The 141,279-nt window shown below is 44.1% G+C and overlaps 5 protein-coding genes across 13 annotated transcripts; all 5 read left to right on the top strand.

Annotated features, from left to right (window-relative positions):
• Window positions 1-22,824: 22,824 nt before the first annotated feature.
• galr1b (galanin receptor 1b) lies at window positions 22,825-35,071 on the top strand. Its single transcript, XM_030377858.1, has 3 exons — window positions 22,825-24,750; window positions 27,219-27,284; window positions 34,422-35,071. The coding sequence occupies exons 1-3, from the start codon at window positions 23,983-23,985 to the stop codon at window positions 34,737-34,739; spliced, it is 1,152 nt and encodes a 383-aa protein (XP_030233718.1). The 5' UTR covers window positions 22,825-23,982; the 3' UTR covers window positions 34,740-35,071.
• Window positions 35,072-39,277: 4,206 nt separating this feature from the next.
• On the top strand, window positions 39,278-41,200 carry LOC115558869 (C2 calcium-dependent domain-containing protein 4C-like). The gene is made up of 2 exons (XM_030377400.1): window positions 39,278-39,410; window positions 39,587-41,200. Exon 2 carries the CDS (start codon window positions 39,616-39,618, stop codon window positions 40,960-40,962), a length of 1,347 nt encoding a protein of 448 aa, XP_030233260.1. The 5' UTR covers window positions 39,278-39,410; window positions 39,587-39,615; the 3' UTR covers window positions 40,963-41,200.
• A 154-nt stretch (window positions 41,201-41,354) lies between these two features.
• Window positions 41,355-102,586, top strand: vps13c (vacuolar protein sorting 13 homolog C). 3 transcript variants are annotated; one of them, XM_030377388.1, is made up of 86 exons: window positions 41,355-41,625; window positions 43,035-43,078; window positions 43,781-43,823; window positions 45,775-45,870; window positions 47,327-47,428; window positions 49,151-49,213; window positions 49,601-49,675; window positions 50,031-50,140; window positions 50,307-50,366; window positions 50,715-50,774; window positions 51,805-51,885; window positions 52,747-52,804; window positions 53,327-53,454; window positions 53,996-54,102; window positions 54,649-54,823; window positions 55,122-55,184; window positions 55,703-55,838; window positions 56,100-56,200; window positions 56,319-56,461; window positions 56,799-56,991; window positions 57,729-57,843; window positions 58,154-58,290; window positions 58,449-58,581; window positions 58,806-58,923; window positions 59,316-59,448; window positions 59,717-59,789; window positions 60,083-60,183; window positions 60,293-60,446; window positions 60,661-60,740; window positions 61,040-61,099; window positions 62,315-62,465; window positions 62,829-62,945; window positions 63,069-63,172; window positions 63,456-63,623; window positions 65,902-66,209; window positions 68,772-68,919; window positions 69,035-69,143; window positions 69,407-69,540; window positions 69,823-69,979; window positions 70,428-70,507; window positions 71,304-71,363; window positions 71,613-71,772; window positions 72,716-72,835; window positions 73,314-73,417; window positions 73,801-73,968; window positions 74,311-74,615; window positions 74,951-75,098; window positions 75,510-75,648; window positions 76,025-76,146; window positions 76,732-76,901; window positions 77,349-77,608; window positions 78,243-78,469; window positions 78,870-78,962; window positions 79,373-79,606; window positions 79,917-80,048; window positions 80,479-80,568; window positions 81,438-81,593; window positions 82,891-83,158; window positions 83,494-83,648; window positions 84,023-84,144; window positions 84,555-84,852; window positions 85,689-86,078; window positions 86,519-86,623; window positions 87,193-87,357; window positions 87,949-88,074; window positions 88,671-88,804; window positions 89,246-89,372; window positions 90,001-90,236; window positions 90,643-90,787; window positions 91,242-91,382; window positions 91,562-91,643; window positions 92,232-92,301; window positions 92,565-92,676; window positions 93,247-93,360; window positions 93,487-93,620; window positions 93,787-93,868; window positions 93,981-94,094; window positions 94,311-94,386; window positions 94,974-95,137; window positions 95,264-95,309; window positions 95,738-95,861; window positions 98,154-98,268; window positions 100,448-100,539; window positions 100,839-100,962; window positions 101,249-101,332; window positions 101,474-102,586. In XM_030377388.1, exons 1-86 carry the CDS (start codon window positions 41,526-41,528, stop codon window positions 101,573-101,575), a joined length of 11,253 nt encoding a protein of 3,750 aa, XP_030233248.1. In that variant the 5' UTR covers window positions 41,355-41,525; the 3' UTR covers window positions 101,576-102,586. The 3 variants fall into 3 exon arrangements, with proteins under 3 accessions (XP_030233248.1, XP_030233249.1, XP_030233250.1); XM_030377389.1 differs by lacking the exons at window positions 49,151-49,213; window positions 49,601-49,675 and having other exon boundaries at window positions 41,356-41,625; XM_030377390.1 differs by lacking the exons at window positions 100,448-100,539; window positions 100,839-100,962; window positions 101,249-101,332; window positions 101,474-102,586 and adding an exon at window positions 98,646-100,095 and having other exon boundaries at window positions 41,526-41,625.
• A 600-nt stretch (window positions 102,587-103,186) lies between these two features.
• Window positions 103,187-133,436, top strand: eprs1 (glutamyl-prolyl-tRNA synthetase 1). 7 transcript variants are annotated; one of them, XM_030377391.1, is made up of 40 exons: window positions 103,187-103,318; window positions 104,054-104,138; window positions 104,399-104,498; window positions 105,227-105,383; window positions 105,473-105,609; window positions 106,008-106,102; window positions 106,469-106,595; window positions 106,870-107,062; window positions 107,238-107,409; window positions 108,250-108,483; window positions 109,186-109,270; window positions 109,359-109,418; window positions 113,956-114,066; window positions 114,412-114,548; window positions 115,034-115,241; window positions 115,584-115,696; window positions 115,890-116,001; window positions 117,683-117,865; window positions 118,290-118,487; window positions 119,165-119,419; window positions 120,516-120,755; window positions 121,413-121,652; window positions 122,271-122,513; window positions 123,249-123,479; window positions 124,637-124,867; window positions 125,490-125,735; window positions 126,158-126,403; window positions 126,828-127,093; window positions 127,413-127,464; window positions 127,744-127,953; window positions 128,462-128,534; window positions 129,081-129,160; window positions 129,660-129,761; window positions 129,875-130,030; window positions 130,380-130,577; window positions 131,151-131,324; window positions 131,604-131,764; window positions 131,860-131,938; window positions 132,067-132,131; window positions 132,519-133,436. In XM_030377391.1, exons 1-40 carry the CDS (start codon window positions 103,276-103,278, stop codon window positions 132,667-132,669), a joined length of 6,249 nt encoding a protein of 2,082 aa, XP_030233251.1. In that variant the 5' UTR covers window positions 103,187-103,275; the 3' UTR covers window positions 132,670-133,436. The 7 variants fall into 7 exon arrangements, with proteins under 7 accessions (XP_030233251.1, XP_030233253.1, XP_030233252.1 ...); XM_030377393.1 differs by lacking the exon at window positions 122,271-122,513 and having other exon boundaries at window positions 132,519-132,806; XM_030377392.1 differs by lacking the exon at window positions 124,637-124,867 and having other exon boundaries at window positions 132,519-132,806.
• Window positions 133,437-133,979: 543 nt separating this feature from the next.
• glo1 (glyoxalase 1) lies at window positions 133,980-139,267 on the top strand. The gene is made up of 6 exons (XM_030377401.1): window positions 133,980-134,392; window positions 136,527-136,609; window positions 137,711-137,851; window positions 138,337-138,404; window positions 138,511-138,600; window positions 138,876-139,267. Exons 1-6 carry the CDS (start codon window positions 134,324-134,326, stop codon window positions 138,965-138,967), a joined length of 543 nt encoding a protein of 180 aa, XP_030233261.1. The 5' UTR covers window positions 133,980-134,323; the 3' UTR covers window positions 138,968-139,267.
• The last annotated feature ends 2,012 nt before the right edge of the window (window positions 139,268-141,279 follow it).

Genomic DNA, 141,279 nt, shown 5'->3' with positions numbered 1-141,279 from the left:
TGCGTTGTGCCGGCGAAATGCACATCGCTTGGAACCCTGCATAACTGCTTGCAGTTCTAGTTTTATTTTTAACCCAAAAATTATATTCAGGGCTAATTAAACACAGGGTCTGTGATTAGGATGTCTGGGTTCAGGGTCTGCGTTCAGGGCCTAATCGAGGCAGGGGGATATACATTGTTAAATACATGAATAGGCTTGAATTTAGTAGTAATATGGAGGTGAATAACAATCGTGTATATTAAATGTATTGCAGGAGTTTAGCTTGACATTAACCAAGTTAAAGGACAATTAAATGAACCGCACCAAACATGTAAGGTCAATTTGGGATTTTAATATATAAACAATAACACTTGACAAAAGTTTAATACAATTTTGTAAAGGAAAGCAGAGGAAAACATTTTCCCAAATGAAACTTTTCAAAATGTCACCACCATTCCGAAAGCAAGTGAAGAGGTTTGTGTAAAAGCAGTCCTCCCTGACCAGCTCTGTCCCTGACTCTAAACCCTGACTCTCAACCCTAACGCTGAACTATCTGAGGGCAGGAAGACGCGCCTTCAGTGTAAAGGTTTGAACCACAGATACGGAAGAAAAGAGGAAGCAGAAGAGAGTAGTGAAGTAGTAGTGAGGTTAGTGACAAACATGAGGGAAAGGCGTGTGGAAGCACACGGTTACATGTGGGGTCAAGAAGATCACTCCCACTGGAGGTCATTGATCCATCAGCCTCAGACTGCTGAGCTCAGCAGGTCTTTCTGGAGGACGAGGCTCAGATGAACTGAGGAGACGGGACCAGCAGGATGTCAGGATCAGGGCGGGTTCAGCTCAGGTGTGTCTACCCCCGACCAAACAGGATCAGGTGAGGTTCAGCTCAGGTGGGTCTGCCTGGACAAAACAAGGACATTGATCGGGTTCAATATTCAAAAGATGCAACATTATCTGAACCAAAGATAAGTCATTAAGGAGCAGGCAGGCCTTAGGGCGCCTTGCTCAAGGACGCATCACAGTATTCTGAGGACTTCAACCCGGCACCATTGGTTTGAGAATTGAACCCCAAACCCCCTACCTAGTCCACTATGTCCAGATAATGCAAACTTATAAGGAATCCTTGATGGTAGAGTCCTGGTTGTCCTCAGGATTTGCCTTCCAGATGTACGACGCGAAACAGCGCGACTCTGGCCCTAAAGTCTGGTAACAAACATGTAGTTTGTCTTATTTTTAAGCCCTTTATTTCCAGTTTGTTTGGTTAATACAAACTTACAATCCTCGTTGGTAGAGTGATGGTCATCCTCCAGATTCACGGCTCCCCTACCAGCTCGCCTCCGCTCCAGAAACACGTTCTAGTAAGAAAACACAGCGGTAGTTGGTTAACGCATGTCAAAGTAACGGCTGTATTTTGCCCTTTAAGTCAACCATGTAAGTGAATACACACTTACGAGGAATCCTTGTTGGTCGATTCCTAGTCATCCTCCAGCGTCTCAGCTCCTCCAGCAGCTCTCCTCAGACAGAGTCCTGGTCTGGATCAAACAGCGGAAGTCTTGCTTCAACATGTGGTAAAACAGATGTAGTCGTCTGGTATATATGGTACAAACGCCGGTAGTTTGTGGTAGCAGTATTCTACGAGAAGTGACAGTGAGTGTGATGATCACTTCAGAGTCAAGCTCCATCTACCCCACGACAGACGTCCTTCACCAGGCAGGGCCTCCACCAGCTCCTCCACCAGGCAGGGCCTTCAGCCCGACTCCTCCATCAGCTCCTTCAGCACGGCTCCTCCATCAGCTCCTTCAGCACGTTTCCTCCATCAGCTCCTTCAGCACGGCATCCTCCATCAGCTCCTTCAGCACATAGACATGGATTCCTGGTCTGGTTACAAACCCAGTTGGTCTCAACAGTAAATCACCTGAGGACGCAACACACCCTACCTCCTGCATCTGAGGTTCACTTGTAAAATGGAAGACAAATTTAAACACTTAAATTAGACAACGTCTGCAGATTGTCGCGTTCAGCAATTCATCCACAACGGTTGTAGCAGCACTAGTAACATTAATGGCTCATATGACTCTTGCATAACCCCCGTATGAATTAACTCAAATCACAGCTTGGCACAGATTTAAAGTCATAAGATGATCAAAACCAGACCTAAACTACCGTGGATTTTAGTGTTTCAGATGAGCTTGGTGATGGTTACCCTCTGGTCAGGTGCTGCAGGCCCCTGGTCTCCAGCCCCAGTCTCCGGTCCACCCTGGCACCACAAGCCTCCGGTCCCCAGCCCCTCAGCCTCACCTTCAGCTACAGCAGCAGGTTTACATCAGCATTTGCCCAACAATAAACTTAATTGACTCATCCGAAACCGAGTTACACAATGAATTGAACTATTATTTTATAACTCAAGGCTAGAAAAGACTTGAGACCAGACATGAGCATCCCGTTTTTGGGAATGAAGACAGAGCAGTCCACAAGTTTAAAGAAGTGGTTAAGGCCATGCATTGAAACTGACCTGAGGAGACTCTACTCAGACACCAGAGCACTGACCTGTTCTGGAGGAATTCTGACAGGAGGTGGAGGTCTGGCTCTGGGTGAGGAGGTGGAGGTCTTGCTCTGGGTGAGGAGGCAGACACCTTAGCACAAATTACACGTTACCTTTTTAACCTTGTACAGTTCTAGAGTATCTTCTACTGTAACATGTGGGAATGACAGCCATTATTTTAGCTTTGATATTATCCAGTTGGTAACTCTGCACCAAAGTCGTTGTTTAACGTCATTCCATTGGGTAGGGTTTAACTTCTGTGTCAATTAATGACAGCAGATATTTAGAACGTACAAAAGCTGAAGTAAAAAATAACACTAAGCAGTATCGATATTAAATCAAATATACTCAGCCATATTCGGGTGCTGGGTTCCGTTGAAGAAATGTCAAATTGTCTTCCACCTTGAAATGATTTTCAGCCTTCCCTGATGTAAAAAATGGGGCCGCAAGTAGAACGCCGTTTTGTACGCAGTGAGAGACCCGTCACCGTGGTTAAAAGTACGGCGCAACCATCGAAAATGATCAACATATTGTACGACGTACGTGTAGTATGTATTTAATATCAAACTCAAGTTGTTTAAGATAAGGGGCAACAAATCCCAATGGAAACCGACTGAAAACTAGCTTCCGTTGGCAAAGGCTCGAGGTTACACAAATACAATCCAGAACGTTCAGCCAGATTCCCTCAGGGGACTCCCGTCCAACTAACTGCCAGGTGGTTTCTAATGGTTGTCAATGCTACAACGTTCTATGCTAACCATTGGGACTAAATCAAGTGACCGCACTCATAACCTACCACGGCGGGAAGCACAAACCGTCCGACTGGAATCCGAACATTCCGGCCGGAACCAACCAAAGAAAAACCAGAACCAGCGCCTCACCTTGAGCTGAACGGAGGAAGATCCTGAAGTCCAGCGATGGTCTTCATTAAAACACAGCCAACAGACTTACCTTTAGGAGATCTGTTTGTTGCTGTTGGTCATTACTACTATTCAGTGTACCTTTACATTATTATGCACCCAGTGTGTACATGTTATATCACTCAAAACCGTACGAAGAACCAAACTACCATGTAAGTCCCACAACAACTTTAAACCTCAAAGCCTTGCCTAAGAACAATGGAATCATTCAATACAAAACCGTGTCTACATTTTACAATTATCTAGATTATTCAGGGTACAAACCATACAGAGCAAATCTAAACGTTGAACTCACAGAGAGCCAACCATAGCCCTGCAACGTCACCTTGACCGCCTCATCACAAACAGCAAATCATGCCAGCCAACACATTTACAGGTCCAGTGAGAAGTGGGCATCTGTGCGAAAGGACTGCTCACAAACAGAATTCCTATTCCTGGACTATCCAACCATCTTCATGGTTTAAAAATCTACAGGCTTGACATGCCATTGTGTTCCAATTACCTTTGTCTGCTCCCTCGTTATTTATAAAACTCTACATCTCCAGCACTAGAATGTTGCATCCTACTCATGGGGGTGTGGTCTGAGTGAGCAGAGATGCATGCTGGGATACAGTGCTGTCTGAAGTCTTCAGTTATATAGACACAGCCTTCAAGAGAAACCAAGTGTTTGAGAATCTGTCGTGTCATCAGTTACATGAGCTGGAATATCCTTCAAGTTAGCACCAGGATTCTTAGAGGAGAAAGGCCAAGAGGAAGATGTGTGGGTTCTTCCTCTCAGCCAGTGGAACACAACAACGGACGGTCCTCATCAGAGTACCATGGAACACTTCGAAACATTCTCCTCTTTACACCTTGAAGCCCCAGTGAAGGTTTCCTTACCTCCTCAGCTGAAGAGCACAACTTCAGCTCGAAGAGCGCACTAGTTGGAGTTCCCAGATTGGTTCTTCTCACCCAGATTGGTGAGAAGACGTGCAACTGAGAGCAAGACAAGATCCACAGGGCTCTCCATCAATCCAGCCAGGTAGGAAGAGCCGTCTCATTACAGGTCTGAAGGTCATCTTGAATATCCATTTAGGTCCTTTTCCAACGTCACTCTACTTGTGGAATTCCTTTAGGTGTCCGTCCTCCATTGATCCTCATTGGTGTAGTCCTAGTTTGAAGTCACTGATCTGAACACGCAGCTTGCATCCTTTTACACTTGATTTGGATACCCTCCTTCCTGCCCAGTGTGTTGGATATCGCTCCGGAGCGTCGCTCAGGGCTCTTCATGTCTACTGGAGGCCCTTAAGTAAACATGTGGCCGTCCATCAGGTATGATTTATTTGACCATTCCAATATCCCAAGCCAATCACACAGACGCCCGTATGAACATTATCACTGTCAAAGCAAGCCGGAAACACATAGAAACCAGGACAGGCACGTAGAACCCCATGCCAGGTGGAACCAAACACACGTAGAACCCCATGCCAGGTGGAACAAAACACACGTAGAACCCCATGCCAGTGTGAGTGTGAGACACACAGTAGAACCCTAGCGATGCTCAAAAATCATCTATTTCATGTCAAACACACACACACACACACACACACACACACACACACACACACACACACACACACACACACACACACACACACACACACACACACACACACACACACACACACACACACACACACACACACACACACAACTGAGCCATAAAAGGCCATAGAATCATGCTGGGTAAAAACCTCATGCCAAGTAACGTTCCATCATCCACCCCCAGCCCTCCTGCCAGGGCACCCAGAACAGAACAACCAATGTCTCCAGAGATGCATATTATGCACAACATTCTTCAGTGGCGTCCCACATTGGTGATGGATTATGCTTGGCGTCTCCAAAATGTGTCCCAGGTTGATTCAACGTCTCTGAATTCATGTCCTTGTATTCCAGTGGTTTCCTGAATGAGGGGCCTTCACAGATGCAAACGGTGCAGCTTTAGTCAGCCTGAGGACAGGAAGGAGGTCATCTGTTCAGAAGACCACCCAGTGGAGTGGGGTGGCTCTTGAAGAGCAGGATCCATCTGGGGATGGCCCCAAGACCTTCATGGAAATGAAACTGTTCCTGAGGAGTCACGATGGCTGGAGGGGACTGTTGAATGTGTTCCATGGTTCTCTGTGTCAGACTGAAGTTGTGTTTTAGTCGTTGAGGTGAGGAGCCCCCTCATCTCCCCCTGGTGTTTCTCCTTCTGAATCCCTGAGTCAATTTTAAAGAACATTCCAGTCCATGTAGCTGATGTCACAACGTTTTCTCAAACACTCGGTTTCCCCTGAGGGGGCGTGTCTACAGACCTGTAGACTTCAGACAGCTCTGCATCCCAGTATGCACCTCCGCTCACTCAGACCACACCCTCATCAGTAAAGCAACACTCATGTTATGAAGATGCAGAGCTCAGGAGAGTAGCTGAAAAGAAGACTGATGATATCAGAACCCAACCCATTACTCCAGCTTACAACAATAACTTGGAGCCTGTAACCATTTTAAAAAAAAAAATCAATAAAACCAACATAAACACCTAAGTAACCCATGAACCAATAAAACATCCTCACTACTCAGAACAACGGTCAGGTTACGGGCTAACTCACCAGGAAGCCAAAATACATCAATGTGCCCAAAAGTAATGAGAAACTTATGACTTACAGTTTGCAGTTCATCTTCATGGTTAAGTTGGGATACTCACAGAACTGCAGTTGAATATCCATGATAGACCTTTGAAGGAAAGAACAGTTTTCTCATGGTCCCCAAACTTGGCCACCGTCCCACACTTCAACATCTACCATCTCCATTAAATCAGATGAACGACAATACAAATTCAGGGCTTTCGGGATCATCCAACTTTTAAATAATGATTATGATAATTAACTAATCCAGCTTTTTGATACAAGTTATACTAATTAATTGACTGTCATAAGTCAAGAGTTATTTACCTCTTACTTTGAATGTATAGTCTCTAAAATGTTACTTTAAGGTAGAATCATTGTTTAAATTTCAATTGAGTTAAACCACCACAATCCCAGATTTCCTTCACACATCAGTAATTTATATTCAACATTCAAGTCACGTCAGTGACAACATGTAGTTTGTCTTATTTTATAGCCCTTTATTTCCCCTTTGTTAGGTTAATACAGACTTACAATCCTTGTTGGTAGAGGGATGGTCATCCTCCAGATTCACGGCTCCCATACCAGCTCGCCTCCGCTCCAGAAACACTTTCTAATAAGAAAACACAGTGGTAGTTGGTTATCGCATGTCAAAGTAACAGCTGTATGTTGCCCTTTAAGTCAACCATGTTAAGTAAATACAAACTTACGAGGAATCCTTGTTGGTCGATTCCTAGTCATCCTCCAGCATCTCAGCTCCTCCAGCAGCTCTCCTCAGACAGAGTCCTGGTCTGGAACAAACAGCGGAAGTCTTACTTCAACATGTGGTAAAACAGATGTAGTCGTCTGGTATATATGGTACAAACGCCGGTAGTTTGTGGTAGCAGTATTCTACGAGAAGTGGCAGTGAGTGTGATTATCACTTCAGAGTCAAGCGCCATCTACCCCACGACAGACGTCCTTCACCAGGGAGGGCCTCCACCAGCTCCTCCACCAGCCCAGGGCCTTCAGCACGGCTCCTCCAACATCTCCTTCAGCACGGCACCTCCATCAGCTCCTTCAGCACGGCACCTCCATCAGCTCCTTCAGCACGGCACCTCCATCATCTCCTTCAGCACGGCACCTCCATCATCTCCTTCAGCACGGCACCTCCATCAGCTCCTTCAGCACGGCACCTCCATCATCTCCTTCAGCACGGCACCTCCATCAGCTCCTTCAGCCATGGATTACTGGTCTGGTTACAAACACAGTTGGTCTTAGCAGTAAATCACCTGGGGACGCAACACACCCCACCTCCTGCATCTGAGGTTCACTTGTAAAATGTAAGACAGATTTAAACACTTAAATTAGACAATGTCTGCAGATTGTCGCGTTCAGCAATTCATCCACAACGGTCGTAGCAGCACTAGTAACATTAATGGCTCATATGACTCTTGCATAACCCCCGTATGAATTAACTCAAATCACAGCTTGGCACAGAATTAAAGTCATAAGATGATCAAAACCAGACCTAAACTACCGTGGATTTTAATGTTTCAGATGAGCTTGGTGATGGTTACCCTCTGGTCCGGTGCTGCAGGCTCCTGGTCTCCAGCCCCAGTCTCCGGTCCACCCTGGCACCACAAGCCTCCGGTCCCCAGCCTCTCAGCCTCGCCTTTCAGCTACAGCAGCAGGTTTATATCAGCATTTGCCCAACAATAAACTTAATTGACTCATCCGAAACCGAGTTACACAATTAATTGAACTATTATTTTATAACTCAAGGCTAGAGAAGACTTAAACCAGACATGAGCATCCCGTTTTTGGGAATGAAGACAGAGCAGTCCACAAGTTTAAAGAAGTGGTTCAGGCCATACATTGAAACTGACGTGAGAAGACTCTACTCACACAGACCTGTTCTGGAGGACTTCTGACAGGAAGTGGAGGTCTGGCTCTGGGGGAGGAGGTGGAGGTCTTGCTCTGGGTGAGGAGGCAGACACCTTGGGAAAAACTACATGTTACCTTTTTAACCTTGTACAGTTCTAGAATATCTTCTACTGTAACATGTGGGAATGACGGCCATTATTTTAGCTTTGATATTATCCAGTTGGTAACTCTGTACCAAAGTCGTTGTTTAACGTCATTCCATTGGGTAGGGTTTAACTTCTGTGGCAATTAATGACAGCAGATATTTAGAACGTACAAAAGCTGAAGTAAAAAATAACACTAAGCAGTATCGATATTAAATCAAATATACTCAGCCATATTCAGGTGCTGGGTTCCGTTGAAGAAATGTCAAATTATCTTCCACCTTGAAATGATTTTCAGCCTTCCCTGATGTCAAAAATGGGCCCGCAAGTAGAACGCTGTTTTGTACGCAGTGAGAGTCCCGTCACGCCATCGTGGTTAAAAGTACGGCGCAACCATCGGAAATTAACATATTGTACGACGTACGTGTCAGTATGTATTTAATATCTAACTTAAGTTGTTTAAGATAGGGGCAACAATTCCCAATGGAAACTACCGGAAAATTGTTTCCGTTGGCAACGGCTCAAGGTTACGCAAATACAATCCAGAACGTTCCGCCAGATTCCCTCAGGGGACTCCCGTCCAACTAACTGCCAGGTGGTTTGTTATGGTTGTCAAGACTACAACGTTCTATGCTAACCATTGGGACTAAATCAAGTGACCGCACTCATAACCTTCCACGGCGGGAAGCACAAATGTTCGGCCGGAACGTTCCGGCGGAACATTCCGGCCGGAACCAACCAAAGAAAAAAACAGAACCAGCGCCTCACCTTGAGCTGAACGGAGGAAGATCCTGAAGTCCAGCGATGGTCTTCATTAAAACACAGCCAACAGACTTACCTTGAGGAGATCTGTTTGTTGCTGTTGGTCATAACTACAATTCAGTGTACCTTCTACATTATTATGCACCCAGTGTGTACAAGTTATATCACTCAAAACCGTACGAAGAACCAAACTACCATGTACGTCCGTTTAAACAACTTTAAACCTAAAATCCTGGAATCATTCAATACAAAACCGTGTCTACATTTTACAATTATCTAGATTATTCAGGGTACAAACCATACAGAGCAAATCTAAACGTTGAACTCACAGAGAGCCGACCATAGCCCTGCAACGTCATCCTGACCGCCTCATCACCAAAAGCAAATCATGCCAGCCAGCCAACACATGTACAGCTCCAGTGCGAAGTGGGCATCTGAGTGAAAGGACTGCCCATAATAAAAAGAAGCCCAATTCCTGAACTATCCAACCATTTTTATGGTTTAAAGATTTACAGACTTGACATGCCATTGTGTTCTAATCACCTTAGTCTGCTCCCTCGTTACTTATAAAACTCTACATCTCCATCACTAGAGTGTTGCATCCTACTCATGGGGGTGGGGTCTGAGTGAGCAGAGATGCATGCTGGTACACAGTGCTGTTTGAAGTCTTCAGTTCTATAGACATGCCCCTCAGGAGAAACCAAGTGTTTGAGAATCTGCCATGACATCAGTTACATGAGCTGGAATATCCTTCAAGATTGCGCCAGGATTCTCAGAGGAGAAAGGCCAAGAGGAAGACGTGTGGGTTCTTCCTCTCAGCAAGTGGAACACAACACCGGGCTTCATCAGAGTACCATGGAACACTTTGAAACATTCTCCTCTTTACACCTTGAAGCCCCAGTGAAGGTTTCCTTACCTCCTCAGCTGAAGAGCACAACTTCAGCCTGAAGAGCGCACTAGCTGGAGTTTCCGGATTGGTTCTGATTTAAGGGAACCAATCGTTCAGCTAGTCCTGTCCGAAACAAATACAGTTCAGCCTGAGAAGACGTGCAACTGAGAGCAAGACAAGATCCACAGGGCTCTCCGTCAATCCAGCCAGGTAGGAAGAGCAGTCTCATTACAGGTCTGAAGGTCATCTTGAATATCCATTGAGGACCCTTTCCAACGTCAGACTCCTTGTGGAATGCCTTTAGGTGTCCAGCCTCCATTGATCCTGATTGGTGTAGTCCTAGTTTGAAGTCACTGATCTGAACACGCCGCTTTCATCCTTTTCCACTTGATTTGGATACTCTCCTTCCTGCCCTGTTTGTTGGATATCACTCCGGAGGGTAACTCAGGGTTCTTCATGTCTACTGGAGGCCCTTCAGTAAACGTGTGGCCATCCATGAGGTATGATTTATTTGACCATTCCAATATCCCAAGCCAATCACACAGACCCCCATATGAACATTATCACTGTCAAAGCATGCCGGACACGCACACATAGAACCCAGGACACGCACGTAGAACCCCATGCCAGGTGTGAGACGGACGCACGGACGGACGCACGGACGGACGGACGCACGGACGCACGGACGGACGCACGGACGGACGCACGCACGGACGGACGCACGGACGGACGCACGGACGCATCCATTTAATTTCAAACACACACACCACTGAGCCATAAAAGGCCAAACAATCATGCAGGGTAAAAACCTCATGCCAAATAACATTCCATCATCCACCCCCAGCCCTCCTGCCAGGGCACCCAGAACAGAACAACCAATGTCTCCAGAGACGTAAATTATTTACAACATTCTTCAGTGGCGTCCCACATTGGTGATGGATTATGCTTGGCGTCTCCAAATGTGTCCCAGGTTGATTCAACGTCTCTGAGTTCATGTCTTTGTAGTCTAGTGGTTTCCTGAATGAGGGGCCTTCAGAGATGGAAACGGTGCAGCTTTTGTCCGCCTGAGGACAGGAAGGAGGTCATCTGTTCAGAAGACCACCCAGTGGAGTGGGGTGGCTCTTGAGGAGCAGGATCCATCTGGGGATGGCCCCAAATAAGACCGTCATGGAAATGAAACTGTTCCTGAGGAGATGCCTGGAGGGGACTGTTGAATGTGTTCCATGGTTCTCTGTGTCGCACTGAAGTTGTGTTTTAGTCTTTGAGATGAGGAGCCCCCTCATCTCCCCCTGGTGTTTCTCCTTCTGAATCCCTGTGTCCATCTTTAAGAACACTCCAGTCCATGTAACTGATGTCACGACAGTTTCTCAAACACTTGGTTTCCCCTGAGGAGGCGTGTCTACAGACCTGTAGACTTCAGAAAGCTCTGCTTCCCAGTATGCACCTCTGCTCACTCAGACCACACCCTCATCAGTAAAGCAACACTCATGTGATGAAGATGCAGAGCTCAGGAGAGTAGAATGAAAGAAGACTGACGAAATCAGAACCCAACCCATTATTCCAGCTTACAATAACTTGAGCCTGTAACCATTTTAACAAATCATTAAAACCAACATCAACCAAACACCTAAGTAACCCATGAACCAATAAAACATCCTTACTACTCAGAACAACAATCAGGTAACAGGTTAACTCACCAGGAAGACAAAATACAATGAAAAAAATAAAATACAAATACAAATCAATGTGCCCAAGAGTAATGAGAAATTAATGACTTACAGTTTGCAGTTCATCTTCATGGTTAAGTTGTGATACTCACAGAACTGCAGTTAAATATCCATGATAGACCTTTGAAGGAAGGAACAGTTTACTCATGGTCCAAATTTCAAATGAGTTAAACCACCAAAATCCCCAATTTCCAGTGATTTATATTCAACATACAAGTCACGTCACTTGTGCTTTGCCAATTCTACTCACATCAGGTTCAGATGAGATGCTCCTCTTTACTTCAAAAAGTCTTTAACCTGAGAACAGGAAGAGATGTTAAATAAGTCACAACAGACCTCAACAAAACAGTACACACACGTTCTGGTTTCTGTGAACACAACATACGTTTGGGAGACGCTACACTGCCAAACACACAAATGTACTATCCGGTTCCCTCTTAAGTGAAACGCACCAGATGCAACCATTTAACTAATTAAGAAAACCACTTGGCAGCCGAGCTGCGGCAGGTGAGCTAATTAGTAAAACTCAATGCAGGTTCGGCGCACTCTGGTCTTCTTGGCAACAGTGTGAGGCTATTTCAGCTCTGTGTTTGATCTTAAATGACCTCCCTCATTTTAATTAAAGGGATGAGTCTGATTTGACTGATTTAGATTCATACTTCAAAACGAAAAGTCTTCATTCAATACACCTTACTGTGTGCGCAAGTGAGTGAGTGAGTGAGTGTGAGAAGGAAGCTTTCATCAAAGAGACCAGAGACACTCATTCACTGGTTAAACTCGAGTCAAAACACACACACACACACACACACACACACACACACACTCACACTCACACTCACACTCACTCCCCCAATGAGCCGGGTTCCAGGTACGAATCACACGTTTAAGTGAGGGTTAAGCCGCACTCAGCATTTATTGCATACATCTTAGACAGATTATACTCACGGTCTCTAGGGTCTCCATGAGCCTCTAGCCGCTCGCAGACCCGAGCGCTTCCTTCTCTCTGGCTCCCATTCCTCCCAAATGTCAGTCCTCATGCTCCTTTTAAAGTCTCTTCCTGGCTGTCCAGCCAGGTGTCTCCCATCTCGCTGATTGGGGTTCGGTAGGTGCTCTCCGTCGCCAGCTGGTGGGTGACGGTAGTATCTTCCGTCCAGGATGAAACCTCTGGCCCATCCGGGCAGAGGTTTAAGGGGCGGGACGCCACAACGCACACACCATAGGTATACACCAGATACACATACACCATAGTTACACACCATATAGATACACACCATAAAGATAAACACACCAAATAGACACCAAACACCAAAGATTAACTTAATATAGATACAAACTATATAGATACCCCCCCCCCCCCACACACACACACACACACACACACACACACACACACACACACACACACACACACACACACACACACACACACACACACACACACACACAAAAGATACACTCCATACAGTTCTGGTCACTAAATACTACTCCTCCTTCACTCTTCTCCTCCTCCCCTCTAATCCTTTTCTCCTCTCCTTCCATCTCTCTTCCACACATATCGCATTTTTATTGCCTCTACTCAAGAGAATAGATTTTGGGGGGATAGGTTTCATAAACATCCGGGGCTTAGCCCAGAGTGAAAATGAAAATGCTGCGCGCCAAATTTATGTGTATGCTTTATTGTGCATGCAAACTTTTTCATAATGCTTTATTTAAATAAACGAAATACGCGATTTATTATAGCTTTAAATAGCTACCTGACTGCTATGCTGCTTATCCCCAAATGTCTAAAGTTCCATTCAAGTTATTGCAAATGAATACAAGTGAGGCAGACCTCACACAAACACACACACACACACACGCACACGCGCACACGCGCACACGCACAGATCTGACTGGGGATAGGAAAGGTTAATACACTCGAGGTGGTAAACAGGTTGTTGTTTATTCTCTTGCCAGAAGGACTATGTCTATCTAGACTAGGCTACTTATAAATGTTGAATATTTTTATTTTATTCTTTTAATTTTTTTCCCAAAGATCATATTCAGGGCTAATAAATACCGTCCGAGGCTTTAGCCCCGAATAAAACAGCATAGGGATGCCACTGCCTTAAACTAACGTATTTATCCACGATAGCAGACACTTTAAATAAGTTATAATTACATGCAATTTATTAATCTCAACGAAATTTCAAATAGTATACTAGATCCATACAAAAATATATAAAGGAAAATATACGAAAATGAAATGGCTAAAGTTACAGTTTTTTTCCATCGCTAACGAGCGCTTACCTATATTTAAAATACTTTTTCTAAACTCTTAACACAGACTTACACCTACAAAAGACAATTGGCCAAATAGATCATTTTCTTCTCAAAAGCACATTTTGTTAACTATATACTAACTCTTCATTTCAAAATAGAAGACATCTTTCTCTGCACACACTAACTTTACCAAAACACTGGACATCTGACTCAAAATGAAATTATTCTTTCAAAGAATAACTCTTGTTTTCACTTCACAAGGAACATGCAGCCAATCAAAGTACACCAGGTTTCAAAATACTGGCTATTGTGGACATTACAAAAACTGCATAGACTTTTATGTTTCAGTTTTACAGGTATTTGCATGCAAAACATGCAATCCACTGTTTTTTACGCCAAATTTTTTGGTTGGGAACTGTACTGTATATCCACATGTAATGTTCACATTCAAAAGCATTCCAGTAAAAAGCAAATCAGTTTTTTTTTCTTTACTGTTTACTACAGGAGGTATAGTAGAAATACTTTTTACAGTATGATTTTCTGTAAAGTTAACAAAATATCCATGAACAAAAAAGCAACAGCAAAAAGCCCAGTAAAAAGGGAGGACTAAAAAAAAGCACAAAATTCCTTTATCTAATCCCTGCGATCTTCAGGGTTAGGCCACAAGTTTTCATCCACATCGCATCTGATGTTATCCAAGGCGATACACCTTGGATAAAACCGCTTGGAATGCCTGATCCACCCTTGACAATCATCAACTGTGATGTCCCTGCAGCCAGCATCCATGGCTTCAAGGAGGGACAACTGGTCATGTGGCTGATGGTCATAGACGTTCCACCTCCATTTAGAAAAGAACTCCTCTATGGGGTTGAGGAAAGGTGAATAGGGTGGAAGAAATAGACGAATCAGTCTTGGGTGGACCTCAAACCATGCTGTAACTGCTTGGGAGTGATGGAAGGCCACGTTGTCCCAGGTGATAACGAAGGTCCTCCTGTTTTCACCCTCCTGATCCTGCTCTGGAACCAGGCGCTGGTGGAGATCATCGAGAAAAGCAAGGAGGCGCTCGGTGTTGTAAGGTCCAACCTGACATTTGTGGAGGAGTGATCCTGCATTTGAAATTGCCGCACACATAGTGATATTTGCCCCTCTCTGTCCAGGAACATCAACTGTGGCCCTTTTTCCAATTACATTTCTTCCACGTCTACGCCTTTTGGCCAGATTAAATCCTGCCTCATCCACGTATACGAATTCATGAGGGGCCTGGTTGGCCTCCAATTCCATAACTCTCTGAGACAAAATTTATGTAAATCATGCCATTATAGTACTATATACCATACAGTACTGTAACCTATTACTGAGTAGGTTACCTACTTGAAAAGTGCAAAGCTTATAGAACTGTACATTGAATTGAATATACACACTATACCTGGACATATTGTTGTCGTAGCACCTTGACTCGCTCACTGTTCCTCTCAAAGGGAACAGTGTAGAGCTGTTTCATCCGCACTCTGTGTTTGGACAATGTCCGCGTAATGGTTGCGAGGCTGATGCTATTGATATTGTGAAATATCTCTTGGTCCTCCAAAATTCTGCTTTGAATCTCATGCAGTTTAATTGCGTTATTTGCAACAACCATATCTACTACGGCAAGCTCTTGTTGATGATTAAGGAGCTTACCTCTTCCCCCAGAGGGAGGAAGACGTTGCATTCTTTTGAGGGACAAAAAAAATCAACATATGCATTACTGTATGGCCTCATTGACATGTCAAGTGAGAATAGAAACAATCCATGTAAAATGCAAACTTACCTGTTGGTTTGTTGAAAGATGCGTATAATTGACGCAACCGTTGACCGCCCCAAATTGGGCTGTACTCTTTCACCAGCCTCCCTTAGTGAAAGACTGTGGTTTATCACATGGTCAATGATAGTGGCACGAATTCCATCACTCACCACTGCCCTTGTAGCCCTTAGAATGCCACCACCATGCATTCTTATACCTCTACCTTGCCCTCTCCTTAGGCCTGCTCTTCTCCCTGGACCTGCTCCTCTCACTACTCCTGCTCCTCTCACTACTACACCTCTCACTGCTCCTCTCACTGGGCCTGCTCTTCTCCCTGGGCCCCTTGCTCTAACTCTTCCTCGTCCAGACATCTTTTTCGGTTTCTGTTTCCAAAAACATCACTCCTCAAAGTCCTCCTTTTAGTAATGCCATTGATTCTAAGCCAGAGTGGAATCAGCTGTGGTTGACCCAATATACCCAACATACATCAGCTGTGTGTCAATTATTCAATTGTTTGTTTATTATCAGCTGAGATATATTGTTTTAGAACTGATATTACTGTATTACAGAAGCAGAGGTTTGTATACTGTATCTAAGGTTTGGAATATTGTGTTTGCAATTGTGGGATGTTGTGTGTTAACATTTGTAAATAATACAAAAACAATCCATAATTTTGTTTGGAGGTATAGCTTGTCTGTTAAGAAAATGTAAGCATTATATAAATGTGTTCACTGACTGCATATTGTGTGAAAACAACATGAAATGTGTGAATGGTATGGCCACAAAGGACCGATGTTGTGCTAATCGTGTTTAGAGTTTTGAAAATGTGACTACTGTTTAGAAAAACACTTGTTAGCGACTGAAAAAAACTGTAATGCAAAATTATGATGCAGTCGAGTACAAACAGTCTACTCTCATTGCAGTCTTTGGAAGTTAATTCTGACTGATATACTGTTATCTTCCACAGCATGACATAACACATCTCAGGAAGTGGTGGTGCTCCACTTTGTTGGAGAATCTCCATACTGAAGGGTATAGTTCTTCTGAAGCAGATGTGCTGTGAATTTCAATATTTGAGTTTTTACCACGTTTCCTTTTTTAAATATTTAGGTATTACTGTACCATGGCAAAAGGATGATTTAGAAGATAGAAGATAGATAGTTTTCAATGAATAACCACAAACAAAGATTTACATGTTAATCCTATGACCCACCTTGTTCAGTGCAAAGATTTACAGATGTTAAAGAATGAGTGAAGATCTAAGAATTTACGCATTGCATTGAGTCAATTGAGTGTGTGTGTGTGTGTGTGTGTGTGTGTGTGTTTGTTTGTTTGTGTGTGTGTGTGTGTGTGTGTGTGTGTGTGTGTGTGTGTGTGTGTGTGTGTGTGTGTGTGTGTGTGTGTGTGTGTGTGTGTGTGTGTGTGTGTGTGTGTGTGTGTGTGTGTGTGTGTGAGGTCTGCCTCAGTTGTATTCATTTGCAATAACTTGAATGGAACTTTAGACATTTGGGGATAAGAGCAGTCAGGTTGCAATTTTAAGCTATAATAAACCGCGTATTTCGTTTATTTAGATAAATATTATGAAATTGTTTGCATGCACACTAAAGCATACACATAAATATGGCACGCAGCATTTTCATTTTCCCTCTGGGCTAAGCCCTGGATGTTTATGAAACCTAGAAATCCCCACCCAAATCTATTCTCTTGATGGAGGCAATAAAAATGCGATATGCTTGGAAGAGAGACGGAAGGAGAGGAGAAAAGGATTAGAGGGGAGGAGGAGAAGAGAGAAGGAGGAGTAGTATTTAGTGACCAGGGGTCTCATTTATAAAACTGTGCGTAGGATCGTTACTAAAAATGTGCGTACGCCCAGAAGCCAAGTTTTGCGTGCGCCAAAAAATATTCAGATTTATAAAACACTGCGTACGCACACTTGTACGCAATCTTTGCTTTATAAATCACATACTGACTATAATTGTGCGCAGCTGAATCAGCTTCACGTTCCGCCCTCTACACGCCCCTTTTTAACCATAAATGGTCAATGCAAATGACCTCATGAATGCGATCTGCATATAAAACAGACTCAGATGCCGGTATTATGTCTTGTTGGAAACAATGGCAGAAGTACTGAGAAAATCAAAAAAGCGAAATTTCACGGAGGTTGAAGTGGAGACACTTGTGGGTGAGATGGAGGCCCGAAAGGTAGTTTTGTTCGGCGGTCACGGGATTGGAATCGCCAACAACAAAAAGCAGAGTGAGTGGCAACATGTTGCTGCAGCAGTGAACTCTGTCAGTAGCACGGAGCGCACAGTCCCAGAATTAAAAAAGAAGTGGTCTGACATAGAGTTACATATTTTTATGTAGCCTACCAATAAATCGTTATGGTCCCTAAATACCCTCTCCCTCCGAATCCTGCATGGTCCGCCAGAAGTGCCATATGTTGCAGCATTACCACGGCGCTCACCTCTGTATTTATAGGGTTACGGTAATAAGACTGACGAGAACGCCTTGGATAATCAGTTTGTAATTACCCACGTAAAATGTTCTTGAACATAACCCCTTTTTAATGCCTGATTTGTCATGAAAAGCATCAAGAGTAACGGACAACGATTGTGATGAGTGTGGCTTGGTTTTTCACACTTGGGATTTAATTGACATTTGATCATGTGTTTACAGTGTCACATAAAAATATTATGTTATTGACACATGTTGGACAGATGCTTTATTCCATGCAGTCGCGCCGTCAGTGGACAGTATGGAGTGACGGGATTAAATATAGAGAATTTCTTTTTATTTCTATTCTAAGGAGATATTTCTGGAGTTATAACTGAGAAATAACGCAGTGGACTTAAATTATTCTGATTAGGATTTAACGCATGATACGGGTTGAAATTAAATTGATGAAGGGCGATGATAAAACATAATCGTTCTTCTCACTCTGCAATTCTTCGGTCTGACTTCAGTTCACCACCACACCGTCTGTGTCGCCAATTCTCCTTTTCCTCCAAACCATGCGTACGCATGGGTCAGAGTTTGCTTAGGGCTGCGCACATTTTCCCGTCAAGTTGGTTTTTTATAGATCACAACCTTGGCGTGAAAAGTCACGTACGCAACTTTCAGCCCCGTTTTGTGCGTACGCAACGGTTATAAATGAGACCCCAGAACTGTATGGAGTGTATCTATTGTGTGTGTGTGTGTGTGTGTGTGTGTGTGTGTGTGTGTGTGTGTGTGTGTGTGTGTGTGTGTGTGTGTGTGTGTGTGTGTGTGTGTGTGTGTGTGTGTGTGTGTGTGTGTGGGGGGGGGGTGGGGTATCTGTATAGTGTGGCGTCCCGCCCCTTAAACCTCGGGTCCGGACGGACCCGAGGTTTGATCCTGGACGGCCGATACTACCGTCACCCACCAGCTGGCGACGGAGAGCACCTACCGAACCCCAATCAGCGAGATGGAAGACACCTGGCTGGACAGCCAGGAAGAGACTTTAAAAGGAGCATGAGGACTGACTTTGGGGTGAACCGGGAGCGATGAAGAAGGAAGTGCTCGGGTCTGCGAGCGGCTAGAGGTGCACGGAGGTCCTAGAGACCCTGAGTATAATCTGTCTAAGATGTATGCAATAATTGCTGAGTGCGGCTTAAACCTTGCTTAAAGTGTGATTCGTACCTGGAACCCGGCACATTAGGAGAGCGAGTTACCACAATAGTTTGTATCTATATTAAGTTAATCTTTGGTGTGTGTGTGTGTGTGTGTGTGTGTGTGTGTGTGTGTGTGTGTGTGTGTGTGTGTGTGTGTGTGTGTGTGTGTGTGTGTGTGTGTGTATTCGGTAAGTGCTCTCCGTCAACGGCACAATGGAATGGAAATGCATTGTGGGTCCGTCGGCTCCGTCTCTTTTGAGAAAATGCTAACATTTCGGGCTGCGACGGATCCGTCAGCCAATCAGATCGTGGCTCCGTCGTTAAACAACACTCCCCCGCCGTCAGACACGCCTTCCGTCGCCCGTTGACGGACGGATGCAGTGGACAACAGGTATCGACCAAATACATAAAGTTTTACGTTTACTGCAATACTTGTTGTGAAATTATAGGGAGGAGGCGGGGCGTGATGGTGTCAGATACCATTGTTGGGAACAGCATTTACCGTTCCTGAACGGCATATGCCATGGTATGTCAGTGGTCGTGGTGGCACATGCCACAGGCCAATAAACGATCTTGTGTCTCTCGTGGGCATGCTGCGTGACCTGTTGGCCACTGCATCCGTCCGTCAACGGACGACGGAAGGCGTTTATGACGGAGGGGGGAGCGGTGTTTGCCGACGGAGCCATGATCTGATTGGCTGACGGATCCGTCGCAGCCCAAAATGTAAAAACGTTCTCAACGCATAGACCGAGCTGAGGGAACGGACGGACCCACAATGCATTTCGGGAGCAAAGTCAATGAGATCCGTCAACGGACGTATGCAGTGTGCAAGGCGTGTCATGCCTCATGCCCACTGCACCGTCAGTCAAAGGACGTGGGAAGGCGTGGCTGACGGATGGGGGAGTAGTCTTTGCAGAGGCATCCGTCAGCCAATCAAATCGCTTCGCCGGGTTCTTCCCGCTTCTTCCTGCTTGTTGCGTTGTCATTGCAAGATTTCCCGCTTTCCAGTATCGTCAGAGCCCGAGTCGCGTCACAGTGCTTAAATTTGCATACGCGATCTGATTGGATGACGGATCCGTCGCTGCCGAAAAAGTAGAAAATTTTTCAACTTTTTGACGGAGCCGAAGGCTCCAACGGAACGGACGGATCCATAATGCATTGCGCGTCCGTCCCCATTCAAAGTCAATGGGGATCAGTCAACGGACGGAGGTAGTGGGCACGAGGCGTCACACTACCTCCGTCCGTTGACGGATCTCATTGACTTTGCATACGGGCGCTCTCGAAATGCATTGTGGGTCTGTCCGTTCCGTTGGCTCCGTGGGCTTAGTCAAAAAGTTTGGAACTGTTCAACTTTTCAGGCAGTCGGCCAATCAGACTGCGTTAGGCAAATATATGCAAGGACACTGTCCAATGAAATCGCTTTTGTAATACAACCCAGAAAAACACATGGATGCGTCATAAAGCCCACATCCGTCGACGGACGCTTGTCGAACTGAAACACCGGTTTGCGCGCAGCGCGCCCTTCTCCGGTGCGATCCGGTGCAGGCATGTTGGTCGCTGTTTCGGACCCTGCATCCCGCTGCTCCTCTAGACTAGAGCTGCAGCGGCCTCCCGCAGCAGCTCCGTGACCGTCTTCTCTGCCATTTTCATGTTATTGTTATATACGTCAACCCAGTCAAATCTGGCACAATGCTATGCATAGAAAAAATTACTTTTTCAAATTACATTATTAAATTGCATAATGAATTGTCAATTGCATAATTAAAGACTCATTGAATTGCAAATTGTAAATTGTATTGCCATTAGAATTTGCTACATATATGCTCCCATAGTAATGGGTTGTATTTCAAGGCTTTGTGATGCCTCGCATGTACGTTTTACCAGCTTGTTGTCTGATTTTGATGTTTGGTTGATCTACAACCCAAACAACCTGGTTTTGAACCAGAAACCTTCCTTTACCCGTTTCATCAACTTAGTCCAAAGATTGCAATGAAAAGTCCGCCATGCAGGCCCTGAGAGCCATGCTTGGCAGATTATTTGTACGTTTACATGTTGAATAGTATTTGCAGTCTTGAAATGAAAGGAAAGGGACAACTTTCGTATCTGGAGGCTGAAGCTTGTAGAAATAGTTCCCTGGTTAAAGTAGATCCCTTCGCTTTGTGTAATTAAAAGACCCTCTGTGGAGATTTTGGCAAGCCAAGCCTCTCAAGACATCTACATCTGGAGGAAGGCACACCACTCACTAACCCTAACCCTAACCTCAGCCAAACCTGTCCAAGACGGTGCTCCTTCTCATTCCATTCCTCCCCCAGTATAACTATTCAGCTTTTCTCCTCCCTATTAGTCAGTATTATTACCCACTGAGACTGCTACAAATCTTGGGATAAGGTCAAAGATCAGCTAGTGTTTGCTGACCGTGTGGAATCTGTATCCTGAAATAGATGATCAGGCTCTTCCTGGCGGAACACTTAAGTTAAAGTGATTACATGACTAAACCATACTTAAGTTTAGTTGGGTTAGGGTTAGGGTTTAGTTAATGGTAACTGGTGGGATTCTCGATGTTGTGCACCATTAAGGACTATATCCTGTACTTACGAGCGCTTGGTGAATCAGACTTGCCCACTCATTCGAGTTGAAAGCATGCACAAAAGTAAAGCAAATGTTCTTGGATGAGCCCCCTTCTGTCAAATAGGTATACATCAACCTACAGGGTTTTGCAGGTTTTGGCGGGGTTTGGAGAGTGTACGGAGATGGAGTGTTATCTTACATATTGAACTTTTAATAATCACAGGTTACATATTAACAATGAAATACCCAAACAAACTGTCCTTTATAATAATATAATAGTATTTGTATTTATTAAAGAACACTCTTTCCCCAGATCATATTTCTGAAAAAAAGAATTCTGTCAACCATGAAGTCCCAGCCCCAGCTGTCCGTCACTGATCGTCGGCCACCCACAAAGCAATGATAAATTAATTTGGTCACAAACCCTCTGTTCCCCAGCATAATCAGTGGCAGATGGGGCTGTAGCTTTACCCAGATGAGTCCCTGCTGGCAGGTTCATATATTTATGTTATCTTGTTGTGTTGTCACTAGCACCCGTGAATAAGCGATTACGTTAACACTAGGTTAACATTACATTTTTGCATATATTTTTGCTTGAGATTTCAATATAATATTAGGCGTGTAAGTCAAGCAAATAATTTCTTACATTTAGGCTTCACACACATGGATAATGAATTATTTTATTTCTATGGCATTTAAAACAGTAGTTATGTAGTTAGCAGCTGCACTTAGTTAAATGATTATTGTGAAGGCCTTCTGTTTGTTTTCATAATACAGAGGTCGACACATTCCATAGATATTGGAATACGCTTCCAGCTGAGCTTCAGACTTTTTTTCCCATGGTTTAAAAAAAGCCAGATATTGAGCAACTACTCCTGTTGACATCAAATTGACTGTTGTTTAAATTTTGAGTTGTAATACGTTGTTATTTTATAGTTTAATGAATGTGCTGGTATCTATATGTGTCCTTTTAGATATGACTGTATGAGTGTAAAAATATAAATCTTTTTTTTCAGAGAGACGCGTCAACGAGCCCATTGTTGAACATGCAATTGACATATGTAAGAAATTCGTCCAACGCATGGAAAAGAAAGAGAGAACGGTCCAATCCCAGGCTGGACTTAACCTACCTCCACATTACCTCATCAATGAAAAGCCAACCAGATGGCGGACTCGACAGAGGAGGATCAAGTGCGTGATGAACAAGAGAAAGCCATTCTTCAGGTCCTTAAAGCTGATAGGAAAAGCCAGCGTCTGGCACCAACAAGGCAGGAGATGGATGCTTTGGAACCATTGAGAAAGACCCGCCACGGCCCTCCGATCAAGTACATAGACACACTGTCTGGGGAAGATTACGTCAGCCATAACTCACACCTGGGCTCCATCTTCTCCATTGCACTGTTGCGGCTCCAGCCAGAAGGCGACACAGGCCTGACACAGGACATGGAGGGGGCCACCCTCCAGTGTTGTATCCCAGCCGCTATTGCCCCTTCAGAGAGGGCATTCACCTGGTGACAATAGTGTGACCTGCCACAGATCTGCTTTGGAGCCAGTATCAGTTTGCAGACTTGTTTTATGGCTAACAACCTAGATGGTAGTTGTTAGCAAGGAGGCTGGCTAAGTAAACCGGTAACAGTATTTGTCTTTTTGTACAGATAGAGTTGAACCGTTGTACTTTGAACATGCACTGTTGTATTTTGAGTTAAAGCAAGGCCAACCAAGTAAAGAGGTAAGGAGCCTTTTTTTAAATTTGCAATATGCTGGCCTATCCCAGCAACGCTGTAAATGAAAAGCAGTATTTTATTTTGCATTTTGAGTATTTTGAGTGTTGCATTGCATCTGGTATCTCATGTTGTCTAATTGGATTTTACACTTATTAATAGTTATGAATATTATATTAAATATCTGTAAAGGCCGATCCGCTAGGTGCAACTTAATTGTAGACACTGCAAGTTGTATATGAAGTCGCGGACTCGGTCCAGTTTGGCTCAGAGAGAGGACAGAGTGCCTGCTATAGACGACATGAAGTTTTATGCAATAATAGCCTAGCCTAGCCTATTAGTAAAACGGCGAATAGTGATGGTAGGCTACAACCGTTTTTTTCTTTCGTTTAATTGTTCACAGTAGCCTAAGCCTAGCAATGATCAATGGGCGAGATCATAAATAACATTGGAGTATTCTGCAGCTGCAATAAAATAGGTCATCATTTCAGATAAGACTCTGGAAACGAAACCTAAACTCAACCAAGTCTGCGGAGAGACGACCTTCGTCGAATGAGTCCCTATAGCGAGATCTCTCTACTCTCCAGGAGTGAGGCGCGCCTCCAGGGCACCACCAGCCCGAGACGGCAAGTTGGTGGTCGTGGGGTCGCCATGCTGCTGCCGGACAATCGGACGGAGGTTTGGACCGACATATTGGGCTTCAACAGGACGGGTCTCGGTGCCGAGGAGGACCCGGGAGGTCCAGAGGCTGTAGCAGTTCCTGTGATCTTCGGAGTTATATTTGTGCTTGGCGTTGTTGGGAACAGCTTGGTTATGTTTGTCATCGGCAAGAATAAGTCCGGAAAGCGCTCTGGGAGCACCACCAACATCTTCATCCTGAACCTCAGCATAGCAGACCTGTCCTTTCTGCTTCTTTGCGTCCCGTTTCACGCAACTATTTACTCTCTGCCTGAGTGGATATTCGGAGCGTTCCTATGCACATTTGGACACTATTTTGTCATGGTTAGTATGCTGGTGAGCATTTTTACACTTGTGGCCATGTCGGTGGACAGATACATCGCCGTGGTGCACTCCAAAAAGGCTCCGTGCATTCGCAACCGGAGAAATGCCCTGATCGGAGTTGGTCTCATTTGGGGATTGTCCTTCATCTTCGCCATCCCAGTGGCACAGCACCAGATCTTAACAAACCACCCCAACGCCCCTAACAGCACGTTTTGTTGGGAGGTGTGGATCGGTGCATCAAAACAAACATATAAAGTCACTATTTTTGCGTTTGGTTATCTGCTGCCTTTGGGGCTGATCATATGCTGCTATACAAAGGTAAGGACGGAAATTTGGCTTGGCCTTTAGGGGCTGTCTTGCCCGCAAACAAAGCTAATATTTGACATCAATAAGCAGTAGAGAATATTCACAAATGCCATAAACGACCGAAGGGAAAATGGGCTTGTCATAAATCCGTGCGTAATGCTCTTCGGACCCCTTACTTACGCACGGAATATAAGCAACGTTGCTAAACCATTGATTAACTAGTGTTAACTAAGCTACTTGGGAACCATCCTATCTTGATCTTTTAAATTGTGAATGAATAACAGGAGCTAACTCTTTCCCCTTGAATCGAAGTTTAGCCCCTAATGCGACATGTTTGGAGCGAAAGACCCATTTGAACATTATCCTTGTAATCCATGCTACATTTCTTCCAAAAGCGCCCTTTGAGACTCTTGACTGGCACTCCCTTGTTTGTAGATTAAAAAGAATGCTGTTTCTGACTTTATCTTTTTCTCTGGTTGTGCTTTTCACACGTTTTTATGGCCGACCTCCAGCAAGCTAAATTGTCTAATAGACGTCTATTCGTCGCCCAAATGGACATTCAGTAAAAGTTTAGCAAACGCCTTGAGTTGGACTATCCAGCTTCAAAGTGACTGCCAATGAACTCATATCTGAACGATTCGTCTAAATCACGGCAAATGTGAAATCAGGGAACTATGAAACGTATGCAGTGGTTACTAATATGCGGCAGCGGTCCGGGGACGTTTGACGGAGCCGTTGTAGTTTAACTGGATTAGGGGCTGGGGCTTCTTTTCTAGCTATTACGGTACTGGTTCAACAGCCCAGGAATCTCACACCAATTGCATGCGTTGTAAATCATCTCTTAAAAATCGGCACTAACAAAAATCCCAATTGTTGGTTGTTGGACAACAATTGGGATTAAACGTATTGTTGCATTGTTGGCATTATTATCATACCCTACTTTATCTCCTAAGGGAGCCTAATTATACAAAGTTGAGCTTTCCTTTCGTGACCACTCAAACTAAAAGCACTTTTGAGGTAATTGAAGGGGAAAGAATGGAACACATCGCACTCAAACATACAAACCTCGTCGCTGCTCAGCTAAACTACAGAGGCATGTTTTGATATGTAGTGAATATGATAAGAACCCGTTATGGTCTGAGCCGGCATAATATTTTCTACACTTGTCAGGCCTGATAATCCTATGTGACTCGACATGGATACATATTCCAAGTGCAAGGCACAGTTTGAGATTAAACGAATGTCAGTCAGATTTACGTAAAAGTTCGCCAAGTATTCTCAACTAAGTTAACCAAATAAGGAGCAACTAAAGCATGGATACCTTTTAATAGTAGGCCTAAATCAAAGAAATGCGTCAGCACCCCACGTGCAAATACAATTCTAAAAATGAATACATAAGCTGTTTTGGTGTGACACCGCAATAGGCGGGGCTTGGTTGGGGGTAGGGTCAAAATCATACTTTGGATTAGTTTCTAAAGTCTGTGCACTGTCATTCTTGAGTGGGCACCATCAAAGCACTCGTAGTTGAACTCTTGCACGTTTTAGCGCTGGCACAGATGGGGGACAATGCAAATGTCCAGGATAAGCAGCCGCTCAACAAATCTTGATTCAATCAATTGTTTTAGCAGTTTTAGACAAAAGGATGTGTTGCTCTGGTAAATAGTAAAGCACCAGTTAAGCAATTAAAAAAATGCAATTTAGAAAATCATGTCGTTTTTTGTGAAATAACCTTCGCCCAATCAAAACTCTCATGTTACATAATTCACCTGAGATAATGTCCTTGTTAAATTCAACTATTTTTTTATGCCAAATAAGATAATAATTATTTAATTTAACTTGCACAATTCAAGTACAAACAACACAGATATTATCTAATAGAGGGACATACATAACCTCTCTATACCATGCCTGTTGACTTAACCACGAAGCATAAAGCTGTCCCAAGGCTCTGGGATAATTTATTATTGACTCTCCCAAACTTGATGTGTTATGTACTGGTATGTTTGTTATATGACGGAACCCTGCGTGTGTGTGTGTGTGTGTGTGTGTGTGTGTGTGTGTGTGTGTGTGTGTGTGTGTGTGTGTGTGTGTGTGTGTGTGTGTGTGTGTGTGTGTGTGTGTGTGTGTGTGTGTGTGTGTGCGCGTGTGCGTGCCCAACAAAGCAGTGCCAATGTTACAACTTTGGTAATTTATTGACTACAATGATATCTTTTTTGGGTCATTCATTCATCATTATTATTGTGTTGATTTTATTTAATGATTCATCATCTTGAAAAAGTTGCTATTTGAAACCCACTATTTATTTTGGCTTACTCTCCATCCCTTGAATAATATAAACAGAATAAAAAAGGTTTACTGCTCTAAACTGTGTATACGTACCAATAATGCCGGTTTTTCCATCTGGTGTAATTCGATTTATATCTTATCTTGTGAGTTTCCGTCTTTTGTTAATGTTTTTTTTTTTATTATTTTCCCTTAAGGTATTGTTTCATCTACATAAGAAGCTTAAGAATATGTCAAAAAAGTCTCAACGTTCAAAAAGAAAGGTAAGTGACTAATTTCTCTCATTCTTTCTTCTTTAGGTAGTGTGAGACAGCAGATTATCCAGAGTGCATTATGGGCATTGTCTGGATTGAAGTAGCAATTTGAAGATTTAATACTGATTGGAATCTATACCATTGTACATTCTGCAGCGCAGAACGAATAACCTTTGTTAATATCTCAGTTGTCACAACAACACAGGAACTTCATTGAACTGAAACTAATGTATTAAATGGCACTGGTCCAATCAGTGGAATTTAAGTATGTAATGGAAATAATGTAGTCAACTGTAAAGCACATTAACGTCAAAACTCAATTGAAGTGAATCAAGCGTTTGTCCAAAACAGGCCTTGTTGCCCCTCAAAATCATTAAGTGTGTTTAATTAGGCACTGTGTTCTAGTATTTACCAAATGAAGACAAATGTGTGGTCAAAAAGACTGCACTTAGGTTTCTGATTGTGGACTAATCTGGTTTGCATGGTCCCTACTACACACAGATAAGGCTGCAGACAATTCTCCTCTGCCTCTGTTCCCTAAGCCCTGATAGCTATAATAGACTGGCAGAACGGTAACCACTGGCAACAGAGTTACCTTTTTGCGGATAATAGGTAGGGCTTGGGTTGAAGAGAGTGGAATGGAAGGGTAACCAGGCAGGGAAATAATGAGACCTTAATGTGTAACCAAAACAGTCAATCTGTGAGTGTGAGAGACCGCTTTGATTCTCTGTCTTCTGGTGCACAAACCTTAATGGAGACAAGTAGTCACTAATGTCGAGGGGATAGTTTGCCTTCTGGATAGGTGGGGATATGTATTACAAGCCCAAACTATATATGTCTGTTTCTTAAAGTAAACAAGATTTACGGCTCAACAAGTCATTTGGTAACCTATTTATTCGTCCCCTGTAAATCAACATTTTGAGGGAAGACATTTCCTTTTTTCTTTCTGTGTAAACAAGATCAATGTATTTATGGCTAGCCTCAGCAGATTTTATTTAAAACATTGTCAAATCAATGATTAGGAACAAACAAAATAAGTCATAAGTAAAGATTGTAACCATTCTCATATCATGTGTTGTCAGATTTAACTGGATGAGCGTTAAACCTTATACATCAGGGAAATTTTGAAGAGGGTAAAATGTGAGAACTTCACAGTGAATGAACAAATAACATTATCTTAGTGTCCCTTCACAACAATATTTAGAAGGATGAAATGTATTCATGCCTTACCATGATTAGTTTTACAACACACATCCCTGAACCCTTAAGCAGATGGCTTGCAGCACTTTAAATTAGAGGGGGAACTTGATGTCTGCTCCCGAAAGAGGGTGAGGGTTAGGCTTCAAATACACTTATTATATAACCCCACGCTGTGTGGCGAATTACAATCAATCATTTGCATTTCTCATCATAATACTCCTACACATGAGAGGTACTTAAGGAGTATCACAAGTTTGACGTGGGTTTGAACTACTTCTTCACTTTTTCCCCAAGCATCTTCCATCCATCAGCTATACAGCTTAGTACACTGTGGATAACAGAATAAAATTGGACTTTGATGCACCTACTTTAGTATTCATTTCTTAGTACTGAATCTCATATGCTGTGTTTATTCTGGAGAATAATCTATTTTATTTTATTTTATTTTATATATGATTTTTCTATTGAACTACAATGTTTAATCCTTATACATCCTATAAACTTCCCTAGAGATGCATGATTATTATATATGTTCTTTCATGTTGGAAGAGTTTAGCCCCAGGGAACTTAAATCCATGATGTGCTGCTAGGATAATACGTTTCTTGTAAGCATGTAGTATGAATGCTTAAAGTGAAAGAATATTTATTTGTCAGTCTAAAGATATTGGAAGTTGAACAAATGTTCCTTCCCAGAATGTAGATGTAAAGTTGGTGTCATTATCTGACTTTGTCCATTTTGATTGTTTAGTGTTTCTTCTCCCCCTGTCCACCAGATGACCATGACTTGTCAGATCAATAAATTCCCCTCACCTGTGCGTCCTTGTTAATCTTCGCACCTGCAACTCATTCACTCATCATATATTCTTATATCATGTATACTTGTTCACTTCTTTTGTTTTCTCGTTGGTTTGTTGTTTTTGTGTTTTTTTCTGCCTGTTCACGGAACAGAGATATTTTGTTTCGTTGTTAAAAACTACTTTTGTTACTTTCCCAGGCTGCATTAGGATCTATCCCTCTTTGTTCGAGCTGCCCCACCAGCACCCCACCGTGACAGTTAGTGGGATTATCTCGGTTTGAAATGATGACGGTAAAACTCTTCCTGACGTTGAATGTTCTGGAACTCTGATTTATCAAATTGAGCTGTTTCCAAGAAGTATTTTGCCATGAGTCATTATTATGAATAGCCTTAAACTCTGAATGTATTTATACAATGCATTGGTTTGATTTATTGCACAGCTTTGATGATCATCAATGGCGTTCAGCGGTCCGTTTATTTCTGAAAATGAACAGCTATCATATTTCTGAATAACAGACTGTTGCGATGGAAGCAATTTCCAACCGTCAAATCGAACAGATGATTGATGATATTTTTATCAAGCAAGATAGGATTACTCTTTGCACCACAGGTGTGCAGCCTGGCCCAGCCCCAGATTCTAATCAGTCTGACTGGGGCCTGGTGAGTTCATCAACAACACATACTCCACAATTTTGACTAATTAATCCATGTCAAACAAAACAGACAGTAAAGACCCACGTTATTATAGTCTCACAAAGCAATTTAAGCAGATTCCTAAAAACCGCAGAAATTTTGTTTGTATGATTTATTTATATATAGGCTATTAAAGGTTGTATAGGTGATTTGCTTTTTTGGCCATTTTTGCAAAATTACTTGAAATCCTTATCATAACCCGCTTACAGCCACTGAGTTAGAAGTACTGACATGAAAATTAAACAAGTCAATCATCTGTGGAACGGGCAGGGCTCGAAAAACTCCAGCCAATCATTTCCATTGCCACCGAGTTGCATTGGACAGTAAGTACGTCAATCAAACGGTCGTACTGCACTCCCCCTCCCCCGCGCCCCGCGCGCGACCCCTTCGTGCAGTACTCGTGACCCAGAGCTCGTGACCCAGAGCAAGCTCCTGTTTGTTGTTATCCTGCGGTAGCTACTGGAACTAGTTAATCCACATTTGGACCTAGCAGTAGAAGACAATTTCCATGGCAGACAAGACGCCACCATCCCCACCACCACCACCACCACCAGCAAAGAGAAGGAAAACTCTCTTTGAGAGTAATTGATAATAAAAACGCTGAAAGAGAAAAACTGAAATCAAGAATAATCCTAGGCGCTGCTTTCGAACGTTGGCGGCAACTGAAGGACGAGAAGGGTCTAAAAACCGATGCTTGTGTGGCGGTTGACCTAGTTTCAAAGTTTATACCGTTTATACTCGGTAATACCGGTGTGGAGACGAGTGTATTACTCGGTGTGAAAATGTCCACACCGCGGCAACCCTAGTGAAAACCAGGACTTCCAATACAATTATATGAAACAAACATAAATTTTCTAAAAATAGTAATGATTTATGTGACCGTTTAATGTTTATAACATCTGGTCCAACCATTGCAGCGAGAACGTATTCTCAGCAGGGGGTGCTGGGAAAAAAAAAACTCAGCCTGCACTAGACTCGCAACTCGTTACATTGATAAAAAAAGATGTATAGCAGCGCAGCTCAATTACACCAGTGCATGCGCGGACAGTTGAAAATCGATCGTTCACATCCAGCTGCTCACAGAACAAGTTTAGCGCACCACCGCTACCCTCACACTTTTTCATATAACCTTTTTTCAGCACTAGGTCATATGAGCATTAAATAAATGCTGCGTCTCAAAATGCCTTGGACAGCAGCGAGGATGACTCGCTTTGCCACGGGCCGAAACAGTTCGGAGCGACCACAGCCAGAGCGAACACAGCGGGGCAGAGGAGTGTCAGGAATAGTCTTTGGTGTACACATCAGTACGGCCTATTTGCACTACTGTTTAGTGGCAATGCAGTGTTTTATTCGATGCCTTTTTATTTTCGTATATTATTTCAATGAATACAATTTATTTATTCATAAAAAACGGATCTGGTCTTCAAATCTTTTTTCCAAATATAGGTCGTCTTACAATGGGGTTTGTGTTTATATTCGGACCAATACGGTACAGCGGGCGCTCACATGACGTTAAGCATTTCCTGGTGCATAATGTGACGCTTCAGAACCTAAAATCCCGTATCTCCCCGTTGACACGACAACACATAACCGGCGTTTTCAGAAATCTCCACTTTGGCCGGAGTTTTTAGAAATGATCGTTTTCTGTGATAAGACAGGGCCTCGGACAGGGGGTGTTGCAGCACCCCCAGCACTCCTACTTCCCGCGGTACTGGGTGCAACTTACAGCTGAATGTAGTGCCATGTTGTTAAACGAAAACCTACGCTAGCCTGGCTCGCTCTCGCGCATCTCTGTTCGCGCTCGTGCATGATTGCGCGTCCAGGTACTTGGAATGGGTGGAGTCAGAGTCAGCGTTGAAGGAGAGGGGGTAGGACCATTTGAGTTGTGTATTTTCAAAATCTGCTGGCGTTTCGAAAATCACCTACCCAACCTTTAAATAATATTAACTTGAACTTATAGATCATAAGTTACCAAGTTTTAACACTTAAATGTGAATTGGTTATGCCATTCCTTTTATGTCCTAAGGCCGGAATAAGGGATATATTTAGGAGCGAGTTCTTCCACGTCAACAACAAATCCTTGGCGTGACATAATTATGGGAGTGACAGGAACAGATTAGGAATTGCCAGCGGTCTTTGCTTGATGCAAACTGAGTTTACAACGGTCAAAAGAGGACACATGAACCGACAAGATGGTGAATTGAGACATGGCCACCATATCCTCGCAAATGATACAAATACTCGGAAGAACTTTGTCGCCATAGACTTCCAACGTTGTTTGAGAAGGCATCAAAAAGCCAGTGGTATCACCAGCACCTGAGAATCCAAAGGCTGTGCCCAGGGTCTTCGTTCTTTTTAAGCCAGAGGTGTTCTTCTTCTACCAAAGAAACCATTATTTCCATGTATCTGAGATAGCTTATCTTTAAACCTGTTATCTTTAAACCTGTGTGTGTGTCCACAATAAATATCTGACTATTATATTCAGACACAGGTTGGAAACTTCAAACCAATACCCTTTAAAGCACTTATTGCACTAGCCCTTTATCCCACGGACTCCTTTATTTTTACTTCATATCTGTACTTCTGTCCTCTTTCAAATAACCACTGCAGTTTGACCAAGGCTTCTGGATAGTATCTGTTACCAGGAGGGCCACCCTGTGTGAAGTCTGACACTATACAGAGCCCCTTTACCTGATCAAAATATGATCGTTTGATAATATGGTTTTAACTAAAGTGATGCACTGTTTATAGTGCGCAAATAGCTCTAATGCATTTAGATTCAGAGCAATATTTATAGTTTTGTCAGCTGTAAGAGGAACAAAGCAACCAGAATAAATATTTAGATATGATGGACAGTGAATATTTCCTCTCTGCATTAAATATCATTTTTCGCCGTGGCAGTGTGTGTTTAGAGAGATGTCCGCTGTTTAAAATCAGAATACTTAATCAGACAATACGTTTCCTGGAAACAGAATGACCATCAGTCTCTTGTAGCACTAATGTGCTTCGTCAGCAGAAATAATTCACTGAAGATGAATGTAAACATTTCAATGTAAAGGCGACTCATAATGGTTAGTATAGGTTCTCTGTATACATTCGGTATGTATACACATGTCTTTAACTTACAAACATTTAATTGCAAAGTTCAACGACTATATGAAGGTGCCTCAAAGGTTATTATTCAAGTCTGAAATTGTATATGTGCACGTACGCTTTAGTCAAGTGAAATTAACTTGCAGTCTAGAAATACTCTTACAGCCTCACGAGTTGGTCAAGTTACCTACCCTTGTCATTTTGAGTATATTTAAAGTTAGCTTGAATTAATAAAGAGAGGAAGTGTGGTTAGTTATAATGCAACATCGTGCAACACTTCTATGGCTAGTCTACAGAAGGCTACAGGAGTAGACGGCTCCACCTCAGTGTGGGGACACATGTAGGCACGTGGTCAGCCTGCAAAGTTTAGATGAAGTTTGTATTTAGCGTTTTCTTTAAATAAACAGCGACTGGCCTCTGCTCTGCAACTGATCCTGATCTTCACATCAACCATGGAAGAGGTTTTACAATATTATCTCAGAAGTTTCCACTGACTGATGCAAAACAAACACATACAATTGTTAAAGGATCGGTTTGCTTCTTTGGACCCAAGGTACTATCTACAGATAGTCTAGCATGATTGTAGAGTGTGATCATCATTATATCTAAAGATTGTATGGCATGATTTTAGAGGCACTATTATTTAACAAAGGGATTCATTATTGCGTGTGTTGACTGTCGGGAATTCGCCGGGTTGGACAGAGGTCAACAGGGCCACCTGGCGATGGTTTGAAAAGATGTCTTACAAATTGTTCAGGCTGTTTATTGATCAAGGGAGTCTGGCTTTTTGGGTTGTTATGGCCCCTGACGTCAGTGTATCTGGATATAATGGGTTGGAACTGGCTATTGATTCCTCGAAGAGGAACATTAGCACTAGCAGGAAACATGTTATTTTATTCTAAAACAAAGTAAACTGTCCATATAAACAGGGCTTGTACAGAATGTATCATAGGATTTTTTTGTTCAACATAAATATACCCTGATCTAGGCTAATGAGAACTTTTCAACATGTGACTCACATGGGAAATGCTGTTGCAATTTCAAACAGAACAATATATCCGATTATGACAATTCATTTCTCAATTAATTACAAACCAAAACACTACCAACACAATGAATAATATTCAATGTTCCTATCCTATAAAATGGAGGCTTAAAAGGAGGCCTTAAAGTCATCACAGGGACTGCTCCATGTTTAAAGGTTTTGTTGGCAGGTTGGCTGTATATCTCAGTATCGCCACACATGTGCACTGTTCATCATCATTCTGGCAAACCAAACCGTACCAAACAAATCAATGAATACAAATCATCTTCCAAACCCTTTTCTCCACCCTTCCCCTCTGCTCCCCTTCTCTTCCTGCCAGACCGCCCAGACCGTACTGCTGGTGGTCACCGCCTTCACCATCTGCTGGATGCCCTACCACATCATCACAATGTGGGTGGAGTTTGGCACATTCCCCCTGACGGACGCCTCCTTCGTCTTCCGCATCGCGGCCCACTGCCTCTCCTACGGGAACTCCTGCATCAACCCCATACTCTACGCCTTCTTGTCTGAAAACTTCCGCAAGGCATGCCACCAGGTTTTCAACTGCCAATGCCTTCGTCCACCACCCCCTGTTGAGAAGGTGAAGCGCAGCCGCATGGACACCTTCTCCACCACCCATTCCGGCGCCAACATATGAGAAGAGAGAGCAATTTTCGGTTGGTGAATTGTCCTTTCCGTGACACCTGGAAGGAGAAAGAAATAAACCAGAAACAAAGGGGCGGCATGTGGCTCAGGAGGTAGAGCGGGCTGGCTGGTAAAGGGAAGGTTGTTAGTTCGATCCCCGAGTGTCGAGGTGTCCCTGAGCAAGACGCCTCACATCAAACTGCTCCCGATGAGCTGGCTGTCGCCTTGCATCGTTGACACTAACATGACTTAGGGAATATTGTGCGCTTTGTGTGGCCACTGTTTTAAAAAAAAAATGCTGTATGAATGCAGTCCAAAAAATAAAGAAACACTGAAAAGGAAAACGTGGGCTCAGATTAAAATGATACAAGGGTGTTGTGGCTAACTCTCAGTGCAGGGACAAAACTCTGATGCAAACAGATCTGATTGTTCAGCCTATAGTGAAGCAAACACAAAGTACACTGACACAAAAGGGACTGCACATTATGTTTTATAACTTTAATATGGGTTCAGCGTGAACATTTATGTGACATGTGAAAATCCAAAGGAAAGAACCTCAATGGCTGAACTTGTGTATTAGTGTTGAGAGACCTTTTTAAGAGAACGGAACAACGTTCAGCCCCAGTCTGCATAGGCTGCTCATGATCCATTCATTAACATCCACTAAACCGTGAGACCTGTTGCAATGAGACAAACAAGGAAGAAGACCGGGACCCTAAACAGAAGAAGGCTAAGGCAATTCAATAGTGGAGGACAAAAAAGAGGAAAGATATTGGTGAGAAGTTAACTGTGCTCATGCCTTAAGCTATATATTGTATATATTCTATAGTGTGACTAAATGTGAGGAAGCAGGTACAATATGTTGTAAATATTGTTTTTTGAAATACCGCTCAAGTAAGAAAACCTGGTGAAGTTTGTGCTGTTTTTTTCTCCCACTTGAATTTAATCAAACACGTAGCCTACCTCCCTTTATTTTACTCCTCCCTTACTTACCACCTTACCATGTACACAACCCACAGAGATCAAAATATGTATTTGTCTCTTCTTGTTGACTCCAGAGATGTTCCCCCAAGGTATTGTGGTGGGGTGGGGTTTCAGTGTAGTGAAACATCTAAGCCTCTTCAAGTGTTAATCCACTATCAACCCCACAACCAGATGGCCAAACCTCTCCATATGTTTCTGTGTGTGTGTGTGTGTGTGTGTGTGTGTGTGTGTGTGTGTGTGTGTGTGTGTGTGTGTGTGTGTGTGTGGGGGTGTGGGTGTGTGTGTGTGCAGTTTTGTGTAATAGTTTTCTTGTTTTGAATATGCGAGAGATTAGTATTAAAGGCCCACTATGCAACTTCGGGAATTTCTTCGCTGTTTTCTTGGTTTTGGCACGCACATTTCTCTACACAGCGCCCCCTACAGCTTCGTAGTAGATATTTTACAACACTGTCGTAACAACTCGTTGACGACCCTTCCCCATGCACGTCTACGCGAGCCATGTGCATTTGTTTTCAAAGAAGCCGGCGAATGCGTGGAGCCATGTCCGAAGTAAATGTTCATAAAGTGTAGGCAAGGTTATACATTTTTAAAATGGTGTATTTGTATTGCAATAAACATAAAGCCATCCTTTTTATAGTTGCCGGGGAGAATTTATATCCTAGATTATAATTGTTTTATGGTTGAACAGAACAATCAGTGTGAGAGTGTTGGCCAACATAATAATCTAAATAAACAAGAACCTGGATTCGGGGATTCAGTCTGTATCTGGGGGACGAGACAGACGAACAGCAAAACACCAATGGAAACAAAGGTGTTTATATGGCTGCAACCAAGCAAGCTAGAAACATACAGGGCTCACAACAAAACGGTCGAGAAAACAATTTTTACAGGGCTCACAACAAAATGGTTGAGCAAACACATTTGTACAGAGAATATCAACATCAAGAATACCACGAGGACAAAGTTCACCCAAGGGTACTTTCAATTTCAAAAGCAACACGGCCAAGTCGGAGTCTGATTTGAAGTCTTCTTTTTCTTTCAGTTCACGCTATTCCTGAAAAGCTTGCCCAACGTTTACTCGTGTCTGGCCTCTCTGTCGGTCAGTCTCCCCTTTCTCTTCTTCTGTTCCTCCGACATTGGGTTTCTCTGTCTCTTTTTAGTCGGCTGATCTATGATGAATGTAACAATCCCTTAGTTACTTGTGTTTATATCGAGCCGGTTCCGTGTTTGGGGGTCTGTGCCGCAAAGCAATTCGTTACTTCGCGAGACCCGAGATTCCCGCGAGAGTGGGCGGCGGGTCGCCGGCAGAAACATATTCATTTTCTCCGCCAAGATGCGCAAGGGGGAGTTGAAACAACGAACAATCGAACAAAAATGTATAATGGAACCATCGCAATGACTCCTAGCCTGTTATATTAAGGTAAATCAAGCCAAATTGCTTCGCAACTGGCTGTTTATATCTAGCCGGTGCAATGTTTGGGTGTGTGTCTGTGCCGTAAAGCATTTTCGAAACTACAATCTGACTACATTTTCGAGGATACTTCCGCCGCGTCATATCCGGAAGCGCTCGGTCCGAACACATCAAGTTGCATATGCGCTTTTTCACTGTAGAGGCCACATGGGAAAATGACACACCCACCAATCGACCCAGAAATGGATGCAGAACCATCAGCATAACTCTCAACCTGCATACTTAATGTAATTTTGGCTAAAAAAGTTGCATAGTGGGCCTTTAAGGCTTTATCTGTCTTTACGTGGGGAATTCTGCAAACTTGCAAAGGCCTAAATAGTTTTTGCGCAAATTAATTAATTACAACATGATTGTTATGACGTGGTATGAATGTTGGTGTGTCGATCATGATGTTGACTTCCATGACCTCTTTATATTTTTATACTTTTGAAATGCTTTGTGAAAAAAGAAAAAAAAAAAAAGGATATGCAGGTATTATATGGCCCATCAATGTTTCTATTATACATGCACTACATGCAAAATACAGTTAAAAAGATGAAAAAAATTAGGCTTAACGGCATATAACTTGTACAATGTATTCACATTATTTCCATTGTAGACAGTAATTAGCAACACTCAATATACTGCGGCACGGTGCATGATTCAGCTCCGCCCAAAGGTTGCAATTTTACATTTCAATATGAATTCAAGAAATGATATGGCAAGTTTAATAATGGTTTGTCAAAAAGTAGATGTAGTAGCCTACAACCGACATGAGATGCTGTTCAACGGTGAAGAATAGACTGAACAGAGTCATGGGTTGAGGTTGGAGGTCATTCTTAACCAGCTGAGTTGTTGAACCTCTTTTTAAAATGTTAAGCGCTGAATAAAATCCAATAGATAACATATTTCGTTTGGGAATTGCGCCATCTGTGGGACTGAAAATTAAATACAGTGATGAGTTACACTTTTACTGTCCACTAGATGGCAGAGAAATTCAAGAGAAAGACAAATAGAATTGCATTTGTATTTCTCTTTCTCCTGCGTCTGGCCTGCCCAAAGGGAATAACTTCATGATGCTATTCCCTTTGGGCAGGCCAGTCCGTGTTAAATTTGTAGCATCATGCAAGATAAACAATAATCAGAAAAGGCCATTTAATTTACTAACTAGATAGCGAGTGTGGCAGTGAGTAAATGGTCCTTTACTTGTGGGTGAAGCTGAAAAAACATGGCAGTGCAACATTGCCCCTTGGCATGTAAACAGAGAGAGAGCGTGGTAAGGCCGGCTGACATTCTTTATTTGAATGATATATAAGTTATAGGATGTGATTTTTTTCATTTTTGAAATCGTAGTAAGTCAATAAGTACTAAGTAAAATGTATATAGGCACACTTAAAAACAGTTTTCACTGGCCAAAGTGCCGTACATGGTGCAAAAAGGCATATACAAGAACACGTACCACATACATAGACAGTAGCCTACATGAAAAACATACAAATAACAACAAGGTGTGTTTTGAGCCAAGATTACAAATTGGAAGGAGCGTCTCTAATTGAAGGCGGCAGTTCATTCCAAAGGCGGGGGGCAGCCACAGCAAAAGCTCTGTCACCCCTGCAGAGATATATCCAGGTACTTTAAGCTACGAGCTAGTTTAAGTGTTATATATATATAGGCCTAGGCTAATATATTGATCATCAGAACAGTACAACCCATCAAGGACATAGGAACCAGGCATGTCTGGCACTACTTATTAACAACCAGGATCTAGGACATAAAATGGATAAGACAATTATTGAGGGTAAATATTAGGCCTGTATAATTCTCCTGCAACATTTTCACGATAGGAAATAGTGAAAGAAGATAAAATACCACGTAGTTTACGTCAACACAAAGGCCTTCATAACCATAAATAAGTACTAGCCTATATCAAACCATAAATGCTCTACCTGCATTTACACATTCACACGTCACTGAAAACGATATCGTCAGGTGTTCACCCCCAGGGGGCGCTGTGGTTGAGCAGGTAGTCCCTCTACGACGTCATACTTGCTTTTTGCGAGAGGACGAGATAAAACACCCCCCACCCCCTCATTAACTACAGGTCTATTTAAACAACATGCCTTTTTCCCTGTGAACCACAGACTTTCCTGTGCTGTGGGTAGACAAGTAACCTGCCAGTGAACAAGAGCAGAGGTAGCACTGAGTATAGATCCTGGAATAATCAAACGGCCACGCTTCTTTGCTTCCAAGGTAGGATGCTCAGTTATTTATCATGTATTTAACAGACATCTATCTATAGAATTGTTTAATTAGTTAATGTTATATTATTACTGGTTATTGTTTTTACATTTTAAGTTTTACTTGTTATTACTATAGATCTGTGGACCATGAATAATCATTTTAAAGCTTTTTTACTTTTCTTTTAGCTGTTAATCAGCCATTGGATTCAGGACCCATGTGGGTTCTGGAGCAGATCAGGGAGTCTGTGGATGAGAACCATTTCACGTTGCCGGTGGAGTACAGTCTTCGTCTGGCCGAGGCTATGTTTGGGGAGAGAACAGCCCAGGCGAAGAGACCAAAGCACACCCTGTGCCCTAACATCATCACCCCGAGCACTATCCCCAAGTTCTTCATCCCTCCCAAGATCACACCCCAACAGGAGCCCAGCAAGGCACCTGACTGGAGCAAACCCTTCCCTGTTGTCAAGGGGACTGTGAACGGCATCATGGTGGAGGACGCCGCCCCGGCCAGAGAGCCGTTCAAAACACACGTCATCCAGGTGGAGAACGTCGACGAGCTGCCCCGCGCGTTCAGCGACGAGGGTAGCACCAACGCGGACCCCCGGAGCCAGGCCGCCCTGTCTCTGCCCCACCTGGCCAAAGCCCAGACCTGCTACGGCTTCCGCACGCTGCTGGAGAGCCCCCACACGCGGCGGAAGGAGTCTCTGTTCCACAGCGACCCCGCGGCCTGTGGACTCACACTGCTCCCCCCCCGGAGCCCTGCCGCCGGCAGCGCCCCCAAACCCCCCCACTGCGCTGCGTTCAGCCTCAACAGGCTGGCTTCCAGGCTGCCCACGCACAGGGCGATGGCCCTGCACAGGCAGGTGGTGTCCCTGGACAGCGACACCACCTCGTCCACAGAGTCCTCCCCCTTCAACTCCCCCCTGCTGGCCAGGCCTCTGCCCAGGTCCTACCTCCTCAAAGCCCTGGGTCACGAGCGGCTGGTCTCCCGAGCAGGGCGGAAGTCTCTGCTCTCGCGGAACAACTCCCTGTCCACGGACGAAGGGAGCTCCACAGACAGCAGTCCCAACGTGGTGCGGAGGTCCTCGGACGAGCCGGAGGAGCCCCTGACCCCGGCCAACGTGTTCGGACTCGCCCCTCCTCCCGTCTTCCCCACCGATGGGGTTTTGTGCCGAGAGAGGGTGATGAGGGAACACCTGGTACCCGTTGGGCGAGAAGGAAACCTTCGTCTGGCAGCAGAGTACTGCCCGCAGAACCACAGGTTCAGGGTGAGGCTGATCAGTGCGGAGGGGCTGTATGCCGTTTCAACGGACCCCAAAAGCATCAACTGCAGCATCAGTGTGTGTCTTCTGCCGGGGAAGATGCAGAAGCAACGCAGCACAGTGATCAAGAGAAGTCGCAACCCCATTTTCAATGAGGACTTCTTTTTTGACGGCATCTGTGAGGAACATCTTGGGAACTGGTTTCTGCGGTTCAAAGTGGTGAATAAGATGTCCACCATGAAAAGGGACTACATTTTAGGAGACTGTGAGATCCTGCTTCCTAGCATATTGTCTGGATAAAAACTGCTAAATTAAATAGTTTCTATTTTTTATGCCAACTATTATTTTTTTACATTAAAAAAACAATATTGAGAATGTGTCTATGTGTTTGAAATGTTGACATGCACATATACGTGACCATAACAAACAGTTCAAGGTAATCACACAAAAATAGTACATTCTTTATTGTAGCCTTATTGTTCCTGTTTAATTGTAATTATGTGGTAAATATTTTCAGATTAATAAATCTAATATCAGCATGGGATGGTGTCTGCAATATGTCATTCTTACGGTCAAATGGGGTGTTCACCTGTATCAAAGCCTCTGTCACTCCCTCTCATCATGGAGAACCTGCTCGACCAAAACGACGCCGCCGAGGTGATGCACTCACACTTACATCGTGGTGTGTGCAACGGCAGACCGTGCTAATCGAACACACAACAATCGAGCCCAGAGCTAATCGTTCAGAGTTTCAGTATCCCTGTTATCTGTCAACGGAAAACATTGAGATTAACGCGAAGACATCGTTTCGCTGACCGTGGCGCATACCCTTTTCGAAGGGTAGTGCATCGTCACACACGACCATGGTTTTTGAAACCCTGGTCAGTGATCTGTTGAACAGGTTCATTGGCGATTATGTGGAGAACCTGGACAAGTCGCAACTCAAGATAGGCATTTGGGGAGGTGAGTCAAGCAGCCACAGTAGGGAACGAAACTACGACTAAGTAGCTATAGCTGGTGGTGTCAACAGTGTCCGCAAACTCAATTCTGCTGGATCATGTATTAATGCAACTCGAATCTATTCATATACACAATCCTAAATATGTTGCAAAGCAGGTCGACCGCCCATCGTATGTCGTGGGAATGTCATGAAGACATGCTGGGAGAGTGCGTTACTAACTAACTCCTGCGTGACGTGCAGGGACAATGACTTATGTCTTATGCTAGGTATTTTTTTTAGATTGTCAGCAGCACATTAAGGAAGCAACCAAACCATTTGTCATTAAAAACTAAAATAGATATGGCTTGCTTTCATTCTGAGGGGCGCTATGTGGGCTAGCTGCTAGTAAACAGAACCAATGACATGGGCTTTGTCTCTGCTGTCAAGATAAGGAAAGCGTGGAGTCACCCGCTTTCGTTAACCCAGTCCTTCCGCTGTATGAACTGAATATATAATCTGGGTAATTACGTAGATCAATTTAGCTCTGAAGTAATTTCAATTTAGGAATAGCAATATTCATAGTATACCTATAAAAGTAAGTATAGTGCAAACTTGATACAGGTCAGATCCAACCTGTTTAGGTCTTAAATGTCTAAAATGTTGTCAAATGTCAATGCTGAAACGACATATTTGGCGGCGTGTGCGTTGAGGGGTTAATCAGTCCACAGCCTACCAAACAACCCAAAGCCTAGCCTGAGGCCACTCAATTAAAGAAGCATGAATGAGGACTTCCCCCTTCTGCTGCAGCAGGAGATAATTACTTATCTTTACTGATTTCTGGTTAAATAGTATAGCCTACATATGTTCTTACAAAAAAACAATTTCAACTCTCTCAACAGCAGGTAACCCCTCAAAAAGGTTTATCATACAGTATTTAGTACATTTATGAACCATGGTTCCTTAAAAAACAATAACCACTATATTTTCTAGCCCCACATATAGCAGGCTTAAGAAGCATTGCCTAAACACTATACATGCTATCGAGATTCAGATTATTATTATCATGTGAGATTTATTTGTATAGATATTTGGATACCATTCTTTTTGGCTAATGCATACATTCTATTGACATCAATTTTATTGACATCAATTCTGTTCGGTCTGCATCTTAGATTACAGCGTCTTAGAATGCTGAATACGATTTGGGCAATTCCAGCCTGTACAGGGCTATATTTTACCAAGGTGCCAAGGTAACACAAACATAATTGTCCCTGTCATGGAAGGGGATTAGAGGGATTTCACTATGCTATGCTACTTGTCCAGCTAGGCTGACCTTTTAAGTAAGAAGCGGAAAAAAAACGATGCTCTGATACCTTATCTCTGAGTGAACCTGTTACTTCAATCCTCACTACATTGTTATTATCTTTTGCAGGAAATGTCGTTCTTGAAAATCTCAGAGTTAAGGAAAATGCTTTGGTAAGTACTTAGCCTGTTGCATTATAAAACTATTCTAAATCAGCTTGTCATCATTGTGCCGCAAAACCTCATGAAAACACCTCCCAGATTGGAAATGAATGAGCACCATCTATTCCCAATAATGACTTTTCAAGACACATTACAAATGGGGTGATCTTGTATTGTTGATGATCTTTTGATCGCTGCCATCATAGACCAGCCATGTGGACCAAGACTCACTTTCCACAAACCTTCAACAAACGATGTGACTCAGCACACAATAGCCCACGAGACTAGAGTAAACCTCTGGTTTTTAGGTCATATATATATATATATATATATATATATATATATATATATATATATATATATATATACAGGGCCGTAGCACCAAATCCTGGGCCCCTATACTATAGGTACTGATGGACCCCCTGCGCCAGGTTGTTGAAGGGGGGGGGGGGGGGGGGGGGGGGGTGAAGCGAAGCGATTGTTGGGGGGGGGGGGGGGTGAAGCGATTGTTGACGGGGACGGGGGGGGGGTGAAGCGATTGTTGGCGGGGGGGGGGGGGAAGGGTGAGATAATATTTTTTTGGTCATGGGCCCCCCCTCTGCCTTGGGCCCCCCCACAACTGTCCCCGCAGTCCCCGCAGTCCGACGGCCCTGTATATATATGACACTGTCGTACACTATCCTTGTAGATAATAGTCTTTTTTATTTCTTACAGAGTGAATTTGATGTGCCCTTCAGAATAAGAGCTGGCCAAGTCGGTAAGTGCAAAACAGAGCGTATATAATTACATAAATATCATGTTTATGGCTATTTGCTTATGTTTTTGCACAACCATATCCATGCATTGTTTTACATGTATTTGTTCAGCTTCCCAAGAGCGGCTGGTAGGGATGAGTTCCTAAACCCTAACAATGTGAACGGATGACTAAACTGACCCTAGTAATAAGGTTGTTAATTGTACGACCAAGGGTCAATAAATCATACAGTAGATGAGGCTCTATCTACAATGCACTGTTGTGCAGTTTTGAGATTAATTTAATATCAGCTTTTGTGGAAGGAATTGCCCACCTGATTCTGAAATGGCTGTGCTCACTGAATTGCTTGACACTGAAAACGAAAAGGCCACTTTACACATAGTTACTGACTAACATATCTAGTGCTCTTGCTTCTGAACGCTGATGTCCCATTACTGAAATCTGAATTGAGTTTGGGTCAGGGTGACCTTGATGATAACTTTCATATTGGATTGCGCCATGAGAGTAAATAGTGTATCAATAAAGGTTTTGTTTATTGACTAATCCAACTCTTACCGGTGAGTGTAAATAAGATTCACACACATATGTCGAGATAACCAGAACCTGGCCTTCAATGATTCAGGTTAATCAAACTCTAGACAATATAAAATATTGTATAGCAAATAATAAATCATTTAGGAAATACCCTTTTTTGTCAAACATGTGACAGGCTTTCGTCACGTTTTGTGAGTTCCTGGTTGATGAGTCATCTAGTGGCCTTCAAAGCCCACACTGCACTGTATTCATTGAAGTGAAGTTGGTTCCTAAAAAACTGACATCTTTAGAGAGCCTTTAGTTGGCTTGTATATAGTTTGCAAAAAAAAAATATAGATTCTTTGTGGTCCTCAAACATGTTCTAAAGTAGGGTATTTGAGTATCCCCCCAAAGGCTTTTTATGAACTATGGTTAAATTTTTTTCTGAAGTGATTTAAGATGCACACAACTCTTCTATGGTCTATTATAGGCTTTATTAACCAGGCCAAAATAATTTATTCTCACTGCTAAATTATTGATGGGGAAGTGAGGTGGATGTTCAATACAAGGTTATCTGGATGTACCGGTTCTCAAATTGTGATTCCACATCTCTTTATTTTGGCAGAGCATGATACTAATTCTACATGCGTTAGAGTTTACAGCTCCTGTGTCTCTACAAACTGGCTTATTATGCACATTTTTATGCCAGGACATTTAATGACATTCTAATCAAGTAAAATATTGCCAAGCGGGAATTCCATCACAGATTCAATCATTCGGCTCTACTAACTAACAAAGAGGTCAACAACAACAACTTCTCTTGTTTAAACTGATATTTTATGTTTTGCATGGAAACCAAAGCAGTGGTTGCCTAGTGACATGAGCAAGGTTTTTCTGAACGTTTGTTCAACAAGGCCCATAAGTGTGACATCAGTACATGGGGGGGTTCTGTGTGCTATATCTGGCTCTTAAGAGGTATTTTGTCTGTTGACATTGACTTGCTCATAGAGAATTACCTGTTCACGCCCCTCCTCCCCCTGTTTCATAGGTCTCACTGCACTCTAGCATGGCTAATGGTTGGTACGTCAGCTAAGCCAAGGTTTCAAGTTGCCTTGGCTTGCACACGTTAATGAAAAGTAAACGCAAGGTGTAATAAATATCTGTTTACCTGCAGGTTGTAAACGTAGCAACAAGGCCTGGTTATATTGAATGAGTCTAGACAAGGAAGCAGTTGTGGAAAACTGTAAAGCAGTTTAAAATGTTGTGAAGTGTATACAAAATTAAGGATTATAATATATCGGTCTACATCTAACAGTTTGTTTCTTTCCCACTGTTCATCTCTTATTTCCACATGCACTCACGTGGCCATGTTAAATCCATAAAATATCAAAATATATGTAACGTACTTTGAATTAATAAAACTATGATGTATTTATTTCAGGGAAGCTAACCTTAAAGATCCCATGGAAGAACCTGTATAACGATGCAGTGGTAGCCACTCTCGACGGTCTGTATCTTCTAGTGGTTCCAGGAACAAGTAAGTGAAGTTTGACGACCTACTTTTCTCTGAAAACGCTAGCGACTACATATTTCCCAAAACAGGTTTTTTGGCATTGGTAGCCGACCTGGCTAGGCAGTGTCAGGACCACTTGGCTCAAGTAGCGCTGACATGAACGAGGAGACCACGCTGATCACAAAGGAAGAACAATATTTATTAAATTAACTACATACAACCGTAATCACTAATGGGAAGCCAAACAAAAAGTGTAGTTCATATCAGTGTAATTTAGTGTAACGCAAAATAAGGTAATGATCCAGTCAGTTCAGTGTCAGGCCGAGAGAGAGAGCGAGCCGGCTCTCTCTCGGGAGTTAAAAGGCTCCTTTTAACTCCCGTCCAATCAACCCAATCATTGACCTGGCACGGCCCGTAGCACCAGCTCCCCTATTGGTGAGGGAAAGAAACAACAGGCAATAACGACACGCAAGGGAGAGAGGCACACCACGCATTATGAAAGGATTTGACACTATTAGTAGCCATGCAGTGTAAACTAGGGATGGCACAATACCAATTACATTTTTCTTAAATCAATTTGATTTTCCCTTTCAACTGCTTCCTGGAAGTGGTGTTTAACGTTACACCTTGGTCAACCTCTATTTAGTCCCTATTTAGGGATAGTTTCTGCCCTTTGGCTTGGAATTAGGACTAGTATTGAGATGGCCCCGCAGTAGCAGGCTATGACACCTGTGTCTAGATTGATTCAACAGGTCACCATGACTATATTCGTTGCCTAGCAGCCAAGCCGTAAAGGTCTGTTCTCAGCTCTCATTCATAGATGTGAATAATGCAGCTTGCTCAGGGAATTGACAGCTAAAAATAGACGCATTTTCTGCATTTAACTGCATTACGATCATCACATGTATGTTGAAAACACAAACAAAAACAATAGCCATATGCTTGTATATATTTGCATTTGAAAGCAGGTACAAACATAGACAGTTAAACAGACTTATGTTGACAATTGTAGTGATGATTGTTGAGGTATTTAAATATATTAAAAGTAACTTTTGAAAGTTACTTAAGTGTGTCTTGTGGCCATCTGTGTTTTGCAGAGCATCAATATGCTACAATAAAAAATGAAATATGGTAACAAATGGTAGTTGTGGAACAAATTATTGAAAATATATTTATCTTTAATAACTGCAGTCTTTCTAGCATTGATTGTTACCTGCATAGTTAAACACAATAAATAAGTTTTATAGTTAACACGTACCTTTCCACATACAGCACATTCATTTTTTTTCAATTGATTCATAGACAATATATGCATCATTTTTATATTAAGCCTACAAATACCTGTAAAATACTCATTGAAATACACCTTACCCTTCAAAGTCTATTTACCTACCCTTTTCTATTCCTCATGTTTAACTCTTTAAAAAGTCCCCCAATTCTTTTACTCTATATTCATGTTTGTCCAAATCTTTATTTACAGCCATCAAGTATGACGCGGACAAAGAGGAGCGCTACACACAGGAGGCCAAGCAGAGGGAGCTGCAGCGCATCGAGGACGCCCTGCAGATGGCCGCACGTAGGGGTAAGGCCGGTCGGATCAGTCACCACCCCCTCCCACAGGTTCCAGCCGGCCCCCCTTCATCCATTCCACACCTGAAACCACACTGCGCCGAAACCTCCAGAAAAAGGAAAAAAAGCTTTTGTTGACAGGAATCCTCAAACCCTGGTTTTGCCTTGTGTCCCCCTTTTAATTGTTTGTGTCATGTGTGTGTTTCAAGTTAACGCCTGAGGCACTGGTGTTAGGTTTTGCTTTAGTCAAATAACAGCATATCCGTTGTCCTTTCCATTAATGCCCCTTCTGCATTCCCGCTTCTGCTTTTACTTTACTTCATCTAAATCACGTTCACTAATCATCGGTTTTGATTCAGTGTGAGTCTGAATGTCTGCCTTTTGTGATTGAAAGTTTAGGCTCTCGGCAGGATGACGGTTGGAACATGGTTATATTTAGTTATGGTCATAAGTTACACAGAAATAGTCCTTAAACAATAAAGGCAACCATACGTAGTGGACTTGGGTGGGAATTATTTGAAAAAAATTATTGCTTTTCTTTAAGGAAATGATTGGGTTGACCTTGATTCATGGTGGATATATGTATTGGGAGCAAATTTATCTTTGAAGAATTAGTAGGTTGAAACTCACTAGAGTAATAAGCTATACACCCACACTCACATTATTCATCCCTTCACTGTCTTTTGCAAGTTCATAAGGTCAATGCACTGCATGATGCCTCATTTTGGATGATTCATTTTCCACTGGCTATAATTGATATCTGTTTCATAACGGCGCTCTGGAAATTAGAAGGGCTCTGTGCCATCTCAATATTTAAACTGGTGACTGAGGCCAGCAGCAGTCAGGGGTACCGTGACGACAGCATAGTCGTGAGCGGACGTCCAAAGCAAACATGCCTGGCTCGGAAGAAATTGATAACCAAACCGCTGTAAACCCACCGTCTCTCATCCAAGCTGTCCGTCACTCATCTCTGTAGCCTTTCAGTCATGAAACCATAAATTCAGTCTTTCAGGCCCTCAGTCATTCAAAGATCCATCCCTAACTGTGTAGAACAGGCTACAGCCACGTTGGCATTATCTGCCTCCGTCCCCATGGTGAACAACCAGGGAAGCTTAGTCAATTAGCAGTAGGCATTTAGCGAAACATGAGTCACGCCTCAGGGAAAGGGCGTTTCCAGATCTCAGCTCTGTGTGAACCACCTCTGGTCTACAGCGTAGCGCGATGAATAGAAGCCCCATACATACAGGGCCATCAGGATCGATTACATACAAGAGGAGTAATGAATGTCATGGAACATGAACTCCAGGATGTGCATTTTGGCATTTGGCATTCACATCATCATGTTCAATTTACATTTCATTGTCAAAATGCTCAAATGGTTAAAAGTAGAAGTATGAAATATGTGGATATGGACTGAGAGAAAGTGGTTATAACTAGATCTTTTTATTATCTCCAGTGACCTAAATTTAAATGTGAACTATCCAGATGTGTGCTTGCGTGCTTGCGTGCGTGACTGTGCACGTGTGTGCGTGACGTGTGTGTGTGTGTGTGTGTGTGTGTGTGTGTGTGTGTGTGTGTGTGTGTGTGTGTGTGTGTGTGTGTGTGTGTGTGTGTGTGTGTGTGTGTGTGTGTGTGTGTGTGTGTGTGTGTGTAATGGGCCAGATGGACAGCTTCATGTGTGGATTTAATGGTGTCTGCTGTTTACCTTGTGCTGACGTTGGCGTGCTGCTCACAGCCTCACAGACAGGAGACTTCCTCCTCGATCTGGAGAGCGTTGTTTACAAGGAGCAGGCGAACGGTAGGTCCTGTCTGTTCTCAACTGTTCACCGGCAGGTCATTTAAATGTAGTGCGTTTCGGACACAAAATCCTATAAAATATCCCTATAAAACATATTAGACCCTACACACACAACCTATACAATAAATAATTTTCCTCCTGCTTGGTTATGTGGTTCTTCTCTTCAGCAATGTTCTAAGGGTAACTACACCGGTGTGCACGAGGTGTGGATACTCAATTAGTTTGGGGTTCTTTGTTGTGGAAAACGTTTGTCTCGAAGCATTCATACATTTCCGAGTGTAGGAGCCCTTTGCACATCACTGCATGCTCTTGGGTTTTCTGCTGGGTTCCTGCTGCTGGGCTTACCCGTCCACTAACCCCTTTTGTCTATCCCTAACGCTGCGCTAGTCGGTAAAGGACACAAAAAGCCTGAAAAGCCTAAAAAAGGTTTCAGGAAGTTGAAACGCCATGAGAACAAAAAAGGTAGGTTCTGGTAACAGCCAATGTTTTGGCTGTCAATGAAACTTTGAGTTGTTTCATTGGATTGCGTTGTGATTTCATTTCTGATATTTCCCCGGGTTAAAATTTCCTTCTTTCAAAACATTTAGTTAAAAGAGGCATATCATCTTCGATATGTTTTGAATACTTTGAATAGAGAGAGCATAGATATGAGTCAATACTACATATATTATAGTTATCTTTACTTTTGAACGACAGATAGAGATAAAGATATCAGGTCTTCACCTGAGCGACCAGCCACATCAAGCACATTCAACCTTTGCTGTAAATAAATATAATAAAAATTGAAATGGGAAATCTTGTGTTACAATGATTCCAGAAAAGCCCCAAGATGAGAAAAAGGACACACTCATGGAGAAACTGGCCGCCCAAGTCATTAAGAACATCCAAGTGAAGTTAACCAGCGTCCACATCAGATATGAAGATGATGTAAGACATAACCAGCATGCCTTCATTCCCAGTCGATTGGCTCATCTCCAAGATGGCAGCCTTTTGGTGTTCAATGTTTGTTAACTTTCAGTGGAATGTCTGCTTTGGATGTTATTATTAAAGTCATGTTCTATTGAAGACGGGTTCTGTGTGGGTTCTCTTACAGCTGTCGGACCCCGAGTGCCCCCTCTCCATGGGAGTAACGATGGCAGAGCTCAGCCTACAGGTGGGTAAATCACACACACACACACACACACACACACACATTAAAACACACATTAAAACACACACATACACACAGACACACACAGACACACACACACACACACACACACACATTAAAACACACATTAAAACACACATACACACAGACACATGCACACAAATACAGATCAACACACACACACACACACACACACACACAGATCAACACATACACAGATCAACACACACACACAGATCAAAATACACACAGATCAACACACAAACACACACAGATCAACACACACATACCTTAACCTTTAGAAGCCTTCTTTCATTCAGTAATTTAACCACTGTCTATTTCTGTTGGCAGACAGCAGATGAAAACTGGAAGACATGTATACTGAACGAGGCAGCCAAGATAATCTACAAGGTAGGCCTTCAAGTTCTGAATCATGAAATCATCTCCATTATGCAGCATCTGTATGTACAACAAATCCAGTCACGTTGATTTTAAATTTATTAAAAGCAGTTGTTGCCTGGCAGCCAAATCATTGATATTGAGACTGGTAGGAACCAAGCTTATGTTGTTTTGACTAAGGTTGGTAGTGTGTTGAATGGTCAGAAAAGGTTTCCTTGTTTTGACTGGGAGGAAGCTCCAAGGTAAAAGATTAACTATGATAAAAGTGGTTTCAATTTTATGTTCATCTTTTATTATTATTATTTTATTTTTTATAAATGAATCAGGTGGAGGTATGAATCTCTGTCTCATGTCAGGCATTTACCTATCCAGCCTTTTAAGATTTCTCAGTATAAACAATAATGTGCAATAGTTAGCATTAGAAATACTACATGCAAATATATGGACAAAAGGTGTATGGTAAGGTCTAAGGTAGTTATGTCTATATACAATGATAGATAGATAGAACTATTTATATATATATTTATATGATTAGATGTATATAAAATCTTTTAAATAGATTTTTTTCATCAAGTAGTGTGCGCACACGAATGCACTAGAGACAGCTATCCTATATGTGTGTACAAAGTATACAGCATTATATAACCTGTAACCTTGAGTCACATGACTCAATCACATGCATCCCATCCTGCAGCCCTTCATTAAACATGAAAGTGCTTTAGTCCTCTTACTGGAATCATGTGAATTTAAATGAACCACTAGCTTTGGCACTCAATTTTTATGTTTATGATAAGGACATTAGCTCAGTCTGGGTTTGGATGTCTCCCATGATTTTAATCTCACTGAATAAATAAAGAAATATATATATATATATATATACGCTGTACCATATAACTTTGAACACACCAGATAATCAATAGTCAATGCTTACAGCTTTAATGCATGAGTATGGTGCAGTTGTTTTCTGCAATTGTCTGTCAATTTGCCAGACCAGGCCGGCCATGCCTTATTCCAATGGTTTGCCGCTTTTCTCCCCTCTCAGCTGGGTCGCCTGGACTGCCTTTGTGCCTACTGGAACGTCAACAGCCCCATCTTCTACAGAGAGTCCTGGGAAGTGATTTTGGTATGGCCTGATTACCTTCCTAATGTTTTCCACACGTCCCTCGAGTGTTAATGTGTTTGTGACTAGGCGCATGACACTTTATAAGTGTTGTTGATATTGAGATCAGTCTGGTGAATGGATTAGAAATGGGATCAGTGATCAGTAGATAATTCATGGTTCCCAGCACTAGCACTGCTAGGAGTGGGGTTAACTTCAGGTGATTCAGGCCTGAATGGTTTATTTTTGGCCTAAGAGGTGTTCTGTATCAAGGCTCGTCCCAGGGGTCCATCTGGCTTTTTTGTGATGGCAAACTGACAACCTGACTCTGTGGCCTTGTTTCATAGATAGCTCCTTCTGTTTTGCATGATTTCAGCTGCTCCTTGCACTCCCTTTCCCTCATGTAGACATGTATTGGTTGAGGCACACCGTTGTTGTTATTTTTTTACTGCTGTCATGTGATCCGACCACACAAGCTGTTCCATCGCTCTTGTTTTTGTGTATCGTTTAAGAAGCAAGGCTATGGTTAAAAATAAATGTTTCTGTCACATGCTGTGTTTTTCTCACACGAAGAGCTTGTTTATAGACCCCTTTTGTCAGTTAACCTCATGATTACATCATAGCGTAGGTAGAGGTAAAAAACAAGGCCACAACTGGAGGCAAAAACAAACAGTAGGCTTCACCAAGAATCCAGCTGATGTCACCTTTCTGTTTGGTTGAGCCAGGAGTTTTCTTTTGTCTGTTGTAGGTATGGACATGTGACTTCATGTATTCAAGTATAGCCACTTAATAACAGCCAAACAGGGAGTGACGTGCCACTGCTAGTCGGTCGTAAATGTTATCGCCGCTGACCTGCTGTTTTTTTTTGATTTGGTCCTTTTCCAGGAAAAGCTCAAAGCAGGCATCAGCACCAAGAACGAAGAGCTCATGGACCACCAATACTGTAAGGTCCTTACCCAGCTCAGTATTAGCCACATTAGCATCTGAAAGGCAGAGGAAGCCTTTTGAATGGATCTTGAAGCCGCGGCCCATTTGATCCGGCACAGCCCCAGGCGGGGCTGGGGTCGTGTCACACTTAGCCCTCAGAGGGGATTTTTCATGCAGATCCTCACCTTTCATGTTCCCAGAACTATTATCTTCCCCTGATCTTAACGCCTACGCACACAGCCGGCCTTGTTGAAGCAACCCAAACACCCTACTTACACACATACACATACAATACAAGCACACACACATCTACACAAGAGAAGGTATATAATGTGTGTGTGTGTGTGTGTGTGTGTGTGTGTGTGTGTGTGTGTGTGTGTGTGTGTGTGTGTGTGTGTGTGTGTGTGTGTGTGTGTGTGTGTGTGTGTGTGTGTGTGGTGATGTTCTTTAAAATAGTAATAAGAAAAAGGAATTGTATTTTGATATTATGTATCATTCAATATAATTGATGAAGTCTACTGTTTGGTTCCGGCTGCAGTTTTCAAGCCGGTCTTTGCCTCGGCTAAGATGTGCATCAACCCTACTGCTGAGCTGGAACTGAAGACCCCTAAAGCTAACCTATATCTGGAGGTCCAGGATATCGCCATAGAAATCACCAAACCACAGGTACCCAGCCACAAACATGCCCTTAGAAGCAGACTACCCTGTAGTAGAACTCACTACTAATTACTCACAAGCTCCTATTCGCTTATTCCAATACACATATGAATTTTATGTATGGTGAAAATATAAGGGCATTGCCTGATGTCTGCATAAGGTCTCCTATCTCAGGCAATACGGCTTCAGGCCAAAGGTGGAAGAGTATATCAGATCTTGGTTGTTCAACACTGCATCGTGTCTCATTGAAAAAGGCCTCAGCCTTTTGCTATTTAAGAAGTTTTGTTTGATTAGACTTAATCTAACTCCATATACAGACAGCAGCTGGTTAGCTTGTTGAAGAAGCTTTTAAAAAAATAATAATGTAGGGACTCATTGTCTAATCTTTAATAATTTTTGTAATGAAATGTCGGCACCACATTCATATGGTAATATGTTTCATGACATCAGGTAGACAAAGATACAATAATACAATAATATCATAAACGACACAATGTAATAACTGATCGAAGAAGATGAGCTAATTGTGATCCGACTTCTCCATCCACAGTACGTGACGATGGTGGATCTACTTCAGTCCGTCGACTGTATGGTCAAGAATGGGCCGTACCGCAAGTTCAGACCTGAGGTCCCAGTACACACCAACATCAGCATCTGGTCAGTTCATCAGATACTTTATGAATGCTATAGCGTTGTTGTCCTGCCAGAACTATCGTATAGCGAGAGAGAGAGGGCTATGCCGCTCCAGTTGACTGTAACGTGAGAGGAAGAAGACTGCAGTACCTGGCTCTGAGCACCTGAGGCAGAGTGGCTAAGCAGAGTAGCATCATACTATATGAGATTAAGCTATATTAGACAAGAGGAGAGTAGATTCAACTTTATTGTCTTTGCAGTAAAGAGTACAACTACAGAGACAATGGAATGTAGTTTAGCATCCATCCTAAACATCCATCCTATAGTGGAATATATAATAAATATGAAATATGCAGCATGGACAGAGTAAGTAAAGGAATGCTAATAGTAGATGTTACATATGCACTTCATCTTCGCTATAACACAGTCATTGGGGCAACACTGAGTCAACACTGAGCAATGAAAAAAATAATAATCCATAAATCCAACCTATCCTTAACAAAATCCAACGTGTGTGTGTGTGTGTGTGTGTGTGTGTCTGTGTGTGTGTGCACGCTGTCTCTCTCACAGGTGGGGCTATGCATTCAAAAGCATCCTGGAGGTTCACGTCCGTCGGTTCAACAGGATGTGGTCTTGGTCCAACATCAGGCAGCACAGGGAGAACCTGAAGGCCTACAAGGCAGCCTGGAAGGCCAGGCTCCTGACCCAGGGAAAGCTCAGTGTGGACACGGACAAACAGGTCCAGGTACGCCTCACCTGGGCCTGCTGTGGGCCTTGGTTATTGTAGTGTGTTGTTGTTATATATAGGGGTGTGACGTTTCACAAAACTTAAAGTCCTGCTTCATAAAACTGTATGGGGTTACCCTTTTTGATAGGGTAGGGTTTTAATGCATCAACTGAAGAAATGTCGGAGAGATTTTATGGAAATGTATCAAACAATTGAGGGGGTGAGGCACGTCAGCCCACCGTGCTGCAACCCAAAAAGGCTCCACACATCTTTTGTTTTACTGAACATGTTTGTCGTTTGACTGTACCTCTCTCAGGACCTGGAGAAACTACTGGACGTCTTCAACATTACGTTAGCCCGACAACAGGCCAAGATGGAGGTACGGTAACGTCTAAGGTTTCTTTATAGCTTGTTTGGAATGGTCATGTTTAAAACATATAATTTATAGGATTTGTCTGTATGTCAAGAACCCAGGTTAACTGTTGACGTTGTCTATGTCGAGATGCCATCATTTCTGTTAGACTCACCCCCTCTCTTGGTGAAGGCGGGTTCCCAAATTGGGCATTTGGCAAGCAATTGACCACTGATTGGACACATGCATACAGTAGTTTGGCACAGCTATATTTTGCTGTTATTGCAAAACATTTTCTTTTCATAATGCCAAAATTATTTGTTTAACGCCACTTTTATTTCAAAATGTGTTTATTTTCTCGGGATTCAAATATAAAAGTATTATTGTTTCAAATGTACTTCCTTAATGTTTGAGTTGTGTGTTTTGTTTTGAATTCCTTTTCATTGTGTTTCCCAACCTAATCCCTCTCTTATATGCATTATACTATCGCTGTTATTTCCCGTCATAATTGATTCTGGCAACATATCCTCATGTCGCCCCACCAGGTGATCCGCTCGGGCCAGAAGGTGGTGGCTAAGAAGACGGCGGCCGCCCAGAAACAGGGTGGAGGGGGCTTCTTCGGCGGCTTCTTCAGCCGGAAGCCCAAAAAGGAAGAGCAGGAGGAGTCCATAGAGCCAGAGAGTGAGCCTCGCAGACCCCTCTCCTCTTGAACCTGCACCCCTGCTGAAGTCTTCTCACACCCCCATTACATGCATTCACACCAAAAGCGAAGGCGCGGCGAGAATACAAAGTCAATGCAAAGACCCAAATAGATGGGAATTTTCTGGCGGCCAATAAATATGTTGATCCCATGCATCATACTACGCGTGGGACCGGCTGTCATGACATCATGGATCCAATGTCGTAGTGCTAATAGCTTGTTTCTACTGCTCTGACCCTCAGGTTCAGGGTTGGATGAGCTAATGACCACCGAGGAGAAGGAGAAGCTCTATACTGCCATCGGTTACAGTGGAAGTAGTCACAACCTGGCCATACCCAAGCAGGTAAACCCCATACTCTAAACCAGTCTGCCATCATGAACCACTATCCAACCACACGTCTCTCTCTATCATCTGGTCTCTTATTGTTCTTTTTGTTAATTCATTGTCCACTCATTTGCAGTATGTGGCGGTTGTAGCCAACTTCAAGCTGTCCAAGACCTCCATCACTGTGAGAGAGTTGCCCAACGTCCCGGAGATCCTGAAAATCCAGATGATTGACCTGAGCACCAAGATCTCCCAGAGACCCGGAGCCCAGGCCATCAAGTGAGTCATCACCCAGACCAATAAAGAACACGTCAATACCTAAACCCCTTTAAACGACGAAAAAAGGGATTTAGTCGCCCATCCCCGGGCAGCAGTAGCTCAGGAGGTAGAGCGGGTTAGCTGGTAGCCGCAAGGTTGCTGGTTTAATCCCCGGCGTGTCGAGGTGTCCCTGAGCAAGGCAGCTCACCCTCACTGCTCTCGACGAGTTGGCTGTCGCCTTGCGCGGCTGACACCGAACGTCAGGCGATATTGTAAAGCGCTTTGGATAAAAGCGCTATACACAGTGAACGCAGTCCTTTAACCGTTGACACCTCCCCCCCCTCCTCCCCTGTCCCAGGGTGGAGGCCGCCCTGGCGCGCTGGCTGGTGACCGGCCTGAAGCAGCAGGGGGCGGTGCCCTCGCTGATCGCCTCGGTGGACGAGGCGGCGTCCTCGCTGCTCAGCGTGCGCTTCGAGCTGAGCCCGGAGGAGAGCGCCGCCGATCAGCTGCTCCACGTCAGCTCCCAGCCCGTGGAGATCATCTACGACGCGGTACAGAGAGGGTTGGGGTTGGGACGGGGGGACGGGGGGACGCGGGGGGTCGGTATCGTGGTTGGAAGAGCATAATTATAACAAGAATAATTGATAGGATTTACAAAGCACTTTTTTTGGAGGTCACTCAAAGAGACTTTGCATCATAGAGAATACATATAGAAAAGAAAAACAAGAAAACAAAGTAGAGAAAAATTCTAACTAAGGTTTGGAATAGAGCCAGGTGCGGTATGAGGGCGGCTGAGAGGACAGAGCATGTGGGAATCATCCAGATACATATTTGATGGCTGCTTCTGCTCAATGGTATTGTGATGCATTCAACACACCCACATGCATAGCTGCAGTGTTGTGGTCTAGTGCCTGCACCCAGTGTTATTCTGTGCTTCTCCTTGGCCAGCCCCTGCTATTTGAGTCTGGACACACCAGTAGGGCCGGATAGTTCAGTAACTCAACTAAAGCATTCTGAGCGCTGTTGTCTGCACCCATCTGTAGGCATCCTTGAGTTAGATACCTCCTCCTTAATGACATATATGTATCCAAATTCAATGTATCTTTTGGGTAAAAGTCTCCAAAATTGCTAAATTACAATACTAAGCAACAGTAAATAGTAGGACGTTTTGCAACACGTGTGATGGGCCCAAGGGTTTGAAAGGTTAACCAGCCAACTGGGATACTTTGAATCAAGAAAGAATGTGTTATTATTAATTTGTACTTGTCTGTGTCTGCTTCCCCTGCAGCTGACCGTAACCAGCATTATGGAGTTCTTCAAGACAGGGAAGGGAGTGGACCTGGAGGTGTTGACCTCTGCCACACTCTCAAAGCTGGAGGAGATTAAGGAGAAGACCGCCACAGGTGAAGATTCTTCAAGGGCCAAGTGGCCATTTTAGGATGGAAAGGATGGCTTTCTTACCACTGTTTCTGAATTATTTAATCTGGGATGTGCAATGAACTTGTTGTGCTGTTGTTTAAACATTACATGCAATTTCTACATTGAACAATTTGTATTTCTCCTAACATTTTTAATGTATCCATTTTCCACCCATATGACTCATTCTTCATTTATTTTCGATTAGTGAAGTATATCTATTTGTTCTGCGAATTTGCTGGGGTTGTAAATAATCCCTCTATTTACCATTGAATGCTATTGCCTTGTCTCCCACAGGTTTGTCTCACATCATCGAGACCAGGACGGTACTCGACCTGAGGATCGACCTAAAGCCCTCCTATCTGTTGCTCCCAAAGTCTGGCTTCTACCACTCCCAGACAGACGTCATCATCGTAGACTTTGGTAGCCTACAGGTCAGCACATCCCAACACTGTTTTTCTAATTTTTTCCAATTTCATCGTGTTTATTTGTTTTAGGTTTTCTACAGCAGACATTGGAAGTTTGCTTATACCTAGTGGTGCTTTTTTGTGTAATGATTTGTTGTTGCTGTTGTTGTTGTTCCTGTCATCAGCTGAACAGTGTGGACCAGGGCAGACAACAGGCCTCCTCTGCCAGCTTCTCGTCCCTGGAGGAGATCATGGACCGGGCCTATGAGAGGTACTCCCTGGAGCTACGCAGCGTCCAGATCCTCTACAGCAAGTCAGGTACGCACGCACGCACACGCACACACACTGCCCCATTTCAGTCATTTTACACAACAATGTGTACTGTGTACATTTGCTCCCCGCTTTGACCCAACTTTAAGTAAATGCTGTGTGTGTGTGTGTGTGTGTGTGTGTGTGTGTGTGTGTGTGTGTGTGTGTGTGTGTGTGTGTGTGTGTGTGTGTGTGTGTGTGTGTGTGTGTGTGTGTGTGTTCATGAATGGCAGGGGACGCCTGGAAGACGGCACGGCTACAGGGCTCCTCTGCGCAGCACATCCTCCAGCCTATGGACTTCACCGTGCAGCTGGCCAAGTGCATGGTGGAGAAGGACGCCCGCATGGCCAGGTGAGCACCAAGCTCAAAGGGAATTTAGTCTTTCCTTTGTTTTATTAAAGGTGACATATTATGCCACCAGGTGTGAGTGTGAATACGGTGCTCATCTATCCGTCACACATCTAGGCGGACACGCCCACTTGTGATGTTAGAAGAGGATTTTCAAAAAACGACTTCTAACGGCTAATCACACTCACACCTGGTGGTATATTATGTCACCTTTAAAAAAAACGGTATGCATCCCACTGAAATATGTTGGAGTTGGAGCAGTTATGGAACATAACTGCTAAGTTATGCCTGCCGAGAATTATTTGTGTGCTGAAAAGCTTTTGATAATTGGGATACACACAGCATGTAGACCGCGGTCTATAATGAGACTGGTGTCATGTTCTGCCGTTCCCCAGGTTCAAAATGTCGGGAGAACTACCTTTAATCCACGTGAAGATTTCCGACCAGAAGATCCGAGGGGTGTACGAGTTGGTCAGCAGCATCCCTCTTCCCAACATGGGCTCGACCCCGTCCACCCCCACCCAAAAGGTATGGTGGACCCCAAACACATTAACACAAAATTCAGTTATCAAAATAAAGCTATACAGATAGAATATGGGGAGATATGTGTCATCTTCATTGTCTCTTTTGCCACCTTGCATGTCTGTCCCCAAACCTGTAATGCGCTGACCTCACCACATACTCAGTGAGGCTGCCCTTGTCTGCATGTTTGGTGTCATAGTTAGAACACGTCGCTTTGTGTAACAGTCTAAGTAGCTGTGTTTTACAAGTGTCCTCTGCTGGTCGTCTGTTGTAGATTCCCTCCCTCGCGGGGGCCAGACCCGGCGTGCTCAGCCTGCATCCAGCCTTCATGGATACCATGGAAACAGGTTGGTCTGATGGGCTACAGCACACTGGTCTGTTTCTATGGAGACTCCAAGGTGGTTGTCGTTGACGACCATCATTTGGTGTATTTTGCGGCAATGTGACTAAATGCGACATACTTGGCCCGCGCAAAAGAGACAAATTTGAAATTTGCACATTTTGTAGCTCACTGAAAGCTGTCATGACTGTCACTCAAACGCCATCAAGAGGATGGTCATTTGTAACGTTGTGGTTCAGATTGCAAGCCGTACATCGTAGGTTTGCAGACACTGTGATGATCGTTCTGCTGGTTGTGTAGATTCTGATGAAGACGCCAGTGGGCGATTGATGGATGAAGACCCCAAGAAATCAGCTGTGGAGGAGCTTACTGACGTGCAATTCAAGTTTGAAGTCAAAAAGGTGTGTAGGTGTGCCTTAGTAAATTTCCCATTCGTAAAAAAAATGCAGTGTTCAATCATCAATACATCATATCGTTGTATTGTGTGTGTGTGTGCGCGTGTTTGTGTAGGTCCTGCTGGAGCTAACCAGGCAGGCAGCCCAGGAAAACACAGTTTTAGTCCTCAGTGCAACCGAGCTAGGAGCTGAAGGCAAGCTGAGGTCGTTTGACTTCACTGTGACCTCGTACCTGCGCAAAGTAGGCCTGGACTTCTTTGAGATTAGGGGTAAGAAACCCTACACATACACACACAACACGTGTCATGTAATTTCCTTCCACTGTCGTCTTTTCACCTTCTGTCAAATCGACTGGTTGTAGTGTTGCTAGGACTGCCTCTATCGCTACATAATTAAATAATTAAATTAATAAATAGATAATATAATGCATGATACTATAAATACCAGTGAGGTTTATGTATAAGTGTTTCTTTCTACTACCAGATCAGAGGAATCAGCCTCTCCATCTAATCAGTTCCTCAGACAAACAGGGCACTGACCTGCTGAAAGTGGACTTCATCAAGGTAGGTCGGCTGCACTGTGAGTAGTAGACTCATTAGAATTGGAGTAGAAAGTAGAAATATAGAAGATTGATTTGAACACATTTTGTGTGTCAAAGCGAGATAGCTTAAGTGTGATGGATAGCAACCATGTTGATTGTGTGTTTGTGTCATTCACAAAAGAGGGCCACGATATTAGTTAAACACTGATCCATGTCAATTGATCTCTTTGTGTATACACAGAAGGGTGGACTATTAAGAAGCCTAATCTTATTATTATCCTATTATTATCTTTGTGTGTGTGTGCGTGTGCGTTTTCCCAGGCTGATTCTAATGGGCCAAGCTTCCAATCTGCCTATGACAACACTGAGCAGACACTGAAGGTGAGTGATGCACCAGCTCATTTGTTATGTTTGAGGCGTAACCGTGGATACAGAAGGCCTTCGAGGCCGACAGGGATAGATGATACCCATCATCAACACCTCCTCACAGGGACATCTTTTACATAAGCACAGAGAATATTTATTGGTGTATTTTTAAACTATTTTTATACAAATTGCCATTCTCTCCATTCCAGTATTTTATAACCTTTTTTCTCTTTTTTACAAATGTGGCCGGAAGACTTTAGATTTTATAACAAGCTGGTCATTTAAATCGCAGGTTAATGTGTGGGCAACTGCATATTTACTGTGGGTTAGCCGTCATATGTTGTGTCAATGTTTTTAGGGACAATAGGGCGAAATCCAAAAGCAATAACAGCAGTATAACATTTCCTTTTTTATACAGAGCTCAATACGATCCATGGCCCTTGTCCGACCTGATAGTATGTGCAGGTGCATACCAAGTGTGGATCTCTCATAAACATCCACCACGCCTGAATAAGCTGATTAGACTGTGCCCTTTGGTGGACAAAGGAGTTTGTTTTATCTTGATTCAAAACAGAATCTCGGTATTTGTCTTGTGTAAACAAGAAGCACGCCTAAGACTTGCAAGTTTACCTGAAGTTTTGCATAGTCTGGAAACAGATCAGACAATCTCTTGGCTCCAAACAAAACTCTCAGTCAGCAAATTCCAGCTGGCGACATAGTTAATGACAAAACTGGCCCACATATTACACATGCAGCACATGTAGTGTTTTACTTGCTGAGTATGTGGAGGGTATTAACTACTGAGTAGCAATGGTGTTTTGAACATTCTGAGTACATGCAATGCATTTCCTACTGAGTGATGAAAAAGTGGTTCAATTGAACTTGATCCCACTGGTAGCATTTACCCAGCACCTCCAGAGAACCCATGGGTGTCGATTATTTGAAGATTAACATTGAAGGCAGAGACGTCAAAGGCTTTAGGCCTGATATTGACAGAACCAAAGGCAGGGTAGTATCCCACTTGTAGACTGGTTTGGATTTGTAATTTAATTAGCAATAGACTATAATAACTGCGTGAATAACGAATGGATCGGATGGCATATCTGCAGAAAATCTTCTTGGCTGTAGTGATAATACAAATGCTAACTAACAAGGCGCCTTTCAATTGGAGAAAGGAAGGGAGCTGCCTCTAGGTGTGTGACCTTTCTCCATCTTTCTCGTGGTCCCCAGGTGGAGTTCTCCTCGCTGGATTTCCTGCTCCACACCAAAGCTCTGCTGTCCACCATCAACTACCTGAGCAGCGCTTTGCCCTCGGAGCTCATCGCCTCCAGGGACACAGACAGCAGGAGGCAGGTGGAAAGGGCCGGGCCGGGCAAGACGGGTGAGCTCAACAAAATACAAATAATGAAAAGCCATTAATATATCCTTTCCTTCTAGACGTTTAATGCAGGGATTCAGCGAAGACACGTTTTACATTTTAAGTCTGGCTTCAACCCCACGTGCTTTGTGCTTTGTGTGTGTGTGTGTGTGTGTTGTGTGTGTGTGTCTGTGTGTGTGTCTGTGTGTGTGGGTGTCTGTCTGTCTGTCTGTCTGTCTGTCTGTCTGTCTGTCTGTGATCCATAAGACACTAAATGGCAATGAACAAACTATTTTGTAGTATTGGATGAAGGTAAACCAAAAACATTTTATCAGTCAACAAATACCTATCGTATGTTTATAATGTGTGCCCGTAATGGTTTGTCAGTGTCAAAAGGCTCCAAGGATGGTGGTGTGTTTAACCTCAAGCTGTTTGCCATGCTGGGATGCTTCCATGTGGAAGTGTATGATGACCAACGTAGTATCGCTGACATCAGAGTTCAAGGTAGGCTGTCCTTTTCTCTATTTGCATTTAAATCATCATATTGTGATCCTATTTATAACCTTGAGCATGCATGACTCCATTGACTTAAGTTTCATCATCTCTTTATTGTGGTCTGTTGCTTAGGCATCGACGTGTCAGTCCTGGTCCAGGCCAAGGAAACACAGGTGTCTGCACGACTCCGAGACATTGTGGTCATGGACGTTGACCCAAAAACGATTCATAAAAAGGTACATTGAACTAAAAAAACAATGCTTGCAAATTTCCCTAAGTCATGGTTTCGTTCCGGAATGAGTTTCATCATTTGCTGTTCAAATAGGCATACATGTGTATACATAGAAACGCATGTTCTTAGTTCAGAGAGAGACCTGTCCTTTATTTGGGAAAGCTGCCATATCTGCCTTTAGAGTCTGCAACAGTAGAAGTAGCTGTAGTGAAAGGTTGCAGCACAGTTCACTAATCATCCCACTATTCATGTTGATTATGACTGGATGCCGACTAATCTGGTTGCAGGCGGTATCCATCATGGGCGAGGAGGTGTTCAGCTTCAAGCTGTCCCTATACCCCAGTGCCACCGAGGGAGAGGGCTACTCGGACACCTCCAAGGTGGACGGGAAGGTCACCCTCCGACTGGGCTGCATCCAGATTGTGTACCTGCACAAGTTCCTCGTCTCCCTGCTGGTGAGAACACAAACCTCCGTCGGTCTTGGTCCCTTTTTTCGCCCTGGGTTTTATTTCTCGTCTTTGGTGCCACGATGCAGCCACTATGTGTATCATTTGTTTTTCTTTTGTTATCTAAAGGTTGTATCCGTGTCATTGATATTGCTTTAAAACCGTGTTCGTTTTTGGAATTTTGATAGGCACACACTTCACTATGGTTCAAATAGTTGCGGACATATTATCTGGCTTGGGAAACAAAGGTGCCGTGCATAGTTGAAGATTTACCGTTTTTTGTAAAAAACATATAGAAAAACGATAATATGCACACGCTTGTGTGCATACTGATTCCTTGTCTTCTATGTCATGTGTTGTCTTCTATTTATTTTATTTTTTTGTGTGCTTAACTGTCTCTTGTTCTTTCCAGACATTTCTTAGCTTTCAGTGTCCTTCTGGGGATGAGGTACAACCACTGGCATGCAGCACTGAACTGCATTATAAAATATTAACAGAAAACAAGAACGTCTTGCTTGGCAGCCTCACTCACAGAAGCCCTGCTGCTTGTATCATAAAGGTTTTATAGAGTTATCACCTATAGTTATTAACTTTATATAGTGTATCATAACTGGACACGGGAAATCCAAATAGGAGGAATACTCTTGTCGGTAACAAAGCAGTGTGGTTATATCCTGGACAATGTTTAATCTTTATTAAGCCACACCTTCTCTGACAACATAAGGTGGCATTTAACCCAGTAGTCTCTTGACTTGGTAAACACACAGGTGCTAGGATGCCCTCATAAAAAGTATGAATGGCATACTTAATATAAAGTCCATGCAAGATGCATGTTACTCCAACACTGCACATCTCCCCAGTGCTTCTCAATGTCTCGACAATCTGTAGGGCACCACAAGTTATGCAGTAAACAAAAGAGACAATATATTCGTTGTGAGGGCGTGAGGATAATTACTCCAAGTACTCCAAGCTCACATATTTGCTGTATCTGACAATTAGTTTGAGTCCCACGTTGAATAGCCTCTTTATCCGGTTTCAATGTTCCAACATTCACCCTGTTCCCAAAGCTGTGATTTGATTTTGTAAACCCTCCCCTTTGTGACATTAGGTACAGTAGATGAAAAGCACTGTTTAGCCTATCGGATGAGGCCACTGCAGTGACTCGGACGCCGCTTTAGGGTGGGAAACACTTAATTTACCGGCCTAGCAGATGGCATGAGGCAAAGAACAATGATGCATCGGAAACAAGCACACCGGAGTTGTCTGAATATAGATTCATAATCAGATTCAATCCTTTGTAGGGCATCAGTAAAAAGTGATGCAACAAAATACAGAAATAATAAGCGATTGTTAATCTGATTGAATCCTTTGTAGGGCATCAGTAAAAGATGTTACAACAAAACTACAGAAATAATTAGCGAACCAACTAATAATCGAATAGCTTCTCATGGATGGATGGTTGAGGATATTTGAGCAGTGTTCGGTGTAATGAGATGTACGGATGCAAACAGAAAGTAAATGTATGTTTGCGGTCTTGACCTTGTATTGCTTCTAATTACCCTGCAATGATTCCTGACTGCATGTCAGTGCCTCGATGACTTGTGAGCATTGTAGAGAGAAGGCTGAGGTCTTGTACATTAGTAACTGGATCTGGTTTGCCTTACGTTCTGTAGCGAATGACTCGGGTTCGGCACAGCAGAGAAATTCAGAAAGCGTCCGGTTAGGCATACAATGTGCTGGTTGCTGGTTGAATTGTTCTTTGCAGTGAACCCAATAAATTTGCTACACCATGTAGGGAAAAACTCTTAATCCTATTCTGTTTGAGCCTTATTAAAAAGTCTTATTCTGGAATGGTTTGTCTTGGCATACAATGCGGAATGCTTTTCATGTGCACCATGTAACAATACTTAACCCACTCTGTCAACCCAACTCTCACTCAACTCTGACTCAACTCTCACTTTGAACCATTATTTGTGTTATTTGTTCCACCCTACTTCCTCTCATTTGACATCAACTGTGTGATTTCACCTCTTTAAATTTTTGTAGAGTTTTCATTTGTATTATTGATTTTACTGTATTTATTCTGCATTGCATGATTTACTAATTTAATGTATTTCTTTAAATACACATATATTCAAAGAAAAATTGAAGCCGTGAAATCCTCACAACTCCTCAACCCAAACCGGATTCCCTCCATGGCCCCTCTGTGTGATCCAAGTGTTCGAGCCAACCCAGTGTGTTTCTCACCTGCCTGGGTCTCGGCCACCTTCCTCCCCCCTTTCTTTAGATGTTTGTGGACAACTTCCAGACGGCCAAGGAGGCTCTGAGCGCCGCCACGGCCCAGGCGGCGGAGAAGGCCGCCTCCAGCGTCCGCGACTTCGCCCAGAAGAGCTTCCGTCTCTCCATGGACGTCCGGCTGAAGGCGCCCCTCATCGTCATCCCCCAGTCCTCCGTGTCCCACAATGCCTTTGTGGTGGACCTGGGTCTGATCACGGTGGGGAACAGCTTCTCCCTGATCCCCAGCGAGGGCCATCTGCCGCTCCCTGCCGTGCTGGAGAAGATGGATGTCAAGTTGACACAGCTGAAACTCTCCAGGTAACTGAAGACGTAACTAGTCTTTTAAAAAACAACACCACACAAGACGAATCATAATGCCTTCGTCAAATGTAGTTGATCCTTTCTCACATATCCTAGGGCCTTTTTGCCTGCTAAGCCCCAAAAGATATTTGGTGTGATGAAACATTGCATTGATTGTGGTTGGCTCATGGCGAACGTTTGAGAAGGAAATTTAATTGATTGTTTTAAAAGTTTTAAAAGCTGTTATTTTATTTATTTTATTGGTTTAGTTCAGGGACATTGCACACTAATCAACATTCAAAATGTAAGTGAGCCAGAGTTAGCCTGAGAGGCTAGTTTTCGTCTGTTGTCCCCTGCCAGATATTCAAAAGGCAACCTAAAATTACAGAAATAAAATGCATATAAACAAAGATTAAAAAACAACATAGTAGTAAGAATGAATTGACAGACAATGGCAAACCAACAATAAAATAAGCAGACACTAAAACACAGTGTACATTAAACATTATAGGAAAGTGCACAAAACAGTAGATTAGAGCAGGACAAATGCACCTACAATAAAAACACATTCAGCAGCATAGAACACAAACATGCAGAACAAACATATATAGCAGCATAAAGCACAAACATGTAGCACAGACATACATCAGCCTAAAGCATAAACATGCAGCACAAACATATACAGCAGCATAAAAACACAAACATGCAGCACAATTAACTTAGAACATGACCTGCACAGGACAGGAGCACACAAGAGACAAGCAAGCAGGACACAGCATTTACCAAGAAGTCGGCAGGAGAAGCAATTGGTGTTCAGTTGTATGGTTTGGATAATCAGTGACATATTACTGATGTCTGCATATATGTTAAACGTTACACCTATATATATATATATATATATATACAGGTGCTGGTCAAATTATTAGAATATCATGAAAAAGTTGATTTATTTCAGTAATTATATTCAGAACGTGAAACTTACATATTATATCAATTCATTACACACAGAGTGATATATTTGAAATGTTTATTTCTTTTAATTTGGATGATTAGTACTGACAATTACTGAAAATCCCAAATTCAGTATCTCAGAAAATTAGAATATTAGTTACGACTAGTACAAAAAATGATTTTTTAGAAATGTGGGCCAACTGAAAAGTATGAACATGGAAAGTTTCAGCATGTATGGCAATCAATACTTAGTTGCAGCTCCTTTTGCCTGAATTGCTGCAGCAATACGGCGTGGCATGGAGTCGACCAGTCTGTTGCACTCCTCAGGTGTTATGAGAGCCCAGGTTGCTTTAATAGTGGCCTTCAGCTCTTCAGCATTGTTGGGTCTGGCATCTCGCATCTTCCGCTTCACAATACCCCATAGGTTTTCTATGGGGTTAAGGTCAGGTGAGTTTGCAGGCCAATCAAGAAGAGGGATACCATGGTCCTTAAACCAGGCACTGGTAGATTTGGCACTGTGTGCAGGTGCCAAGTCATGTTGGAAAATGAAATCGTCACCTCCATAAAGTTGGTCCGCGGCAGGCAGCATAAAGTGTTCTAAAACTTCCTGGTAGACTGCTGCATTGACCCTGGACCTCAGGAAACACAGTGGACCAACAGCAGCAGATGACATGGCACCCCAGACCATTACTGACTGTGGAAATTTTACACTGGACTTCAGGCAACGTGGATTCTGTGCCTCTCCTGTCTTCCTCCAGACTCTGGGACCTTGATTTCCAAAGGAGATACAAAATTTACTTTCATCTGAAAACATAACTTTGGACCACTCAGCAGCAGTCCAGTCCTTTTTGTCTTGAGCCCAGGCGAGACGCTTTTGACGTTGTCTCTTATTCAAGAGTGGCTTTACACGAGGAATGCGACAGCTGAAGCCCATATCTTGCATACGTCGGTGTGTGGTGCTTCTTGAAGCACTGACTCCAGCTACAGTCCACTCTTTGTGGATCTCCCTCACATTTTTGAATCGGTTTTGTTTGACAATCCTCTCCAGGGCGCGTTTATCCCTCTTGCTTGTACACTCTTTTCTACCACATCTTTTTCTTCCCTTCGCCTCTCTATTAATGTGCTTGGACACAGAGCTCTGGGAACATCCAACCTCTTTGGCAATGACCTTTTGTGTCTTGCCCTCCTTCTTTAAAGTATCAATGGTCATCTTTTGGACAGTTGTCAAGTCAGCAGTCTTCCCCATGATTGTGTGTCATACAGAATCAAAACGAGAGACCATTTAAAGGCTTTTCCAGGTGTTTTGAGTTAGTTAGCTAATTAGAGTGTGGCACCAGGTGTCTTCAATATCTGACCTTTTCACCATATTCTAATTTTCTGAGATGTTGAATTTAGGGTTTTCATTGGTTGTCAGCTATAACCATCTTCTTTTTGGCAAAAAACACTTATAATGTATCAGTCTGTTTGGAATGAATGTATACATTCTACAGGTTTGACTTTCTAAATGGAATTAATGAAATAAATCAACTTTTTCATGATATTCTAATAATATGACCAGCACCTGTATATATAATGGACATATCTATACCGAGGTCACCCATTCACCCTAACCTCCATATCTGCTCATAGAACCACAGTGAAGCGGGACTCTCAACAACCAGACATCGAGATCCTGCAACCGATCAACTTGGAGCTTCTCATCCACCGTAACCTGGCCGCCTCGTGGTTCACCAAGATCCCCGGTGTGCAGGTCAAAGGCGTGCTCAAGTCCATGAATGTGAGTCAACACAACACCCTTCTGTTCCGACGTATCACAGTTGTCGCGCGCTCTGAGCACTGTTTGCGATGTGATCTCGGTGTTTTCATTTCATTTCCATCTTCCGTGTCTCCAGATGACTCTGGGCGAGGAAGACTTTGGCGTGTTGATGAAGATCTTGGTGGAGAACATTGGAGAGGGCAGCAAAGAACACCAAAGGGTCTTAAGGACACAGGGGTCCCAAGGTACCCCCCCCCCCCCCATTTATTATATTATGCAAGTGTCGCATTACACAGCACATTGGTTTTCAGCATGCTGCACTGTGTACAATGAGTTTGTGATTTGTACTGGTTCCTTTTCTTCTTATTCTTGCATGTTCAACTAGATTCTGGATTCCGAAGTAACTCCCAGTCCAATATTGTTCTGGTGACTAGAACAATATTGGACCGCGAGTGACCTCTTAATCCAACGTGTGTGGTTGTAACGTCTGCATGGTTCCCCCTCCTAGAGAAGGCAGTGCTGGCTGCAGAGCAGGCGGGGCCTGGGTCTCTCCCAGTGCGACCAGGAGACCAGCCCCTCCTGACCAACGGAGCGGTGGAAGAAAACGCGCTCAACGTTCTTCTCAACTTTGAAATCAAAGAGGTGCAGCACATCGTCTCTCACTGACCCCTTTAAGTTCTCACCCAGTGTCATGGAAAAGTTATAGCACCATATAGACTGTGTTGAACCTGTAGGCTGCCCCCTCAGTAAGCCTAAAGATTCAGAAAATAAAAAGAATCCTTTGAGACTGTAATCATTTGATGAAGGTTACAATGCTCCATTTCGTGTGTGTGTGTGTGTTCGTGTGTGTGTGTGTGTGTGTGTGTGTGTGTGTGTGTGTGTGTGTGTGTGTGGGTGTGTGTGTGTGTGTGTGTGATGTTGAAGGTGGTGGTGACGCTCACCAAGTCACAAGAGCAGAAGGAGAAGGCCTTCCTGGTTTTCCACATGGCCCAACTGGGAATAGACACCAAAGTCAGGAAGTCTGACATGTGTGCCACCACCTACATCAAGAAGATCTCAATGAAGTGCCTGGAGTTCACAGGTCTGTAACCATGACGATCACCACAACTCATTCAAACAATGACATGATGTAAAATGATTAATATGCATCATTATTATAGTTACATTTTATGATATTATTAGTTTAATGAATCTCATTCCACAAGGGCCTTTCTACTTGAGTCATTAATGGCAAAATGGTGAAAGGAAAGCTTTTAGAGCGTTTATGCTTGTGGAATAAACCAAAATGATACAGTACTTTCGCATCAATGAATAAATCCACATTAGGTTTTTAAAGGACAGTGCGATGCGTATGTTTATTTCTCTCTCCAAATGTACCTCTACAGTGTGTGTGTGTGTGTGTGTTTGCGTGCGTGCGTTTGTGTGTCTACCAGTCACGTAGTGAACGACGCGCATCTCTTTGAAGGCTATTTCAAATGGGCATTGTGTGTGTCCCTGACCCTCTTGTGTGTCCACTCTCCGGCGGACAGGCTCTGGCGGAGAGCCCCTGTGTTTGATCAGCTCCTCTGTGGAGTCTGGAGCGGAGCTTCTCAAAGTGCAGTACTTCAAGGTAAACACACACACCGTCCTGTTTTATATTGATACTAGTTACTGGTGTGCTTTGCATGTCTCGGGACCGGGGTGTGCTTTAAGTCTGTTAAAATTCCCATCAGGGTAGCTGACTCATCAATGCCTGACGCTGATATATATGTTGATACAGGCTTAGAGATTATGCAACTTAATAACATAGTCTGAGCCACTTGGTGTATCACACAAAAGGATTAGAAGGTGACCTAACAAAATGAGCACGCAAACTTACTCATTTTGTTCTCTGTGGCAAACAATGTACGAAATGATTTTACATAATAGCTCAACCGGTGGTAACATCCTGTTAGGTGTAACAAGAAAACATGAAACATGTTTCCTGAATCATCAGGCTACGTCTTGATGGCAGCCATACCTGGGGATCCATTGCCCATATGGCCCCCCGTTCCATAACCATAGCTCTGATTCCAGGCACGTCGGAGACAACACAGACATGTTTGGTTGCCGGTCTAGAAGCTACTGCCTCTTCGCTTGGGCGATGGAGAGGGGGACTCTGACTCCCGCTGAGATTCCTAATTGAATGTTTCCCAAAGGCAAACAGTGCACTAATGCAGGGTTATAACACGTAATATCAGCTTTCAATAAACCAGGCTGTGCCATCTATAACAAATATGAGTCATGGCACATTCTGGCAACCATTGGTAGTAAATTAATGTATATTTTCTGCTCATGGTTTCGTATGCGGTTTTATGGTCATGATGAGACTCTGATTAGAGGCAGGGAAGGCACTTAGTAAGTTGTTCTGCCTTGTTTCTCTCCAGGCGGACAGAGACTGTCCCAACTTCAAGACTGTGTACAAGAACACGGAGCAAATGATCAATGTGAGACAGCACAACCACACTGTGATCCAAGCTCTCTCTCTCTCTCTTCCTCTCTTCCTCTCTTCTTCTCCCTCTCTTTTTCTCTCTCTCTCTCTCTCTCTCTCCCTCTCTACCTCTCTACCTCTCTCTTCTCTCTCTTCCTCTTTCTTCTCTCACTACGCATCAACCTCACAAACAGACAGGCATGGCTGCTACGTGAAACACAAAGGTAAATTACCACAAAAGTTACACACAAAAACCTCCCTCCAGGTCACCTTCTCCTCGCTGGACGTGCTGCTGCACACCGAAGCGCTCCTGTCCACCATGAACTTCCTGTCCACGGCTCTGACCTCAGACAGCCCTCCCTCCCCAGAGAGGGAGCCCAGACCCAAAGCAGAGGAGCCCAGCAAGGCGCTCTCTGCTAAGTCCAGTAAGGCCTTTCTAAACACTAATGAAACACAGCTGCGGCTGCTGTTGGTCGATGCCCTTTTTATATTTTGTTTTTTTGTTTTCCTTGTTTTAAATATGGTAAATTTGTATTTCTGACACAGAGTATTATGGAAAATATTCCATAATTCTATAAAGTGTGTGAAGTGTAGATCTCATAGTCGGAGAACAAATATGTCTTGCTATAGGAGTGTGTACTGAAGCCTAGTTCATGTTAGTGACCACACTCACACATACACACACACACATACATCTTCATAGACACGAACACACACGCACGCTAAGCTAAACTAAAATAAGCTTAGCGTAGACCAGCAGTCAGGAGGTCTGCTGGCTGATGAGCAGAGGATCCCTGGTCATGGGACGTTGTTTAATTAACTCTGGCAGCTCTCTTGTTGACCCACTCTGTAATGAACCAAAACATCCTGGCTGAACAGGAGACGAGAGATGCAGGGGATTCCTGGAGCCGTATTGGGATCTTTCCCGTCAGTCAAGTGTTATCTTACAATGAAAATAATTGACTGCAGGGTGATAGCCCTCTCCTACCAATTGATAACAGTTGTGATTGGAAGCTCACATGGATATTTGTTTTATTTGTTTACTGGAAATCCCCCAATAGCCAGCAATACCATACAGTGTTCCACCCTTTTTTATTGTGATTGTAGTGGCTATTGTCCAACGCTTCAAAGCTCATTGTTACAAGAGTCAACTCAAACATCCCAAAGATAACAAACCCATCCTAAATATAACAAGGGCAGTGGTGTTAATGCAATATAATGCAAATAAGAGGAGCTTAATTTTCATTGATTCAATGTTTAAAAGGCTATTGTGGTGAGGATGTGTTTGTGGTTGAAACATGCATTCAAATGTCCTGGCCACAATGAAGCCCTTTGATAAAAGGATCCAACGCCTTTTGTTCCTGCCAGCTCCGTCGGGCGTGGCTGCAGACTGTGATGTCATCGATCTGAAGGTGATGATGCAGCTGGGAGCGTTCAACGTCCTGGTGTGTGACCAGAGCTGCAGCATGGCCCACATCAAAATCCAAGGTACAACAGCTCACACGGCATTTCAACTGAGGCCGTCTACCTAAAGGTGTGTGGCAAAGGGCACCACGCCTAAAGGTGTATCGCCAGGGCACCACCTGTGTGTGTGTGTGTGTGTGTGTGTGTGTGTGTGTGTGTGTGTGTGTGTGTGTGTGTGTGTGTGTGTGTGTGTGTGTGTGTGTGTGTGTGTGTGTGTGTAAATATAATTAAATGAGCATGTGGAACCAAATGTAATCCCAAAAACATTTGTATTAAATATCTAGAACTATTGAACTTCAATAAGTTCAAAGATATCATGATGAGAGAGGAATAGTTCATCACTTGTTGCCCGTGCTCATGCATGTGGGTCAGTAGGCCCTGGTGTTATGGTGTGGGACATTGTGTGGAGGTAGAGTATCCAAGACCATAGCCAAAGACTAACATGCTTCAAATTAGATAAAGATGAACGTTTGAATTCAACCCATGTGCCCCTTCTGCTCAGGGGTCAATGGCTCCTTACTGATGCAAGGGCCCCAAACGCACCTCTCTGCCCGCCTGAGGGACTTCATTGTCCTCAACGTCGACCCCAAAAGCATCCACAAGAAGGTATGTCAACAACGGCCACGTTCCATAATGTATCAGGGTAATAGTGTTGTTAAGTTAGTTTTAATTGTATTGTGTATTGTAGAGAAAAGGCTACCTGTTTCCATTCATATTAATTATTACTATTTATTTGTTTAAGTGTATAAGGGATCCGTCACAAGAGGATTAATGTTTTTTTCTGTTGAGCTGTCACTTTTGTCAATACAGTATGGCTTACTTCTCTATTAATTAAAAATCATTATTAAACTCAGGGCAGTTTAAAAGTATACATTTGGCTTCATTATGCTAATCTGTCTTCATGAATGCGAGAAAGTGGTAGCGTATCGCTCCCGGCTCCGTTCACCGATCCAAGCGAGCGCTTGCCGTGTGTTGTGTGTGCGCTGCAGGCCATCTCCATCGTGGGGGACGAGGTGTTCAGCTTCGCCATGAGCCTGACCCCCAGTGCCACCGAGGGCCCCGGCTACACGGACACCTCCAAGGTGGACGGCAGGGTCAAGCTCAACGTAGGCTGCATCCAGGTGGTCTACCTGCACAAGTTCGTCATGTCCCTCCTGGTGAGTCTGTTGTCCAACCTCGAGCGGTTGGCAATATGTCTTGTATTGTTGATAACACTATGCCAGAAAAGCTTTTTTTTCTGTGTGTGCTTTGATGGTCCTCTGCCTAACTTATAAGTAGCTTTGTATTAAATATCTACCATTATTATTGGATTAACTATCACCCATACCTCCGTCGATATCTAACTCTATAATTTAGCATTAAAAATAATGCAAAAAATAATCTTTAGATCCGTTAAAACAGGCATTGTGTTTCATTCTTTGTGTTTTTGCGGGAGAATTTCACACGATAGTTACCAAAACGTTTTACAAGCATAATGCCTCACCTCATCCTCTCTCCAGAACTTCACCAACCACTTCCACGCGGCCAAGGAGGCCCTGAGCGCCGCCACGGCCCAGGCGGCGGAGAAGGCCGCCTCCAGCGTCCGCGACTTCGCCCAGAAGAGCTTCCGTCTCTCCATGGACGTCCGGCTGCAGGCGCCCCTCATCATCATCCCCCAGTCCTCCGTGTCCCACAATGCACTGGAGGTGGACCTGGGTCTGATCACGGTGGGGAACAGCTTCTCCGCCCTCCCCGTGGAGGGATGCCCGCTGCCCGCCGTCATCGACAACATGGACGTCCAGCTCACTGAGCTCAAACTCTCCAGGTTTGGGTCCGGGGGTTCTTCTTCAAGTTTGCCGATAAACTCTTAAAAGTGACATGTTATACCACCAGGTGTGAGTGTGATTAGCCGTTAAAAGCCGTTTTGAAAATCTGCCTCTTCTGACATCACAAATGGGCGTGTCCACCTAGATGTGCGCTGGATAGATCAGTCCACCATCCTACCCAGTGGACTGCAGCAAACGTTGCTCATCTATCCGTCATACATCTAGGTGGACACGCCCACTTGTGATGTCAGAAGAGGCACATTTTCAAAACGGCTTGTAACGGCTGATCACACTCATGTGTATTTATGGACTTGTTCTGTGATTGTTCCGCCAGGATCTGCATCGACCCGGCCTCAGAGCGACTCAGTACAAAGCTCCTGGAGCCCGTGAACCTGGTGCTCAGCATCAAGAGGAACCTGGCCGCCTCCTGGTACAACAAGATGGCCGCTGTTGAGATCGACGGAGACCTCAAGCCCATGAGGGTACAACGCTAGTGCTGTTATTGAATTGACATTTTTATTTAATTGCATGAGTTAGTGCATACTCATGTTCTGCATTTGAAGGATCTTCAATCATTTTCAAAAGGCATGGTTTGTGCAAGAACATATTGATATCATTGTTATTATTGAATACTTTAATTATACCCCATAACACTGAAAATGAAGTCAGTTTTATTAAACAATTTATTTTTTCAATATTGATGCATTAAAAAGGTGTAATCCCACCTAAAAGCAAAAACCCTGTTAAAATGTGACTAACAGCTCCCCAATTTCCCCCCCATTTTTTCCCCCCCACGATAATTATTATTTTGAGTTAGTTAGTTGAATACTGTTGTAGAAGAAATCACTGGAAAAAAAAAAGACGCCACAAAAAACGCTCTCTCCGTCACCTAGGTGACGCTGAGTCAGGAGGACCTCAGGGTGCTGCTCCGGATCCTGACTGAGAACCTGGGAGAGGCCAGCGGGCTGCAGCCGCTCGCCCCCAGACCAGAACCCGGTCTGCCGCTCAGAACCAGCGACTCCCCCGCCCCAGGTAGGACCCCCCAGGGAGGGCACCCCCACAGGAGGGCGGCAGTAGCTCAGGAGGTACAGGGGGGGTTGGCTGGTAACCTAAGGTTGCTAGTTCGTTCCCTGGCTCCTGTTGAGTGTCCCTGAGCGAGGCATCTAACCCTTGTTGCTCCAGACGAGCTGGCCGTCGCCCTGCAGGGTTGACCCCGCCGTCGGTGTGTGAATGTGGGCATGACTGGGTGAATGTGAGCCAGCGCTTTGGGTGGCTGATGTCAGAAGAGGCCGATTTTCCAAACGGCTTGTAACGGCTAATCCCACTCCCACCTGGTGGGATGATATGTCACCTTTAAAGGTCTTAGAAGCGAGCCAGTTTGGTTTCTCAGCTTGGCGTTTCTCTTCAGACGGGGGGGTGCAGCCCAGACAGACCCGAGGGCAGGCGGAGGAGGAGCCTGTTGAAACGGTCAGGTTCAACTTCAACTTTGAGTCCCTGTGCCTGGTGCTGTACAGCAACGACCCCAATCAGGTAACCTCTTGTTCAAATGAGGGACTCAACTAATTGATGTTGACACATTTGTATTTGCATTCAGGTATTTCACCATAGAGAGTTGGAATTCAATTAAGTTATTATTCAATTAGAATTCGTTTTTTTTGGCTCTTTACATTGTCTTTCTTCTCTTGATCAGAAAACACACATACATATACAATTGGTAGTAAGTCTATATAAATAAATGGCGTCATGTTTCATGGTTCCCACAACTGTAGTTGCGTATATTTACTGATTCAACATCTCCATCTAGAGGCTGAAATTTGTTTTTGAAGCATTGAGTTTGTGAGAACACATTGTCCTTAAAGGATTCAAAGAACAGTTTAACTACTAACAATTGAATGGTCAAAAGTACTGCATTATTGTCCAGCCATGGCCGGAATAAGCTTTTGGCCTTTTTGCCATTAGAACAGAGCTAGCTACATCAAATTGTTTTATTTGATCACATACAATCACACTTTCATTCAGGCTTTCGTGCTCCCTAAAACGATAACCCCATTAAAAGACAAAACTCCAATCAATAACTCCTGGTCTCCCCCCCCCCCCCCCTCCCTCCCATCCCAGACGCTGGTCCCTGACCAGCGCCAGGACAGCCTCCAGCTGGGGCAGTTTGCCCTCCACCAGCTCAGGGCCTCTGGGAAGCTGCTGGCCGACGACAGCCTGGAGGTCAGCACCATCCTCACGGCGTGCACCCTGGACGACCTGCGGAGCGGCATGCAGAGGGTCACCTCCCAGTAAGCCTGCCTCCACACCCACAACAAACATATCAGGGTCTCCCACAGCACTATACGGCTTAGGGGGCCGCCTAAGCGACGCACGCCTGCCGCCTTAACTATGGTGTCAAAAAAATAAAAATAAAAAGACAAATAAAAATATTATACAAAAGTATAAAATAATCTAAACTTCATTCGCTCTCTGAATAAACCAGCTGCAGGGCAACCCCCACCAACTTAGCTAAAACATTTTCTGCAGGAAACCCCAGAAACCCCCTATTTAACAACATACAGGTGATCTGTCTAAATCTTTGTCTGGAAAAACCAGCCTGGGCTGTGCTCCCAGCGGCCACACACCCCACCGCTGGGGTCGCCCTGTGAAGGCCAATACAATAACTGGTGATCGGTGCAGTCGACCGCCCCTCCTCTCCACCGAATCGTCACCCTCCCAACCTTATCTACTCACAGGATGCTGGGCCGGCGGGCGGGGGAAAGCCCGAACGCCATGATCGACGTCACCTACCGCCAGAACCCCGCCGAGAGGGAGGTGGTGGCGGTGCTGCAGAGACTCTATCTGTGCGCCAGCGTGGAGTTCCTGATGGCCGTGGCGGACTTCTTCGTCAAGGCCCTGCCCCAGGGCCCCGCCCAGCTCCCGGTCGCCGCCCACGGCGACAAGCTGCCTTTCAAACAGCTGTCGGAGCAAAGAGTCACGGCCCACACCCAGAATGGTAATGTAACGCTGATGGTGGTCAGACGACCTGATGACTGGTGGATGTACCTCCATCCATCGATCTTGCCGTCCATCGATCTGTTTCTAACCATCCATCTCTACCGTTAATCTAATGGGAGGGAGGGATGAATGTTTATGTAACTTATTATATGTAAGGCGACAGTGGGTAACTCCAAAATAATGACATCATCTACGACTGCATCGAGTAGCCAAGTGTCAAGTGATGAGGGTCCTTGATAGATTCACACATTTATAAATATGCTATTTAGTCTTTAAAACGATAGGTCCTAGTTTAAAAGTGAAGGTCCTTTGATTAGCAGCATTTAGATCTGTTTCTAAATCGGCCATCCATCTAATGGATGGTCGTTTTAGAAACAGATGGATTGAGGGCTAGATGGATGGATGGAGGGTAGATTGAGGGGGAAAAGCCATCGTTATGGATGATAGAAAGAGGGTCAATGTTCTTATTTAGAAGTCAGCTGATGGATGTCAAAGAAGGTCTTCAGTTTACCTCACACTATCATTTCACCCAGACCGCGAAGCACCAAAACTCCTCCATGTTGTTTCGCTGTGCTTGCGTAAACATCCTCTATAATAACACAACCCCCCCCCTCCGTCTCCCCCCCCTGCAGCTGCGGTGCCCAGGACGCGGCTGAGGGCGGTAGTGGTGGACCCCGAGGTGGTGTTTGTGGCCAACCTTATGAAGGCGGACGCCCCGGCCATGGTGGCGTCCTTCCAGTGCGACGTCCGCCTGAGCCTGGAGCCGGACGGCGCCCAGAACATGACGGCTAACCTCAGGGAGCTCAAGGTGCTGGCCTGTCCCTTCATCCGCAGCAAGGAGGACAAGGCTGTCACCACGGTGAGGGAGAGAGAGGGAGTTGGTATTCCACTTTTTCTGTAATTAATAAATTAACAAATCAGATTGCTCAAAAGTTTATATATTTTTGGACCGTGAGATCGTTAAAAAAACGGTCAGGATGCATATATAATACAGATCGTGTTTAGAAGAGTCAATCAAGTTTTTTGAGAAGAAATAAGAAATTTTAAAGCTTATTCAATCCTCGAAAACAAAACCAAAACTAAGCATGATTCTCCTTTTCATACTGCTGGTGTCTCTGGATCGAATCAGTCTGTGAGATGTGTATTTTTCTTTAAATTGATAAAAAAAAAAGTGATATCGAAACAAAATACCTTATAAAGAGATCATAAGTTCTTCTAAAACGTGTGCTAATAAGATGTATTTACATTGTGCCCAATAGGTTCTGAGGCCGTGCTCCGTTGTCATGGAAACCAGCACTCTCCCCAACCGCCCGCTGAATGGTTCTTTGGTCGTAGAGGAAGTCATCGTCAAAGTAAGCGTTTTGGGCATATCTTGATGCGTTCAATGTTCTAAAACGTTGAGTCTTGCACGCTGTGATAGTCTTGTTTTTTTGAGACGACAATGATGATTCACAGTTGGTTTATAAAGTCTGGTAGGCAAGGCATGGCAACTTTATTTATTTAACACTTTTCATACACGAGGCAGACTCAATGGGCCTCACATAGAAACATTGTCATGAAATAAAATAAAATACATAAGTAAAAGAAAACCTAGGCAAAGTAAAAAAGAATGCCTTGTAGAAAGTGCATAATAAAACAAGTAATAAAAATACAATGCATACATAAGAGAAAAGAAAGGCATAGTTAAAATATGAAGGTGCTATGAGGGTATCTTGAGCTCACTGACCTCCTCACACTGACCCGTCACCCATCCCTCCCTCAGATCTCCCCGGTCATCCTCAACACGGTCATGACCATCATGTCGGCCATGACCACCAAGCCCCAGGACCAGCAGGACCAGGGGCCCAAGCTGGACGTCGGGGGCCTGTGGTCGGTCATGGACATCTACGCGTGTAACTTCTGGTTCCTGGGCGTGGACCAGGCCTGCGAGGTCACCGAGAGCTTCAGGGAGCAGGACGGTCGCAACGTAGGGGAGAGCTTCAGCGTGGAGGTCAAGGTACGGCCATCGCTTCACTGTTTCTATTGGTGGATTCATTCTTAAACGTCGATTTTTGCCGAACAACCGAAAAAAACGATGAGATCGCTCAACAATTTTTTTTATCTGAATAATCAGATTGCTTGAATTTTTACATATATTCTACATTATATTCACAGGATGTTTTAGTAAAACCACAAAACTCCCCCATCAATCCTAAATCTTCACTAGGCTTTAAGAGGCCCATCCAAGAATGGATGAGAGGAAAAATCCAGGAAGGGAGGGAGATAAGGATGAAGGTTCCTCTCTCACGTAATAGTTTGGTCCGCAGGTGGTCCAGGTGACGATGGCGTCCGGGTTGGGCCACCGGACGGTGCCCATGCTGCTGGCCGAGTCCTCCTTCAGGGGCCTGGCTAAGAACTGGTCCTCCCTCCTGAACCTCAGCGCCGACATGACCCTGGAGGTATGAGCTCTTTTTCCTTTAACGATAAACTGGCCTCATGGGAGTGAAACGCAACCTTCAAACAGACACAGTAAATCGTACGACCCTCGTGGTCCACTGGTCAGTGTTACTCTTATTCTTAGTTCTTATTCCAATTCAAGTTCTTTGTTTCAGATTTAGTTGTACCATCAAAGTTAATTATTCTGTTCTATTGTTTCTATTAATGTTGGAGTATTTATCTAAACTAGCAATTGTAAATGCTTAGCACTTGTTTCTATGAATATATTAACTGTACAGACAGCGATATTGTTTCTCTTTCTTCTGGTACTTATTGTAAGTCATTTTGTATTAAAGCGTCTGCTAACTGCCCTAAATGTAAATGTAATATTTTTTCTTCTCCTATTATTCTAATCGTGTTATTATTGTATTGTTTCTCTCTGTTTCCTTGTAGGTGAACTACTTCAACGAGACCCACGCCATATGGGAACCTCTGATCGAAAGGGTCGATAATGGAACCCGCCGCTGGAACCTCAAGCTAGAGGTAGGTTCAGAACACAGCATCCTGCATCCACTGCACTGCTGCTCTCTTCCTGCTTCCTGTATCGACCGCACTACTGCTGTGTTCGTCAAGGTCCACTTTAGTGCTACACATTGTTCGGTTATGTGGCTTTAAAGGTGACATATTATTACCACCAGGTGTAAGTGTGATTAGCCGTTACAAGCTGATTTGAAAATCTGCCTCTTCTGACATCACACAATTGGGCGTGTCCATATAGATGTATGCTGGATATATGTAGCAAATGTTCCTCATCTATCCGTCACCTTTAAAGCTGTTGTAGGTGAGATTTGAGAGAATTGAGAATTGAGATCCAAATGGAATAAGCGATGGCATTTCTAACAAATTGCTGTTAAATGGAGAGTACCAATGATACAAAGGTTCTAACAACCAGAGGCAGAGCATATGAACCTGGTAAACCATTGCACGCATGTGCAAGTCGAGTAACTTATACCAACAAAGTCTGGAAATAAGCCTGTCAAATCAGTCCATTCAGCCCAATTAAATGATTCAACGGCCTTCCTGTCTTTTGACCAACCTTCCTGGCTACCTGTGCACAACTCTTCGATACGTTTCTGGTTGGACATTTGAAAAATCAAACTTCATCTTGCTGGTTTCTCCTAATTACCTTCCCAATCTGTGGTTAGGACTGCTTGATTATGGAATAAATCAGTGGTTCAGCATTTATTCAGCATTTCTCTCCAAAAAACACTTAGTAACTGAGAACTTTGAAATGTTCAAATCCAAAATAATGTACAAATATGTATCCAGCTGTTCTGGACATTCTTTTGTTCGAGCCTCCTTCTGCATGTTCCAACATCAGTTCTGTTCTGTTCCTTTCCTCCGCACGGCAGATGAAGAACAGCCCCGTCCAGGACAAGAGCCCCGTGCCGGGAGACGACTTTGTGGTCCTCCCCGAGCCGCGCACGGCCATCAACATCTGCTCCAGGGACACCCTGAACATCACCGTGTCCCAGTGCTCCCTCAGCGTCTTCAGCAACCTGGCCAAGGTGCAGCTCATCTCACCGTACCCCACCCATGTCTCACCGTACCCCACCCATATCTCACCTTACCCCACCCATATCTCACCGTACCCCACCCATATCTCACCGTACCCCACCCATATCTCACCTTACCCCACCCATATCTCACCGTACCCCACCCATATCTCACCGTACCCCACCCATCATTCTCAGTACCCCAACCTGCGGTCTCATTACCCCACCCAGGGGTCTCAGTACCCCAACCGGCGGTCTCATTACCCCACCCAGGGGTCTCATTACCCCACCCAGGGGTCTCATTACCCCACCCAGGGGTCTCATTACCCCACCCAGGGGTCTCAGTACCCCACCCGGCGGTCTCATTACCCCACCCAGCGGTCTCAGTACCCCACCCGGCGGTCTCATTACCCCACCCAGCGGTCTCATTACCCCACCCGGCGGTCTCATTACCCCACCCAGCGGTCTCAGGGAGATGAGGACAGCCAGGGAATCATAGCGAAAGGGAAAGCCATCAGTGTAGTCCACAATCAAAACCCATCCCAAAAGAAAACCAGGGTTCTATATTTAAACCATGCGTGTGCTGTAGATTGTTCCACTCTGGCAGGTGAAATATTAATTCTAAAAGTATACTTTGGACCCTGTATCATTGGTTAAGAAACAATGGTTATTCTTTAGTGTTGAATTGCACAGAAATACAAGTTCTTGTACGTTTTGCAGGATAAGGTACACAGACAGACGTCTAACCTTTTTGTCAAATGCTCTGGTCAAATTTAGACCAGCTGAATAAGTGGAACAGTGCAAACAAAGCTTTGGACAGAATTCATTGTCACTTATTATCTACAGTGCAACACAAACACTGAGCATGATAACGTTGTAATGTTGACTTTGTCTGCCTTTGGCAGGCTAGTAATGTTTAAATTAGACACTATTATTGGATACTGCCCTCTAGCTTTACTAGGAATCAAAATGGATGCTCTTTTCATCTTACTGTTGATACCAACAGCTGCTAAAACCCAGAGACAGGGACATGCTCCTTACAAGCTTCTATGTCAGCCTATGATAGCAGCCTTCAAAAATGGCATTCTGTCATATTTAATCTATCTATATATATATGTATACCTGTCTGCACGTAACCAACTTTTATCTTGCATCAGACAAATTCAAATGTAATCTGTATTTGAACGTAACCAACTTTTATCTTGCATCAGGCAAATAAAAATGGAATCTGTATTTGAACGTAACCAACTTTTATCTTGCTTCAGACAAAATTCGAATTGAGTCTGATGTTGAATCTATTTTAAATCAGGCGTTCTCCGAGAGCACCGCCTCCACCTTCGACCGCTCCCTGATGAAGGAGAAGGCCCCCTACACCATCCGCAACGCGCTGGGCCTCCCGCTGATGGTGCAGCACTCGGCCAACCTGCGGGTGGTGGGCTCCCCCACGCTGGGCAAGCTGCAGGAGGTGGCGGTTGGCCAGAGTGTGGACCTGGACCACTCCATGTTCCAGTCGTCCTCCCGGGGGAAGCTGTCGGCGCTGCAGCGGCAGGAGAGCTGCCTGTTCAACCTCACCATCGGTACGCCCCGGCCTCTTCCATTCGTTCACGGGCCCCTTCTTGGGCCCATGAGTCTGCGCTGAAACTGCTGTAGAAGATGAACGTTTGTACTTATTTAGTGTCGGTAAAGTGGGTGAAGTTCTTATTGACTAATAAACAAGTAAGGTGTATTTATAGATATATTTCTACACATTTTTTATCGTATATATACATTTAAATACACATACTTTGTACTGTTAAATGAACTCCATTCACCTATAGATAGATACATACAGACAGAAAGACCTAGATGTAGACTGTGTATTCCAACACTGCATGCTGGCCGCCGATGAGAGACGCCTGTGTTTGCTCCCCAGTGCCGTCGGGCTACAGCGAGATCTCCAACATCGCGGTGGACCAGCCGGGCCGCCGGCTCTACAACGTGCGCGGGCCCAGCGAGGTGGTCTCCATCCTGCTGCAGATCGACGCGTCCGAGGGCAACAAGGTCATGACCGTGCGCTCGCCGCTGCAGGTACCCTTCCCCTTCAGGTCCTCTCTAACACCGTACCTTTAAGATCCCCCATGCCTTCACCGGCCCTTCTGACACTTGGCCATATCGCACAATACCTTTTTTTACATCTCCCTGTTTATCCAGATTGAATTCGACATATTTTTATGATATTCTTCATTTCTGTTAAAACATATATTGTATTTTATTGTACTTTTATTCTATTGTATTTTATTCTTCTTCAAGCATAGAAAATACTGAGTATGCCACACAAACATTCCATTGCATTTCCTGTATGAGTGTGTGACAAATAAAAACCTTTGATTCTTGAATCTTGAATCCCATGGACGTCGTCAACCTCAAACCAAACACATTCCTTGTTGCGGTTCCTCTCTCAGATTAAGAACCACTTCTCGGTTCCCTTCGCTCTGCTGAAGTACTGCCCCACGTCCCGGAGCATGGTGGCGATCGGGGTGGCTGAACCCGAGAAGGAGTTCCACGTGGCGCTGGAGAGCTACAGGTACTGTTGAGACAGGCCGTGCTGGACCACAGAACCGGGAGGGCTTGAACCATACACAGGGGCTAACACTGCCATTTATTACTGGTATTGTCAGCGACTTAGTTTTTATCCTTCTCCCGAAATTCTGTAATTATTTCAGGATTCCCCCCCCCCCCTCTCCGCCTCAGGACCCCGTTGGGGTGAATGTCGCAATATTTACATGGCCAATTACTTCATTTTCAATTGATTTTAACGTATGAAAACGTGAAAAAAAAAAATATAGCAGTACAATTCTGATAAAATGCATGAAAAACATCTTGCATTTACAGGATCAATATCTTTAGAGTTTGCTGGTGCGTTGTAACGGAGTTTACCCAGCCCCACCAATAGTCTCATTATTATCAAACCTCCCCCTCCACGTCCTCCTCCAGAGCCCAGCTGTTCCTGCAGCCCGCGGGGCCCCTGCAGGGCCAGTACGGCCCCTCGGCCACCTGCATCTCCTGGAAGGAGCAGGTGCACCGCAGCACGGAGGTGCGGGCCCAGCTGCAGTGCCCGGCCAGCGACAGCAGCTTCCTGCCTCTGATGGTGAGCACGCTGGCCGCCCCCGACGACCTGCGGCACATCACCAACCACGGGGACCACGAGTGGGACCCGGCCTACATCATCCACCTGTACCCGGCCGCCACCCTGCGGAACCTGCTGCCCTACACCGTCCACTACCTGCTGGAGGTGAGCCCCCGTTTCTGTTGTCAGCGTACGGACGGCCAACGCTGGGCAGCCTCGCTGAACACCGACCAAAAGATGGCCTTCCTCTGTGAAATGCTGCAAGAAAGGCTGGGAGATTTCCCGCCTTTGCAACTCTTGCAACTCTTGGTGTTGTGCGAGGCATCTGGAACACACCGCTAGACGCCCGCTTCAGACGGCCAGTTGGAGTCTGTTCGAGATGCATGCTATTTTGTAGCCTTCATTGCAGTTTTGAATGTAAATAAGCTTTTGACTTAATGCTATTGTGTTCTGAGGATTATTAGTTGATCTTGTTTGAACTAGCAGTTCATTTCTAACTCAAAGTTAATTTAGAGAATTAAGCAGTCTCCTTTTGGGGTTGATTTCATTTAGGAAGTACCTGAGTATGTTATTTTAATTCATATCAGATTGCTAACATTACAGATTGCTAACATGCACATCTTAAATACCGGGTAGGCAATTTGGAGAAGGACGCCAGAGTAAGATACATTTGAAGCAATTGGCCTTAATTTAATTTGGGTCAAATCAAATTATTTGACAGGCTTATTACATGCCTGCCACTGCGGCCAGAGTTTTTTTTCAGTCGACATATAGATTTCTGATGGATGGAAACGGAATTTCACTAAAAAAGACAAAATGTCAAAAGATGAGTTGCCTCCCCATGGGGCTATGGTTATATTAAATCTCAAACAAGGGCATCTCTTGAGTTAGCACCCCATACTGATTTGTTGAGTTTGGTGGCCTGAAGTTGCCATGTGTATATAAATGTCAGTAAATAAAGCAGCATGAATGATGAAAGGGCGCCCGCTGTTGTCCTCCAGGGCTCGGCCGAGTTCCACAAGCTGCTGGAGGGCAGCAGCTCGGACGTGCTCAACGCGCGCGTCAGCGGGGAGATCATGGAGCTGGTGCTCATCAAGTACCAGGGCCGCGAGTGGCACGGCCACCTGCGCATCGACCAGGGCATGCCCGAGTTCCTCTCGCTGTGCTTCACCTGCGACTCGGACCCCAAGCTGACGGTGGACGTGGGGGTGCACCTGGTGCAGGCGCAGGGCCAGACGCTGCTGTCCCTCTTCAGCCCTTACTGGATCATCAACAAGACGTCCCGGGTGCTGCAGTACCGCGCTGAGGAGGAGTCGGTCAAGCACCCGGCCGACTACCGCGACGTCATCCTCTTCTCCTTCCGCAAGAAGAACATGTTCAGCAAGAACAAGGTGCGTGAGACACCGATGGTTAGAAAGGTTATTTTATTAAACTGGCGATCACAGCAGGGGACCTGATTAGAGCTTTAATAATATATATACGTATATATATGTCAACCTGCATGCCTCTTTTGTTGCATTCAGTCAGTGTGGGGCAAGTTACTTACAAATGTAATATATTACATATATAACGCGTAATATTTATGACGCGTGTTACTTTTGTTGTTGTGCTTTAAATTACGTATCATTTTTGGTTTCAGTAACGTGTTACATATTAGAAGCATAGAGCGTTTCCTGAAAAACAACCTCAAACAAGTCAACAAGACTGCTGGACTACTGTCGCAACATTTTGGCAGAATCGACATCAGGATCAGCCCTAAATGCTGAAGGGGCTTGCGGGCTTGCCTACACTCATAAGGGAGGGATTTGAATGCGATTCTTTTCCCCCACAGATCCAGCTGAGTGTGTCCACCAGCGCACTGTCCGATGGCTTCTCTCTGGACACGGTGGGCAGCTACGGCTGTGTCCGTTGTCCCGCCAGCACCTTGGACTACCTGGTAACCCCCTGCACCCCCTCACACTGACACCTGACAAACACCCTGCTGCCAAATAATATCAGGCTCAGTATCTGTCCACAATAGATAGGAATATTTTGGGTCAATGTTGGAGGGGCTAAATTAAGAAAGTATGATACAAGTCTGGAGAGTCAATGAGAGAGTGATCTGATTTGAAGGCCATTTTATTCTTCATGTGAACAATTTTAAAGACACTGGTTGTTCCTATTGCTGGTTAACACACACTCACGCACACACACACACACACACACACGCAACCACACACACACACGCACACACTCAACCACAAACAGGGTTAAAACAACAAGGATGAATGCCAGGCCGTTCACTGTGCATCCTAACGTGTCTGTCTGTCTGTCTGTCTGTCTGTCTGTCTGTCTGTCTGTCTGTCTGTCTGTCTGTCTGTCTGTCTGTCTGTCTGTCTGTCTGTCTGTCTGTCTGTCTGTCTGTCTGTGTGTGTGTGTGTGTGTGTGTGTGTGTGTGTGTGTGTGTGTGTGTGTGTGTGTGTGTGTGTGTGTGTGTGTGTGTGTGTGTGCGTGTGTGCGCTCCAGGTGGGGGTGAGCATCCAGATGAGCAGCTTCAACCTGACGCGCATCGTGACCATGAGTCCCTTCTACACCCTGATCAACAAGTCGTCGTACGAGCTGGAGGTGGGCGAGGTGCCAGAGGGCCAGGGCTCTGGGGACGTGAGGTGGCACTACATCTCTGCCTCCGAGGTCAGTACGGCCACAGCAGACCCTGCTACTGCCCTGCCCTGCTGCGACCAGGGCGGGGAACAGACATCTATACGGCGATATCGTCGCCCTTCTTCGTGTGATAGGACAATCGATACACTGGCGCCAAATATCAATTATTATATGAATGATTATTAAATTATTATTTTAAAGACAATAACTGACAACCTCAGTTTTTTACCATGGATAAAGACAGTAATCCAGCAATTTACCTTTTCACTGTCATTTTTTATCCCATATATCGTGATGTATCATTATCAAGAGAAAAAAGTGACACAGCCTTGTACATGTCAAAGCGGGTTCCATAGTTGACTAGCAAGATCCCTAATGACTGATGTATGATCAAAGATCTTTCTCTTGTTTATAGCAAATGTGAACATTGATCTATTTCTCTTTTTATGCCAGCGTAAGTCTGGATCCAACCCCCTTCTATTCATAGGCATGCTTTCAGACGGGTTTGATTGCACCGTGACGATCCTAAAGAATCAGTCTTAACCACTGCTCTTGTCCTCTCCTTAATGTACAAACCCCAAGAGAAGCCCTCCTCCATGTCCTCCTCTCCCCCCCTCCCAGTGCCTGCCCCTGTGGCCTGAGAGCGGCACGGTGAAGCTGTGTGTGCGCGTGGTGGGCTCCGAGTCCAGCTCCAAGTCCTTCTACTTCAACCGGCAGGAGAGCGGCACCCTGCTGGGCATGGACGTGGTCAGTAACCCCCTGCTGTGAACGGCCATCACCCATAGGATAACCCACCAGGAGAGTTCTGCTACACATCAGAATCAGAATCTCTTTTTTGTCAACGACATTGGGGTAGAGGCTCTCAAAATAAGTGCTTTAAAAAATATATATATATATATATTAATAATAATTAATATATTACAAAAACAAAATTAGAAAAGGGTTATTTTAAAAAATATAATATATAGAATGTTAAAGAATTCAAAAACAAATATATATATTTAAAAATGTTAGCCAATTTTAAAGGTCAGATTGGTATGATAATGCAATAATTTATAATTCTGCATTATTTAGAAAAATAACAGCCCTGGGGTAGAAACTGTTTTTTAGCCTGTTTCCATGTTGCCAAACATGGGTTCCATACCTACCCAAGAAAAGCTCTATATCATCTTTTGATGTATTAACCACAAACCGTCCGAATAATTTATACAAACGGCCTGTAAAATGATATAATTATAAACAACTCTACCTACTGTGTTCCGATGTACGGTGTCGGTGTGGCTATGCGCTTTGCAGAGCTGTGTTGAGGTGTATGTTGTCTATGTGTGGTTCTGTCTGTGTAGTGCGGAGGGGTCATAGTCGACGTCAGCATCACGGACCACTCCGCCGTCATCAGCTTCACCGACTACTACGACGGAGCCAGCCCGGCTCTGGTGGTGAACCACACCCCGTGGCTTACCATTGGCTACAAGCAGAGGTTAGCCCCGCCCACTACACAGTATCTCCCGGCTCACCGCTTGCTGTTAGCGGCTCTCACGTGACACGCGTAGACTGTGAACACATCACCCTATGACCGACGGTTAACTCAGCACAGTCGAGCACACGAGGGCAAACAGCAATGTTGAATTTGCATGATAATATTGTCAATTTGATTAGATTAGATACAACTTTTTAATCCCCGTAGGAGAAATTAGTTTGTTGTGTGCAACAGCCCTGCAACAGTGGAAAAACACAGGATAAAAATACAATACAATGCATAAAAAAAGGACAAAAGTACTAATGCAACAACAAAACAATCTGAAAAACAATGTAAATTATAAAAGTGTAAATTGTAAATTATAAAGTGGCTAAGTACCAGAAATGCAATGTAAATTGGCTTATGATGCTCCACTAACTTCTCTATTCCCCCCCTCCACAGTGGGCAGTCCGCGGTACGGGAACTGAAGCCCGGCAAGGCCCAGCGCTTCGCCTGGGACGACCCAGCGGGCGTCCGCAAGCTGAGCTGGAGCTGCCTGGAGCACTCTGGAGAGCTGGACCTGGTCAAGGTGAGGCCCGCTCACACTGAGACGGGACGGCTCATTTCTGACCAAAAATGGCATCTCTAGCCTTATTGCTTTGGGGAATTCATCTTGCATTTCAATACCTGGTGCGTGAAATACAACCCTTTTCAATGCCCTGGAAACGTATAATACAAACTGCAGCCCTGAAAAGGCTTTTGAAAGCCTCTGGATGGGGAGGAAGTGACAGCTACACATTGTTTAACTTGATACGTTTTTTGATGTTTATCATAAAGTGTCGACGATTATGACGAGTCAGACAGGCCCCGCCCTCGGGAGAGGAAGGATTCCGGCCTGAATAAAATTAACTAGGAGGATGATGGTCAGACTATCAGTCCATATTGGTTCCTCTACCCATGATCCTCCTCCTCCTCCTCCTCCCCCTCCTCCTCCCTCCTCCTCCTCCTCCTCCTCCTCCTCCCCCTCCTCCTCCTCCTCCTCCTCTTCCTCCTCCTCCTCCTCCTCCTCCTCCTCCTCCTCCTCCTCCCCCTCCTCCTCCTCCTCCTCCTCCTCCTCCTCCTCCTCCTCCTTCTCCTCCCCCTCCTCCTCCTCCTCCTCCTCCTCCTCCTCCTCCTCCTCCTCCTCCTCCTCCTCCTCTTCCTCCCCCTCTCTCCAGGACGAGTGCGGTCAGTTCACGTACGACCGCCTCTCCCAGGCCCACTGGGTCTCCTTCCTGGACGGGCGCCAGCGCGTGCTGCTGTTCACGGAGGACGTTGCCGTGGTGACCAAGGCGCGGCAGGCGGAGGAGCTGGAGCAGTTTGAGCAGGAGGTGAACGTGTCCCTGCAGAACCTGGGCTTCTCGCTGGTCAACAACGCCAGCCGGCAGGAGATCGCCTACGTCGGAATCACCAGGTGAGCGGGTGGCTTTCAACACCCCTCATTCTGACAGTGACTCACCCATAGTCCTCGTTTCAGTATGCATGGACGGATGTCCACCGTAACGACACGCACACACACACACACACACACACACACACACACACACACACACACACACACACACACACACACACACACACACACACAAACAGACCTAAGCGCACACACACACACTACATGTGTGTGTATTGATATTTGATTCTTACTGTTCTAATATCTATAATTTAAATGTATTTAAATGCATTAGTTATAATCATTTATTCTTATTGGTTCGGAGAGCACCAAATCAAGCTTAGCCATAGCTGTGTAGCGACCAAAGAGCGCTTTAAATGGGGAAACACTCGACTTGACTGATGACAAGATGGCGGGTTGTGTGCAGCTCCGGCGTGGTATGGGAGATGAAGCCAAAGAACCGCTGGAAGCCGTTCAACCAGAAGAACATCAACCTTCTGGAGAAGGCCTACCAGAGCCACGTGGCAGGGAAGAAGGAGGCGGTCTGGGTCAAACTGGAGTCCAACATAGAGGTGAGAGAAGCCCAACACAACCCAGAATTGTTTTGTTCTGCCTTAGATTGCATACCCGTAGGGTTGTGCAATTATTCACATTTCATCACAATATCTATTTTATTCATTCAATGTTTTATAGAAATTGCTGGATACATATTTGTACATTATTGTTGATTTGAAAATTTTCTATTTGAAGATTTTTTGTATTTTTTTGAAGGGAAATTTCGAAGTTCTCAGTTACAAAGGTTTTTTTTGAAGAGAGATGCAGAATACATGCTCAGGTTCAATCGTGATTTCAAACTCAAAAATAAACGTTAGAATAATCGTGATTTCAATATTGACCGAAATAATCGTGATTATGAGTCTTTCCATAATTGAGCAGCCCTACATACCGGTGCGAACTACGGCCTCTCTAGGCTCTATCCACTGTCAATTGATTGGATGATTGCGTTGGGATCTGGTTGGCCGGCAGGTGAACTTTGGAAAGATCCCCATGGTGATGCGCGCGCCCTTTTCCTGTGCTGTGAGGCGGAACTTCCTGTCCGGGATACAGGTGGAGTTCAAACAGTCGCCGCACCAGAGAAGCCTTCGAGCACAGCTCCACTGGTTGCAGGTTAGACACACACACACACACACACACAAACATGGAAAACACAAGTCTACAAACACACCCACACACGCCATCAGTTAAGTGTAATTTTTTTTAACAGTTAGACATCCAACTAACTAGTAATTAAGTAACATATGTATTATTGTATAAGTATAAGTAACATATTTTTGCTCATGTTGTAGGTGGACAACCAGCTTCCTGGTGCAATATTCCCCATCGTCTTCCATCCTGTCCCTCCTCCAAAGTCAATCGCTTTGGATTCAGGTTATAAAGACACCACGTACCCTTGAACCCCTCCCCATTCATCACCTCCCTCACCCTCCCCTCACCTTGCCCTCACTCCAACTTCCATCACCCATATCCTAGTCCAGATCTCTTCCTTCTCACTCTCGTCCCTCACCCTCCCTCCCCTTCATTCCAACTTCCATCTCCCGTAGCTTAGTTCAGATCTTGTCCTTCTCTCCCTCGTTCCTCACCCTAAGCTGCACTCCATCTTCCATCTGCCAGTCTTGATCTTCTCCTTCTCTCCCTCTTTCCTCACCCTAACCTGGCCTTCACTCTTACTTCCATCTGCCAGTCCTGTTCTCTCCTTCTCTCCCTCTTTCCTCACCCTTCTCTCACTCATATCCCAGGCCTGATCTTCTATTTCTCTCTCTCTTTCCTCACCCTCCCTCCCCTCACTCCAGCTTCCATATCCCAGTCCTGATCTTCTCTCACTCTTCCCCCTCTGATTCTTGGGATCGTCACCACTGTTAAAAAGAAATAATTCTGCTGTGTATCAACCAGAAATGTTGACAATAATCATAACGTATCATGAATAATAATATGGTTGTAATTGTGTTATTCAAACAGAACCAAAGCCATTCATTGATGTTTCCATCATCACACGGTTCAACGAACACAGTCATGTCATGCAGTTCAAGTAAGCTTTCCTGTTTATTCAAAAATGGAAAAATGGAGTAAATCTTACTGCAAATATTTAATTAACTCCTGCATACACAACAAGCATACCATTTACTTTCCTCCGGTTTCCTAATAAGTGATAGTAATAACTATTATGATTAAATTATAAACAAGCTGAGCATCTTGTGTGTGTGTGTGTGTCTGTGTGTGTGTGTGTGTGTGTGTGTGTGTGTGTGTGTGTGTGTGTGTGTGTGTGTGTGTCTGTGTGTCTGTGTGGTGCAGGTACTTCATGGCTCTGGTGCAGGAGATGGCTGTGAAGATAGACCAGGATTTCCTGGCTGCCATAGTGGCTCTCTTCACCCCCGCCACGGACGGGCGAGCTGACAGTCAGAAGGTAGGATATGTACCCTGGATAAATAGACAGCATACTGTACACTGGAACTATAGAGCTGTCTTGAAGTATAAGAGCCCCCTGTTTCAGCTCGATTCGAGCACCATCAGTAAAACTAGAGTTTTCTCGCGCATGTTCCGCACGCTTAAGCTCTAGTTGTAATCAAACCCATAGCAATAATGTGGAAACCCCAGTCGTTAAATGGAACAAATTTCTGAGCGCATAATATAATTAATAAAACCTTTTTGCCTATAATCTTATATTCAGTGAATGTATAACATTTGTTCGCCACAAATTACTCTTGTGTGACTTAATTTGTACTGCATTAGTTGCACATATAATTAATTAGTTGGACATACAACTCTTGCAGTACAAATTAGTACATACATTTGTTTGCGTCTTGTAATATCATCATCATTTTTTCCCGCTCGGCGCATTTCATGGCCTTGGGGCGCTTCTGCTGGAGAAAAATAAGTGTGTGTGTGTGTGTGTGTGTGTGTGTGTGTGTGTGTGTGTGTGTGTGTGTGTGTGTGTGTGTGTGTGTGTGTGTGTGTGTGTGTGTGTGTCCCACAGACCAAACTCATCCAGAGGGATCTGGACTCCCTACAGGCTGAGCTGATGGAGGCTTCGATGACGGACACGTCAGGACTCAACTTCTTTGAGCACTTCCACATCTCCCCCATTAAGGTAAACACACACACACACACACACACACACACACACACACACACACACACACACACACACACACACACACACACACACACACACACACACACACCAGATCTCAAATATCCTCCTCTGGGCCTGCAGCTCCACCTGAGCCTCTCTCTGGGCTCCGGCGGGGACGAGTCGGGCCGGCAGAACATGGTGGCCATCCAGTCGCTCAACCTGCTGCTGAAGAGCATCGGCGCCACGCTCACCGACGTGGACGACCTCATATTCAAGTGAGTCTTGAATATGAATATGAATATACGTCTGAATGTTTGAATCGGGCTAGCGGGTGTTGCTAGTGCTTCTATGTTTGCCTTTAAAAAGCACTCAAGGGGGCTCCTCCCTTTCTGTCTCCCCCCCCCCCCCCCCCCCCCCCTGTCGTGGTCCTCTCTCTTACAGGCTGGCCTTCTTTGAGGTCCGCTACCAGTTCTACCACAGGGATAAGCTGATGTGGGCGGTGATCCGCCATTACAGCGAACAGGTGATTCACCGCACTAAGATCATCATCATCCTAACATCTCTTAGAAGCACTGACAGCTCTTGATGTGCACAGACCAGTGCTGCAGTGTTCATATTTGTGTTATCTCTTGCAGTTCCTGAAGCAGATGTACGTTCTGGTCCTGGGTCTGGATGTCTTGGGGAATCCGTTTGGGATGATCCGAGGCCTGTCCGAAGGAGTAGAGGCCTTCTTCTATGAGCCTTTCCAGGTAAGCCCCACAGATTTACACACAGTTACTGCAGTGGGCGGCTTCCTTTGGATATGTATGGACCATGGAATTAGTGGTAACTGTGTGTGTCTGTGTGTGTGTGTGTGTGTGTGTGTGTGTGTGTGTGTGTGTGTGTGTGTGTGTGTGTGTGTGTGTGTGTGTGTGTGTGTCTGTGTGTGTGTGTGTGCGCGCGTGCGTGGCCGTGCTCGTCCCCAGGGTGCGGTGCAGGGTCCTGAGGAGTTTGCGGAGGGCTTTGTGATCGGAGTGCGCAGTCTGCTGGGTCACACCGTCGGTAAGCCTCTGGTCGAGGCGGGCACGTTTCACCCAACCCTCTGACATTCACAGGCACACGGGAACACTCAATTCAGCAATACGACTATGGTTCTTATTAGGGCTGTCGCTGGACCATTTAGATCATATTCAATCCATAACATGCTGCTATATTGATTAAATCAATATTTGCTGGGGAAAAAAAGTGATAAATTACCTTATGGTGGCAGACTGATAAAGCATGAGAAATTACAAAAGGTGACTTTTGAAGTCAATATACTGATTTATCTCCATATTTTCCATATATATAGATATGTTTGCTCCATATAGGATTAAAGACGATGTGTAATATTGCACCTGGAAGCTGGTTTTCTACCTACAATATGAGCAAGATGCTAATTGGGTTTACCTTTGTAACATTGTCAGCCCTTGTTATTGTCATACTACTTTAACCTCACACACAGAGGATATTTGAAGATGTTCATATCCACTATTTTCAAAAAGTAATATTATGTTATTCATAATATCTATTAAAATACAAAAATCAGTAATGTTAGTTTATATGTTAGGTTACACCTTAATAACGGTACCATCCTGTCGGCCCACTAGGGGGCGCTGCTGGCATGGTGTCCAGGATCACCGGCTCGGTGGGGAAAGGCCTGGCAGCCATCACCATGGACAAGGAGTACCAGCAAAAACGCAGGGAGGAGATGAACCGGCCGCCCAAGGACTTCGGCGAGAGCCTGGCCAAGGGAGGCAAGGGCTTCCTGAAGGTAGCATGGCTTCCCTTCACCACTCACCCGCTGTTTACGAATGGGCCTACTCGTCGATAGCACCCAGGGACGTTGATGCTTCCGCCTGCTTGATGGTAAACTGCTGGTTCTCTGCTGTCTCCACAGGGGGTGGTAGGAGGAGTGACGGGCATCGTCACCAAACCGGTGGAGGGTAGGTGTCAGCGGCACACTCACTTAAACACAACTAGGAGTCCTGTCCATCGTCCTGGCCTTTTACACCACACGTGGTGTGGTGTGGTGTGACATTTGTGTGTGTTTTTTGAACGATAAGTAGGGGCGGCAATAGCTCAGGAGGTAGAGCGGGTTGGCTGGAGGTTGCTAGTTCGATCCCCGGCTCCTCCTAGCTGAGTGTCGAGGTGTCCCTGAGCAACCTAACCTTAACTGCTCCCGACGAGCTGGCTGTCGCCTTGCATGGTTGACTCCGCCGTGAATGTTAGACAATATTGTAAAGTGCTTTGGATAAAAGTGCTACATAAATGCAGGCCATTTACGACTCTGTGTGATTTACAACTCAAAGTATATAATTGCATGATGTAGTGTAAGATGTCCTAAGAATGTCTAATTCGATCCCATTTGCAGGGGCTATGAAGGAGGGTGCTGCTGGCTTCTTCAAAGGCATCGGGAAGGGGCTGGTGGGCGTGGTTGCCAGGCCGACGGGGGGCATCGTTGACATGGCCAGCAGCACTTTCCAGGGAATCCAGAGGTAGGAACTCAAACACAATTCTCCTCATTAGAAAGCTAAATATATTCTTTCATGTTCAGTATTTTTCGAGCTATTTTTCCATAGTGTTGTGTATGTGGATTTATTTAAAGCCATCCTCGCATTAACATTGATGTTTGCACCATAGATTAGTTATTCTTTACAGTGTTTTAGTTATTCAGTGGGTTTTTCTTGTGTTATTTTTCACTGTTTTTGTCTATCTTTACAAGGTGTCTGTTGTCTTTGTACGTCTGCCGTAACCATGCCTTGTCCTATCTGTGCAGACTTATGTCACTAACTTTGGCATTCTCTGCTCTCACTTTTGCTTTCATAAGTTAATGTCTCCAAAAGTTTTCTTTTTTTTTTGTTGTTGTATTCTTGTGTGAGTATTTGCAATGTGCTTCAATGATGTTCGCATTCTTCGTGCTCTGGATTGACATGAAAGCTGCACTCCTTGCACGTTTATCAGCTCTAGAAGTTAAATAACAACAAAGCACTTCAAGGAGGGCTTGTGTGTCCCTGTATTGCTTCGAGCTAGTGCTCCATAAACATTCATAGGGATACTTTAAAACACAGCAGTAACTCTGTAAAAACAGAAGTCCAGTGTAAAAAGGCGTGCAGCTTCAGTTCTCGAAACTCTTCCGACCCCTGTTTTGCTTTGATACACCTGTGCATGTCATCTCACACATACACAGTTGGCAGAGAGCCAGGTAAGTGCACGGGCATTGTGTGGGCATTGAATCCCAGTCATACATCGTTGTGTATTGCTATGCTCTATCATGCACACAAGCTAAAACGCCCCGGAGAAGCATTGACAGTTATGCTTGACCTTGTATCCATCTCTCATAATAACCCTGCTGCTGACCACTCCCAGCTCTTAGCATCGTGAGATGGAGGCAGCCTGCCTCCAGGAGAGACCAGACAGGGCCTGGCCTTCTCGACATGCGTGTCGTTATATCAGCCTCCTTGTTTAGAACCAGGACGTGTCACTTGGTGTCTGGCGTGAATAATTGATCCTTGCACTTGCAGGAAAGATACCTAGACACCTAGTTAGCACTAGCTAGTTATTTGTTTCTACAAATACATTTCAATACATTTCTCACAAACTCAGTTTAATTTGTCTTGCAGAAGTAATACTTAAGATTGTATTTGAAAAATGAGGTTACGAGAACTCATTTTGTTTTGCAATTTGTCATACTTGTTATATCTTTAACATCCCAGTGTGGAGCAATATCATAATAAATGTCTAAAAACTCATATTGTAGCCATAACACCCAGCCTTAGGTAGATGGACGAACTAATGGGTCTATGCTTTGTCTTTAGTGAACATGGTGCAATTCTGAAGCCATCAGATATTATGTGAATCACTCGGTCCGTTGAACTTTGCTCAGGGCATCATGAACCAATCAGCACGTCTCCCCCCCCCCCCGCGCATTCCCAAATTATTTCAAGAACTGATTTCTCAGTCTCTCCCAGTGATATTTGTCCATGAAAAGCCCAGCCACTCACTCACTCCACAATACTAAAGCTCCATCTTCCATTAAATACTCACCCTTCACAAAGCCTAACGACTCGCACAGTTCTAGATAACCTGCTCAAATTATTGTTCCATGCCTCCAACATAGAGGTAATGCAAGGTGAGCTATTCTTACAAAAGCACTTTTCACTGCTATACTGCCCGTCCTCCCTTGAATGATGCAGCATTAGCACAGTCTTGGATTGGAATCATTTTTTTCTTTATTTTATTTATCACACCGTCGAGGCTCTGGGCACAACCTCTTAAAAAAGCATAAGTTCCAGGATCTAACTAAATGGCATTCTAGATGTTCATTTGATTTCATGTGTCGGACTTGCTTGTTAAACCCAAACCAACTTCACATCAGTTGTTCTCTGATATCCGATTGGCTGTCCCAGAACATAGAGCTATAGCAATGCACCAACACAGGAGAGTTGAATGCACAAAGTTCTTCATCTACTTCGATTTAATTCCGACGTTTTTGCATAACCTGCTTTGCATAACGGTTTTCAGCGTGAAGGGCATATATTTGGTCCTAAACTAATTTCAGCAGCTGCATTGATTTAACCAGGATGTTCTCTTCTGTAGTCTTTAGACCTTACAATTGAGTCCATTCACTTTACTTAATTGTTGGACAATAGAAAGCAGTAGAAGCCACACATGACAGGGCTGCCATGTTAGCTGATGGCGTTTAGGTTCTATGTTGATAAGAGGCTGGAGTATAGAAGTTGATTTTGTGTGTGTGGTCTTTGTGTGTGTCTTTGCGTGTGCTCCATCAGGGTTGCCGAGTCGACTGAGGAGGTGACCAAGCTGCGGCCGGTGCGGCTCATCAGGGAAGACGGGATCATCAGACCTTACAACCACAGCGAGGCCCAGGGTCTGGACCTCTTCCAGGTACGTTTGCCCTGTGCTCCTTCGGCACGGCCGCCCTCAACCGCCTTCAACTGAAGACATGGTCGACGCCCTGTAGCGTATTCATTCAGCCTCGTGTTTCATTTGGAATTTAAAATAGGATACTGCTACGAATGCATTTCAAACAGATGGACTAGAGTTTGGAAACATCTAGGGCTTAAGTGAAGGGAAATAAAAAATAATAAAACAAACAACAACTAGGAAACTGAAAATAGGCAAAAGGGAAAGCTAATTTCCTAACAAATCTTGGAATGTCAGGTATTTTCTATCTCTGCTTGCTCTCAGCTTGTTGTGTTGCTTTCCTGTGTTTCCTGATCTAACCCCGTCCTTTGTTCCTTCTCTCTTTGCTTTTCACGCAGCCTGAGGAGGAATAGACACTCGTAGAGTTGTTGCTTTTTTAAAGTGCTTTTAAAGCTTTGAAAGACCAGCTAGATACAACATGTGCTCTTTGTGCTCATTTATTTGTTTTGAATGTAGCATGCAGACGTCGGAACCGATAGTAAATACTTTGCTAATCTTTTACTTACTCCTTCACTTGGGACTGCTGCATGCCAAAGTATTCTCTCTCCCTAACTTATTTTCTGAATCATTTTCACCTTTGCTTTCAACTTTTTTGTATTTTTTTAATATATATATTTTCGGAAACACTGGTAAAGAAGTGTAGCTTATTACAAGAGTTTATGATTTGTTTCTCCATGAAGTGACATGCCTTGAATAAAATACTTTCTAAGCATGGACCTGTGCAGTCTTTCTGTAGACTTGAACCAATATTTCTGTAAAAGATCAGCTCAAAACACTGCTAAATCCTTTCCGTCATTTGTCCTAAACCATGATAGTGAAACTACGCTCTATAACAACCATTGTTGCTAAAGAGCCAGTGAACCCGCCGGTTTCAGCTAGAATTCAAAAACTCTGAGATGAAAAAACAAAAATGCATTTTAGGTTGTGAGTTTTAGGAAAGACGGGGGCACGTTATTCCCATGGTTACAACCCACGCCAACTTGTCCTACTTATCCATTACCTTGTTGAGTTAAGCGTGAAAGGCCACATAAAGGTGTCTGCTATGCATAACCCTCCCTCAGACACCGACATTGAAAGATTTGCTGCTCAGACAGAGCTTTATCATCCACACACACCAAGATGCCGTTGACACCCTTGGTTGTAACGTCTAAAGTCTTAGTTATGGTTGGATGTTGGCGCAACGCAAGGGGGATACAGACCCATTACGTCCTTGCGTACCTTCCTTGCATCCACCGCAGGAGCCTGACGTACGCCTCCCGTAATCGTTTACCTTGCGTCGAGGCGACGCAGCAGCAAGGGCTGTGATTGGTCCGCTCACCTAGCCTGACGCAGAAGCAAAACAGGTTCATGACTGCGTTGAAATGACTGCGTGGTCATTGCGTTACTTTGACGTCCGACAATAACCAAGCCTTAAGTGCCTCAAAAAGGCTCTCAGACGTCACAAAGGGAATGCCAGTAAGCGATAAAATGGGGTAGATTACTGTGTTGACGATCATATAAGACAAATTACCATGTTTAAAACAAATAAAAATATGGTTTTGGGTTCACTGGCTCTTTAATAGCATGACAACAGTCAATCAGATTTCATTCCAACAAGGGCAGGGTGTAGTGATGCAGATGACGTATATACATGTATATTAATGAACCCTTAAGTTGCCTTCAAGCTTATCAGTGTAAATATACACACTGGCTTACTGTACTGGCAAGACAGAGTCCCTCGTTTTGTGACATTTGTAACTTCAGTTTGTGTTCAAATATAATATTCAATAAATATAAAAGAAAGACATATTTATTTTGATCCATTTTGTCTCCGTTGTGTACTCTGTGTAACTAATATGTCTGACTAATTCGTCTTTAAGTGTGGTAATGAGTAAAGTACTTGCATAGTTGGATTGGAGGGGTTCTCCGTTTCAACTTCCTTCATCATCCAACCCTTCTTATAGAACCAAATGTGTATCCAGTGTGGCCAAGGCCCTCAAACGCATTCTATGAGACCTCTAGCCAGAAATAATGAGCCAAAAATGAACAGAATTGAACAATTTCCACACTGATATCTTCAGTATTATCTCTCCCATATTAACCAAAGAGAACCGCATTGTGAGATTGTTCCTTGTAATGGTCTGTGTACCTGTGTGTTCAGAAATCAGAGATCAAACAGCTAGAAGGAGAGGTGTTCAGAGATCACTGTCTCTACCCTGGAAACAGGAAGACCAACATCATCGTCACAAACAGGTACACACCCGTCCGGACCCGTCCTCCAGCAGCATTGGACTCACCGTATTATCATTAGATAGTTAAGCACAATGTGCGGGCACCCTATTGTATTTTGGGGTTCTATTATTATTCCCCCATATTCTCTGCAAAACAGATACCGAATCAGTTATTTTACAATTTGTACAATGCATTATTCTTCATATATTTAATAATTTATAATATCAATTGATATTAATAATAATTATAATAATATTATTATTATTATTATTACCAGTATTATTAACTTCCGCTTATTCCATTCTCCCTTATGCAACCAGGAGGCTGATGTGTGTGAGGGAGATTGACTTTGTAGGACATTTCAACAAGGACTGGGAGTACTTGTTTGAGAACTTCAACAGGCCTCCTGTGGTGGCCGGGACAACACTGCAACTCTACTGCAAGGTACAAAGGAACTGACCCCATGATCTGAATGAGGAACAACACACACACACACACACACACACACACACGTGCAAAAATAAACATTGAAACAGGATTTCATGTTTTAGTGTTTGAGACTTGAGTATTTCCTACCTCTACAGCACGCATGAAAATTTCCACCCAGCAGAACTTGTTCTGAACTTGCAAATCCAATAGAAATGTTGAATCCTTGTATTATAAATTAATCTACTCTTTTGCATTACTTTGACTTGTCGTTAGTAAAGGCGTTGGTATTTCTTTAATCCAGGAGCAAAATAAGATGATGCTCTCCAGGAAAAGTGGACAGGATCCTGTGAGGGTAGTGGAGCTCAAGGACCAGAACACAGCCAAGGTACTGCATCCACACCTCCACACAAATGTAGCATCAGAGAGACACCACGTTGTCATACCTTTTTCCATTTGTTTGCATTTCTGTGTGTGTGCATGTAGTAAATGGTATTCTATTTACCTGGCGCTGCGATGTGTTCCACAGAGATTGCAGGCATCCATAGAACAAGCCCAGGTGGCCTGTCAACAGTACAAGATGGTGAGGCAGAAGTCTCAGCGCTTCCTTAAACCGTCCAACAAACCCTGAGTGGTCCTTTTGCACTGCAGTCAGGGGGTATGACGTCCATAGATAGGCCCTCACTCATTGAACGTGACATTCAGTAGTCATTGTTAAACAAACACACACAGAGCGCCTTGAGGACCAGAGTTACCAAAAATGTATCGCACCATAATTGGGATAAGTTTAAGTTTACGTGTATAATTTGTTAGAACATGGCACTGAACTGTGTGTGTTCAGTGCAGACAATTATTTTCTCAGAACAAACCTTTAACGTGACAACATTTAAACTTCAGTGTTGGCCATTGACATACACTGGGGCAACCAATAGTTTGCAAATTTAAGGTTATTGATGCTGATCTGTAATCGATAACGGATATCAAGCCTATACCAATGAATTTAGATTTTTTTATTTTGCTATATACTGAACAGATTCCTATTTTCTTGTAATGTATGGCAGATAATGCACTATGACATTTCTTTTGCAAGAGTCAATTATTGATTTAGATTGATAATCAGACTAATGATGATAGAAATAATGTGCACATGTTTCCGTCAACACAAAAAGATGAAGCCTTGCATGCACTATAAAGCAAATTCTATATGAAAAATAAATTTGCTCTTAGCAAGGTGCTGTCTTTTGCTATGCACACATTTAATAAAATAAATCCGAGCAAATTTCAATCATTAAATATAATAAGAGGAAACAAATATGTAACCAAATAATATCTAATCCGAACTTTATACAAAATATTTGAATCTCAAATAACCCCTACTCTATTGCAGTGGCCAATAACAATAACAATGACATTTTACCATTTTGTTTACAGAATGGAGATTTTTACTACCTTATTTTGCCTACCTAAATTAAACACCTTCAGCGTAGGCCTATATTTTTTTTTTCCCAGTATAAAGAAATCTGTAACATTCTCGATCCCGAATTAACTTGCCGGTATGCGGGTCACATATGTATTTTTTTTTTGTTCCATATGTTTGTACCTCTTGTATGCATCCTTTAACATTAAACAAGGTTTGACACAGCTTTTGTAAATGTTTGTTTTCTGTTGCATAGTATCAACTAGAATATATAACACCTCAATCGGCCTAGCTTCTCACTCTTCAAATTCGTATTATTATTTTCAAAATTGGGTGATTCCACTGTAACGTCACCAATATTAAACATTTTAGATTTAAGAATAGTCTTTCCTCTTAAACTCTCTGCTTGGTGAAGACGCTTTGTCAATCCTTTTCACAATCCGAAGCAGAAAGCGGTGCGTGTCCTCAGAGCGTCTTTTTCCGAGCGCCTGCGGCTTTTGACCAATCAGTAAAGAGCGCCTGTGGACTCATAAGCAACTAGCTCAGCGCCAGGTATTTCAGCAGTTGGACATGTATGTGCTGTTGCCGTTCAAGTTCAGCCAATAAAAGGTTATGAAAAATGTCCAACGAACATTTAATTTCATTTATTCGTTTATCGCTAAAAATAACTCCTCAAGTAGCCTACACAGACCGTACATGCCATGGTGTCATTGTCACGGACCCTGATCCCAAACAATGCTGAAGCGAAACCAGCGGGCTTTTGCGTTATTTCTCTTTGCGAAGGATTCATACTATAAACCCCCAAGAGGGGGCGATGGAGGGCAGAATTTAAACCTTGACGAGTGAAGAAGGGTTGTCCGAAACCGTCGGTCCCGTCACTCAATTGTCCCAGCGAGCAACTGGAAGTGCAGAGCATGGCTTTAAACCTCACCATCAATCCCAGCAACCCGCCTCTGGGTGAGTGTCTGTGTCTGGCCCATGTCTGATATGATGCCACATGTAGTGCTAAGGGTTATGCTGGTGCAGTTTGCTGTTTGAGTATTACAAGGGGACCGGTTAGCTTGCCAGCCATGCACTAAACATGCCTGTCGTCGTGGCATATCAACCACAACAAGTGACGGGTGTAATTCTAGCTGGATAATAAACGAATACTATCCAACCTCGTACATTTGTCTTCGTCTCTGCACTGTTATTTATCTTAATGTATATTATGGTGTTTTATAAAGTGCCAAGCCAGTGTTTGTGTAAATGCTATGCTGGTAGCGCGTAAAAGTGCGACACCTAGTGTCTCTATTGAGTATTGCTGGCTGACGCAAGCATCAGAAAACTACGGGGCCATGAGATAACGTTCCTATCCTCATGTAATAAATGCATAACTTATTACTGCAATGGTCACATGTCGACCACCTAATGTATAAGTTATAATGTCATGTTAATGTGCAGGGCTAGGGTTCATAACATACATTGCATAACGGGCTTGATCCTGCACGCCGAGCCACCAATCTGGTTTGTGAAGTTGTATAATAGGTTACATGCCATCAGTTTAACGTTTACTGTCACAACACCGAGGGCAATACACTCAGTTGGGTGTCTTGGGCACATAGCATGCACAATGACAATATAGGCTCTTAAAGAATATCAGTAGTTTACATTTGGACTAATAATGTATTTTTTTCATGTGTATTTTCTTAGGGGCATTGTTGGCAGCAGAGCATGTAAAAGGGAGCGTGAATTTGTCAGTAGAAGAGGGCAAGGACACAAAGCTTCATGTGTCTGAGTAAGTGTTTTCATCCCCAGGTCCTAAAAATACTTTTCTATCCCTATATGTCAGTGACCATATGAATCATATATATTCAGAAACAACAGTCATAAAACTTCCCATCTTCAGAAAATGGACCTGATACTGCATACCTACCTTGTTCATTATACCTACATCCGGTACATAAATCGACCTTTTAGCTTTGTATTGTACCAGCTAGTCTATATAGGGTTTTAGAGATACATCAACTGGTGTGTGTCCTCTGCTCTCCTGTCTAGTACGGTCCAGTTCAGTGATGTGAACTCCATCACACGCTACCTGGCCAGGGTGGCCCCTGCCATGGGCCTTTATGGAGCCAATATGATGGAGCAGACAGAGGTGAGGGGCCCATGAGTGACCACCACTGTCAAAGTGTGCAAGACACGAGAAACGATTGTATCCAAAAATAATGTTGATTTAGTGTGAGCAAGTAAAGCTAGTTTCTCGACTATTTATTGTGGGATTGTACCACCATGCTCTCTCTCAGCTCCACCATGTAACGTTTCAAAATAGGGCTGTCACAACCAGGTTTAAGAACATGTTTTATTCGAGTAACTAACAAGTATTTGCTTAACAACAATATCACGAGAAAGTGCTGTCTGGAGGAATCCATTTATGAGCTGTAGGGTTGGCTTAGCTCATGAGGTAGAGCGGGTTGACTTGTAAGCAGAAGTTTGCTATTTCGATCCCCGGCTCCTCCTGGTGTCGAGGTGCCCTAAGACCCCCTCGGGCAGCATCAAGTAGTAGACAGGCAGGTTTTGACCAGTACTTGTCGTTAAAGTGCTGCTGTATGGCTAATCAAGAGCATGCAAAGAAAAGACACAGAAGTGTGTTTACCATAACAGATAACCTTTCTATTAGTAAGTTCTTTCCGCGGTTGTGATTAAATTGTTTATAATAAATATATTTAAAAATACAAAGAACTGTAATTATCGGTTGTTATTGGCCATGAGAAGCAGAAAGTTATTGATAAAAATCATTCCATATATTCCGAAAATACCATATATATGCATCGCTAGTGGAAAACAGTTTTTCCGAACTGTGTGGTCTGTCCCCGGGCTCTGCAGGTGGACCACTGGCTGGAGTTCAGCTCTCGCCGTCTGTGTAGTCAGAAAGGCCTGGCCCTGGCTCTGGGGGAGCTGGAGAAGGCTCTGTCCCTCAGGACCTTCTTGGTGGGTCATGCCTTGACCCTGGCCGACCTCTGCGTGTGGGCTGCACTCAAAGGTCCGTCACTCTGTCCAGAAGGATCACCAGTGCCAGATGCACAGCCTCAGGATCCTCACGTGCGGTGTTCTCTCCCCCCGTCCCTCCAGGGAACACAGAGTGGTCCGGCCAGGCCAACGCCTTCTCCCACGTCAACCGCTGGTTCTCCTTCCTGGGCGCCCAGGGGCTCTTTGTGGATGTGGGCAAGAAATGGGCCAATAGCAAAGCTCCACCTCGCAAAGCCAACGTAAGACAACCAATGACCTGGAGTTGGGATCATAATAAGCTTGTTTGTGTAAAATTCTTACTGCAGCATGAATGCGATAACGCTGTAAACCTTGCATAGAACAGCGGATATTTAACATTTCTAGCATTGTATGGATACTTAATACATAGCTAGCACTGTATGTATAATAATAGAATATATCTAATATAATATAATAATGTATAATGCTAGCTAGCAGTAAGTCATCAAAATAAGTGTCTATTGATGCTGAAGTGACTTGTCGGCAGACGAAGCAATATGAACGAAGCAACAAGGTCCTATGACTCCAGCCTTCACCCATTCTTCATCTTCCTCCGGTCCTAACCCTAACCCTGATTGAATTTTCTTCTTCCCTTGTGCTGCTTGCCTCTCCACGATAGTCTGAGGAGAAGAAGCAAGATCTGGGGAAGTTTGTGGAGTTGCCGGGCGCGGAGATGGGCAAGGTGGTGGTCCGCTTCCCCCCCGAGGCCAGCGGGTGAGCTCCAATACATCCACCCAAGGTTTAGGAGCTGTACAGTTACGTTGTGTTGCAGTTACATGCATTCCAGTATGGCATGTAGTTCTGCATTGACAACCAAATCACCAGATAATCATTGTAGTGTCACTCCTTTTTATTTATTATTTTCTGTGAGTGTAACACTTCTTGGAGTAAGTCTATAATATAGCAATGTTTTTATAATTTATACACAACTAAAGTTTGCATTTTAGACTCAAAGCCTTAAACCTTGTAAATAATAAAACAATTATTATTACCAATTATTAATCGTATTTAACCAACTCATTATTATTATTAATGAGTTCCTCTCTGGCTCTAACGGTCATGATGTCCCTCTCTCATCAGGTACCTGCACATCGGCCACGCCAAGGCAGCCCTCCTCAACCAGCACTACCAGGTCACCTTCAAAGGCAAACTCATCATGCGCTTCGATGACACCAACCCAGAGAAGGAGAAGGAGGACTTTGAGAAGGTCAGATAGACTACGGTGACCTAGGGCTCCTCGGTTATGGAAACAGTTTACTTTTTAGTTTGAAAACATGATGCATTTATTCAGCATTTCTTTCCGAAAATGTTCAAATCTAAAATAATGAAGAATAAGGAATTTCTGAATAAGGAAAAATAATAAAGGTTTCAACTCGATTTATATTATTTGTAATATAAGTGCACAGCCTTCCTGTGACCTGTTTTACCCCTGTAGTATCTGTGCTTCACGCTGCTCTCTCTCTGGGGCTTTTCTCCACCAGGTGATCCTGGAGGACGTGGCCATGCTGCAGATCACCCCGGACCAGTTCACCTACACCAGCGACCACTTCCCCGTCATCCTGAAGATGGGCGAGCAGCTGCTGACCGAGGGCAAGGCCTACATCGACAACACGCCGCCAGAGCAGATGAAGCTGGAGCGCGAGCAGCGCACAGAGTCTGCGAACCGCAGCAACTGTGAGTAGGGCAGAACGCTGAACCGGGTTCAAACGGACATCTGCAAATCGCAAAGGCTGCGATCAATAAAAAAAATAAGATCTTTATTTTTTCCTGAATTTGTTAGTGTTATTATTTTTCTTAAAAAAAAAAAAAATCAATTTTAATAAGTTGTGTGCTCTGTCCCCTCGTCCAGCGGTGGAGAAGAACTTGAAGATGTGGGCCGAGATGAAGGCGGGGTCGGAGGCCGGGCAGTGCTGCTGCATGAGGGCCAAGATCGACATGGCCTCCAACAACGGGTGTCTGAGGGACCCCACCCTCTTCCGCTGCAAGAACGCGGCCCATCCCCGCACAGGCACCACATACAGGTACCTTCACGTTATCCAACCCCCTGTTTTAGGGCCTCTGAACACCGCTCCAAGCTATTTTAAAAGGCATTTACGATGTAGAAGTGCAGTTTCTTGTATTTGATATTCTTGCATATACTGAATGCTATGTCTCATATTTGCAATGGATGTACTGAGACCGGTCACAACCCACCCTTGTGTAAAGTCTCCCAAAATGTGAGGGTCTAGCCCTAGATTGCGCCACAACACATATCATAGCAGTTATTCTATTTGAAGGGGCTTGTTAGGGGTCACCTGGAGACTAAAATAATATTGAACATCGATGGCTGGTCCCCTTTCTAAGGGTGTGAAGCATTTATGGTGATATGTGCTGCATTATGGCGGGGAGGACAAAACTTCCAATCCAATAACTAGTGGTGCACGGATCAGGGTTGATCCGTGATCCGTACAGATCAACCCTCGCGGTTCAGACCGCACGTGATCCGTGGATTGGCCGACGATGCAATGTTGTTCGCGTGATCGGCGCATGTTTAATAGGCTACTGAACAATAAGCGGCACAGAATGCCGAGCGAAGGAGTTGGAGAAGCCTCCTGCATCATTGTAATCACCTGTATGGGAGCACTTTGGCTTCCCTGTGCACTATAATAAAAATTCAATGGCCGGCACTGTGGCACCAGGATAGATGGATGTTGATAATAAAACAAAAAAGGCAAATGAAAGCTAAGTCACATTTGTCTTATCTTTTTTTGTTGTTTTTGTTGATCCGAACCGTAACTAAAAAACCGTGACACGATCCAAACCGTGTTTTGTGATCCGTAACCCGTTCCGCTCCTACCAATAACTCAAACCTCCGCTTCCAGGGTGTACCCGACCTACGACTTTGCCTGCCCCATCGTGGACAGCCTTGAGGGGGTGACCCACGCCCTGAGGACCACCGAGTACCACGACCGCGACGACCAGTTCTACTGGGTGATCGACGCGCTGCGCCTCCGCAAGCCCTACATCTGGGAGTACGCCCGGCTCAACCTCAACAACACGGTGCTGTCCAAGAGGAAGCTCACCTGGTTCGTGGACCAGGGCTACGTGGACGGATGGTGAGTCACGCACACCTCCTACATGGCTCATAGACGATAACACCAGATATGTATTAACAACGGCTGGGAAACTATTACAATTTCTAATCGCGATTAATCCCATGGTATTGGTGAGTTACCTCGCGATTTATCAGACATTTTAAATAATATTCTAAATATACTCTAATTCAAGTTAAATGAGATTATCAAATGGAATTCCGCACTAATTAATACCAAATGTACGTGATAAGCAAAAACTAGATTAATAGATCTTGAGGGAGTTCGATTGACTCACTCAGTGTTGGTTGAATATGAATTTTGCAGAAAACAGATTTGGGAATTGTTACTTATTACAATTGTAAACCAACCATTGCTACAAGTGTAGTTAAATTAAAATAAGTTGCACAACAGATTTTGGAATTGTAAACAGGCTGTCTCTTACTGCGATTGTAATCAGGCAGTCACTTATTGCAAGTTTAGTTGAATGTAAAGAAAGACAAAAATATCTATAAATGAATTCAGAACTTGCGTTGTTATCACACAAATTTTAACAGCCCCAGTATTAACATGATTACGCAGACGTGTTTTAGTATTTCAAATGCATTGAGTGACAGGCCTGTCTTGATTGTCAAACGAGATCAATTGTTGATTTCAGTTAAATTGGGATCTCTGTCTCTGGTCTTACGCCCTGTCCTCCGTCTCTCTCCCCCTGGCCACCTGCAGGGACGACCCACGCTTCCCCACGGTCAGAGGAGTGCTGAGGAGGGGTATGACGGTGGAGGGCCTCAAGCAGTTCATCGCAGCCCAGGTAAACCCGCCTTCCAAGGGTCTCGTTGTCCCTTTTTCTTTTGGTTAATTGGTGACGAGTTAAACTGGTTTGTCTTCTGCGATAATAGGGTGGATCCAGATCCGTAGTGAACATGGAGTGGGACAAAATCTGGGCCTTCAACAAAAAGGTATGGTTAATGTATTTTTCTATTGTATTTTTATGTTCATCTGGGTGAAGCTCATATGGATGGTCTGGTCTTTTTCTGGTACAAGTCTAGTCTATTGAGTACTAGACTTTCCATATGGGCTTCACAAGCCTGGGAACCGACCAAAAATACGAGCTCAAATTGTATGAGTCTGGCTAGCCCCCTGCTTCAGACTGGGGTCCCAGTTGGACTTCACGTGGATTTCTCAAACGTTGCGATGCTCTGATTGTTGATCTATTCAATTGAATCCAGAGGCATTTCAGTCTGCGCCAATTTGGGCTGTCAATGTCAATCTAGGGTTGGACGGTACTTGTTAGTAGGGGTGGAAAAATAATAGATTCTTCGATGCATCGCGATTCTCTCTAGAACGATTCCGTCTTGATGCAGATAAATTAATAATCTGATTTTCATTTTATTTGTTTGCCTGCTGCAACATTCTGTTCACCAGAGAGGGATAACTTTTAGTAATTTTAAAATTATTTAATTTATCTTCAGTGTGTATTGGCCAATCTGATTTGTCATGACACGATTGCGATTCAGTCTACGCATAGCATGCACGTAAACTCACAGCCAGACACAAGAACTCCTTCTAATTCAAGAACAGCTTTTTCTTTAATGACATGGAAAAGAAAGATTAGAAAGAAAAGAAAACTGAAACCTATTTTTGACATACTTCCATATTGTTTTGTAATGCAAGCTGCATTGATTATTGTATTGTGCATAGAAAGTCATATTTGTGACAGAAGCTTTTTCTCTAATAAAATATTAGATACGGTAATTAATCTGTTAATTTCTTTAATGATCATCACAAAAGTAGGAAGTGATTAGCAAACTCTGAGTAGCAAACTCAGATGTATATATTTCTGAAAATCACGCATTGAAATGTACATAAAAAAAATTCTTGCATCGATAATCGTTTTTTTAATCGTTGACCTCATAATCTGAATCGAATCATGAAGTGCCAAGAGATTCCCACCCCTACTTGTTAGCGACTTAAACTATCAGATGACGAGCCTTTTTATTACGCCACGTCCTATTTGGTATTTGGTTATCATTCGGATAATCAAAGGATTGGAAGTCTTTGAGATCAGTGGTTCTACATGGTTCATGAATGCCCTCATCATTGTCCTACCAGATGATGATTCAGTCCTGTAGGACAACAATGAGTCTATGATTATGTGTATTATGAATTCCCTCATGGCTCGTCTTGGCCATGCACTGTGCTGCTAGCATGGCTTTGGGTATTGGCTGTCTCCCTCCGCATTCAAAACACCGCCACCTCCACCACCATACATATACTATACATGTACTACACTGAAAAACGTTATGTAAAACACGAATACAAACGCACTACACATACTATACTGATGCTGTACATGAACTGTACTAACACTGTGAACATTTCCTACAGTAACCCACTAACACTGGCCAACCTCACAGATCGGTCCCCTCTTTTCCTCATCTTGTTCTCATCGTTATCTCCTCTTCCTCTCATCTTGCTCCCCCTCAGAGGAGGGGATTTTATTTAATCTCAGGGGAAAGGAGGGTTCATTACTTTTTAACTTGCGTTTCCCTGAAGTTAATTAAAAGATTGACTTTAATGCAATAAAATGAACTAGATGAGGCGCATAAATGTTACTGTATAGTGGATTACATGATCAAACTACACCCTAGTAGAATAAATGTCTTGTCAGTGTGGGTTCCTCTCCCTAAGTACTTCCTCCAAGCCTCGTGAGACCATCCTGATCCTGTGACTTCACAGCCGGTTCTCTGCGCAGCACGATTTGGCATCGAGCTGCTCCGTCGCTTCCGAAAATAACCACATTATAGCAGGAAGAATCTGCGCTAATGAAAGGGATTTTCACTCCATGATGGAGCAAGGAACGTCGCAGTGTTTCGGAATTAAAAAAACAAATGTGTTGCAGTCATCAGAGCAGTGAAAACGGTTTTATCCAATCTAAACGGAATAATGTAGTTTAATAATTCACAGAAATATCAAAGGAAGGCTTTGATCAGAAAGATTTTTGATTTGTTATCAGTCTGATTAGTGGGAGTTTTTAACAAAGTAAGCAACATAAATGCGGCCATTCATGATGGCCATTTTGTTTTTTGCCCAGCCAAGGCCAGTCTGATATTGCCGAACACACACACACTTATATCTGGATGTTCTCATGAGGCTAACTCCCTCCACCCAACCTGGCAGTCCCATGTCCTTGCTCCTGCCATGCTCACTGTTGCCTTGTCCCACCATTTACCACAGAATTGTTACTTATAGCTCCAAACAGTTGCACGCAGACAAGAGGGACATAAACTCAGCATGTACACATGGCGAGCTTTCCTAAGTGTGCAGTTAACCTTGTTGCCAAGAGTTGAGCTTTAAGTCCCTGGTCTCTCAAATCCAGTGCCTGATGTTCGCCCACAACGTTCAGCAGATCTTGGCCAAACTTGCCACAAACATAGTTCATATCACGGGCACAACGTGTGTGTGTGTGTGTGTGTGTGTGTGGAAACCACACTGTTTTTACCCATCAAGGCACAGCTCCCTAGTTTGAAATGTTGTGGTCGTAACCATGGATCGATTGGGTTGTGATGCTCGTTGCATTTCTTTCTTTGGATCTCCTCACTGCTATCCAATTCAAAGAGAATCGAAAGGCAGCCGTTCAAGTAGGATCATTTTTTTGATTGGCAAGGGTTATGATTTGCAGACTTCGAATTAGATATCCAGTCTTAAGAACACCCATGTAGGGAAATATGGCTTATTTTAATTTGTGTTGAAAATATGTGTTTTACTCTGACTATGCACACCTTGAAGCATATGATGGATTTGGCTGACCAGTATCTTGAATAAATGTATGACCGTAGGGAATACGAAAGCAATGTATACTAATTGCAATCAATTATAAGAATTCTATTCGTGTTGGTTTAAGAAACCCATCAGCCATAGTTCATGCCCTATCATGGTGATTTGACCTTGAGCTAAGCATCTGGCCCAGGAATTGCACCATCACCCACGTCTGCACTAACCTTTTAGTTGGTCCCTAGTTCCCTTTCTCACTTTCCTTTCTGTTCACTTTTCTGTTACTCAATGTCCTTGCTTCCCCTTCCTTGTGATGTTGTAGCGCTCCCCCTTTCTTTCTCTGTCCTGTCCGAGACATTAAAGTGCATTTCACTCTTCTGTTTCCAAGCTGCCAGTTAGCAGTCTGAAGGTACTCCTCTTCGTCCTCCTCTTCGTCCTCCTCCTTCCTCACAGCCCATACAGCCCTCACTCCCTCCGCGTATTCTTTCATGCACAGACACGTGTCTGTGTGTGTGTGGGAGTGTGCACACACTGTCCCCTGCTCCTGTCTTCCTACCAGTCACTTTATACAGAGGCGCAAACATTCGACCGAACTCCTTTTGAAGCAATGCCATTGCAGTTTAGGGAGTATGGGGCAGCTTGGAGTTTGGTGATGGACCTCAAACGCAGTATATATGAAACCCATGTTAATGAGGAATAAGAAACTATTCAAATTTGAATGATCAATTTGGATTTATTATAGTTACTTTTCCTGGACTTTATTCTAAAATACAGCTGGTTATTGTCGCTGCCATACATGTGGTACTTGTTCTCACTAGTTTCCTTTTTGTGAAATTAAAACAAGTAAGATGTTCTTTAATGGTATTTAATATGGTATTTTAAGTATCTGGTAATGTTAAGGGTTACATTTACAATCAAACACATTAAGTTCACACCTTCCTCCTCCATGCTTTGATGGCCATATGTGTGCTGGATTATTTAAGAGCAACAGAAAATTGCAGAGATGGACGCATCTTATTTTGGCTTTTTGCTACTGCTTTTTTTTTCTTCTTTTTTTGCACTGATCAAGTTTGTTCGGCTGGTCAACATTTTGTTGAAGTGAAAATGGACCTTGACAATGCTGAAGTTGACCATTGTGCTTAGATTTTTAAACCGGCACTATTTAAGTTTTCCAGAAGCAATTTTGTAAAAAAAACAAAACGATTCCATGGCGACTTGTCGATTGGCTTTTTAATTCTTGAAAAACTCTAATTCATATTATTTTATGTAAACGGTATGTACATAGCTGCAGTATAAGAGTGACATAGTGCAGGTTTCAATCTCAGAATTGATATATAACATCTCTGCAGCGATTATGTAAGAATATCATGATCAACAAATTGTGTAGTAAATACGGCTCCATTGTTCAAGGCCCATGGGTACATAATGCCTCTTGATCCAGCAAAACCTTTTACATTTTTTTTATTTTGCCAACATTTCAAAGAGCGGACTAATGCTGGTGTATTTCCTGTATTTCTCGTTAGACATTTAAACAACTGAAAAAAAACCTGTTCAACTAGTATCGTCTGTATAGCGATTGGCAAATCTTTGATGTTGCACAGTTCTTGTCATGGCTCCCATCCTCTGCATGAACATGGAAGCATGTTGCTATGGTTGCCTTGCAGAACTGTAGCACTGCGTTCTAATGATGTCCTCTACATTTTGTGTGTGTGTGTGTTTCAGGTTATTGATCCAGTAGCTCCCAGATACACAGCCCTCTCCAAGTCCTACGTGGTTCCTGTAGCGGTCTCTGACGCGGTGGAGGAGATGAAGATGGCTGCCAAACATCCCAAGGTGATCCGTCCAACCTGTACCTCTTTGTGGTCCTGAGCTCCACACTTCACCTGCTCATCCTCACCTGGATTGTTTGTTAACACCCAACAACAAACTTGAGCATGAATTATGTGCAATCGGAATTATATCGTTGTATTTATGGTCGAGGTGTATGGCCGATGGGTATTCGAAACAGCGAGAAGGGAAAAATGTGATGAGAGCTGATCATACACCAGCCTTTATTCTGAGTACATAAAAGGGAAACACTGAAACCTGCACAACTTATTGTACAGGTTTCTAGTCCAGTCAAAACTCCTGCCTGCTGGGTTTCTCTAACGGAAACTTGGTGCTCTTTTGCGGCGGTAGAACACCGAGGTCGGGATGAAGGAGGTGTGGTACGGACCCAAGGTTCTGGTGGACGGAGCCGACGCCGAGACCTTCTCCGTGGGAGAGGTGGTCACCTTCATCAACTGGGGCAACCTCATCATCACCAAGATCAACAAGTAAGCGCGCAATGATTCTCATGTCGCGAGAACTTCTAACACCACGGTAGAGTAAGGGGCAAAATCGGCAACCGATAAGACCGACAGACATTGTAAGTGATGTCATGGCTTCGCCAATTTTCTTTTTCAATGATAAACAAAAGAGTCAACCGTTCTCAACAGTTCCAAACAAACGCTTTGTGCCTTCGTATCAGACCTTATAATGGAGCATGTCATGTGTTGCTGTTCATTGTGATTTTTCATTGTGAACAAGACAGTGATTGTTCCAAGTCCCAGAGTCTCACGACGAGTGGAAGAGCAACGAGCCTGGTTTCACTGCCATTTGGGCGGGCAGTGATGAGGTTCTGAGTAGATAAAACCCAGCCTGTTTAATTCTCAAGAGGCCGTTTCCAACTGCCGTCACGAGTCCAAATGGAGCCGAACTTCCACGTTGAACACGGGTCCCATGGCTGAGCGCGTGTTCTTCTCTCTCCGCGCTGACGTAGGGACGCCGGCGGGAAGGTGTCCTCCCTGGAGGCCCGTCTGAACCTGGAGAACACAGACTTTAAGAAGACCACCAAGATCACGTGGCTGACGGACACCCAGCGAGCGCCCCTGCTGCCCGCCGTCTGCATCAACTACCTGCACCTCATCACCAAGCCCGTCCTGGGCAAGGAGGAGGACTTCAAGGCCTTCATCAACAAGGAGAGCAAGGTCCGGCCTCACGAGACCCACGATGCTTGGCTAGTGGAAAGATGGGTGGCCCTTAGAACAATCACAATGTATATGACTATATAAGGAGTTGTTTTTGTCTGATGCCTTGCATATCCATATGCTTTAATGCAAGGGATGTCGGGTGGACTGAGAATATTAAATCGTATTTTGATTTATACATTATTATTATTGTGCGAAAGTAATAAATTTTTTCCATATTGTTCACCCCAATGTATGAAGTCTTGTAATTAGCGTGGCAGGTTTTAGAGATTACCGTGTTGATTTAACTAATGCCTATTAGTACTTTTTCAAATATTTTTTTCGCATCGTTTCCTGTGTTAGCTAGAGGAGCAGATGCTTGGAGATCCTTGCTTGAAAGACCTGAAGAAAGGTGACGTCATCCAGCTGCAGAGGCGGGGCTTCTACATCTGCGACCAGCCCTATGAGCCAATTAGGTGAGACTTCATGGAGGACACCTGAGTGGTCTTATAGTGCGACATGTGTAATATGAACCATGTTGGTTTATTTATCCTCAAGCCTTTAGAGCCAAGCATTATGTTGAAGAGGAGGATTGGCTAGGAGTCTGGTCTTTACATGTTATCTGAATATTGAGCCATTGTTCTTTTGTGTGTGTGTGTGTGTATGTAGTCCCAACAGCTGCAAGGAAAGTCCTTGTGTGCTGCTCTACATCCCTGATGGCCATACCAAGGAGATGCCCACCTCCGGCTCAAAGAACAAAGCCCAGATCCCCAGCAGCAAGGTGAGTGCCATTGTCCCCAAACCATGGGACCACAAGGGCCTTTTACTAGGATGACACCACATTGTTTTAAGTAGATAAATAGAAAGTCGAACTGAGGCTTCTTATAATACTAATATGACTGTCCACTTTGGTGTTGCATATAGATGAGATATAGATTTTTCGTGATCTGTACTGTCAAAGTGTTCTGTGCCAGGCTGTCAACGTCTTTTAAAGGTCCCATGGCATGCTACTTTATGGATGCTTTACTATAGATATTAGTGGGCCCCTAACATAGTATTTGAAGACGTTCCCGAAATTCAGCCGTGGTGCAGAATTACAGCCACTACGAGCCAGTCGCACATTGAGCTTTCCCCAAACGCGCCGTTTCGGTGTCTGTAGCTTTAATGCAAATGAGGAGGAGAGAGGCGGGTCAAGGAGGAGGGTGGGGGTGTGGCCCTGAGCAGCTGGCGGCCACGGTACCATGCTCTGTGTACAGTGGATGTATTGCAATGGAGAGGCGCACACAGCCTTTGGCCGTGTTCTGTAAATATTCGGGAGTCCTGGAGCTCTATATCTAAATAATATCATATGATGCATAGATATTTATGTCATATATTACCACGACCAAAAGCTGTGTGCGCCTCCAGAAGAAATTATGGATCTCAAACGACTGCGCCGGGTTCTCCAACGTCTCTGGTTCTTCCAAGTCCACATCAATCTGAGGTAGACTGAATGACGACATGGAGGAGAAAGGGATTGTTGACCACGATTTTCTCTCCCGTCTGAGCCTCGCCGCCTCGGCAGCGGGCAGCGCTTAGACACCACCGCCTCCTGTAGCGGGCAAGGCCGAGGCGGTGGTGCCTCGGAAGCGGGGCTCAAGCGGGAGACAATCTCGGGCAACAATCCCTTTCTCCTCCATGTCTTGGTTCATGTACTTCAGGGAGTCAAAGACGTTCTCCTTCCCCCAATACCTTCGCAAAAATGGCTGGGAACCATGGCTAACCCCCACTACGAGCCTCATTGTGGAATACCAGAGACGAGAGTCTGACGTGTTATGCGCATCGGACACACCAACAGCAAAACGGTTATCCAAATAAAGAAGTGTAGGCCTACAACACTTACAGTCCTGGAGCTGTATATCTAAATAATATCATATAGCCTAATAGGCCTACATATCATATAATACATATCATCAAGGCCAAAAGCTTTGTGCGCCTCCAGACGATATTATGAATCACAAACGACTGCGTCAGGTTCTCCGACGTCTCTGGTTCTTCCACTTCCGCATCAATCTGATGTAGACTGAACCGCGCGCTGCCCGCTGCCGGGCGGTGGTGGTGCCTTGTGGCAGCAGGCGGCGAGCAGCGGGGCTCAACGATGGCTGAGATAACCCCAGCTACAGTCTCGTTGTGGAAATCCCCCACACACACACACACATGTGGCGCTCGCAAGGTCTTTGCTCATTGTCGGGCCAAATTCCCTGGGCGGGCAATGCATTTCCAAATCAGCGCGCTTGAGCTTCCTTTTTACAAAGGCGAGCAGGAAACCTGGTGCTCGTTTTACACCGAACGCAAGTTTTAGCCACTGGGGGACCATAGGCAGGCTAGGGGAACTCATATTAATGTTAGAAAACCTCAAAGTGAGATTTTCATGCCATGGGACCTTTAAACTTAAGTCTATTCGGCTGTCTTCCTCTGTTTAGCCTGCCTCCGCTGGAAAGGTAAAGAGAGAAGCGCCAGCCTCATCCCCGGCCCCGACCCAAGCCCAAGCAGGAGACGTGTTCTCCAGCGTCGTGGCTCAGGCTGAGTCTGTCCGCCAGCTGAAGGCTGACAAGGCTCCCAAGGAGGAGGTGGAGAAGGCTGTCAAGCAGTTGCTTGCTTTGAAGGTACTTGGAAATGTACTTGGTATGACAATCGCACACTGTATGAAACCAAAGCACAGGCGGAGCCAACAATTGGTAAAACAAAAATGATTTTCAATTGTGACACTTGAGCAGTTATTACACCGATGTGTATGAGAATGAATAAGTTGACAAGGCAACTGACGGCAATTAATGGCATATGTGTGATACATTGAAGATAGGATTCTTCTGAAGATTTGCTGTTCTGTAAATATCTTCCAATGCAGACAAAGAGGCATTTTTTTTTCATTTCATCACTTTGCTGGGCTAGGGATTCATTAACTTAATTGGAAGGGACTAATGCCTTTTTTTTTTGTTTTTTCTCTAACTGAACTCTCAAAATGATATTCTCTACTACATGGTTTGAGTGTTAATCTCTATCTTGGACCAATGGTGTGTTTGTTCACAGGCTCAGTTCAAAGAGCAGACCGGTTTGGACTACAAGCCTGGTATGACCCCTCCTTCCCCGGCCGCTGCCACCACCAACGCCTCCTCCTCTTCCTCCAACTCTTCCTCCTCCTCCTCCTCCTCCTCCTCCTGTATCTACACCAGGGTGACCGAGCAGGGCGAGCTGGTCAGGAAGTTGAAGACCGAGAAGGCCCCCAAGGTATGCAGCCAAGTTTAATTTGATCAAATGCACATAATCCAAAAATGTTCAGTCACTGGGAAATGCGTTGTCTTGTTCACGGTACCGGCCCGTTACATTTGGGTGCGTGTCAATGCCGTCATATTCCCTGAAACCCCTCACTTCCGGGGACATATCTAGTAGAGAGCTTATTTATTGATATATTTCAATATCGAGCTAGCTTACTGCGATGTGCTACTTTGATAAGTGGCCCATAACCGCCGCCAGGCATATGGAGTGTTTCCAACACATTGACTTGACTTGGGCGAGTCCGAGAGAACGACACCATCCGCGATCGATAGTGTTTCCCATTCATTGACTATTCCAACGTCAATTTGCTTTCACCAGCACACTGACGACACACCGTCTGGGAATAGCCCCTGGATCGCATGGCCAAGCCATCCTTTGAATCTAGTTAAATATCAGACCTTCATCAATTGTTATCTAATATTTGCCTTGTCCGATGAGTATTGTTGGGTCAATCGTCCTTTTTGTTTATTCATAACATCTTTATTGGTCTAATTGTGGAATATGGTCAATGAATGCTTACGTTTATTGGGATTGGCCATTCTTTGCTTGTGTTTATCTGTGTTCATGACGACCTGTAGCCTAGCATCAATGATCCCTCAAGTTGTTAATGTGACTGTCGCTGGTTTCAGGACCAGATTGACGCAGCAGTGAAGCAGCTCCTGGCTCTCAAGGCGGAGTTCAAACAGATCACCGGTCAGGATTATAAACCTGGAATGACTCCCACAAATGCTGCTCCTCCCACCGCCACCGCCACCGTCACAACCACCACCTCCGCCTCCTCCTCCACCTCCTCCTCCTCTTCCTCTGCTCCAGGAGGCCTGTATGAGCAGGTCTCTCAACAGGGAGATGCTCTGAGGAAACTTAAGGCTGAAAAAGCACCCAAGGTATGCAGCAATTCACTGATCATTGCTCACGTTTGTCCACTCACTGTTTGGTTCATCAGTGGTTGTCTTATCGCTACTAGTGTCTGTTGCCAATCAGAGCAAACCGGGTTCGCACTAGGGTTGCCGCGGTATACGGTATTACCGGTGTTGAGGCCAACACCGTTTGCTCGTTTTTTTTTCAGTAATAAAAAGCAAATTCAGTAAAAATGAATAATATAATTAAGAAAATTAAAATGTGTAGAATAGGCCACAGTTCTGCTCTGTGCGGGAGAATTGTCGCGCCGAGAATTGATGTGCTTCCTTACAAGACCGGTAACCATAGCAACGCCGGTAAACAAACCCTGCGAAGCCCAATCCCTAAGTGAGCTCCCCGTGCTACGGCCATCCGGAGGCGCACAGAGCTTTTGGCCGTGATATTATGATATATAAAATTATATTATACTATATATATATACTATTATATATAGAACGTTATAAGACGCCGAGAATTGGCGCTCTGCACAGAGTGTGAGAGGAGATTTGACGGAGAAGATGGCGGTTGACCTATAGTTTCAAAGTTGATACCGTTTATACCGGTAATACCGGTGTTCACACGAGCGTATTACTCGGTGTGAAAATGTCCACACTGCGGCAACCCTTGTTTGCACCATTAATTTACCTAAACATCAAGCCATTGTTGACTCACTCAATGCTTGTGCCCATAATCTTTGGTCCAATCGCATGACTATTTCATCATTGGTCTAGTCCCATTGTTTATATCATTAGTTCAATTGGTGCTTGTACTCATCAGTAGGCCCATTTGTGCTTGTACTCATTATTATTCCAATCAGGGCTTGTGTTCCTCATCATTAGTCCAATTGGTGCTTGTACTCATAATTTTTCCTCTCTGGAATTGTATTCATTGTTTTTTGTCCAATCAGTGCTTGATTTCATTATCATCAGTCCAGTCTGGTTTTGTGTCGTCATTTGTCTACTCATTGCCTGGCCATCATCCAGTTTATGCTCATTTGCTGAGTGGTGCATGACTTTGGCATGGTAACTGGAGCTTGGCCCCATTGATGGTTCAAGTTGTTAATGGGACTGTCGCTGGTACCAGGACCAGATTGACGCAGCAGTGAAGCAGCTCCTGGCTCTCAAGGCGGAGTTCAAACAGATCACCGGTCAGGATTATAAACCTGTGATGACTCCTCCATCGAACGCTGCTTCTTCCTGCCCCAAGACCACCACCACCACCACCTCTTCCATCTCCTCCTCCCCTGCTCATTCAGGCCTGTATGAGCAGGTCTCTCAACAGGGAGATGTTTTGAGGAAACTTAAGGCTGAAAAAGCACCCAAGGTATGCAGTCGCTGACCACCGCTTGTTTTAATACCTTGTCAGACGTTGGGATCACTAACATTTGTCACTCACTCTTTCTTTCATCTGTGGTTGTCATATCACTGCTAGTGTCTGTTGCCAATTGACCAATCGGGGCATGCATCGCCCACTTTCAGCCCTAACCGAGTTCAACCCTCATCCAAACAACAAGTCATTGATGATTACGTCAATGCTTCTGCGCATAGCATTTTGTCCAATCATTGCATGACTTCATCATCATTATTGGTCTAGCATGCTTGTGTATATCAATAGTTGTAATGGGTGCTTGTCCTCATCCTTAGTCCAATTGGTTCTTGAAGTCATAATTATTCCAATCAAGGCTTGTGTTCATCATCATTAGTCCAGTAGGATCTTAAACTCATCATTATTCCAGCCCGGATTTAAATTTGTCATTGTTAATCCAATAGTTGCTTGTACTCATCACTAGTCCAGTCCGGACAAATGGACTAGTCTTCATTGTCATCAGTCCAGTCTGGTTGTGGGTCATTTGTCTACTCATTGCCTGGCCATCATCCAGTCAATGCTTATTTGCTGAGTGGTGCATGACTTTGGCATTGTTACCTGGAGCTTGGCCCCACTGATGTTCCGAGTTGTTAATCTGACTGTCGCTGGTACCAGGACCAGATTGACGCAGCAGTGAAGCAGCTCCTGGCTCTCAAGGCGGAGTTCAAACAGATCACCGGTCAGGATTATAAACCTGGATCTCCTCCCTCCAACGCTGCTCCTCCCTGCACCAAAACCACCACCACCTCGACCTCCTCCTCTTCCTCCTCCTCCCCTGCTCATTCAGGCCTGTATGAGCAGGTGTCTCAACAGGGAGATGTTTTGAGGAAACTTAAGGCTGAAAAAGCACCCAAGGTATGCAGTCACTTACCATCGCTTTTGTCAATACCTTATCAGATGTTGGGATCACTAACGTTTGTCTACTCACCCTTTGCTTCATCAGTGGTTGTCATATCACCGCTAGTGTCTGTTGCCAATAGGCCAATCGGAGCATTCATCACCTACTTTAAGCCCTAACCGAGTTTGCGCCATCAACACTCATCTAAACATTGAGCAATCCAATCATTGTTGATTCATTCAATGCTTGTGCCCATAATCTTTGGTCCAATCCTTGCATGACTTTGTCATTGTTTTTTTTTGGTGCTTTTTTTTGGTGCTTGTGTTCATCATTAGTTCAATAGGTGCTTGTATTCATCATTAGGCCAATTAGTTCTTGGTCTCATCATTATTCAAGACGGACTTGCGTTAGTCATCATTATTCCAATAGTTGCTTGTACTCATCATTGCTTGAACTCATTCCGGACTAATGGACTAGTCTTCATTGTCATCAGTCCAGTCTGGTTTTGTGTCGTCTTTTGTCTACTCATTGCCATCATGGAATCTATGCTAAGTGGCGCATGACTTTGGCATGGTTACCTGGAGCTTGGCACCAATGATGGTTCAAGTTGTTAATCTGACTGTCGCTGGTACCAGGACCAGATTGACGCAGCAGTGAAGCAGCTCATGGCTCTCAAGGCGGAGTTCAAACAGATCACCGGTCAGGATTATAAACCTGGGATGACTCCTCCCTCCAACGCTGCTCCTCCCTGCCCCAAAACCACCACCACCTCGACCTCCTCCTCTTCCTCCTCCTCCCCTGCTCATTCTGGCCTGTATGAGCAGGTCTCTCAACAGGGAGATGTTTTGAGGAAACTTAAGGCTGATAAAGCACCCAAGGTATGCAGTCGCTGACCACCACTTGTGTTAATACCTTATCAGACGTTGGGATCACTAACGTTTGTCTACTCACTCTTTCTTTCATCTGTGGTTGTCGTATCACTGCTAGTGTCTGTTGCCAATGGGCCAATCGGGGCATGCATCACCCACTTTCAGCCCTAACCGGGTTCAACCCTCATCTAAACAACAAGTCATTGATGATGACGTCAATGCTTCTGCCCACAGTTTTTTGTCGAATCATTGCATGACTTCTTCATCATTGGTCTTACTGGTGCTTGTGTATGTCATTAATCAAATCAGGGCTTGTGTACATCATTGGTCCAATCAGGGCTTGTGTACATCATTGGTCCAATCAGGGCTTGTGTACATCATTGGTCCAATCCGGGCTTGTGTACATCATTGGTCCATTTAGAACTTGTGTTCATCATTGGTCCAATCAGGGCTTGTGTACATCATTGGTCCATTTAGAACTTGTGTTCATCATTGGTCCAATCAGGGCTTGTGTTCATCGTCATTAGTCAAATAGGTGCTTGCCTTGACCTCATCATTAGTCCAATCAGGGCTTGTTTTGTTTCATCAGTCCAGTCTGGTTTTGTGTCGTCATTTGTGTACTCATTGCCTGGCCATCATCCAGTCAATGCTTATTTGCTGAGTGGTGCATGACTGTGGCATGGTTACCTGGAGCTTGGCACCAATGATGGTTCAAGTTGTTAATGTGACTGTCGCTGGTACCAGGACCAGATTGACGCAGCAGTGAAGCAGCTCCTGGCTCTCAAGGCGGAGTTCAAACAGATCACCGGTCAGGATTATAAACCTGGGATGACTCCTCCCTCCAACGCTGCTCCTCCCTGCCCCAAAACCACCACCACCTCGACCTCCTCCTCATCTGCTCATTCAGGCCTGTATGAGCAGGTGTCTCAACAGGGAGATGTTTTGAGGAAACTTAAGGCTGAAAAAGCACCCAAGGTATGCAGTCACTAACCATCGCTTTTGTCAATACCTTATCAGATGTTTGGATCACTATCGTTTGTCTACTCACCCTTTGCTTCATCAGTGGTTGTCATATCACCGCTAGTGTCTGTTGCCAATAGACCAATCGGAGCATTCATCACCTACTTTAAGCCCTAACCGAGTTTGCGCCATCAACACTCATCTAAACATTGAGCAATCCAATCATTGTTGATTCATTCAATGCTTGTGCCCATAATCTTTGGTCAAATCCTTGCATGACTTTGTCATTGTTTTTTTTTGGTGCTTTTTTTTGGTGCTTGTGTTCATCATTAGTTCAATAGGTGCTTGTATTCATCATTAGGCCAATTAGTTCTTGGTCTCATCATTATTCAAGACGGACTTGCGTTCGTCATCATTAGTCCAATAGTTGCTTGTACTCATCATTGCTTGTACTCATTCCGGACTAATGGCGCATTTCCACTGCAGGGTGCGGAACGGATCGGATCGCAAAGGTGCGGGTCGGATCGCGTTTCCACCGCCAAAAGTGGGCGTGACCCGGACTTTGCCGTACCCGTTCCGACCCCATTTTAGGGACTCCTCCGTTGCGGTACCCAAAACGAGACCAGACGCCTGAAAGGGTACCCTGGAATTCTAGCTACACCCCCCCTCCGTTGATTGGTCGACAGAATCGTCACTTCCGGGTGACGCGGGGATAAAAACAAACAAACAGTAGCCTCGAGGTATTATTCTTTACAATTAACATGTCGCGTAAAAAGCTTGCTTGGGCGAACAAGGAGGTGGAGACGTTCGTCTGCATTCTTGCGGAGGAAGACGTTGTTTACGATGTTTACGTAGCTGCCGCGGCGATCGACATCCGGCCTACCACAAAGGGTACTGTCGGCGGTGGAAACGCGACCTCGGAACTGAGCTGGGCTATACCGCCCCCTCCCTACCGCCCCTTTGCGATCCGATCCGTTCCGCACCCTGCAGTGGAAACGCGGCATAATGGACTAGTCTTCATTGTCATCAGTCCAGGCTGGTTTTGTGTCGTCTTTTGTCTACTCCTTGCCATCATGGAATCTATGCTAAGTGGCGCATGACTTTGGCATGGTTACCTGGAGCTTGGCACCAATGATGGTTCAAGTTGTTAATGTGACTGTCGCTGGTACCAGGACCAGATTGACGCAGCAGTGAAGCAGCTCCTGGCTCTCAAGGCGGAGTTCAAACAGATCACCGGTCAGGATTATAAACCTGGGATGACTCCTCCCTCCAACGCTGCTCCTCCCTGCCCCAAAACCACCACCAACACCTCCTCCTCCTCCTCTGCTCCGGTAGGCCTGTATGAGCAGGTCTCTCAACAGGGTGAGGTTGTGAGGAAACTGAAGACAGAAAAAGTACCCAAGGTATGCAGCAATTTGCTGATCATTGCTCGTCGGCACAGTCCATGGACAATAACTGCTTGTATCTAGTGCTTTTGGCCCAATCAAGGCTTGTGCACATCAACACTTCCATCCCAACATCCCATCATTGTTGTTGGTCCAATCAATTCTTGTGTTCATTGGACATTAGTTCAATCATTGCATGAGTGTGAACTGTTATGGGATTACGGGTGGCTTAAGCAGCTTCCCCTGACCTGAGTCAGACTGATTGGAATCTGGGGCTGGGAAGGGCTGCACACCTGTTGTGCATTGAGCAGTCAACGTGCACAGGTTAAACCAGCCATCACCGGCACACACACGCCAGGAGATCTCCTGCACGACAACATAGAGCACCAGGTCTCGTATCGTCCACAAACTACAATAAACCGGCTTATAACATCGCCAGTAAAAGCCACCTAGGTGGAGTGTAGCATCATCTTTGCTACAATGAGTTTATCATCATCGGTCCAATCACTGTTTGTGTCCACCGTAAATGCTGCTCGTTTTGTCCAATTAACCTTCTGTTCAGAGTTGCTCTATTCAGCCAGGTTAAGCTTAGAACCAGACACTGATGGGTACAGGTGTGTTTGTGACTTTCTGGTTCCAGGACCAGATTGACGCAGCAGTGAAGCAGCTCCTGGCTCTCAAGGCGGAGTTCAAACAGATCACCGGTCAGGATTATAAACCTGGGATGACTCCTCCCACAAATACTGCTCCTTCCTGCCCCAAAACCACCTGCTCCTCCTCTTCCTCCACCACCTCCTCATCCTCTTCTGCTCATTCAGGCCTTTATGAGCAGGTCTCCAATCAGGGAGAGCTTGTAAGGAAACTCAAGTCTGAAAAGGCCTCAAAGGTATTCTAGCACATCTGTGATGTTTTTTTTCTTCTATCTGCTTGCACGGAGGAGATGGGATTTTGGGATTTTTTTCTATTGAATCCATTGTGTGGTCCTGTGTTGGTTTTATCAGCCTCTTTTTTTTCACAGGGGGTTCATTGCTGTTATAGTAAAGGAGAAACAAACACCATTTGTAGATTGGTTTTGATTAGATTACTTCATTTCTGGGTCAAACACATGCTGATGCCTGCATAACCTCTTATTGGCAGATGTGCCTGCTCAAATCACCTTCTGATTTCAGCGTTGAATTGATTGAACTGAACTAGATTGAAGGAGTTTACAGGGGAGCATGCAGCCCTTCCCCGCAATGAAAACAACCATAAAGCAATAACCTTCAAGGGATAATGGTCTTGCGCTGCTTCTCATGTTTGCACTCGCAGGACCAAGTGGATGCAGCCGTGAAGCAGCTGCTTGCCCTGAAGGCCGAGTATAAGAAGGAAACGGGCCAGGACTACAAACCCGGGATGGCTCCCACCCCAGCTGCCCAGGCCCCAGCTGCCAAGGCCCCAGCTGCCCAGGCACCCGTTGCCCAGGCCCCGGGCGGTACTGAGGCCGCTGGCCTGTATGAGCAGGTAGCTCAGCAGGGGGAAACCCTTAGGAAGCTGAAGAGCGAGAAAGCGCCCAAGGTAAGCCTGAAGAATAATTCATTGTGGCACGCTTTCTATGACTGATGGAGAAAACTGTTGCTCGGTAGTCAATGAGACATTTTGATTATTACTATGTTAAATGTAGACGTTGGGAGCATGCACTGCATGCACTTTTTCTTTTTACCTTTTTGTATCTATGTGTGTGTACTAGCTGTCAACACTGGTGACAGTTTGTTAGTTACAAAATGTATACTTTAAATATCCCTAACGTGTTTATAACATTGTAATATTATATATTGAGTTTTTGACAAGACGATTACCGATATTGTGTAGAGTGGTGGTTTACCCTCCCTTCACATTTTAACGACTGTGATTCTATTGCCAACACCTGGATGTGACGTTAATCACATGTTTAACAGCACACCAGGTTGGTGACCGTCCAGCTGCCTTGCCTCTGTTCCAGGAACAGGTGGACGAGGCCATCAAGGCTCTGCTGGCTCTGAAGGGCCAGTACAAGACCCTGACGGGCCAGGACTACAAGCCTTTGGCCGCGGCCGGCGCCACTGGAGGAGAGGAGAAGAGCCGCAAGGAGAAGGAGAACAAGTGTGAGAAGCAGGGTGGAGGAGGAGGAGGACCCAAGAAGGCCAAGGGGGAGAAGCCTGCCCCGGGGGGCAAGGAGGGGTCGGGAGGGGCAGGTGGAGAGGGATCCGGACCCAAAAAACAGACACGGTCAGGAACATGACTTTACCTTCCTATAAAGCATGGGGGGGGTGTTTTCTAGAACGATTAATCTGTTCTCCTTCAAACTAGATTTTCTATTTAACCAGCCCCAATATATTTGGACCTCTAATATTGATGCAATTAAGTACCTTTGTATACAGGAAAAGTACACTCAGGATGACATGAAATACTTGCCAAGTAACCCACTGATCCTAATGTAATCGCATGTTGAACAGCGCACCAGGTTCATATCCGTTTCATACTGGATCAACCCTGTTCTTCATGTTGAGGTGTGCTTGACTTGTTTCCATGTATCGTTCCATTTTAGGTTGGGGCTAGAAGCCAAGAAAGAAGAAAACCTTTCAGACTGGTACTCTCAAGTAAGACCAACAACATCCCAAACCCCACGCAGTTTAAAAACTCAAAAAAAGGCTCTAAAAAAAAAACACTTTAACAAAGGAAATGTCGAATAGGAAATGTTAAAATATTTTTTTTGTTACAAATATGTATCCAGCTGTTATGGAATTTCTAATAAACATTTAATGAATGAAATAAATAGACCTTAAAAAAAGAAATCGTTTAAACTCGATTTGATTAATTGCACAGCCCCAGAGGTTCTGTCCCCTGACCTACAGCTGGCGTGTGCTACCTCTGTCCAGGTGATCACCAAGTCGGAGATGATCGAGTACTACGACGTCAGCGGCTGCTACGTGCTGCGGCCCTGGTCCTACGCCATCTGGGAGTCCATCAAGGAGTTCTTTGACGCGGGCATCAAGAAGCTGGGCGTGGAGAACTGCTACTTCCCCATGTTCGTGTCGCAGGCCGCCCTGGAGAAGGAGAAGTCTCACATTGAGGATTTTGCGCCGGAGGTAAGGCGGGCCGGTGTGTTCTGATTTGACATTGCGATGAAGCGGTGGTGTGTGTGTAGTAAGGCCACCCGATATAAGATTTCCTCGGTCACTTCCGTTTGTCATTTTCGTAAAGAATACGAAGCTGTAAAAGTGAGCCTTTTAAAGGTGACATATTATACCACCAGTTGCCAGGGTAATTAGCCGTTAGAATCCGTTTTGATTGAAAATCTGCCTTTTCTGACATCGGTGTGCGTGTCCACTTAGATGTGTGCTGATAGATCAGTCCACCAGACTACCCAGTGGACTGTAGCAAACGTTGCCCATTGATCCGTCATACATCTAGGTGGACACACTAACACCTGGTGCGGTATAATGTGTCATCTTTTAAAATATAATTGTTTCAAGCACGCACCAAGTGAGCCGCCTGGTAACATCATCGGCACAGCGGTTCTGAATGTTTCTGGAAGAAGGCATTTAACATTTTCAATATTTTTCAAGACTTGTACCTCTCTCTGTTCTTCATCAGGTGGCTTGGGTGACCCGTTCAGGAAATACCGAGCTGGCTGAACCCATCGCTGTCAGACCCACTAGTGAGACCGGTGAGTACACCACACACACGCACGTGCACACGCACACAAGCTTGGAATGGCTGTTTGGGCCAGACTCATCCAATCAGGGTCGTCCCGGACATCAGGGCTGGGCTGGCCGTCTGGCAGCCCGGGTGCTCTCCCCCTAGGGCCCACGTGCGCTTTGGGCCGACGTCACAGCTGTCCTCTTTATGTTATTTATGACCGGCCCGGCTCATAAAATGGGCCCATTCGTTCTTTCTCAATTGCCACTGGGCTGGCCCAATCACGCATTGAAACCCCTCCCCCTTTTTGCCCTTCATTACATTACATATCTGAACACATCTGTTCTACCAATGGCAGATGTTTGTATTCTAGGGTTAGCTAAACATTGGTCCTAGACGTTTTTTTCCCCTCGCTCCTCATTGTAGAAGCTTGGCCAGATAGGTGTGCTGTAAAGTAAGTTAGATTAATAGGGAGTTCTGGATCAGATCTTCTGGTGCCGGCGGAGTGTGGTGACTGCTTTGCGCCAATGTTTGTGAACTAATCTTCTGTGTTTGGTTTCATATTGTGGTTCAGCGATGTACCCAGCCTACGCCAAATGGGTCCAGTCCCACAGAGACCTGCCCATCAAGCTCAACCAGTGGTGTAACGTTGTGGTCAGTGATCATCTATATTTATACCTTACGTACGGCTACATAATCGACACAAATACCTTAATTACGCTCTCTTCGTCTGTACCTTGACGAAGAGAGCGTTAATATAAAACTCTTATATGAAGAGTTGGGGAATTCAATTTACGATGTGGGAAAATTAAATGGTATACTTTCTCCCTACTATAGTGGTTGAAAATCCGCTACAGTATTGGTCAACACTCTGCTATCCTTAGATTTAAGATTGACTGTAAATCACTTATAACTTTAGGGGGTTAGTACACTTACCGTTTTTAGTTTGATTATGTATTCAGCTTCATACGTACACATTTACACCCATTTTCTCTGAACGACGGTATAATTTCAGTAACAGTTGAACCAAGTTCAAGTTGAAGTGAAGATCAAGTTTAAAACCAATTATATATAAAAAAAAAAAATGATTGTGGGTTCACCGCCACGTTAACTTTCTAACGCTTTCACCCCTCCCCACTTGCTCCCCATCCAGAGGTGGGAGTTCAAACATCCCCAGCCCTTCCTGAGGACCAGAGAGTTCCTGTGGCAGGAGGGACACACGGCGTTCGCCACCAGGGAGGAGGCAGTAGTCGAGGTCAGACACCCATGCACCTTTTTGCACAAAAATATGCACTGACCCTCAGTGCGGGAATGTGTCCCGAGTAAGACATCGGCGGGGTATCCAATGTGGTCCAATACTATGTGTAGGTGATGGAGATCCTGGAGCTGTATGCCAGGGTGTACGAAGAGCTGCTGGCCATCCCCGTGGTGCGAGGGCGCAAGACTGAGAAGGAGAAGTTTGCAGGAGGAGACTACACCACCACCGTCGAGGCCTTCATCTCTGCCAGCGGCAGGGCCATCCAGGTACGCCTCAGGCCCTAGGACAGCCGGAAGCCTGCATGTGTTGTGCCTGTGCATGTGCAGCGGGTGTCTATGATCATACATAATGTTAACTTCACGTGATAACTTCATGTATCAACATAAAAAGAGTACTTGAGTACTTCTTTATTCAAGTTTGTACTTCTGTGTGCCCGTCTCCAATGCCATTTCTAGAAATGTAATGTTGTTTGCTACTCAACCAAATTAACAGTATAACTATTTGGCCTTTAGCCATGTATGTGTTAAAGGAGAAAATGATCGGAAAATAGGGTCCTGGTTGAAATATCCCAAAGATATCCTTTTAATGCTCGTTCTGATGTTCTGTTGTCCTCAGGGAGCCACTTCCCACCATCTGGGGCAGAATTTCTCCAAGATGTTTGAGATCGTTTTTGAGGACCCAAAGAAGCCTGGAGAGAAGCAGTTTGCCTTCCAGAACTCCTGGGGCATCACCACCAGAACCATTGGGGTTCTCACCATGGTCCACGGAGACAACATGGGGCTGGTGTTGCCCCCTAGGGTGGCCTGTCTGCAGGTACAAGCAGCGACACACTATCATTACTGTTTAAAATAACCTTGATTTGTATCAATGTTATTACTAGCCAGGAGGATCATGAAACAAGGCAGCCAGGCAGATTATCATGTGATTTTATCACTTCTATGCAGGGAATGGATATCCAATTTTTCTTTGCCTGCAGGCATGGTCTATTGTGTGCACAAATCCATGTTTCTGTATATCCGAGTTCGAGGTTACACAAGTTCTTCTTGAAAACCATTCCAGTTCTCTGTCGTGTCTTTAATTCTTTACTTATATTCCTGTTGACATGATCCTATATTATCTTATGTGAATATGTCCAGCGATAAAATATTATTTTGAAAGCATTCTGGACCTTTGGTACTTAGACTCGCACCATATATACATATTGTCGGCGCACAATTTGTACATGGGGAAAGTGCATAGTATGGTATGAAGGCTCGTTCCGCACACTGTATCAAACCAATGATACCATGACAAGCCTCCACACACACACATACACAACAAATGCCTAGTGCCCATAGTAGTCCACTGTAGTTGTAACCCGTCTGGCCGCCCTGCGTTGGCTCCCAGGTCATCATCATCCCGTGCGGTATCACTGCCTCCCTGCCCGAGGCGGAGAAGGACCTGCTGCTGGCCAAATGCACCCAGTACAACAGCTGCTTGCTCAAGGCCGACATCCGTGTCAAGGCTGACGTCAGGGACAACTACTCCCCGGGCTGGAAGTTCAACCACTGGGAGCTGAAGGTGAGCCTTCGGACGTGGGTTCTGATAGAGAGGGCAGCTCCGAGGCTCTGGGACTCGTTTTCCAATCCCGCCTCAAGAGCCATCTTTTCTCCGCTGCCTTCTCTTAGCCCCCCCACCCCCCCGTGTGTCAGTGCTGCACATCTGTTGTTTGTTTTACCACCACCACCACCCCTCAGTGTAAAGCGACTTTTAGTCCTAGAAAGGCACTATATCATTTATTATTACTATTAGATTGGTCCTCTTCCAACTGTTCAGTGAGGTTGGACTTTGTCTGTGCAGGGAGTGCCGATCCGTCTTGAGGTGGGTCCTAAGGACGTGAAGCAACACCAGTGTGTGGTTGTGCGACGAGACACCGGAGAGAAGCACACCGTTCCCGAGGCTGATGTGGTGAAAACTCTGACGACCATGTTGGAAGACATCCAGAACAACCTGTTCACCAGGTGTGACTTGAACAGCAGATTGAGGGGGCAGTTTAAAAAACGCCCACTTATGATTAAGCATAAACCTACATTTTGTGTCTCTCTCTCTCCCCCAGGGCATCCGCTGACTTAAAGAAACACATGGTGACAGCCGAAACAATGGAGCAGTTGCAGAAAGAACTAGAACAGGGCAGGGTAAGTCCACACACACAAATCCTGTGATTTGACACACTTACTTGCATCCACACACATGAATCCTCTTGCATGTGTGTTTTCATGTGATGTATGTTTCTTGTTTTTCATTATTTGTTATTATTATCCAGATTGTCCAGATTCCGTTCTGCGGAGCAATTAAGTGTGAAGATTGGATCAAGAAGACCACAACAAAGTGAGTGAAAACAGAAGAAAATGTTTACAATTCGTGTCCCCTACGCCCGATAAATTGGACGATAAATGTACCTTGAGTTAATATTGATGTGATTTAACAGCATCAATCACTGACTCAGCGCAGTGCCCCAAAGGAAATGTGACTTAAGAAGCTACTATAAAAGTAGAGTTTGTCTAATAAAGTAGACATGGACGTAATAGTTGATAAGCAGTTGGACCACTTCAGTTGCGTTTAATTGCACTGTTGTGCGTGAATATAGGTTGCTTTTGATAGCATGACGGTGGGCAGTTGTATCGTTAGTTTAGTTCCGGATACCAACAATCTCTGCTTTTAGTTATCAAATAAAAAATGGGTGGGAGACCTGAAACTGTCTGTTCATCTCCTCAGGGACCAGGACTTGGAGGCCGGGGCCCCCTCCATGGGAGCCAAGGGCCTTTGTATCCCCTTCAACCCCCTGAAGACGCTGCAGCCTGGACAGATGTGTCTCTGCGGCCAAGAGCCTGCCAAATATTACACACTGTTTGGTCGCAGCTACTAAAGTATTGTTCTCCCTGATCAGACGAAAGATGGAGATGATAACCATCAACGTCCGTTTCCAACAGTACCGTTTTATAAAAAGGGCTTATTTTACTTTCTCCTTCCTACTTCCTGTTAATGTTATTTAGTTTCCTAGATGTAGAGGGCTGTGATAATTTGTTGGAAACCGTGGTTTTACATGTTGTTTTTTTTACACAAGACAGCACTAAGGTGAAGGGCGGACTGTTTCAATTCTACTGTTCTGTAGGAAAGAACCGTTACAGCAGTCTAGCCTTGGGCAAATGGACGCCACTGCCTGCAACACCACCTAGAAGGGGAGCCTAATTATTTTATTTTTAAAGATCCAAGCCGTGCTGCCTGCAGGTAGCAGGGCATCACTGATGGTGAAGCGATTTAAACCACTGTGATCTTTAGAAGTTTACATAACTTTATTAGTGTTTGTTCAGCTAAAGTAAGAATTTAAAGAATTTAAAAAAAGGTATATATAGAAAATATTAATCAGGTTGTTCCTGTGTGAGCAACTCCTAACTCAGGACAAATTAAGCTGAAATTCTTCACACTATCAAGCCTTCTGTATCTAGGACTAGTGATGCAGCCAATACCTTCCTGATGCATCCTCATTCATTTTATTTTGAAAACCAGATCCTGATCATGTCTGTCATCTAAATACTGTGGTAATTAACTTAAGCCTTCTACTCTATTTCCATTTAGACCATACAACCAATATATCCCTCCCCTGTAATTAAAACAAACAGAAAAACAATACTACCCATGGCTTGCTGTGCTTTTATTTCATGCGTTGAAGTTGGTGGAAAAAGTTTGCTTTTTTTAAATAAAGTTACAATACTGAGAGATCATTATCTAGTTTACAGGTAATTATGTAGAAATTGGTAAATATCATACTTTTTGAATATCCAACGTTGACAACTGAAAACACGTTTCTCCAATGAAAAGTGCATTATATATATGTTAACGAAATATTAATCGTAAGAAGAGCCATAGTCCTATGTTATGGCTACACATCGTAGTAGCTGGTGCATCGTACTTTATTTCATTTGAAGTGAAATGAAAATTGAGCGGAAGTAGGTAGGTGGGCGGTGCCAGGCTACACAGAGGCTGGGCCAGAAAGCATCACCTGCAACGGGCGGAGTTACGCCACGTTACCTGATGACTAATTTGCGGGATTTAGCTTTCAGAAGGATGTATAGACCGACTTTCCAGTGGCCAGCCAACACGTTGTCTATTTCAAAACGTCTAATTACTTGAGTACAGATCCTGGCCTGCAAGGTTAGCAACCTGGTTCGAAATAAATATGAAGAAAGTGAAACGTTCCGTTAACCCGGATATTAGCTTGTTTGATAAAAACTTTAGATATTAATCCGAAATCAGATTTGTGAAATTAATCAAGTGGACATCTGAATGGTACGGGCTAAATGCAAACTCCCACCTGTGCCTTAACCGCGGCCAGCCCATATGGGGTAATCACAAAAGCACCATTACGCGTTCGAGTGCGCCCATCCACAGACGAGCATGATCGGTGATCTGGCTTCGCGATACTTTCTGGTTTGAGAGCCGACGTACCGCCTTCTGTCATTCCTACACCCCGCCTAGCCGAGCTCCCTCGCCTCGACATTACGTTGTCTATATCGGAAAGAATGAGTGACCAAGGACTCTCGGAAGAGGCCGTGGTAGCAGCTTGCAAAGATGGAAATCCTATCACGAAGGTAGGGCGGTTGGTCTTGTTTCAAGTTTCTGAAACTAACTTCAAATTTGTATTCGTCTTCCTTCAAACACTACCAAAAACTGCACGTTTGGCTTCCTCCCCATACAAACGATGGCTGACAGTTCCAGTCGTGTGTGTATATATAGCCCGGTTGCGTTTGAAAGCACCTGACAAACGAACTGTTTCATTAAACTTAACATGTTCAAGTTTTAAAGGTTGACTGTGCATATCTGTGTTGGTTGGCAGGCCAATGGTCGGCTATGCTGATTCGATTTGCAGGTGAAGCCAACAGTGTTAGGCCTCCTACTTTTTCCGTTGTTTACGCAACTTACCTTTATTATCGTGTTATCGCAATGGGCCAAAAAGTATTCCTGGCGAGGTCATTCGAGCTCTTATCTCGCAGTTACTTTGCTGTAACGTCTTAAGGATCAAGTCATGATGACTCGATAATCGATTATGAATGCCTGCGACATACCTGCATTCACACCGGGGGCATGAGCCCTACGTTAACGTCAAGCATTGACTCATTGAAGCAAGATTCAAAACATTCTATGGACACATACTTGCTTAATTTTTTCTCTTTTTCTACTTCAAATCCCCTCGAATATGGATATTGGATATGTCCTATAGTTGGAAGATAGTTGGGCTTAAAGGTTACTACCATAAATATCCATATTAATGAATGACGACCTTGTCTCACAGAGTGCATTCTTATATCATGTCCTTACTGAGGGGAGAGAGAAACGGGTTTACCCTAGCATGTGTTTGTGATATAATAAGGGAAAAAGGTTTATGACATAAAACCAGTAAAACCAAACGTGAGAGTTTAACACTGAAGGCTTACTAGAATTGAACTGCTCTGTGCTTGCTGCTCTGTTGACTACTCTAGTCAGAACAGCTATTATACACAGTACAATATTCACCGTCTTTATTACAGGGTTACAGGCTGAGGAGAGGAGGTCTGGATGATTGGAATGTGGAGGTTAAGAGGAGAGGGGACCTAGGATTCTGCTGGCTGGGATGCGATGTAGCAAGATGGGACAGGGGCCAGGGTGATGACCTGAAAGCTGCAAAAAAAAAATCATAGCCTTTGAATATCTCCCTGTTTACAGGGAGATATTCAAGTGCATTGAAATCTGGCTCAGATATGTGTAGGAAAGGCTGCAACTGGAAAGGATGTTTTTAGAATAGCATGTGTATCATTATGGGCATGGTCTTTCCTGGATTAATTTGCGTCCATGCATCAATAAATTGACCCGTTTCTTGACTGGTCCAGACACACTTTTGCCCAACCGCCGACGCTTACACAAGCAGTGAGCTGGAAAGGACTCACTCATTCCCCTTGCACCTGCTGGTGCAGAGGGTAGCAAGAAGGAAAGGACATCACCACAATACCAACCTCCCTTCAAACGTTAATGACCTATTGGCCAATCTCTGCATTTACTGTACATGAGAGAGAAAATTAAATAACTGTCTCTTCAGAAGTCGTAGCACCGACTTGCCATGATCCCTGTCTAGCCGTCGCCCAGTGAGGTGAACGGTTGTATTATCGACCAGGGTATGCTGATGGTGTTCACCCAATGCGAAGTAATATAGACTTCAAAACTAGAGACCAATTTTCAAGATACTTTTATGATCTCCGACGACAGCTGGTTAAGGTCCAATCCCATTTCTACCCCTTAACCTTTCCCCTTACCCCTCCCCCTTGTTTTGAAGGGGTAAGGTACCCCTTCAAAACAAGCGGGAGGGGTAAGGGGAAGGAAAAGATAGAAATGGGATTGGGCCTTAATAAGTGATTTACAGGCGGGGCTAATGCATGACCACTGAGGCAGCCAGGGCCTCTAATGTATGACCAATGAGGCAGCCAGGGCCTCTAATGTATGACCACTGAGGCAGCCAGGGCCTCTAATGTATGACCACTGAGGCAGCCAGGGCCTCTAATGTATGACCACTGAGGCAGCCGGGCATCTAATGTATGACCACTGAGGCAGCCAGGGCCTCTAATGTATGACCACTGAGGCAGCCAGGGCCTCTAATGTATGACCACTGAGTCAGCCGGGCATCTAATACATGACCACTGATGCATTCACTTAGTTCTGATGCATGACCACTGATGGGTGTCTCTGCTGTTTCAGGACTTCATGATGCAGCAGACCATGCTACGGGTGAAAGATCCGGTCAAATCGTTGGACTTCTACACCAGAATCCTGGGAATGACGTAAGTCTGACTGGAATGTCTCGCACAATTGCTTGGGGACAGAGGATGCATCAGTGTATCCTGCCGGGCAGTCTTTGAGTGATTCCTCGACTACGTCCTGATAAACGCCCCTAAAGCCCCTAAACACAGTGTTTTGACCCTCGTGTTTACAGTTTCATTCAGATCACTTTGCTTAATGGAAGTAGTTTGAGCAAACTAATGTCATGAGACTACATTTACTTTAATACAGAGCAAAATACAGTGGCGCAATAAGTTATAAAGGGTATTAATGTTGGTCTATGGGTGCATAAACATATTCTTTAGTGGGTGTCTCGTGTGTTCCTGTGGGACATGTTGTGGTGTCTGCGTTTGTTGGTTGTGTTTGCCGGTTACGCTGCCATTTCCGCATGGCTTTATTTATGGCCCATTATATTCTGAGCTCAATGAGTTGGTGATTCAGGCATTTCTAAGAGTTTTATTTCATAACTCCATGTTCTGTACCTATTGTTTAAAACAGGTTGGAGAGATCAAATACATTAGAACAAATATATTAGGTTAGTTAAAGAGCTCTGCTTTAACTAACTTAGTACAAAAAACACCATGAAGCTTGTAGCTGTATTACATTTAATTAAGTATAATAATTATTATCAGATAATTTCCTTTTTCAATATAACAAAAAGGCAGATTTATTTTTAATGTTTGCATATTTTGCCTATTAGGATTCTGAAATAAATCCTCTCTCATTGAGTTATTGTGATTAAGTAGAACTGAATTCATCATTGGGGATGTAATGTTAATAATCGTTCCGTCTGAAAGAAAACAAATGTATAAAATGACTTAGTTTTTTGCTTCTTGTTTTCAATTCATTTATAGTAGGAATATATATTCCTATATAAAGCCTACTTTATATGGGATTATATATTCCAACCCTGTAGAGTAAAAATTCTTATTCTGCTGATTTTCTGTTTTCAGTACTTTATAAGGCCCCATTGTCGTTGTAATTAATGTCTGATGCCTAGTGTCTCCAGCAAGTCCCCAAGACGGACAGCTAAACAGAATGTAGAGCATGTACACAAACACATGGTTCAGTTGAACATATTTGTATGTCTCCGTATCCACCAGGCTACTGCAGAAATTCGACTTCCCCGCCATGCGCTTCTCACTCTTCTTCTTGGGCTATGAGGACAAGAAGGAGATCCCCTCCGAGGTGAAGGAGAAGACTGCCTGGACCTTCTCCAGGAGAGCCACCATCGAGCTGACGCAGTAAGAGCAACCGTTGACTCACTAACCGGCTTCCTCGCATGAAACGGGGCCCGTAGTTGTCTCATGTGTAGTTGTCCTAACTGGCAAACCATTCTGAAAACATGGGGACATCCTTTTTGCCCTACTTTTTAGGAAGAAATCCAAGTTGTATATTTTGGTGTCCAAGCTCGCAAAAAATACTCTTTATGAATGAAAATCCACACTTTATCAATTATATTAAATCAAAGTAGAAACAGAATGAGACCCCCCCCCCATTATGTTAACGGAACACTGTTAAACTGACAATTCAAAATAATCTCACTTTTCAAGACTCCCAAAGCAATACACAGTGTGTGGGGGGTTACGACTCTTCATCCACTATTTCATGAATCGTTTCAATTACCAACCCAATTATTGAATGGTTGGATAAAGACCAGGATTTGACCAGTTGTCTCCTCTCTGGCCTGCGCCCCTCTCTCCTGTCCCTGGGCTCTTCTACCCTCCAGTAACTGGGGTTCTGAGAGTGACGAGAACCAGTCTTATCACAACGGTAACTCGGATCCTCGTGGCTTCGGTGAGTATGCTTCATTAGTTTGTCTATGTGTGTGTTTTTAATATCTAAAACCCTTTCAACATATAACCAGTCACATTTTATCTTGCGCTGTTACTCTATTGGGCAGGTCATATCGGTATTGCTGTACCTGATGTCTTTGCTGCCTGCAAAGTGTTTGAAGAGCAGGGGGTCACATTCGTCAAGAAACCAGATGATGGTAAGCCTAGATGGAATTCCAAAAATGGAATTTTTAAAATAAGATTCACAGCATCAATAATCAGAAAGTTGAAAAGAGCTAATTCTGGGGTGCAAAACTCCTGTTGAGATAGGTGAACTGTTGCTTTCAACACCAATTCAAAGCTTCTGGCTAATGTTACAAAGACATTCTTACAATTGCAAGTTAGTTATGGTAAAAAAAAAAAAAAGAACTGTTACATGACTTGGGTCTTGAACTGAGGATATGAGGTCGCTGTGTGTGCGTTTGTGTCTCAGGTAAAATGAAAGGCTTGGCGTTTATCCAAGACCCTGATGGTTATTGGATTGAAATCCTGAGTCCCAACAACATGGTGTCCATCACCTCCTAGAAACCAGCCAGTGCTCCCCCTCCTCCGCCGTGGTACAAAGTCACACAGCCAGTCTGCTGCTGGCGCTTCCAGTGAGCAGCTAACATTACTTACAGACACACAAACAAGACTGTGAACCAAGGTGTGCAGTTTGATGCCGTTTGATTTAACACCACATTTCATAAAATGGGAAAATCAGATCTGACTTTCCATTGAAATGAAGTGTTCAAAGTCTTCAACATTTTCTTTTTGGATTGAAATATAGTATTGATCTTGTGATGCGGTTGCTACTGTGCAATAAACTTTGCTGTTTCCAAACAAGTGCTTGCTGTCATTTTAGTACAATTTGGTTTCTGATTGAATTTTGGGGCAGCTGAAAAGCTGATAAACTGATAAAAATATATAGATTTGGCGCCTAGACATTTCTTTAAGTTTCACTCACCTGGCATACCTACTGTGAGTTTCATTGACCAGTGTAGCAACAAAATGACCCCATACATTGACTAGGCGATGTTTATATTGCTCCAGAAGAGATAATGAGAGAGTATGAACAGTATAACAAATTTTCCGTCAAAGTTGATTAATATATATATTACATGTAATTGTTATTCTGTCTTACAAAATGTTTCTAAATCTAGATTTGGCTAAACGAATGTTCATTACCCTAGAACAGTTACGGTATATTTTCTTTGATTTCTGATTTACAGTACTAGTCTCTTTATTACTCAATATGGTGTAGTTTCGCCAACAAAAAAAATCCAATGATGCATTGTGATGTACAAGCCCTGTGGGGAAAATCGATGCATTTCACCCCGAAATTGGATCGTTTCACTTCCCCTCCCTATACCCCTAATTCTACAGACTTTACGGGAATCAGTACAATGGAAACACAATACCAGAATGTGGACATGTCCCTTAAAGATGGCTAAGGTATAGCACAACAATAACAATATTTCCATTAGTGATGTACAAAGTGACCATTATTGTCTTTACATGGAGGCTAATAGCATCCCAAAGGAGGTTCCATCGATGTGTTTGTAAGGGATAGGTGTCAGGTGAGAATCCCAACACAGTTATGTTATCGATGTGTTTGATGGTGACTGGAACCTTAAACAAATTGAGCTGGCATCTATTTGAGGCTGTTGTGTGGATGCTTCTATGTATCTGCCATAATGACGTTACTGCAATCAATCATCTGTATATTTTTAACACATCACTTAAATAACATTCTGACAGGCAAAAGTTGAGATCTTAAGCAACCAAAAATAAAAAGTCCCATAATATCTTGGATAGTACACACAAGATTGTATTGAGGTAGATTCAAATCTGAATTGATCATTTCTAGGACATTTTAAAAACACATGACAAGGGCAGTCCTATTCCTTTAAAATCTTAAATATTCTCTAGGTTATTCACTCCTAAAAGGTGCAACCATATCACAGGGAAGCAAATCAAAAACGGCCTACTCCGACTAACCCTCTCTCGTTGAACAGGTGGGATGAGATAAATCGATGTGATTGGCACACAGACCAGGTTGTCTATGGAGGATCTATTGAAATATACAAGAAAGAACAGCCATCTAATGCTAATCCCAACCCCTCAATTGCCTCCAGAGTAACTCCTCAAGAACAGTGGTGAATTAGTGACAGTGGTCTGGCAAGGAGGAGAGAGTACTTTCGTCCACAGTTCATCTTCTCGATCCAAGAAAAAGAACAACTAGATATGAGGAAAAAGTAGACTAGAAATGAATAGCTCAATCCTCTCATTAATGTGTACTAACATACTTCTCTACCATTCTAATTTATTGTCATTTGTTGACAGAGATATCTCCCATGAGAATGATAGAAATGGACCACTCATGTTATGGCTGCAGCTGTATGGGGGACAGCATGCAGGAAGATACGGTTGGCAAAGGCTGGCAGATGCTAAACCAGGGGACGGGGTATCTGTGGGAAGCAGGCATACGCTGGCTCTGGTGCCCATAAAGGAAACAAGAGGAGACAGAGGAAAGGCAGGGGAGAATCTCAATGACCAACCGAAGCCGGAAGAGCTGGCTTTGTGCTGTGAAACAATTCCCATCAATCATGCCTTCAAACCAGAACCTGATGGATCACTTTAATAACACGGGTGGAACTGGTTTGCAAATAAATTAAACTAAAGGCTTACGGTCTATTGAGTAATTCTACACATGATGCCCACAGAGGATGTGCGCGTCATGTCTTTGTCATCTATCCGGAGCTGAGGTCAAATGGAAGGGTGAGTCCAATATGCATGGTCATTGAGGAACTTCACAAAACACATCATCCTGAGCTATATACAGTATGAGCATTTGT

The sequence above is a fragment of the Gadus morhua genome, chromosome 14 (assembly GCF_902167405.1).
Source record: "Gadus morhua chromosome 14, gadMor3.0, whole genome shotgun sequence".
Classification (NCBI taxonomy): Eukaryota; Metazoa; Chordata; class Actinopteri; order Gadiformes; family Gadidae; genus Gadus; species Gadus morhua.
This window is presented reverse-complemented; position numbering and strand designations above follow the sequence as displayed.

What these genes read in the sequence shown, in the direction of transcription:
- glo1 (XM_030377401.1), top strand. Translation starts at nt 134,324, where the DNA reads ATGAGTGACCAAGGACTCTCGGAAGAGGCCGTGGTAGCAGCTTGCAAA. An exon ending in CTCGGATCCTCGTGGCTTCG is followed by an intron (nt 138,405 to 138,510) that starts GTGAGTATGCTT and finishes TCTATTGGGCAG; the next exon opens with GTCATATCGGTATTGCTGTA. An exon ending in CGTCAAGAAACCAGATGATG is followed by an intron (nt 138,601 to 138,875) that starts GTAAGCCTAGAT and finishes TTTGTGTCTCAG; the next exon opens with GTAAAATGAAAGGCTTGGCG.
- eprs1 (XM_030377391.1), top strand. Translation starts at nt 103,276, where the DNA reads ATGGCTTTAAACCTCACCATCAATCCCAGCAACCCGCCTCTGG. An exon ending in TTCCCCCCCGAGGCCAGCGG is followed by an intron (nt 106,103 to 106,468) that starts GTGAGCTCCAAT and finishes CTCTCTCATCAG; the next exon opens with GTACCTGCACATCGGCCACG. An exon ending in AGGCTGAAAAAGCACCCAAG is followed by an intron (nt 120,756 to 121,412) that starts GTATGCAGTCGC and finishes CGCTGGTACCAG; the next exon opens with GACCAGATTGACGCAGCAGT.
- vps13c (XM_030377388.1), top strand. Translation starts at nt 41,526, where the DNA reads ATGGTTTTTGAAACCCTGGTCAGTGATCTGTTGAACAGGTTCATTGGC. An exon ending in TAGAAATCACCAAACCACAG is followed by an intron (nt 53,455 to 53,995) that starts GTACCCAGCCAC and finishes CTCCATCCACAG; the next exon opens with TACGTGACGATGGTGGATCT. An exon ending in ACTTTCCAGGGAATCCAGAG is followed by an intron (nt 95,862 to 98,153) that starts GTAGGAACTCAA and finishes GTGCTCCATCAG; the next exon opens with GGTTGCCGAGTCGACTGAGG.
- galr1b (XM_030377858.1), top strand. Translation starts at nt 23,983, where the DNA reads ATGAGTCCCTATAGCGAGATCTCTCTACTCTCCAGGAGTGAGGCGCGC. An exon ending in TCATATGCTGCTATACAAAG is followed by an intron (nt 24,751 to 27,218) that starts GTAAGGACGGAA and finishes TTTTCCCTTAAG; the next exon opens with GTATTGTTTCATCTACATAA. An exon ending in CTCAACGTTCAAAAAGAAAG is followed by an intron (nt 27,285 to 34,421) that starts GTAAGTGACTAA and finishes TCTTCCTGCCAG; the next exon opens with ACCGCCCAGACCGTACTGCT.
- LOC115558869 (XM_030377400.1), top strand. Translation starts at nt 39,616, where the DNA reads ATGTGGGTTCTGGAGCAGATCAGGGAGTCTGTGGATGAGAACCATTTC.